Source organism: Rhododendron vialii, chromosome 5a (assembly GCF_030253575.1).
Source record: "Rhododendron vialii isolate Sample 1 chromosome 5a, ASM3025357v1".
In the NCBI taxonomy this organism is placed as follows: Eukaryota; Viridiplantae; Streptophyta; class Magnoliopsida; order Ericales; family Ericaceae; genus Rhododendron; species Rhododendron vialii.
Window position 1 is genome coordinate 28,223,827 of NC_080561.1, and position 116,486 is coordinate 28,340,312.

The 116,486-nt window shown below is 38.5% G+C and overlaps 4 protein-coding genes and 1 pseudogene across 11 annotated transcripts; 1 reads left to right on the forward strand and 4 right to left on the reverse strand.

Moving 5' to 3' along the window:
• Nucleotides 1-11,357: 11,357 nt before the first annotated feature.
• LOC131327769 (lignin-forming anionic peroxidase-like) lies at nucleotides 11,358-64,221 on the forward strand (annotated as a pseudogene).
• Nucleotides 22,522-23,940, reverse strand: LOC131327133 (ferritin-like catalase Nec2). Its single transcript, XM_058360148.1, has 3 exons — nucleotides 23,514-23,940; nucleotides 23,207-23,432; nucleotides 22,522-23,040 (listed from the first exon to the last, which is right to left on the reverse strand). Exons 1-3 carry the CDS (start codon nucleotides 23,864-23,866, stop codon nucleotides 22,660-22,662), a joined length of 960 nt encoding a protein of 319 aa, XP_058216131.1. The 5' UTR covers nucleotides 23,867-23,940; the 3' UTR covers nucleotides 22,522-22,659.
• Nucleotides 35,145-61,339, reverse strand: LOC131327136 (uncharacterized). 8 transcript variants are annotated; one of them, XR_009200203.1, is made up of 4 exons: nucleotides 48,403-48,481; nucleotides 48,213-48,323; nucleotides 47,321-48,078; nucleotides 35,145-35,943 (listed from the first exon to the last, which is right to left on the reverse strand). XR_009200203.1 is itself a non-coding variant. In XM_058360151.1 (2 exons), the coding sequence occupies exon 2, from the start codon at nucleotides 54,527-54,529 to the stop codon at nucleotides 54,071-54,073; it is 459 nt and encodes a 152-aa protein (XP_058216134.1). In that variant the 5' UTR covers nucleotides 54,530-54,722; nucleotides 55,328-55,722; the 3' UTR covers nucleotides 53,795-54,070. The 8 variants fall into 8 exon arrangements, 1 of the variants encoding a protein (XP_058216134.1); XR_009200205.1 differs by having other exon boundaries at nucleotides 47,321-48,124; XR_009200206.1 differs by lacking the exons at nucleotides 47,321-48,078; nucleotides 48,213-48,323; nucleotides 48,403-48,481 and adding exons at nucleotides 55,328-55,417; nucleotides 60,983-61,339 and having other exon boundaries at nucleotides 35,145-35,879.
• Nucleotides 64,222-67,893: 3,672 nt separating the features above from the next.
• Nucleotides 67,894-71,728, reverse strand: LOC131327770 (lignin-forming anionic peroxidase-like). Its single transcript, XM_058360903.1, has 4 exons — nucleotides 71,456-71,728; nucleotides 68,592-68,756; nucleotides 68,288-68,435; nucleotides 67,894-68,177 (listed from the first exon to the last, which is right to left on the reverse strand). The coding sequence occupies exons 1-4, from the start codon at nucleotides 71,690-71,692 to the stop codon at nucleotides 67,894-67,896; spliced, it is 834 nt and encodes a 277-aa protein (XP_058216886.1). The 5' UTR covers nucleotides 71,693-71,728.
• Nucleotides 71,729-103,716: 31,988 nt separating this feature from the next.
• Nucleotides 103,717-105,502, reverse strand: LOC131327032 (lignin-forming anionic peroxidase-like). Its single transcript, XM_058359996.1, has 4 exons — nucleotides 105,056-105,502; nucleotides 104,685-104,876; nucleotides 104,393-104,558; nucleotides 103,717-104,271 (listed from the first exon to the last, which is right to left on the reverse strand). The coding sequence occupies exons 1-4, from the start codon at nucleotides 105,290-105,292 to the stop codon at nucleotides 103,892-103,894; spliced, it is 975 nt and encodes a 324-aa protein (XP_058215979.1). The 5' UTR covers nucleotides 105,293-105,502; the 3' UTR covers nucleotides 103,717-103,891.
• Between the last annotated feature and the right edge of the window lie 10,984 nt (nucleotides 105,503-116,486).

Here is a 116,486-nt window from a genome sequence, read left to right on the forward strand (position 1 = left end):
AAATGCCAATGAATACATAATTGTAATAGTCTTGAACAATTAACTAAAAAAGAAACGAACACCTAAACTAAAACCAATTAAACACTCAGTTACAGCCTACTAATCTAGACAATTCATATTTAGACACCCAAAGTATTACCTCAAATATGCCGGTGCCACCCCAGGCCCCAACATAACTTTGCCACTGGTTCCAGGTCCAGAGTGACAGATGATTATCGAAAGGCTTATGATATAGTCTGTCTTAATTGGGATGCTTGCGGGGTTTGGGTTGTAATGCCATTATGCTTTGATTCCCTTAAATCTTTGAATTGTTTAATATTTATTCAAATCAAAAAACAATTCAACGGGAAATCCAGTAAACATTAATTTCCAAACAACTACCTATTGATTTAAAAAAAAATTAATTTTCCTTAAACAAGGATGCAAGATACACGAACTCTTATGAGTAACTTTTTCACTTTACTTTTATTTTCCGGATTTGGATTTCATTTACTGTTTGCACCCATTTTTAACCAGTTTTGAAAAGGTTTACGTTCCGAAAAGGTTCACTTATGCTGGAGGAAGCATGCCCACTTAGTAATCAGTCCGTCCGTTGATGCGAATTCGAGTAAGTTATCACGGACGAGCCACATGCATGGAAAACTTGCCCGTGTGGTTCTGATCTCTCCAAACACATTTTTTTACTTATATATTCATCTTACTTGTGATCTTGTACTAATATCAAGTCTATGTTGTATTTTTCATGACGAAAGAACCACTACACATGAGGGCCACTAATTGGACCCACCCTTAGATGTGAAACTTCCGGACTATCGGTCGAAGCAAACCAATGTCCTAACCCGCAAGTAATTTGCGGTACTAACCCTGAAAAGAAGTCGAACTCTGCCCAAAGCAAGGCAAGGACCCTTTCCCTTCCGCTGGGGCAAGTCAACTGGTAATTTGTGCAAGGTGTTGATTTCCCAAGGGGAAAAAAAGTTTAGTTTCTATGTACTCTATTATACTTCCATTCATGCAGGAGCTAGATTTAGGTTGCAGGCCTATCGATCCGACATTGGGCTCCGCGTATGCATGAGTAAGGCTCTTTGTGCCTGTGTTCTGGGTTGGCTCCCTCATCGGAAGTTTGAGTTGAGTTGTGTGTGTGTTTAAGGGTCCTCATACTCTTTTCTAGTCAGTAATTGCCTAATGAGAGTACTAAATGAAATTACCCTTCTACTCTGGGAAAAAAATATTTAACTTCCATTCATTGTCGATCTTTCCTTTTTTATTCACCAATCTATCTACGAATTGATGCTCCAAATCCTAATAAGTGAAAAAGAGAGAGCAGCTTAGTTGATCACTTTAACTTGACAACCAAGTCAAAAGTTAGTTGAAATCAGGACACTAGAAAATATTTCTCTTCCATCACTCACCATTACTTTAGGAGTATCTTGCTTTTAAAATACACAAGAGTCAGAAAAGTGTTAATTTTATATTCCATTTTAAGTGTTTTCCGGCCTTTTAGGTAATTCCGGCCAGTACATTAGATGACAGATGAAAACAATAGATGCACCTAATGACCAAGAGAAGTTTCAATGGTTTTCTAGCTAGAGCACAAGCCTTCCCATGTTGGAATAAATAAATAAATTCAGTACGCATGCAGCAATATTTGAGTAGCATTCTTCATTACATATTTATATGTATTTCACAACAAATGGTATGAATTCCACACCAATATACGGGATTCATACCATTAATTTTCTTTTTTTCTTTTTTATTGCTTTCAATAAAAATAATCTATTCAACAGGAAATCCAGTAAACATTGATTTTCAAACGACTACCTATTGATTTTTAAAAAAAAATTAATTTCCCTTAAACAACAATGCAAAATACACGAACTCTTATGAGTAACGTGTTTCACTTTACTTTTATTTCCTGGACTTGGATTTCATTTTCTGTTTGCACCCATTCCTAACCAGTTCCCAAAAGTTTTTCACTTATGCTAGAGGAAGCATGCCCACTTAGTGATTAGTCCGCCTGTTTGATGCGAATTCGAGTAAGTTATCACGGATGAGCTACATGCATGGAAACTTGCCCCTGTGGTTCTGATCTCTCCAAACACATTTTTTTACTTATATATTCATCTTACTTGTGGTCTTGTACTAATATCAAGTCTATGTTATTTTTTTTATAACGAATGAATCACCACATAGGAGGGTAGTAAATTGGACACACCCATAGACGTAAAACTTCGGGACTAACTGAAGCAAACCATCGTCCCGATTCGCCAGGTAATTTGTGCAAGTTGTTGATTTCCTAAGGGGAAAAAAAATAGTATTCAAGTAACAAGGTTAGTTTCTATGTACTCTATTATACTTCTATTCATCGATCTTTCCTTTTTGTTTCACCAATCTTTCTACAAATTGATGCTCCAAATCCGAATTACTGAATGAAACAGAGAGCAGCTTGATTGATCACTTTAACTTGACTATCAAGTCAAAAGTTAGTTGAAATCAGGACCCTAGAAAATATTTCTCTTCCATCGAGCTCTCACCATATTACTTTTGGAGTATCTTGCTTTTAAAATACAACATAAAGAGTCAGAAAAGTGTTAATTTTATACTCCATTTTAAGTGTTTTCCTTTTAGGTAATTCCGGCCAGTGCATTAGATGCACATTGCCATCATCCACATTTACGTTTGTTGAAGTATGACAGATATCTGACTGAAAACAATAGACGCACCTAATGACCAATAGAAGTTTCAATGGTTTTCTAGAGCACATGCCTTCCCATGTTGGGGAAAAAAAAAATAGTACTCATGTAGCAATATTTGAGTAGCATTCTTCGTTACACATTTATGTGGGTTTCACAACAAATGGTATAAATCCCTCACCAATATACGGGAGAGCTCCTTAAGCTCTGATAACATCACCCCAAGTTAGAATCACAGATGGAATTACATGTGGGCATATGGGGGGAAGGCCCTCCGGTAGTTTGAGTTTTTGATATATTTTTTTAATATTAATACTTCACATGTGCAAGGGGTATATATCAGTGGGAGAGAAGCTGTTTTTAGGTTGTGATTCCAATGGTCATGCAAGAGTTAATAGGCAGGGGTATGAGAAAGTCTATGGTGGTTTTGCATTTGGTGAACCAAAATGACGTCAGTAGAAGTACTATTTTGGATTTTGTAGTGGCTTTTGATCTTATAGTTGTGAACACTTTTCCTCGAGATGAGAGAGGAACACTTAATTACTTTTAAGAGCGGGTCCAATAGAAGTCAGATAAATTACTTTTTCATTAGAGGCACTGAACATTTGTTATGCAAAAGGATTATCCCCGGAGAGTGTCTAGCGTCACAACGTAGACTTATATTGCTAGATATTTGCTTGAAAGGGCAACATAGACCAACGAAGGAGACTAGATGCCTATGAACTAGACGGTGGCATCTTTCTTGTCGTTCATTTTTCGGCCTCTGTATTTAGGAAATCCTGAACGGCGACTGTGTTATGATTTACTATTGCTGGATACACGTGCTTAATTTTGCATGCTATCTCATGGTCATTGCAATTACCATCATGTATTTTAAAATTATTGCTGGATACACGTGCTTAATTTTGCATGCTATCTCATGGTCATTGCAATTACCATCATGTCTTTTAAATTTTTTGTATAGAAATGATATGTAAAGTTAATTTGCGTAGTATCCCGAGACATCCTGTCCGTTCATACCCATCAAAGCTTCCATTTTGTGGGTTCATTCCTGGTCAACAACAATGATCCAATTAAACCGTTCATCTCGTCCAACATGAAAAATGATAAATTGTTTGCAAAAGCTAGTTCGACCGGAGATTGATAAGTGCGTGAATAACTTGCATTTTGTTGTGTAAATTGTAAAGTTTAGGTGTAAATTAAACATAGATGCCTCTCATTTTACATTTTGAAATGCAAAATGTTAACACGACTATCGATGTTCAATAAAACTGGTTCAGATCATGGTTGTAGGTCGTCTAGAATGGACTTAGAAAATAGAAGTATGGAGAGGGTATGGGGAGATATGTATGAAGATGAAAAATTGTTTGCAAAAGCTAGTTCGACCGGAGATTGATAAGTGTGTGAATAACTTGCATTTTGTTGTGTAAATTGTAAAGTTTAGGTGTAAATTAAACATAGATGCCACTCATTTCGTTAATTAGATAAGAATGTGCATGTGTAATTTAGCATATTGAGATTTCTGAGTCCTCTTCTCATAACATCTCGAATAAATAATCAATACAGGTGGAATCAAGGTTTTGAATCTTGTATCGTACAGGTTGGTAAGCACTACTGATCAAATTAATCCAATATCCTACACCTCTAGCTAAATTTCATTTGAGCTCAAATACTGATAAGTACTGGCTAGTACTGATTGTACCCGTTAGTATTGGACTATGTTTAAATTTTTTTCTTCCTGGACCAATCAAATACCGGACGGTACGTACCAAGCTATTTTTAAATTTAATTTTCTTTTTTATACTAAATGAATATACAGCAACGAATGATGCTAAAAAAAAAAAAAAAAAATTTATAATACCGTACCAGTTAGAGTACCAATTTTTCTAATACTCCCTCCGTCTCTTTTTAAGTGTTCAACTTCGTAACTCCAACTTATTAAGAAAACATCATTATTACACATTTCACATTAACTTTTACTTCCATTTTCCCTACTTACCTTCTATAGAGACATCATCATTACAATTTTACTCACTAACTTTTCAAAATGGAATCTACTTTTAGGGACAAAATGAAAAATGTATCAACTTTTACCCACTAATTTTACAAAATAGAGACTTATTAAGGGACAGTCCAAAATGGAATACTGGACTTTAAAAATGAGACGGAGGGAGTAGTACGGTAAGGATTGGTACCGGTGAGATACTAGGTATCGTTTCAAATTTATTGTTATTAGTGTTATTTTCCCACATCAAATAATTTTTTTGTATAATTGGGGCTTTAGGGTTAGGTTTGGCCGTTTTACGCCTTGCCTTTGTTTTGGGTTGGATTGTAAATCTGGGTTTTAGACCTTTGGGTTTTGAGCTTTGTTGTTTAAATTTAGGATCTTGAGGCCCATAGGGTGTTTTGGGCTAGTCCCAACAGGTGTCTTCATTCAACTTTTTGTTGGACTCAATTTTTCTCCCCCAACTTGATATACTTTTTTGTCAAATTTCTTAATAAAACTTCGCTGCCTATAAAAAAAACACATTTTGTCGTGGGGACTATTTCATTTCATTTTGTTAATTGGATTTGGGTTAAGAAATATGAAAAACTGAGCTTAGGTTCAGTGAACAGATAAAAATTTATTAAAAGAGCAATAAATTAAATCCAAATTCGGCAGATAAAATAAATTCACCGAATTGGGATGAAAAACTAGTAGTACTATGTATTACGACCATGGCGGGATTCATCAAAATACAGAAACTATGGACTCACGGGGGTTCATGAAGAAAAAGTCTCTATCCACAGCTCCCATTTTTACAACAAAACTTTCGAACGATTTACTACAGCAACATATGGGAGTCATCAATTTGACGAAGTTATTTTTTACTTGTTCTACAAAGTGAACATTTCCGATGATGGTTCTCATATGCTAGTGTATAATCCATTTTAATTTTGGTTATAAAAGAGAGAGTGCGACACGACTACCCCGTTGATGAATCATAGGTTTTCTTGCCTATTCCCAATATTGTATACATCAGCGGGGGCAAGCCGGGTGTTAGTAGATTAGTCTATAAAAAGTTTCAGAGGCTATTCATAACCTTGAATCACAAATGCTCACGACCGGGCTTGGACAGATGACAACTTGGTTAGAGCCCATTGGCATACATGTGACAGTTGGCATAGCCAAAATCTGCGTTGTTCTCTAGAATTTTCATGACTTGTTTGTTTTACTTTTTGAAAAGTATTTTTCAAAAAATTCTCCTACTTCCAATCATTTCTCTCTCTATCTCTTTCCACTTATTATCCCTACTACTCTCATAATTTTTTTTTTCAAAAACTAAACCAAACAAAGCGATTCGGTTAGGTTGTTGACCTCTTGTTGCTTTCAACCTTAGAAAATTCCGACAAAACATGTTGTAACGAACGCTATGAATGCAAGCTAAGAACGAGAAATTGAAAACTAAACAAGAAATCACAAAGACACAAGATATACGTGGTTCCCCAAGATGGGTACGTCCACGGGCGAGGAGAGAGAGGATTTACTAACCAACGTGAAGAAGAGATACAAAGAGCCGGCTATAATCCGTAACTCTAGAAAGGCCACAATATGAAAGCCCAAAAGATTATTTCTAGAAGTACCCCAAAAGCCTTATTTATAATAGGCTACAAAAACGGGAACAACATAATTAACCAATGTGGGACTAAAGAATACAAGGCATTCCCAACAATTCTCCACATTGACTTGAATTCCACCGAACTAAATCACCAAATATAGCTATCCCCTTCTAACCTCTCACTCGCCAAATGCCCCCGAGGGGCGATCAACTGCAAATACCAAGCAAGCCCAAGCAATGCTTGAACTTGGCAACCGGAACCGGTTTAGTCAACATATCTGCTGGGTTATCTGCCGTACCCACTTTCTTCACCTCAACTTGCTTCTGTGAGATGATATCCCGAACGAAGTGATACCTGACATCGATATGCTTAGTCCTCTCATGATACATCAGATTTTTAGTCAAATGTATAGCACTCTGCGAATCACAAAATACTGAACTCACACCCTGTGCAAGACCAAGCTCACAAAGCAAACCTCTCATCCACAATGCCTCCTTCACAGCTTCAGCAATGGCCATATACTCCGCTTCTGTTGTAGACAGCGCAACTGTAGCCTGTAAAGTAGCTTTCCAACTAATGGCACTTCCGGACAGAGTAAAAACATAACCTGTCAGAGACCTCCTCTTATCGTGGTCACCAGCAAAATCCGAGTCAACATAACCAACAGCATGATCACCAGAATTGGCAATCCCAAACAATAGACCAACACCTGCAGTTCCGCACAAATACCGTAGTATCCATTTCACAGCCTCCCAATGTGCCTTTCCTGGACGCCCCATATAACGACTAACGACACTAACTGCATGTGAAATATCAGGACGAGTACATACCATGGCGTACATAAGGCTCCCAACTGCGCACGAATATGGAACCTGAGACATATACTTCTCCTCATCCTCCGACTGTGGTGACAACTCAGCTGAAAGTCGAAAGTGTGCTGCCAAAGGGGTACTGACTGGCTTCGAGTTCTGCATGGCAAAGCGCTCAAGCACTTTAAGAACATAAGACTTCTGTTTCAAAAATAGTTTGCCAGCTACTCCATCTCTGCAAATCTCCATACCCAAAATACGTTTTGCTGCACCCAAATCTTTCATCTCAAATTCACCACCTAACTGTTGTTTCAACCTGTTGATTTCTGATACACTCTTGGCAGCAATAAGCATATCATCAACATACAACAGTAGATAAACAAATGAACCATCTGGAAGTTTTCGAAAATACACACAACTGTCATACTCACTCCTAGAATATGACTGGCTTATCATAAAAGTATCAAACCGCTTATACCACTGCCTAGGGGATTGTTTGAGGCCATACAAAGACTTACGAAGTAAACAAACGTGATCCTCCTTACCAGAAACAACAAATCCCTCAGGCTGACGCATATAAATCTGTTCCTCAAGCTCGCCATGCAAAAACGCAGTTTTGACATCAAGTTGCTCTAACTCAAGATCATAACATGCAACAATAGCAAGTAAAGTGCGAATGGAACTATGTTTTACAACTGGTGAAAATACCTCATTGTAGTCAACACCCTCCTTCTGGCTGTATCCTTTCGCCACTAGCCGAGCTTTAAACCGAGCGTCTTCTACCCCTGGAATACCTGGTTTGCGCTTGAAGATCCACTTGCATCCAACAATCCTCTTCCCTTTCAGCGGTTCTACTAACTCCCATGTCTGATTCTTCTGAAGAGACTCAATCTCCTCATTCATAGCAACAAACCACTGTGCAGACTCAGTGCTCGAAATAGCTTCCGTATAGCTGGAAGGCTCTTCATACTCAACTGTCTCAGCAACTGATAAAGCATAGGCCACCATCTCAGAATAAGCCGAATACCTTTCAGGAGGCCGAATCTCCCTCCTTGGCCTATCTTTAGCAATAGTGCGTGGTTGCTCAACTAATGCATCAACCTTTGTGTCTGAACTCTTGAACTCCTCTTCAATTGGCTTCTCAATATGCTTCTTCCCTGAGTCGAAAGATTCACCCAAAAACTCCACCTGCTTTGGAACACTATGTTCCTGAACTGTATCACCAACCTGCTTAGACCCCTTAATCAGATAATTTTCATCAAAAGTCACATCCCTACTGATCAAAAACTTCAAATCATCAGAGCACCACAACCTGTACCCTTTGACACCTGCTGCATAACCCAAGAAAATACACTTCTTGGCCCGTGGCTCCAATTTACCCTCATTCACATGAGCGTAAGCTGGACACCCAAAAACACGCAACACAGAATAATCAGCTGGATGACCTGACCATACCTCAAACGGAGTCTTACACTCAATAGCAGTCGACGGAGACCTGTTCACCAAATAGCATGTTGTGGAAACGGCTTCAGCCCAAAATTCTTTGCCCAATCCGGAATTGGACAACATACAACGTGCCTTCTCCAAAAGAGTCCTGTTCATTCGTTCAGCCACACCATTTTGCTGAGGGGTTTTTCTCACTGTGTGATGCCTCACAATGCCCTCATCACTGCAAAATCTATCAAACTCGCCAAGACAAAACTCCATACCATTATCAGTTCTCAAACGTTTTATTTTCTTACCAGTCTGATTCTCAATCAAAGTTTTAAACTGTTTGAATGTATTAAAGGCGTCACTCTTATGTTTCAACATATACACCCAAACTTTACGAGAGAAATCATCTATAATACTCATAAAATATCGAAAACCACCTTTAGAAGTTACCTCTGCGGGACCCCAAAGATCCGAGTGAAAATAATCCACCGTGCCTTTGGTGCGATGAACAGCTGTACTGAATTTTACCCTGCACTGCTTGCCGTAGACACAATGCTCACAGAAATCCAGTTTCTCAATTTTCTGGCCACATAGCAAATCCTGTTTGCTCAAAACTGTCATCCCCCTCTCGCTCATATGCCCAAGGCGCATATGCCACAAACGAGTCAAGTCTGAATCTGAAACCTTGGATGAAGCAACCGTTGCTGCAGCACCTATAACTGTACTGCCCTGGAGTGTATAGAGGTTACCACGCTTCTGACCCTTCATCAGTACTAATGCACCCCTTGAGACTTTCAAAACTCCACCTTTACCGAGGAATTTGCAACCATGAGAATCAAGAGCACCCAGGGATATAAGATTTTTCTTCAAATCCGGAACATGTCGAACCTCAGATAAAGTCCTAACAATACCATCATGCATCCTAAGCTGAATCGTTCCTGAACCAACAGTCTTACAGGCCATGTTGTTGCCCATCAAAACTGTACCACCATTGACCGCCTCATAAGTAGAAAACCACTCTCTATGCGGACACATATGGTATGAACATCCAGAATCTAGAACCCACTCGGTATTAGAGCGAGAATCGCCCTCTGTAACTGATAACACATTATCTGACTCATTTGAACTTTCAGCAATTCCAGCAATTACTTTACCCCCTTTCTGGTCTTCTTTTTCCTTCTCCTTGAGTTTTAAACAGTCACTTTTTCAGTGCCCGGGTTTCTTGCAATAATTGCACTTTCCCTTCTTCTTACCTGATGATCTGGATCTTCCCCTATTACTTGACTCCACCCTTTCTGTTGTTCTTCCCCTAACAAACAAACCCTCCGCATGTGCATCACCCTCACCTGACACTTTTTTCCTCAATTCTTTCGAATATAGGCTGGCCTTAACATCCTCCATGGATATCGTGTCTTTACCATACAATAGGGTTGTAACAAAGTGCTCATACGAAAGTGGTAAAGAACATAGCAAAATTAGGGCTTGGTCCTCATCCTCAATTTTACTATCAATATTTTTCAGATCCATAATAATACGGTTGAACTCGTCTAAATGATCTTTAACAGGTATACCTTCTCGCATACGAAACGTATAAAGACGTTGTTTGAGGTATAACCTGTTGGTGAGCGACTTCGTCATATATATGCCTTCCAACTTCAGCCAAATTCCTGCTGCTGAAATTTCTTCTTCCACCTCGCGAAGAACGTCATCTGCCAAACTCAACTGAATAGAACTCAGAGCTTTGGCATCTGTATCATCCCAATCTTCCTCTTTAATTCCAGAACTAGTCTTGCCTGACAAAGCCTTGTGCAATCCTTGTTGGGTTAACAAAGCCTTCATCTTTACTCTCCAAAGACTGAAACTGCTGCTCTGCCCATCAAACTTCGCAATCTCAAATTTAGCCGCCATAGCCACAATCGGAAACGAAACCCTAGTTTTTGCAACCTGGCTCTGATACCAGTTTGTTGTAACGAACGCTATGAATGCAAGTTAAGAACGAGAAATTGAAAACTAAACAAGAAATCACAAAGACACAAGATATACGTGGTTCCCCAAGATGGGTACGTCCACGGGCGAGGAGAGAGAGGATTTACTAACCAACGTGAAGAAGAGATACAAAGAGCCGGCTATAATCCGTAACTCTAGAAAGGCCACAATATGAAAGCCCAAAAGATTATTTCTAGAAGTACCCCAAAAGCCTTATTTATAATAGGCTACAAAAACGGGAACAACATAATTAACCAATGTGGGACTAAAGAATACAAGGCATTCCCAACAAAACACATGCAAACGAGTGAAACCCTACCTACCTAGCTACCCTCTAACAAATGATCAACGCTGTATACTATGTAAGGGCTATGAAAGACCATTGGTACATGATGCCTAAATTATACTATATAGCTCCCAATTATAACCCATTAATTCATGAGTCTACCACTGCCACTAATTTACGACTAGACCCCAAGTGGAACTAGGAAATTCTCTATCTCCTCTAAAAATAAAAAAAGACTACAAACTTTAGGCAGCCAAAGAAGAATAAAAAGTCATGTTTCCATCTAGATTGAACTTTCGGTACGTACGCGTTGTAGCAGAAAATAGTGACTTCAAGAACAATTTTTTGCCACTACATTTTCCTATAAATTGATGCAATTCGTTAAGCTTTCTCATGATATTGCTCAATTGTTTCCTAACAACCCTCTTAATAATTCCATTTTGAGAGCTTTTTTTTGCTTCCTGTTATAGTACTTGTACTTTTGCGAGATAAGAAAGAAGAGAAAAGAGCCAACAAAACCAATTTACTTACTTACAAGCCATGAGTCGACCAATGAATTATGGCAGTTTTTCTGCAACAATTACTCATGCCCTACTCTTGTTTTTGCTGTCGAACACGCCTACTAATGCACAGTTAACTTCTACCTTCTTCTACAATACCTGCCCAAATGCACTCACCACTATTCAAACCTCCATTAAACAAGCTGTCTCAAGCGAGCGCCGAATGGCGGCATCGCTGATCCGCCTCCATTTCCACGATTGCTTTGTTCAGGTAATGATCCTTTAACACATATCCTCAAATGTTACGCTATACTTTTACGAAGTATATGTTTCTGGATAGTCCAAAGTATGCCTTTCTTAATGCAATAATATACTAGTTTGGGTGTGCAGGGTTGTGACGCCTCGATTTTACTTGATGTGGCTGCAACTAGGGCTGTAAATGAACTGAGCCATTCGCGAACTGTTCGAGGCTCGGTTCGGTAAGAGCTCGTTCAAGTTCGATTCGTCTGCTAAACGAACTGAACCTGAACCTCAATTCTAGGCTCGTTCCGTAAATGAGCCGAACCTGAGCCTAACGGTATTCGGCTCGGTTAGGTTCGCGAACCTATACTTAAATTTAATTAATAATTCAATAGGGGTCTATTTGTAAATGTAAAAAATTTTAAGGTTATATATATAATTCAATACTTATTTTTCTCCCAAATTCTATACGATCAATGAGAGAGTTTGGGTTCGCTTGAGTTTAATGAGCTGAGCCGAATCAAACCTGAGTCTTGACGAGCTCAATTCGAGCTTAGATTCGGCTCGGCTCGATACATTTGAGTTTAACGAGCCAAACTCGAGCTAAGATGTTCAAGTTTGAATCGAACTCGAGCCGAATCCGAGCCGAACTCGAGCCAGACTAGTATCTTAACGAACCAAACCGAGCCGAACCCGAGCCTTGAAAAATTTTAACGAGCCGAACTCGAGCCAAGTTGTTCAGGCTCGAATCGAACTCGAGCCGAACTCATACTGATTCGGTTCGTTTACAGCCCTAGCTGCAACCACCATGAGCGAGAGGAGCCTAATGCAGGATCTACGAGAGGTTTCGAAGTCATAGAGGCCGCCAAGGCTGAGGTGGAGAAAATATGCCCCGGAGTTGATTTTTGTGTAGACATACTTGCGGTAGCTGCACGAGACGCCTTGTTTGCTGCAAGTTTTGAACACAATCTAGCATATATATTGTTAGATTTCTTCGGGGGGTCCCAACCTAAAATCAATTGGCTATAGGTGAAGCAACCTCTAAATTACACTAAGTGATGCCCAAATATTCCTAGCTTCACTCTACTAATTAAGAAACAAATTAAACAGAGTTCATTTCTATGTATCAATAAAATGATTAACCCTAAGGGGTTGGTCCGGTGGTGTTGGCCTGAAACTTAAGAGTTTGCTTCCACGTAAGGTCTCAGGTTCGATTCTTCTCGTCAGGAACTCTTGAGGCTACCTCACCCTCATGCATAAGCATGTGAAAAGGCTATGGGAGAGCCTGTAGGAATTAGTTCGAGGTGCGAGCAAGTCGGCCCGGAACATTTTGCATTTCCAAAAAATAATAATTTAAAACTTGATTAATCCATGCTAATTGGCTTGTCTCTTAATAATTAGGCTGGTGGTCCATCATGGACAGTAAAGCTTGGAAGAAAATATTCTTCCACAGCTAGTCGCGATTTACTAGCAAACTCTGATCTTCCTAGTTTTCTAAGTAGCCTCGTCCAACTTACTTCCAAATTTTCTGCCAATGGCCTCAATACTAGCTAGGGACGTGGTCGCCTTGTCAGGTAATTAGCAATTAAACTAATTAATTAATTTGTACAATTCCACCCCCCCCGCCCCCCCCCCCCCCCCCCCCCCCCCCCCCCCCATTTTTTTTCCTTTCTAAAAAGCAATTAAAATTTGATAATTATATGCCCGTGTTTACTTGACATGCAGGGGCACACACCATAGGGCAGGCCCAATGCTTTACTTTTACCAACCGAATATACACCAACGGGAGCAACATTGACGCAGGTTTCGCTAGCACGCGCAGGCTCACTTGCCCTGCTGCTGGGAATGGAAATCTTGCACCTCTTGATTTGGTGGGGTGACAAATTGAACCCAAACCCACATCTAAAATATAGACCCAATCCAACCCATTTATTGATTCGGTCTCAATTGGGTCTTAATTGAGTCAACTAAAATAACCCAACAAGTTATGAACATAACCCACCAATTTGATTAAGGCAACCTATATACGATTGGGAAAATAACGGCCCATGACGTGTTTTGATAATTAATACCAGCCAAGGACAAGCTAAGAACATTTGTTAATGTTGAAAATGTCCTTGGCGGGAATTAATTGCGGACCCATTGTTTGTTATATCATCAAAAAGATTGCAGAGCTTGAAGAAATACCACAAAAGCTTGAAAAAGAAGATGTTTCAGCTTTTAGAGTGCATTTGGTACACAAGATTTTATCTAATAAGCCAAGATCATAGACGAAAGAAAAATGGCAAAACAAACAACTAGCTTAGGATTTGATGTCTGATGAGTAGACAGATCTGGATTCAGCACTGGTTTAGCAACAAATTCTCCTCTTTTGTTTAGGAACACAATTTGTGTTAGTGGTTCAAAAGAGCATTTTGTATTGCTCTTTTGTTTAGGAATAATTTGTCCCCTTTTGTTTACGAACTTAGTTTGTATAGGTGGTTGGTTTAAGAATTTGTAGTTGGCAGAATAGTTTGTAGATGGCAGAACAGTGTCTAGGTAACCGGTTTAACAGTTTGTAAGTGGTTCAATAGACAATTTCTAAGTGGTTCGTTTGACAGTTGTAACTGATGACAATCTGGATTTTGATAGTTACATACAACTTGTATTTGGCTATAATTGTTACTGTGGTTGTTGGATTATATGATTGACTATGATTGTTGGCCTAAAAAACAAGAAGACGTAATATATGTGAAAATTTGCATTTTTGGTAAATTAATGACATCTGTCATATTCTGTTCTCTGTATTTTGGCAACAAAACATACAGGACTGGAAACAGGCGTAATCCACAAAATTAAAAAAAAAAACACAATAGGAAGAGTTATTACACCAACGAAACCAACAAAATCTTATCTATCATCTAAACAATACTCTGCAATATCTCAAGAACAACAGGCTTGAACAACAAATAATGAAATTCTACATTTCTGCTAAACAACAGGCTTCAAATAATGACATCTATCAAACAGATGATGAAATCTGTCATATTTTGTTCTCTGTATTTTGGCAATAAAACATACAGAACTAGAAACATGTGTAATCCACAATTTTTTTTTTAAAACATACTCTGCAATAGCCAACAAAATATTATCTATCATTCAAAGAATACTCTGCAATATCCCAAGAACAAGTTCAAATCGAAGAAATTAAACAAAATCTTATCTATCACCCAAACAATACTCTGCAATATCCTAAGAACAAGTTCAAATCGAAGAAATCAATTAATACTCTGCAATATCTCAAGAACAAGTTCACTCAATTGACTCTTTACATTTCTTCCTATTGTGGTTTCCCAACTTTTCACACCTCCCACACCTTATTTGCCTCAACTTCTCTCCCTTTGATCGGATTCTTTGAACCTTAGGTCTATCCCGCGGCCTTCTTGTCTAAGGAGGAAGAATTACACGGTTCTCTTTTGTCACTTCTAGAGTTCCGAGAGTGGGAATATAATTTATCATACTCTTATACAACAATCAGAAAGCTTCAACGGTGTAAAAAAGATCTATGTAGTTTGATATTTGTAGGCCAACCTTTTGAATAGCCGTCACTGCATGCACACAAGGAAAACCTTTCAACTGCGACAACATGTGCACGTTCGTCTCTGAACATTAACCACGACTGTCGGAAGGGAGAACACTTCAAAAAAATCTTCACTTGCCTTTGCCACAGTCCACGACCGGCCTTTGTTGAAACTTGTGATCAACTTGTTATCCATTTCAGGACACACGATGCCGTTCCACTTCCATGACTGTTGCCTCCTATCAAACATTTGCTCCATTAGTTTAACCCTTATCATGTCAATTGCATTCAAAATTGGCAAATGATGGGCTTCCAAGATCTATTTGTTGAAAGACTCAGCTGGATTTGGACACATGTCCCCATATCTTCTACCTTCAAAATATACATTTGTCCACTTGTCAAGTGGCAACGATTCAACAAAAGCCTTAGCTTTTGGACCATCAACATTGCAGAGTTCTTTAAAAGCTTCTTCATAATCAGAAACCGATGGTGCATATGCACAATAAGAAAATAACTCGACTACTCTGTCCCTAAAACCATTAGACAATCGGCCCTTAAACTTGTCCCTCAAGTTATTCTTCAAATGCTGCAAACAATACTCATGATATCCATTGGGAAAATCCTCCTGAATACCTTTCAAAAGCCAAGAATGACGATCTGTTATGAATGTTATTGGACGAGATGATAGAATTGTTGACAACTTCCTCAAAAATCAAAGCTAATTCTCTTTATTTTCAGAATCAGCAATGCCAAAAGCCACTAGAAACAGTCCTAATCCACACAAAAAAGCAAGATGCAACATTAATCTCTATTAATCTATTCATGGTATAACATAATCAATGCAAATTAGTCCTTTGTATCTTAGAATTTAAGGTAAAATATAACGTTATCTGTATTTATTTATTAATCTGCTCCGACTGTATATCAACAGAAAATAATAGATGTTGTTATCTATATTATACTTGTCTCCCAATCTTCCAAACTCTCATAACATAAATAGAAAACCAATATTGAACAGATAAGAAGACGAATAAAAATAACTAACTTTGATCGCCATCTTTTCCTATAGCTCCGAAAAGGGTTCCTATGTACCTCCTCTTAAAAAATGTCCCATCGAGCACCAACAAAGGACGACAGTATTGAAGCCTTTGATACATGCATCAAATGCTACAAAAATCCTTTTAAAATAATTAGTTTTGTCACAATACTCAACATCAATAACACTTCCTGGGTTTTTCTCCTTCACTACCTCAGTATACCACCTCAGTAGGTCAAAAGACAATGCATAATCTCCATATATACAGCTCATCACCTGCCTTCTCAACCCCAAACTAAGCATGGTGATAACTGATTTTACTCCTATAGTACTTCTCAAAAAATTTCACTTCTTGTATTGGTGCATAGTTTGTCTTAGTTCGAACTTCCTCCCTAATCTCTTTAGCAACCAATTTTGAACTCATCCGAAGATTCTTCGAACTAGCAAAAACACCAACATAACTGTGATTCTTCTCAAATTCCCTAATACAAAAGAAACCGTTAGATCTCTCAATGGTTGCATGAACAAACCATTGACAACCAGATTCTGTATGTTTTTTTGAACACTCCGCCGTTACGCTAGTCTTGTCATTCTTCAAAAACTTATATACAAATCCGACTTCAATAGCATACCTTGCCAGACAATCCCTAAAATCTTGTACTCCGCCTCTAAACTCTTGGCCAATATGAGTAATCAACTTAGCCCAACCAGCAAAAAGACAAACAATCTCATGGTGGCGACAAAACTTCTCAAGTGGATCTTTTTCTACTTCATGCATACTATTACTTTGACCGACTTCAAAACTTCTTCGACATTCAACACTTTTAACAACAATACTCCGATTATTATGATCATCACAAGCAAAAAGCACTTCAACAACTACATCAATGCAACTAACCCCATACACACTAGGCAATGCGAACATATTTACAAAATTGACATCATTATCTAGAACACAATTGTCATGTCCACCTACAGTATACAAAAGTTGAAACCTAGAGGTTTCCAAATTTTGCCACTTCTTAACCAGACTACGCAGTACATTGTCAAAGCAGAAATCTCTCCTAACTGGCACGACAAGAGTTCTTGAACCATATTTGCACAGAAGCACAATAGCAGATTCCATATAGCAAACAAAAAATGAAAACAAATATCATTATCTGTGTCGATCTGTCTTATTAATCTGTTCCAAAAAAATGGAAAACAAATAGCATTGTCTACATCGATCTGTTCTGTCTATACATTTAGTCCACAAATCGCACAAATGCACACACACTCAAATGCAGAGAGAGACCTTTAAAATTGCAATAAGAAAATAAGAGAGAGAGAGAGAGAGAGAGAGAGAGAGAGAGAGAGAGAGAGCTCAGCAATTGAAACCTAAACCATGAGAGCGAGAGAGAGGAAGCATTGATTGTGAATTTTGTCATCTCCAAAGTCATGACAGTAATGATAGCGAGAGAGAGTTTAAAATCCTGCCGTTATATACTAGGGGTAGTTTGGTCCGTTAATGGACCTAACGCTGCATAACATCTAGTACAATGGATCCGCAGCCTGTTTAAAGAATAACCCGGACTAGAAGGCCCAATAAGACTAGACTATGGACTCTAGCCCAATTTTCTATAAAAAAAATATCAAAGATGTTTCCATTATGTGAGACCTCTTAGAAAATTGTCTATATGTTTTAATTTATAATATTTTTTATATGCAATACGGATCTACTTTGATAAATTTTAATTAGATCTAAAATATGATGTTTTCGAAATTATGTAAAACATTATAGATTGTGAGATATGAACAATTTTTTAAAAGGCACGTATGTTGAAATTGACCAAACAAACTGGGATGGAAGGAGTACAACAAAAGCTTTATAAAATCTAGGAGTCTGCCCCTAGGTGATCGCGTTGCAGGTTTGCCCTCCACTCTCTTTCTGATTGTCGAAGATTCAACATTACTAGGTAAAAAGACAGCGGCACCGTTCAATTGATCCCTTGAATTGATTTTATAGAAATAAAATCCAAATCAGTGATTTTTTTTTCAGTGCCTAACATATTTTTTTTTTCAATTTTGGTCCCCGCATATTTACACGGGAGTTCCATGCAACGAATCCAGTTTTTCTTTCGTCCAGTCCGGTCCAGTTTTGGGCCTTTGTGGATCTCTCCCTGGGCTTACAATTGAAATTGTCCATTTAGTAAAGCTCATCTAGTACTCCATCTGTTAAAAAATAAGCTTGATCGTACATTAATAAGTACATAAACAAATCATACTCGTATTTGTACAAGGAAAATGGGATGACAAAAAGTAATTTGAAACTTCAATTGCCTAATTTTTTTCCTGTACAATTATGTTTTGCTTCAATCAAGCTAATTTATGTTTTGCTCATGTATCTATTGATGTTTGATTAATGGAGAAATTATTTGTTGCCCCTGGGGCAACACATCAAGTGCCTCACACCAATTAAAATTTGCCCTACTGACTTTGTGTCAGACTTTTTCCAACTAAACAATTTCTCACTTGACAGAGAAAAGAGGCAAATGGAAATGAGGCAGGCGTTAAGGTCACCTACCCTTGTCCTTTCAATTTTAATTTTTGGCTTTTCTCTCTCTTGCTTTATTTTTCCGATCATTTTTTTCCGTAATAAACTTATTCACTCCTCCGCTCAATTTTATAAGTTCATTTGCACAATTAATGATTGGGATGTATTTTCAATTTAGGCTAATTTTTAAGATAAAATAATCAGAAAAATAAGATCTTCGCACCGGTTCAAACACATTAAAAATTGAAATACTTAATTTTTAACTATATTTTTAAATATATAAACGGTGTAAAAAAATAAGTATTCCAATTTTCAATCTGTTTGAACCGGTGCGAAGATTTTAGTTTTCTGATTATTTTATCCTAGATGGTCATAATTAATTTTGACTCTATGACTCTCATTGATTAGTCCTAAGAGATATTTGATTCTACGACTTTCTTAGGGTTAATCAACGAGAGCCCTAGAGTTAAAATTTAATTATGATCATTTAGGATTAAATGATCAGAAAATTAAAATCTTTCCACCGGTTCAAACGGATTAAAATTTGGAACACTTAATTTTTTAATCATATTTTTTAATATATAAATTGTCTAAAGAGGTTGAAAAATTAAGTGTTCCAAATTTCAATCTGTTTAAACCGGTGCAAAGAATTTAGTTTTCTGATCATTTTATCCTAAATAGCCATAATTAAATTTTGGCTCTATGGCTCTCGTTGATTAGCCCTAAGAGATTTGATTCTACAACTTTCTTACGGCTAATTAACGTGAGATCTAGAGTCAAAATTTAATTATGATCATTTAGGATAAAATGATCAAAAAACTAAAATCTTTCCATCGGTTCAAACAGATTGAAATTTGGAATACTTAATTTTTCAACATCTTTAGGCAATTTATATATTAAAAAATATGGTTAAAAAATTAAGTGTTCCAAATTTTAATCCGTTTAAACCAGTGGAAAGATTTTAATTTTTTGATCATTTTATCCTAAATGATCATAATTAAATTTTAACTCGGCTCTCGTTGATTAGCCCTAAGAAAGTCGTGGAATCAAATATCTCTTAGGGCTAATCAACGAGAGCCATAAAGGGAAAATTTAATTATGACCGTTTAGGATAAAATGATCAAAAAACTAAAATCTTTGCACCGGTTAAAACAGACTGAAATTTGGAACACTTAATTTTTCAACCTTTTTAGACAATTTATATATTAAAAATTATGGTTAAAAAATTAAGTGTTTCAAATTTTAATCATTTTGAACCGGTGGGAAGATTTTAATTTTCTGATCATTATATCCTAAATGATCATAATTAAATTTTAACTCTAGGGCTCTCGTTGATTAGCCCTAAGAAAGTCATAAAATCAAATATCTCTTAGGGCTAATCAACGAGAGCCATACAATCAAAATTTAATTATGACCATTTAGGATAAAATGATCAGAAAACTAAAATCTTCGCACCTATTCAAACGGATTGAAAATTGGAATACTTATTTATTTACACCTTTTATATGTTAAAAAATATAGTTAAAAATTAAGTGTTACAATTTTTAATCTGTTTGAACCGGTGCGAAGATCTTATTTTTTTGATCATTTTACCTTAAAAATTAGCTAAAATTGAAAACACATCTCAGTCATTAATTGCGCAAATGAACCGATAAAATTGAGCGGAGTAGTGAATAAATTTATCACAGAAAAAAATGCAAGTGAGAGAAAAGCCAAAAATTAAAATTGAAAAGACAAGGGGTATGTGACCTTAACGCCTGCTGCATTTCCGTTTGCCTCATTTCTCCGTCAAGTGAGAAATTGTTTAGTTGGCAAAAGTCTGACACAAAGTCAGTAGGGTAAATTTTAATTGGTGTGAGGCACCATCTGTCAAACATGATGTATTGCCCCAAGGGCAACGAATAATTTCTTTGATCAATGTAATTTATCATGTGAATAACATATTAAATGATGTCTGCAAAATAGACGATTTCGATCATTGTTGTAGGCTCCGTCTAGGAAACCCACTTAAATTTCTGAATGGAACTATGTCACCTGACAAGCTTACACATTCTCGTTTACCTTTACGATTCTTGACAAAAAAACCTGGATCCAATTACAGTTAGTAATTCATTTAAACAATTTATACCCACCCATTTTCAACTAGGATCTCAATTCTTCCTGGTTCATTATCTTCATAAGAATACCTCTGTTACCCAAAATGTTTCAATCGGGAATCCAAAATACGAATTCTATTACATTTACATATGAACAGAATTACAACATAATGAAATTACAAAAACTGAAATGCAAACCGAAATACATAATGGATTCGTGAAACGAAATCCTTATTTTACACGGTGTCCTTAAAATAGATTTACCGCCTATCGGAGGGTGTTGAGGTTACTCGGCGTCTGTCTCTTAGAATTGATCCGGGTCGGACCACGAACGTCGGAACACCACCGAAGAACGTCTTGGCGAACCAACTTAGCGTTTGTCTCTCTCTCACACTATATCAGAATGCTAGTGAACTCTTGCGTGAATTGGTGCAGAATTGTGTAAAGAACTGGTCCTTATATAGGCAGCAAAAGACCCTTGTGATGATGCATCCACTTGATTACGGAATTGAATGGCAGCAATGAAGAAGGAAAAAAACTCCTACAATGAATAGGTGAGTAACCCCCATATTGAAGAGGGGAAAAACTCCCATCATGAATATGGGAAAGTTATTGGCTTGGGCATGCCAAATAACCCCCAGACCATTCACATTTCCAATAACCTCAACCCCCACACTGCCCACATTTCTCTTCGGAGAAGTCCAGGAAAGCCACTTGGGTGGTTGTCACACTAAATATTAGCTAAAATCTTACTGTCTAAAGTATTCTAGCGTCCATACAAATAAAATTTCCCGCTTCCTCTTGCTCCATAGCACCAGTACATAATTAGATATTTGGGTTGTTTAAGGTCATCCGGTAACCATCCAGAGCCATTAAGGAACTTTGCGCAGGGCACGAACTAACTGCAAAGAGATCAATGAGAAGGAACCGATGGTGAGATTCAATTCATAGTTTTATAACTGCTGCATAAATGCCATGGATCAAAATTTTGGGACACGGATGTGTAAAAACATAAGTCTGACAACCACAACCTTGAACATGTCTACATTCAGCTTGCGACCAAAAAATGGGCAGGGAGCAGCTATCTTGAGCTCTAGCTCTCAGTCATGTACCGTTCATGACACGGGAAATGTCCAGAGAGTGGGATGACAGAAGTTGACATGTTACGTCCAGAAACTAAACTTCAGATTGTGTTTGGATCATGGATATGTGAAGGATTTACCATGGGCCCATGGAAAATGAAAATAATAAAGGAAAGGAACCTAAAGAAAAGTAATTAGCTTTCCTTTGCAGATCCCTTCATAATCTTTAGCAGATCCATTCACTAACTGTGATGTTTGGGCTTGATTTGATTTCAGTGTTTGTTCACACTGACCCACAACACTTGCAAAGCATCAAGGAAAGCGAGAGCATATCTTGTGAAATTTTAAACTTGTACTCCTACTTTCCAATTTCGCAAAGAGAAGATAACCGAAATCTGACATTGTGGAGTACTTGTATTCTGAGAGATCGAACACCATAATACCTCCCAAGCCCTACTTAACCAATTAGAAGTAAAGCCAAGCCAGTTCAGGTGGTGAGTCATACAAGCCAATTTGAGATCTTAAGTTTCTGACATCGCAATACTCATCAGCAAACCTCTGATCTCAAGTGCATAAAATTAATTATTCCTCATTGTAGGGCATTAGAAAATTTCTGAAAAGCACCTTAGAGTAGAACAAAGGACAAAGTACTGAGAAAACACCGAAACAATGCACAAGAACAAATGGCCACCTTATTATTTACTGTAATAGTCACAACAGCATTACATCTCAGCAGTCGTCCTTTCTTTATTTGCTTCACATGTATATATTATATCTTCGTACAGAGCAAATTAAGCCAGTAATACGTTCAATGAGGCATTTTCAGGAATTCTCTGGCTATTTTTCCATTTCCTCCGTGAGGGTAGAACCCACCAGGCAAGTGCTCACTGCCAGTGTTATACACGACCCGCAGTATCTCCCCTGGAGTTCTCGTATAAGAGATGGAGTCGAAATTTGCCGATAACACGTTGCTCTCTGTATGATTTTCCGCTCCTAGCTGAGGTGGGACTATGATGCCTTCATCCTTGATACCACACATCGCTAACTGATTTCTGAGCTCTGAAATGCGGACGGTAAACTCGGCCACCGTGTGGTTATATGGATGCACAAGTTCTTCAGCTCGCTCATAGAGGTACATTCGTATAACCGCGTCTTGGCCAGATTCAACTCCCAAGAGTCCTGCCAAGAGCTGTGCAAAACAGATAAAAAGGGAAAAAAAAGAAAAGAAAAGTTAGTTGGGTGATCAATCAACGCAAACAAAGTTCATTGCAGCCCCTTTCTGAGAGATAACCGAATAGAATGGATGATTTGTGCAAAAATGGACAATGAAAGCTATGCAGTTTGGAATTAATTACCCGCTTAGTCTGGTAGCCATTGATAAGAGGATTTGCTCCAACGTAACCAACAAGTCCCATGTACGGAATCACGTAGGAACTCAACATGTAACTGAGGCTATCACGATACGGGTCGAATGGAGGATCGAGTTCATACCCGAATGCTTCATCAAACAGTTTTGCAAAGTTTTTCGGGCTTACATCCAATAGAGGCCTTGGAAACAAACCTACTGTTTTTTCAAGGGCCCTGCAAAAAATTGGTTTATTCACGCATTTGTCAAATAGAAATTGCGTGTAATATTGATTGTAATGGGACATGAAGACGAACCTGAGATGTCCGACTTCTTGATACGCAAATTCCGTGATGATATTCCTCGTAAGAGAGTCAAGTTTGGCTTTTTGGGTGCCAATGGGAGGGGGTCCACCCAGAACTAACTGGGGCGCAACGTGATCGAGTCCGTACCCGAGTGCTGCCCACAAGAAGTATTCAGCTTCCAAAAACTCAAGGTTCACAGCAAATTGCAATGTATCCACGTCTTCTTCATATACCGGGATTGCATGGGGTGGATATGGTGACTCGCAAATAGGGTAGGATGAAGAGATGGAGATGCAGTTGCTCATGATTGACATCCATATTATTAATCTAATCAAGGAGAAAGTGGAGGCTAAGATAACCTCCATTGTTGCTGTGTTTGTGTTGGAGAGAGAGAGAGAGAGAGAGAGAGAGGTATGAGATGAAATACATGAGAGAGTTTAATGCAATTTATAGTGAGGCTTGGTCTATGGAAGAGTAGCTTTCGCTTGTAGGATAAGGAAAATGATATTGGTATCGACCCGAAATCGTAGGGACAGTCGTGCTGGGCCATCTCCGGCCACCGGATGGCCGATCCGAGCCGTCCAAAAATTCTATAAAAAAAAAATGAGTGGGCCTCGCGAGAATTAATGGCATCCAAGGTGTGTAAGGTGCTTGATCTGGTTTTTCTGTATATATGTATATAATTACTCTATTTCGGAAAAAAACACCAACTACTCCTCTTGCGTGTTTAGGAAAACAAGCACAAATCAGATTTGGAGGCGATTTAATGTCTGAACATTTACTTGATCACACAAGCCAACCGTGCTAAGACCACCGCACACCGTGTGGGACGCATCTTGGGTCTTACAATAATACAAAAAAAAAAATGAATAACTTCTAAAATAATTAATTATGGACCCTGTAAAAAAATCAGTTCCAACGGATATCAGTAGATATATTTTCTGAATTTGCAAAAGCAAAACTGCTCGCCCCTACGAATTCAGAAAACATACCTATCGATATCCGTTGGAGCTGATTTTTTTCAAGGCCCCATAAATAATTATTTTAAAATTTATAGATATATATATTTTTATTTTTGTAGAGCTCAGAGTGGGCCCCACCCGGCGTGTGATGGCCCATATGATGGTCCTAGACTTTCTCTAATGTTTACCAAAAAAAATTATTTGGTGGTTTTGGTGACCGCCACGTGACACCCAACCAACACTTTTATTCACCATACATTTTTTTGGGGTTCAGTACTTAGGCCCCGTTTCTGCTAAACTACAAGTTATAGACTACAACATTTTTGTTTTGTCCTTATTCTATATATATGTATATATTTTTTGTGTTTGTTAGTCTTGTGCTAAATTTTTATGTATTATTGTTTCGTGTCGATGAGAGGAATATGAGAAGTGAAAATTTGACTTTTACCCCAATTTTGTAAGAAATATCCAAGAAACAAAATTATTGAAACTTGATTGCATACCACATAATAATAATTATAAATAAAAAATGTAGTTGCTTGCAAATGATACATGAGGTGGGGTACGGAAAGGAATTAAGGGAAACAAGTGACGGAAACAAGTGAAAATGTAGTAGCTTGCAAATGATACAAGAAAAAAAGAAAAGAAAAAAAAATGGCACTATGCAGATAGTTGAGTGGCCAAACAGGCCCTAATGAGTATAGAAAGAGTTCTATTTTTTCAGAAAAATGTCAAGAAACTTTGAGGGATTAGTGTTTTTTTTTTCTCCGCCAATCGGTAGAAGATATCATGACATCATGTATGAAGTACAAATTACAAATTATGGAACACTACATCCATTGTGTGAGAGAGTCCACGAGATAACTAAAAGCATCTCTAACCCATGACTTCATATTGAAGATGTCAAACTTTTTTTGAAGGCTTACGTGACATTTTGACATCTCCAATTTGACATCAAAACCTTCCTTTCCAACCCTTATGCCAAATTCTATTTATTTGACATTAAAATATCCCTCTCCAATCCTTAATGTCAAAATCCAAACAGTCATTTTTGAAATTTGGCAGACAAGGTATAGGTAGTCAAAGTTGGCATGCTTCCTCCCCCTTCATCCATGTCAAAAGCCACGTAGGATTTGGCCTAACAAAAGGCATCTGGATTGGTTTGTCAATTAGTGTCAAATATTACCGTTACAAGTTCCACATCAGATTTGACATTTTCTGTTGGAGATGCTCTAAGCCTAACAACTAACCAACAGGATAAAAATGCCCATCAAAGGAACCACAATTACTATAGACCCAATTCAACTACAAACCCCATTAAGGGAAGAAATAACCCCCAACAAAAAAATAAGAGAAAGGAACACCCACACGCAGGTGAAAATTAAGACTCGAATTCTTGACCTCCTAATAAGATGTAAGAGTCCCTGGCCAACTGAATTAGCATCAATTGGTTTGAGGGATTAGTTAAGAAGGGGATAAAAGGAGAAAATTAGCTAACTGCTACCATGCCACAAGTTTTCAAAATTTGCTAATCCAAGTAATTATGCCTGCCAAACATCAAATGGAATAGCTAGTTTGAGCAATTAGTCTATTTGGCCAAATAATTTGGCTAACAAACGCGCTCTTACGCGTAATGATGTAGATTTAAAATTGGTGGGATGTGCTCCGCTCTACTTTCGAATTGGGTTCAATATGTCGTTTTCTGGGTGTACATCTCAGTAAGAATTACGGGGATGTAATAGGAGTATTTTGTTGACTTGGGAGGCCGGCCTTGTGGCTCCGTTCTTCTCACTTTCAGTAGCCCTTGCATACGTGTGGGCTTTCACCTTAGCCTCCTGAGAAGACTTTGTTGGAATAATAACAACGGATTACCGCAATAATTTGTAACCGAAATATAGATTTACCAATCAAATAATGGTTGCAGCGTTTGGGTTGAGTCGCGGACTAGGCCGTTGATAATTCGCGGCTCTACCCAGATTGTGCAAATAGTTCAATCAATATCACGCCGTTCTCAGGATAAATCAGCCCAGAATACAACCTTTGGTCTGCACAGAAAAAAACAGACAACAATACACAATATCAACCCTATTGCGCTAAATAAGGATAGGTTTTGTAATCAATCATTGGAGATTTTAGGAACACATTTTAGTCGATGAGTAGCAAGAAAGGAAACAAGTGAATATTCACTAATACCTCTCCTAGGTATTATACTAGAACTACTAGTGAATGTTAACTAATACCTCTTCTTGGGTATTACACTAGAACCAGTGAATATACACTAACAACTAGTGAATACACCAAAATCCCAACAAACTTCAGCAGCCATGGAGTAAATGGAGTGCCTAGCGTGGGAAGAAATAGGGTGCTCCTTCTTAGCCTATAAAAGGAGACCCTGGCCTCTGTAATTGTATCTCTCTTTAGTGAGAGATCTGTGAGAGTAAATCTCAGTGTGAGCGAGGTTCTGTTAGCAATGTAAAACATAGATAGATGAGAGAGTGTGATGAGGTGAATGACCTCACTTGTAAAGCTTGTCCATTTATAGTCCGTGGACGTACCCGATTTTGGGAACTACGTAATTATCTGTGTTCGTGTCTATGTGTGTGTTTTGACTTTGGCTTGATCCACTCCGGACACAACATATTTCTCTATCAATAAATCAAATCAGCCTTTGCAAAACATAGACAAATTTTTGTCAGCAAGGTCGACTAATTAAGAAGTCAATTAAATCAAATCTCAAATCGAAGAAATATCTAAAGTGGTCCAGTACCAGTGGCTTGCAATGTAAGGAAAAGTTTTAAGGAAGTACATTGAGACACGTGAATATTCACTATGTTAACCTTAATTCATGCATATATCACTTGTTAAGCAAGTAAATTGAACCACAACAATATATATTTCAAGAGTAGTGATCGAAGGTGAAAGAAAACATGTGTGTTAACACAGTCCGCTAAAGCCCTCAATAAGCTTATTTTACCAAATTTCCTCTTGTTCCAAGTCCAGGGTGGCAACTAACTAGGGTTAGCTAAGTTAGCCATTACTCTTGCATTCTTTTTTTAGAGGGCTTTTCCTTTCTTTCTTTCTTGTATTGGTTGAGTTATTAGGCTTGGTTGTCTCGTGGGCTCTCACATTTAATGTAGTTTCCCGGGTTTGTACTTTGTACTAAATATTTGATGTAAAATGATTTATTCTATGGATTGAAAAAAAAAAGTCTAGGGTGACAGATGATTATCCAAAAGTTTATAATATCGTCTTAATTGGGATGCTTGCTTTGGGTTGCAATGCCATTATGCTTTGGTTCCCTTTAACCTTTGAATTATTCTATTTAATATTAATAAAAAATTGCTTTTAAATTTAAAAACCGTTCAGCGGGAAATTCAGTAAATATTAATTATCAAACAACTACCTATTGATTTTTTTAAAAACTAATTGTCCATAAACGACAACGCAAAATACATGAACTCCTAGTAACATTTTTCACTTTACTTCTATTTTCCGGACTTGTATTTCATTTTCTGTTTGCACCCATCCCTAACCAGTTCCGAAAAGGTTCACTTATGCTGGAGTGATTAGTCCAACTGCTGACGCGAATCCGAGTAAGTTATCACGAATGAACCACATGCATGGAAACTTGCCCGTGTGGTTCTGATCTCTCCAAACATATCTTTTACTTATATTCATCTATTCTTGTAGTCTTGTACTAACATGAAGTCTATGTTTTTTTTTTTAATGTGACAAAGGAACCACCACACAAGAGGGCCACTAATTGGACTCACCCATAGACGTAAAACTTTCACTACCCGAAGCAAACTATCGTCCCAACCCGCCAGATAATTTGCGATACTAACCTTGGAAAGAAGTCGAACACTGCCCAAAGCTAGGTAAGGGCCCTTCCCCTTCCGCTGGGTCAAGCCCCACAGGTAAATTGTTTCTACGTACTCTATTATACTTCCATTTATCGATCTTTCCTTCTTTTTTTTTCTACCAATCTTTCTACAGATTGATGCTCCAAATCCGAATAACTGAAAAAGAGAGAGCAGCTTGATTGATCACTTTAACTTGACTATCAAGTCAAAAGTTAGTTGAAATCAGGACCATAGAAAATATTTCTTTTCCATCTCTCACCATTACTTTTGGAGTATCTTGCTTTTAAAATACATAAGAGTCAGAAAAGTGTTAATTTAATTTTCCATTTTAAGTGTTTTCCTTTTAGATGATTCCGGCCAGTACATTAGATGCACATCACCATCATCCACATATATATTTCTTGAAGTATGACAGATATCTGACTGAAAATAATAGATGCACCTAATGACCAAGAGAAGTTTCATTGGTTTTCTAGAGCACATGCCTTCCCATATATGTTGGGAAAAAAAAAAAAAAAACAGTACTCAAGCAGTAATATTTGAGTAGCATTCTTCGTTACACATTTATATACGTGGGTTTCACAACAAATGGTATAAATCCCACACCAATATATGGAGAGCTCCTTAAGCTCTGATAACATCTCCTCATGTTAGAGTCAGAGACGGAATTAAAGGTGGGCATATGCATGGGGGCAAAGGCCCCCCGGTAGTTCGAGATTTTTTTTTTGAAATTTTTAATATTGATACTTCACATGGTGCAAGGGGCATATACCAGTGGGAGAGAAGCTGTTTATAGGTGGTGATTCCAATGGTCATGTAAAAGTTAATACTTAGGTAAGGGTATGAGAAAGTCTATGGTGGTTTTGAATTGGTAACCAAAATGAAGTCAGTAGAAGTGTCTTGGATTTTGCAGAGGCTTTTGATCATATAGTTGTGAACACTTTTCTCGAGATGAGAGAGGAACACCTAATTACTTTTAAGAGCTGGTCCAATAGAAGTCAGATAAATTACTTTTTGTTAGAGGCACTGAACATTTGTTATGCAAATCTTGTAAGATTATCCCCGGATAGTGTCTAATGTCACTTCATAGACTTATATATTGCTAGATATTTGCCAGAAAGGGCAATATAGATCAACGAAGGAGACTAGATGCGCGCCCATGAACTAGATGGTGGCATCTTTCTTGTCGTTCATATTTCGGCTTCCGTATTTACGAAATCCTGAACGCCGATTATGTTATGATTTACTATTGCTGGATACACGTGCTTAATTTTTCATGCCATCTCATGGTAATTGCAATTACCATCATGTATTTTTTTTAAAGAAATGATAAGTAAAGTAAATTTGCATAGTAAAATGGGATCAACTCCTCTCCACATCCCGTCTCTTCATACATGGCCAAACTTCCATTTTGTGGGTTCATTCTTGGTCAACAACAATGATCCACTATTTAAACCATTCATCTCGTTCAACATGAAAATTGATTGCAAAAGCTAGTTCGACCGGAGATGGATAAGTGCGTGAATAACTTGCATTTTGTTGTGTAAATTGCAAAGTTTAGGTATAAATTAAACATAGATGCCACTCATTTTACATTATGAAATGCAAAATGTTAACGTGACTATCGATGTTCAATAAAACTTATTTTTCGCAGACTTACTCTCTTGCACATGTTCTAAAGATGAATGGTTCAGATCTTATTTGTAGATCGTCCAGAATGGATTTAGAAAATAGAAGTACGGAGAGGGTATGGGGAGATAGGTATGAAGAGAAGCTCATCCCTAGTAAAATGCCAGATAGTATCTAAAAGGTAATGGCATGCCTTCGTTAATTAGATCAAGAATGTGCATATGTAATTTAGCATATTGATTTCTGAGTGCTCTTCCCATAACATCTCGAATAAATAATCAATACAGGTGGAATCAATATTTTGAATCTCGTATCGTATCGGATGGTATGCACAGGGCTGGCTTTAAAATTCTTGGGGCCTAAGACGAACTTAGAGCATCCACAACGGGTGTACTAACTAGGTATCATTTTAGATTTATTGTTATTAGTGTTATTTTCTCACATCAAATAAAATTTTGGGAAAATGACAGCTCAGGATGTGTTTTGATAATTGATATCCATTAAGGACATTTTCAGCATTAACAAATGTTCTCAGCATGTTATTGGTGGGTATTAATTATCAAAACATGTCATTGGCCGTCATTTTCCCCTAAAATTTTTTCACTATTAAAAAAATATTAAATTTGTTTTTTTTCCCTTATCTTCTCATATTTTTTCACTATTAAAAAAATATTAAATTTGTATAATACCGTATCAGTTAGAGTACCAATTTTTCTACTAGTACGATAAGGATCGCTACGGGTGAGATACTAGGTATCGTATCAAATTTATTGTTATTAGTGTTATTTTCCCACATCAAATAATTTTTTTGTATAATTGGGGATTTAAGGTTAGATTTGGCCCTTTTAGGCCTTGCCTTTGTTTTTGGTCGGATTGTAAATTTGGGCTTTAGGCTTTTGGGTTTTGAGCTTTATTGTTTAAATCTAAGTATCTTGAGGGCCATAGGGTATTTTGAGCTTAGTCCCAACAGGTGTTTCAATTCAACTTTTTGTTGGATTTCCCTCCTCCTCCCCTAACTTGATGTATCATTTGTCAAATTTCTTAATAAAACTTTTCTGCCTATAAAAAAAAAAAAACACATTTTCGTGGGGAGTAATTCATTTCTTTTTGTTAATTGGATTTGGGTTAAGAAATATGATAAACTAAACTTCGGTTCGGTGAACAGTAATAAAACTTATTAAAAGAGCAATAAATTAAATCCAAATTCGGCAGATAAAATAAATTCACCGAATTGGATGAAAAACTAATACTATGTATTAAGAGCATCAGCAGTGAAATAAGCAAATATGAATAATCAAAATATGTCACATCAGAATTTGATTATCCATTTAAAGGTTGCTAAAGTTAGTAATGTCAAATTTCACATTGGTTATTTTTTGCCTACAATCAAAACCAATGGGCCCTCCAAACTTTTTTCCTTCATTTTACCCATTTTTTTTGAAAAAGCGATTTTTGAAGGAAAAAAAAAACAGTTATGTTAGAAACAGTTAAAAAAAATTAGTTTTTTGAAATAAAAAATAGTTTTTCAAAAAGCACACTTTATTCACTTAAAAACTGTAAATACAATTTTGAGAAATTTTGAAAGAATTATATTTACAGAAATAGTTTTGAAATTTTAAAAACTATATTTATAGTTTTTAAAAACAGATTTTGTGTAAAAAACAGTTTTCTATAAGAGAGTTTTGAAATTTCAAAAACACACTTTATTTACTTATAGTTTTTAAAATTTTTGAAAAAAATTGTTTTTTTGTAAAAAAAAAAGTTTCTGAAAAAAAACATAAAAAAAATCTGAAAGTTACAGTTTTTTAAAATTACTTTTTGAAAACATTGTTGAGAGAGAGAGAGAGAGAGAGAGAGAGAGAGAGAATGAAAGAGAGAAGGTTTTTGTTATTGTTGGTGTACTTGATTGAGAGATAAAATTTATTTATTGACAAAACATTGCTAGCTTTGATTATTGAAGAGCCAAAATTTGATGAGTTGTTAAGAGGTTGCTAGGTTTGGTTATTCCAATGTGAGCACTTTTTTGATTCAACATTGCTAACTTTAATAATTTTTTATTTTGCTTATTCCAGTGTGGATGCTCTTAAGACCATGGCGGGAATGAAACTACGGAAACTATGGATGGGGGTTCATGAAGAAAAAGTCTATCCACACTCCCATTTTTACAACAAAACTTTCGAAACTACATCAACATACGCGAGTCGTTAATTTGATGTGGGAAACGTCCACCTTATAAAACACGTTAAAAAATCACGCCACCAACTCATATTTATCTAATAGCGATAAATACATGATCGAAAGACATTTATCTTCAGTGAGTTATTTTATTTTATTTTTGTGTGTGGGTACTAATCATGCATTTTTCGTCATCTTATAGACATGAGTTTTGACGACATTATTTTTTACTTATTTTACAAAGTAAACATTTTCGATGATGGCTCTCATTTGCTAATGTATAATACATTTTACTTTTGGCTATAAAAGAGAGAGTGTGACAGGACTTCCTCGTTGATGAATCATAGGTTTTCTTGCCTATCTCCAATATTGTATACATCAGCAGGGGTTAGCCGGGTGTTAGTAGGTTAGTTTATAGAAAGTTTCAGAAACTATTCATAGCCTTGAATCTCAAATGCTCACGACCGGGCTTGAACATATGCCAACTGGCTAGGGCCCATTGGCGTACATGTGAAAGTTGGCATAGCCAAAATCCGCGTTGTTCTCTAGAATTTTCAAATGACTGAATGAGGTTAGGTTGTTGACCTAGCCTCTTGTTGCTTTCAACCTTAGAAAATTCCGACGTGCGACGTCAAAACACATGCAAACGAGTGAAACCCTACCTACCTAGCTACCCTCTAACAAATGATCAACGATGTGTACTATGTAAGGGCTATGAAAGACCATCGGTACATGATGCCGAAATTATATATAGCTCCCAATTATAACCCATCATATATAGACCACTAATTCATGAGTCGACTAATGAATTATGGCATTTTTTCTGCAACAATTGCTTATGACCTACTCTTGTTTGTACCATCGAACATGCCTACTAATGCATAGTTAACTTCTACCTTCGACGACAATACCTGCCCAAATGCACTCATCACTTTTCGAACCTCCATTAGACAAGCAAGCGAGCGCCGAATGGCGGCATCGCTGATCCACCTCCATTTCCACGATTGCTTTGTTCAGGTAATGATCCATTAACACGTATCCTCAAATGTTACGCTATATTTTTACGAAGTATGTTTCTGGATAGTCCAAAGTATACCTTTCTTAATGCAATAATATACTCGTTTGGGTGTGCAGGGTTGTGACGCCTCGATTTTACTTGATGTGGCGCAACCGCCATGAGCGAGAGGAGCCTAATGCAGGATCTGCGAGAGGTTTCGAAGTCATAGAGCTAGGCCGCCATGACTGAGGTGGAGAAATATGCCCTGGAGTTGATTCTTGTGCAGACATACTTGCGGTAGCTGCACGAGACGCCTCATTTGCTGTAAGTTTTGAACACAATCTAGCATATATATTGTTAGATTTCCTCGGGGGTTCCAACCTAAAATCAATTGGCTATAGGTGGAGTAGCTTTTTAAATTACATTAAGTGATGCCCAAAATTTCCTAGATTCACTCTACTAATTAAGAAACAAATTAAATGGAGTTCATTTCTATGTATCAATAAAATGATTAACCCTAAGGGGTTGGCCCGGTGGTGTTGGCTTGAAACTTAGGAGTTTGTTCGCATGTAAGGTCTTATGTTCGATTCTTCTTGCCAGGAACTCTTGAGGCCACCTCACCCTCACGCATAGGCATGTGAAAAGGCTATGGGAGGGCTTGTAGGAACACTACAAGAAAAATTGCATTGGGTGACAAATGAAAATCGTCACAAATTGTATGTTTTTCGTTACAAATGATATAGGTGACGAAAAAAAATTTGTCGACTAAAGGTTGTCGAGGATTCCTACCTGGTGATGAAATCTATTTTTCGTCACCTATAGTGCCTTTTGGTGACGAAAAATTTCGTCACGGAAAAATGACTTGGTGACGAAATTTTCTGCGTCACCTATTGTGCTTTTTTGATGACAAAAAATTTCGTCACAAATTATTTCCTTTGGCTCGTCAAAAAAATCTCACTTTCTTGCTCCTGCGGGTTTTCGAACCCAAGTCTGCTACGTTTTGCACGCATGCTTTAACCAACTACACCACATAAACTTTTCAGCATATGTTTGAAATATCTAATATATAACACATACATTGAACATTAAAATATATTTTGAACTATTAAACATTAAAATTAGCAATTTTAATAAACATGAAAGTCGTAGCTCTTTATGTTATTGTTCAAATTCAATTTAGATTATCTCAATCGGAGTTCTGAGCAAAGAGTTATGCTCGAAATATACTTGGTGACAAAGCGTAATTCATAAATTTCGTCACCAAAGGATAAATTTTTCGTCACTGAAAACGTAAAAAGAAGACGAAAATATTTTTCGTCACCAAATTGGTTCATTTGGCGACAAAATATTTTTTCCGTCACCAAATAGTTATCTTTGGTGACAAAAAATAATTTCGTCTCCTTTTTTACTCTTTTGGTGACGAAAATTTTATTTCGTCGCCAAATAGGAGCCTTTGGTGACAAAAATATCTTTTTCGTCAAGGAAGTTATCAAAACAGTGACGAATTTATTTTTTTGTCGCCAAATATACTCATTTAGCGATGAAATTAAATTTTGTCGCCACTTTTTCGTCACTAAACATACTTTTTCTTGTAGTGAAAGTAGTTTGAGGTGCGAGCAAGTTGGCCCGAAACACCTTGCATTACCATAAAATAATAATTTAAAACTTGATTAATCCATTTCATGCATATTATGGTAGCTTTACGCATAGCTCTATTTGAAACTTGAAGTACTAATAATTCTTCCCAAGAGAATATCCAACTAAACAGTCCGACACTTATCCTACACTATACCAGTTGTTGAGTGTCCGACACAGGTAGTTTATACTTTCAGAAGGGTCTATGTTCATACCTGTAAAGCCTCTTGGAAGTGGGACGCCCTTCCTGTGTTTTGCAACCCATCACTATTACTGGAAAGGTTTGGCTTTGTCAGGTGTATAACTGAGGCTAGGTAAAGACTAAAAGGATGCATTGACAGTGTGCTACTGGAAAGGTTTGACTGTCAAAAAAATGCTCCGGCAAAAGTTCAACAGATTAGTAGGGTAGTTGCAAAACCACATGGTTACGTGTATTAGCAGTGCACAACATAAGTAGCACACTGTGCACATTAGCATTGCTAATTTCTTTCCCCTTCTCAATTTTTTGTACACGAAATCCCCGCTGAAGTAAAAAACATGTGCATAACTCAACAATTTTACAAAAACTCTTAGCATTGTTAATTTCGCCCTTTCAAATTTCAACACTAGTTCAGTGTTCACCAAATACCAACTAAAAGTAAACAACTCAGAAAAAAAAAGTAAAAGTAAACAAAATGAGTATGAACTCAATCAAACAAAACATCTTCTTAACATCACTACTAATTTAACCCCAAGGGGTTGGCCTACTGGTCAAGTCTTGGGACTTAAGGGTTTGCTTTCCTCTAAAGTCTTAGGTTCGAACCTCTTAGGTGCTATCAAGAAAGTTCAGCAAGGAATACAAAACAATCTATTTTCTGCCCCATTATTGAATTTGTCTAGCTTCCCTATACAGAGACACAAAAATACCACAAAAGTGAAAAACAGTCCAAGTTTCTCCTCAAGTAAAATTGAGAAAACAAGAAGAGATCGCATAAAATAGGGTATCAAAAGTGAGAACTTCATGTGATGGTGTGTACCTGACATTTTGATCGAAGCACCTGAGGAGAGGGAGTGAGCAATGCCACGACACTTTCAAAATTTGTCTCTGATGTGCTTTGACTGGTTCCAGGTCGAGAGCCTTGTAAGCATTAAGTTGAATATCAGATGCAATGTACGTATACTTCGAAAAGCGAAAACCATATCTGCACATAAGACATAAGATATTTTAGAGCAACAAAGGGAGAAAACACAAAGGAACTTATAACTTGTGTAGGGGTTCAGATTTGACGGGACCTTGGCCTGGGTTAGGTTTCTCCTTCCGTAGGTTCGTTCTCCTGCTTCTAGACCTGCAACAAGTCACTAGGACTGGAGTAGCCCAGTGACCCTCAGACGATCAAATCAGACCTTAGGGGAGAATATAGATCTAGGGTTAGGGAAGAATGACATACCTCTTTAAGTTAGAGTCCCTTTGTATTTATAGATCTTGGTTTGCTTGGCCTCCAAGCTAGCGCGTGGAGGTCACACTTGGGTAACCGCCTCGGGTGACATCATAGATGACGCACCGGATAAGGCGGTTATGGAGCACATGGCCAGGTCAGCCCTTCGCGAGGATTCTTCTCGATGATGTGTCTCACTAGGCGCAGGAGGCTTGCTCGGGAGCCCTCGGTACTGTGTTCCGGGGGTCGGTATGGAGCCCTCAGTGGTATGTCTCCGGGGTTGGTACGAAGCCATCGGGTGCCGTCAGTGATATGTCTCCGGGGTCGGTACAGAGCCCTCGGTAATATGCTTCCGGGGTCGGTACGGAGCCCTCGGTGGTATGTCTCCGGAGTTGGTACGGAGCCCTCGGGTGCCGTCGGTAATATGTCTCTGGGGTCGGTACAGAGCCCTCGGTAATTGCTTGACCGATTCCTAGACCTAAAATAATGGGTTGCCCCAAGCGTAGGGCGGAGACCGATGTAGCACAATACCCGGTAAGACCGGAGTCGAATCCACAAAGACGGTAATGTGTGCTGAACAAAAACTCGGGTTGTTATAATTTAAACGGGCTCTTAGGTAGCCACCCTTTGTCGTTTTGATTGAGAGATTAACTAAAACCTAGAAATTGATTGTACTTTTCAGAAAATTAAAAGGAAGGTACGGTCGTAGGATTCATAGCACTCGCAACCAGTCCGGATTAACCTGCTCTATTCAGTATTCTTAAAACGTTCGATTTTAGTGAGGAAAAGATACCCCGAAAGATGCGAATCCTAATGGTCGCCGTTTACCCATGCGCAGCGGAGAATGAGTTTTGGACCCCCATTCTCCCGTTCACATGGGCTCCGACAATGCCCGGATTCGTCTACGGGAAGTATTTTACCAATCTAAAATTATCTTTCTCATTATTTGAAAATAGGAGCAGTGTCCGAACTGGCCACGGTGTGCTAATCACCCCGCGACCCTATCCGTACGACTACTCACTATGCATTGACCAAGAAACACAAGAAACCCTAATTTGCATCATGCTTCTATAATTCCAGAATGAAAATCAAGCAAAAGATAACAACCAAACGAATTCCAACGAACAACTTTAATTAAGAACAAAAATTAAAACTAGTTATCGAAGTGCAATTAATTAAACAAAGCTTCAAAACTTAAAAGAAAAACTTGAAAGAAAAATAGTAAACAATACTCGGAACTTCTGTGTCGCCTCCGTTCTCCGTTTCGTCCGTCCTCCCCCGAAAAGCTGCCGTGGGAAGCCCTCTTTTATAAGCTTCTGTTCCCCAATTAAAACCCTATTGGCCCCATTATTACCCTCAATCCCAGCCGTGTACTTCAATTGCCGAAAACCATGGGCTTATTCTTTAGTCGAAACACCGAATAATTATTAGGCCTAATTAGAAGATCCAATGCTCGTCCAAATAATGTTGCTTTTGGGCCCACCAAATACACGTGTGAGTTGTATTTTCTGCAACCCATTTCACTTCAAACATCACTGTGTTGTGGAGGAAAAATTATATGACGCAATTCAAGCTTCGATCGGCAACTAACGTATTAAGCTTCCAAACACCTAAAATACACAAACTAAGCATTAAGCTCCAATTAATAATATAAATAGACTTAACAAAGATAAATAAGGGGGCGCTAATGTAAACATTTACGCGCCTATCACACCCCCCAACTTACACTTTGCTAGTCCCGAGCAAAGTAAATAAAATGCAACTAAAGAAAATAAATTAAAATTGATAGTTCTTTTAAACCCCCAGGCGGCCCCGGTAGGACGAGTGAAGTCTCGTGAGGATTTTCAGCAGTGATCATCCACAAAACACCGCGGATCCCTTTACACGTGGAATCCAAAACTTGTCATACAACTCATTGGTCCATCAAGTAAAGAATGCGCAGTTACCACAAAAATATAAGAAAGCATAAATAGTTCCAAACGCTATCAAGTCAAGAAATAAACCATGACACCTAGGCTTAGCATGTGTGTATGACATGGGCCTCAACCAAAAGTGTTCAATAACTAACCGCTCTCTCCGGACTGAGTCTTGACTGCAATTCTCACTGTGTCTTGCACTCAGAAATAAAATTACTCCAAACAAGGTGCATAATATGAACTCTCAAGTGTGCGGTTAGATGTTATATATATGAAATCAAAACACTCGCACACTATGACACGAAAAGAACGCTTTGTATGGTGAACACACAGTCTCATGAATAGAATACCAAGTATTGGAACTCTCTTTCACACCCATCAATCCACTTTCCATCACCCCTAGGATCAAATAGGACTTTAATTTTGGTTGTAACGTTGGATAATTGAAAGTGTGTAAAGGCTAGGGTAAAACATCACATGTCTGAGAATAGGCAAACAACTTGGGGCTAATTTAACAATGTGCGCCCATTTTCTCACTCTTTTCAACACCACCTTATCTCCCCTTCTAACCTTTTAACATTTTTCAGCAATAAAAGTACGATTCCTCCTTTTCATCTATATCGGCGCCCCTTCTATTTTTCTCTTTCTTTTGTTTTTTTTCTTCTATTTTGTTTTCTTTTTTTTTTTAAGGGGCACCACCAATTCAAGTAAAAAAGTTCACAATCTATCCAAAAATTACACCTTTATATTTTTGCCTTTCTCCAAACAAAATATGGAAAGTGGAGCTAACCAAAAAAAGGCTAAATATATAAGGCTCAAAGTGGCTTGCAAGGGATAAATGTGAAAAGGAACGAACTGGCCCAAATATCAAGAAAATGCCTATAATCCTCTCCAAAGGGTGTAACATTCATGTGACGAACCAAAACCCAAGAGATATTGTTATGCATTCAAGTTCCAATACTCAACAATTAAGAATAATGAGACCACAGCAAATAGATTATTTTCATGACAAACTAAGAGTTAAAGTGACACCACTCCAATAAAAGATAGGGCCCAAAAGCTCACTAGGGCATAAGTCTCCACTAATCTAGCCATCAAGATTGGTTAAGTCACAACTCACAAATGGTCAAGGCCCAAATAAACGTGACATGCAATAGTGCTATACCAAAGTGCCATGATCAACTTCTTAAGACAAGCTAGCAAGTAAAACTACCAAGCCAAAAAAAGATATCACTATGGTAGGCAACACACCTCAACTCAATTATTCAACAAGTAATCACAACAAGTGCCAAATCACATGCGAAAAGGAAAATTTTCAAATTTTTTATTTTTTATTTTTTTGAATTTTTAAGAATTAGAAGAAAGAAAAACTTACCAATGTAATCCATCCCCCCAACTTAAACCATTCGATGTCCTCATTGAATACAAAAAAAATAAAAATATAAGACATGAAAGAAAAAGAAGGAAAAGGTATCACCTCGGAACGGAGAACTACGCAAGAAATAACATAGTGGGAAGAAGACCCCCCAACTTGAACAAAGCATCCTGCAATGTTAGTCCTCACAAAAAAAATAAAATAAAATAAAATAAAAGTAACTAATCTAAGAAAGAGAAAAGAAAAGAAAAAAAACTATACAAAAAAAAGTTAATGACATTCAGTACTCCCATCACGTGAAATCCAACCATTCATCACACTACGAAGAGCAATCAAAATCAACATCTCAACCCACTTCAAGCACTCCGTTAAAAATTGTATGCGACCATGCCACAAAATCAAATACTTAGAATATCTTAATGGCCTTAGCCGCATTTGAAATTTAAATTCCACCAATTGCATATTTCGAACTAAATTAACTTTCAAGTTGTTGATGAGTGTCAGAAAAAATGAATGGTAAACCATATTAAAATTATCAACACCAAGAAAGTCAATTTGTTCTAATGTGATAATCTCTTGCAATAGTGGATGCTCAATAGGAGTGATGACATCAATATCTATGGCTGGAGGTATTTGATCATCAAGAACAAGTGGATTTTGCACAATTATTGGCAATGACTCCTCAGGAGTCGTGTCATGAAAATCCATCTCAAGTATACTAGAATGCTGTTGCACTTCAGGTGAACTAACTATTTCGTTAGTTCCAAGTGACTCTGTTGTTTCATCTTCCAATACACAAGAATTAATCACTTGAAAATTTTCAACTTGATTGCAAGAAAGAGAATCAGCTAATTGATCAAAATAAGGTGGCTCTATTTCCTCTTTTTCCCTCCCATCAAAACTGGTATCCTCAGAACTTTCAGTCAACTCACAAAATTGGAGCTTTTGGGTTAGTTCATCTAAGAAATCCCAAGCGTCTTCAGGGGCTTTATCCAGGAATTCGTCAGTGGACCTAAAATCCACCTCGCATGGCTTAAGGTTTAAACCACGGCAAAAGATAACCAGAAGACTGCCAAGCTCACAATTAAAACTCGACCAAGAGAATACAACAAATTTAAATCGCTCCCAACACTGTGACAAAGACTCATCATCTTGTTGAGAGAAATCTGATAGTTCTTGTAAAAGCATATGAGTCTCATACGAGGGATTGAAAGTTTTGAAAAACTGTATGACAATTTCACTCCATGTCAATCCTGGACTCAAAAAAATAAACCAACTTTGAGCACGACCACGCAAAGATTTTGGGAATACATGTAAAAGAGCCACTTCATCGCTAGCAAAAGCTTCCTCAAGGTCATGAATATGCGAAAAAGAATTTTCTGAGGCCAAACCATAAAATATAGGAAGTGATACTGAACAATCAAATTGTTTTGTATAACCTCCATAGCACTTTGCAAAATCGGCCATTTTTTTTTCAAAAATTTAAAAAAAAAAAAAAAAAAAAAAAAAAAGAACTAAAAAGAAAACAAATAAAAAATAACTACCCGAATTCTTAACACACGTTACCGTCCCCAGCAACGGCGCCAAAAATGCTTGACCGATTCCTAGACCTAAAATAATGGGTTGCCCCAAGCGTAGGGCGGAGACCGATGTAGCACAATACCCGGTAAGACCGGAGTCGAATCCACAAAGACGGTAATGTGTGCTGAACAAAAACTCGGGTTGTTATAATTTAAACGGGCTCTTAGGTAGCCACCCTTTGTCGTTTTGATTGAGAGATTAACTAAAACCTAGAAATTGATTGTACTTTTCAGAAAATTAAAAGGAAGGTACGGTCGTAGGATTCATAGCACTCGCAACCAGTCCGGATTAACCTGCTCTATTCAGTATTCTTAAAACGTTCGATTTTAGTGAGGAAAAGATACCCCGAAAGATGCGAATCCTAATGGTCGCCGTTTACCCATGCGCAGCGGAGAATGAGTTTTGGACCCCCATTCTCCCGTTCACATGGGCTCCGACAATGCCCGGATTCGTCTACGGGAAGTATTTTACCAATCTAAAATTATCTTTCTCATTATTTGAAAATAGGAGCAGTGTCCGAACTGGCCACGGTGTGCTAATCACCCCGCGATCCTATCCGTACGACTACTCACTATGCATTGACCAAGAAACACAAGAAACCCTAATTTGCATCATGCTTCTATAATTCCAGAATGAAAATCAAGCAAAAGATAACAACCAAACGAATTCCAACGAACAACTTTAATTAAGAACAAAAATTAAAACTAGTTATCGAAGTGCAATTAATTAAACAAAGCTTCAAAACTTAAAAGAAAAACTTGAAAGAAAAATAGTAAACAATACTCGGAACTTCTGTGTCGCCTCCGTTCTCCGTTTCGTCCGTCCTCCCCCGAAAAGCTGCCGTGGGAAGCCCTCTTTTATAAGCTTCTGTTCCCCAATTAAAACCCTATTGGCCCCATTATTACCCTCAATCCCAGCCGTGTACTTCAATTGCCGAAAACCATGGGCTTATTCTTTAGTCGAAACACCGAATAATTATTAGGCCTAATTAGAAGATCCAATGCTCGTCCAAATAATGTTGCTTTTGGGCCCACCAAATACACGTGTGAGTTGTATTTTCTGCAACCCATTTCACTTCAAACATCACTGTGTTGTGGAGGAAAAATTATATGACGCAATTCAAGCTTCGATCGGCAACTAACGTATTAAGCTTCCAAACACCTAAAATACACAAACTAAGCATTAAGCTCCAATTAATAATATAAATAGACTTAACAAAGATAAATAAGGGGGCGCTAATGTAAACATTTACGCGCCTATCAGTAATATGCTTCCGCGGTCGGTATAGAGCTCGGTAATATGCTTCCAGGGTCGGTACGGAGCTCGGTGGTATGACTTCAGAGTCAGTATGGAGCCCCATTTATTCGGGCCACTACAATAGCCCCTCAACTTCTCTCGACCTCTTATTGGTTTGGGAGGAGTTGACAAGTAATATGGCCGAATGTTTTAACGTGTACGAAGCCTCAGAGAGATGTGTCGAGCCTCATACCCGTTGTTCGTCTGTTCATGGGTTCGATTTACGAAAACCGAGGCACGAATGAGGCACGGAAGGGTTCCGTAGGTTCGTGGGCTCGGCTTCGGGAAACCTAGGCACAAAGGAGGCACGGAAGGGTTCCGTCGGTTTGTGGGCTCGGCTTCGGGAAACAAAGGCACGAAAGAGGCACGGAAGGGTTCCGTAGGTTTGTGGGCTCGACTTCGGAAAACCAAGGCACGAAAGAGGCAAGGAAGGGTTCCATCGGTTCGTGGGCTCGGCTTCGAGAAACCTAGGCACGAAGGAGGCACGGAAGGGTTCCGTCGGTTCGTGGGCTCGGCTTCGGAAAACCTAGGCACGAAGGAGGTACGGAAGGGTTCCGTCGGTTCGTGGGCTCGGCTTCGGGAAACCTAGGCACGAAGGAGGCACGGAAGGGTTCCGTCGGTTCGTGGGCTCGGCTTCGGGAAACCTAGGCACGAAGAAGGCACGGAAGGGTTCCGTCCATTCGTGGGCTCTGCTTCGGGAAACCTTGGCACGAAGGAGGCACGGAATGGTTCCGTCGGTTCGTGGGTTCGGCTTCGGAAAACCTAGGCACGAAGGAGGCACGGAAGGGTTCCGTCGGTTCGTGGGCTCGGCTTCGGAAAACCAAGGCACGAAAGAGGCACGAAAGGGTTCTATCGGTTCGTGGGCTCGGCTTCGGGAAACCTAGGCATGAAGGAGGCACGGAAGGGTTTCGTCGCCTTTTTCTTTTGGGTGAGAGACAAACTGGCTCTTTGCTCGAGCATTTTTTTTCCGTTTGCGATGCCCTTTGGCTTGGAATTCCAAGAGGCCATCATCCTCGTTAGCAGCCTTGGTGAAACTGGGGTGGGCTCGCGGCAGCCCTATCCGATCCGGACTAAGTGGGTGGAGGAGGCGGAGACGCTTTCGACATCAAGCCTCTCGAAGGCAGATTCCCGCGGGGTCCTCTGGGGTTAGGGGAATAAGAACGTTCCTTGCGCCCTGTACCCTTTTCGTTGCGGCCCTGCTCCGGTGGTTCAAGGCGGTATTTAGCCGAGGGGCTAGATCGATGCTCTTGAAGATGGCCTCTGCAAATGTGAGAAGGGCTGTGATGACTTCTTTGTCCGCCATGGCCCCCGGAGGACTGAAATGGATAGATCTGGAGGAGATGTTTGATCTTGGCCAACTTGTCCCTGACGTGCTTATCGCGCTCCATGACCGTTGTTAGGTCGTCGATCTTCCGCTCCAGGTGGCGGATGTAGGGGTGGAGTTCGGTGGCAGCCCCTGCGTGCTGCGTCGAGGTTCCGCTTCCGACTCCGATGGACATGTGGGCCTTTCCCTGGGCGCCGGCTCTGTTGGAGTCTAGGTTATGGTCTCAGAGAGGACCGAGCCCATGGGTGGTTTCGCTGAGATGAGGGTCTTCGACTTCCACCATAAGTGGTTCAGGAAGCTTGAACGGAGCTCTTGGAAGGGAAAGAGATGAACGACTGAGAAAGTGGCTAGGTCCCCAGCAGAGTCGCCAATTGTAGGGGTTCAGATTTGACGGGACCTTGGCCTGGGTTAGGTTTCTCCTTCCGTAGGTTCGTTCTCCTACTTCTGGACCTGCAACAAGTCACTAGGGCTGGAGTAGCCCAGTGACCCTCCGACGATAAAATCAGACCTCAAGGGAGAATATAGATCTAGGGTTAGGGAAGAATGACATACCTCTTTAGGTTAGAGTCCCTTTGTATTTATAGATCTTGGTTTGCTTGGCCTCCAAGCTTGAGCGTGGAGGTCATGCTCGGGTAACCGCCTAGGATGACATCATAGATGGCGCACCGGATAAGGCGGTTACGGAGCACATGGCCAGGTTAGCCCTTCGCGAGGATTCTTCTCGATGATGTGTCTCATTAGGCGCAGGAGGCTTGCTCGGGAGCCCTCGGTACTGTGTTTCAGGGGTCGGTATGGAGCCCTCAGTGGTATGTCTCCGGGGTTGGTACGGAGCCCTCGGGTGCTGTCGGTAATATGTCTCCGGGGTCGGTACAGAGCCCTCAGTAATATGATTCTGGGGTCGGTACGGAGCCCTCGGTGGTATGTCTCCGGAGTTGGTATGGAGCCCTCGGGTGCCGTCGGTAATATGTCTCCGGGTCGGTACAGAGCCCTCTGTAATATGCTTCCGGGGTCGGTATGGAGCTCGGTAATATGCTTCCAGGGTCGGTACGGAACTCGGTGGTATGTCTTCGGAGTCAATACGGAGCCCATTTATTCGGGCCACTACAATAGCCCCTCAACTTCTCTCGACCTCTTATTGGTTTTGGAGGAGTTGACGAGTCATATGACCGAATGTTTTAATGTGTACGAAGCCCCAGAGAGATGTGTCGAGCCTCATACCCGTTGTTCGTCTGTTCATGGGTTCGATTTACGGAAACCGAGGCACAAATGAGGCACGGAAGGGTTCCGTAGGTTCGTGGGCTCGGCTTCGGGAAACATAGGCACAAAGAAGGAACGGAAGGGTTCCGTCGGTTTGTGGGCTCAGCTTCGGGAAACAAAGGCACGGAAGGGTTCCGTAGGTTTGTGGGCTCGGCTTCGAAAAACCAAGGCACGAAGGAGGCAAGGAAGGGTTCCGTCGGTTCGTGGGCTCGGCTTCGGGAAACCTAGGCACGAAGGAGGAACGGAAGGGTTCTGTCGGTTCGTGGGCTCGGCTTCGGGAAACCTAGGCATGAAGGAGGTACGGAAGGGTTCCGTCGGTTCGTGGGCTCGGCTTCGGGAAACCTAGGCACCAAGGAGGCATGGAATGGTTCCGTCGGTTCATGGGCTCGGCTTTGGAAAATCAAGGCATGAAGGAGGCACGGAAGAGTTCCGTCGGTTCGTGGGCTCGGCTTTAGGAAACCTAGGCACGAAGGAGGCACGGAAAGGTTCCGTTGGTTCGTGGGATCGGCTTCGGGAAACCTAGGCACGAAGGAGGCACGGAAGGGTTCCATCGGTTCGTGAGCTCGACTTCGGGTAACCTAGGCACGAAGGAGGCACGGAAGGGTTCCGTCGGTTCGTGGGCTCGGCTTCGGAAAACTTAGGCACCAAGGAGGCACGGAAGGGTTCCGTCGGTTCGTGGGCTCGGCTTCGGAAAACCAAGGCACGAAGGAGGCACGGAAGGGTTCCGTAGGTTCGTGGGCTCGGCTTCGGGAAACCTAGGCACGAAGGAGGTACGGAAGGGTTCCGTCACCTTTTTCTTTTGGGTGAGAGACGAACTGGCTCTTTGCTCGGGCATTTTTAGCCGTTTGCGATACCCTTTGGCTCGGACTTCCAAGAGGCCGTCATCCTCGTTGGCAACCTTGGTGAAACTGGGGGTGGGCTCGCGGCGGCCCTTCCCGATCCGGACTAAGTGGGTGGTGGAGGCGGAGACTCTTTCGGCATGAAGCCTCTCGAAGGCAGATTCCCGCGGGGTCCTCTGGGGTTAGGGGAACAAGAACGTTCCTTGCGCCCTACACCCTTTTCGTTGCGGCCCTGCTCCGGTGGTTTAAGGCGGGTTTTAGCCGAGGGGCTAGATCGATGCTCCTACAGATGGCCTCTGCAATTGTGAAGAGGGCTGTGATGACTTCTTCGTCCGCCATGGCCCCTGGAGGACTGAGATGGAGAGATCTGAAGGAGATGTTTGATCTCGGCCAACTTGTCCCTGACGTGCTTGTCGCGTTCCATGACTGTTGTTAGGTCGTCGATCTTCCGCTCCAGGGGGCGGATGTAGGTGTGGAGTTCGGTGGCAGCCCCTGCGTCCTGCGTCGAGGTTCCGGTTCCGACTCCGATGGACATGTGGGCTTTTCCCTGGGCGCCGGCTCTGCTGGAGTCCAGGTTGTGGTCTTCGAGAGGACCGAGCCCACGGGTGGTTTCGCTGAGACGAGGGTCTTCGACTTCCACCATAACTGGTTCAGGAAGCTTGAACGGAGCTCTTGGAAGGGAAAGAGATGAATGACTGAGAAGGTGGCTAGGTCCCCAATAGAGTCGACAATTGTAGGGGTTCAGATTTGACGGGACCTTGGCCTGGGTTTGGTTTCTCCTTCCGTAGGTTCGTTCTCCGGCTTCTAGACCTGCAACAAGTCACTAGGGCTGGAGTAGCCCAGTGGCCCTCCGACGATCAAATCAGACCTCAGGGGAGAATATAGATCTAGGTTTAGGGAAGAATGGCATACCTCTTTAGGTTAGAGTCCCTTTGTATTTATAGATTTTGGTTTGCTTGGCCTCCAAGCTAGCGCGTGGAGGTCACACTCGGGTAACCGCCTCGAGTGACATCATAGATGACGCACCGGATAAGGCGGTTACAGAGCACATGGCCAGGTAAGCCCTTTGCGAGGATTCTTCTCGATGATGTGTCTCATTAGGCGCAGGAGGCTTGCTCGGGAGCCCTCGGTACTGTGTTTTGGGGGTCGGTATGGAGCCCTCGGTGGTATGTCTCCGGGGTTGGTACGGAGCCCTCGGGTGCCGTCGGTAATATGTCTCCGGGGTCGGTACAGAACCCTCGGTAATATGCTTCCGGGGTCGGTACGGACCCCTTGGTGGTATGTCTCCGGAGTAGGTACGGAGCCCTCGGGTGCCGTCGGTAATATGTCTCTGGGGTCGGAACAGAGCCCTCGGTAATATGCTTCCAGGGTCGGTATGGAGCTCGGTAATATACTTCCAGGGTCGGTATGGAGCTCGGTGGTATGTCTTCGGACTCAGTACGGAGCCCCATTTATTCGGGCCATTACAACTTGCATTAACATATTAAATTTACAGAGAGAGAGAGAGAGAGAGAGAGAGAGAGAGAGAGAGAGAGAGAGAGAGAGAGAGAGAGACCTGGTAACGAGAAGGTAGGGGGACCAGGGGCTACACATTGCCTTGGTAAAGGAGAGGAGAGAAGGGGGAAAAGAGAGCAACGTGTAGGAACAATTGATTTCTTTTTGGGTTATAAACCTGTTTTAGCTATTCAGATTTTCATTCCTAATCTATTTATTTGTTCATATCATCCAAAATCCATGCCAAAATATTTTATAAAACTTCACATACATCCATATCAAATCCTAAACGCATCAACCATAAGTCATGACACTTCAAAATATGTGATAATTCATACATCCAACATATATGCATCCAAAAAACTAGTCTCAATATATGTTAATGCATTGAGATTTTACCAAATATATCACCAGCAGCATAGTGTCAAAAACAATATCCAAAAACTCTTTTAAGTATTTGAATTCAGCACCCATGTGACCATCTTAATAACCAGCTTCGTCATCTTCCTTTTCAACCAATGTGTCATCCTTTTCATTTCCACTGCATGAAACTAGCCCCGGAATGCAAGCTGGATCTATTCCAGATTTCATTACCACCATCATCAGCATATTTTGGAACATTTTAGCTTGATCAGCCATGGCTTTCTCATAATTAGCCACGACTTTCTCATGATTAGCCAATTTTTCTTTGAAGAGCAACCACCTCTGGATTTGGTATTGGTTGGGACGACATTGCATTTGCTTTAGTGTTCTTGCGAATTCCATATCCTTTCAAGTAGCCAGATCTCTTCCCAAGCACCTTAATGGAAGCATGTTCTTCTGTTTGAGGATTTGTGACATCAGAAGTGATTCTAACAATTTCTTGCTGTCATAGTTTAACTAAGTAAGCATGTGGCATACAAAGTAATTCACATGTGGAGCAGATTTATCAAGAGTGATATTTTCATACTTACATGAGCTTACTTTGCCTTATCGTTTATCCACACATCCTTTCTCTGTCGATGGCGTATGTGTGTCTCCTTGAAGTGCTCCACGAAAGGCTGCTTTTTGTTATTCTCTTTAATCTGAAATTTATTTTCATTTCTAGTAATTCTAGAAGAAGTTGGAATGTTTATAAAATGGAAATTCTAAACTGATACTTACAAACTTGGCTGCTCGTGCAGTAAATGATAGCGAGCCGCCAGTATGATTGAATTTCAAGCAGGATTGTGCATGTGCCCCCGTCAGATTTCGTCTAAAAAAAAGATAAAATAAAATGCAGTCAACAAACAAAGTATGACATCGATCCAATAAGCAACTAAAGGGTACTTACCAATCCTTTTTTGTGATCAACAATCCAGAAACTTCAACTGTCAATTCAAGGTAAAATAGCAAGAGAAAAGGTACCTTCTAATCTTTGGTCTCCCACACATTCTCAATCATGAATACCCAATCATTCGGATTACAAGGATATAATGCACAACTTTTGATGTCGGACACCTTCTTCTCCTTGAGATCCTTATAGTGTTTGTACAAATCGCACTTCCAGTTCGCATATAAAGATTGACGTTTGATGTCAATGACACGCCTAACAACCATATCGTTCTGGTAGTCACCTAGGCCAAGCATTTGCTGCAAATGGAAATAATTTAACTTGGCAGTTGTGATTTAAATAGAAAATGCATTGAACAAGTACTACAAATTATTAATTACCCCAACTTGCAGAATGATAGACTCTCTGATCCCAAAATCAATGTCTCCCCATCCAATGTCTTGGACTGTGCATGATCTCGAATATTCAACCCGATAGCACAAGCCACAGAAGTTGCATACTTCCCCTCTGTTGACATATTCTCAGGATTAATAACGACGGGGATGGGATGACCAAGAGTTTTCCTCATGTTATCCACATTCTTCCCCCTTGTTGGACCTCGATCTTACATGCTTCTTGCCCGCGATTGATGAGGACGATGCTAAGACCATAGTTCAATTTGCATCACTTGATCAACATAGAAGATACTAAAATTTATTGATTGTTGTTCCCAATGTACTAAAAAATAAGAAAAGAAATCTGAACTAACTGTGCATGAACCATTCTGACATGAGCAAATGAAGGTTTGAAAAATACATGAACAAACTACACATGAACCATTTTCAGAATCCTAGCTCCATGTAATTGGAGAATGAACTGACTCAAAGGAATGAGTCCTGGGTTCGGCATAGGTCCTCTTCAGCTTTCTAATGGGTTTGGGGTCTAGGAGGTGGTGTGTGGGGTGTTCTAATATTTTGGTGAGCTAGCTCTGTGTGTGTGTGCGAGTGTGTTGCTGTCGGTGGTGGTGTGATGGCGGTTCATCTATTTTTTGTAGCGGTGGTATTTAGGGTTGCTTGGATTAGGATTTGGTTTTGGTTCTTGGGCTGGGCTTATTATTTCAGTTGTGGACATTTTGAGGCCTTTAGGTGTTCAGGCTTCTGCCCTAAGGTGTTTGGACCTCAGTCCACGGTCTTTCAACCTTGGTTGGATTCCCCTCCCCAACCCCCAACTTGATGTACCCTTTGTTAAGTTTTCTTTATAAAACTTTTTTTGCCTATTAAAAAAAAAATGGAGAATCAACTCATGGGAAAAACAAAAGAAACTTTTCTCCTTCCTCCTATTACTATGTAGGATATAAAAAGTATATGTAGAAGAAATACATCCAAATAACATTTCTCACCCATGCTGCTCGCAATAGTATATGGGCTACCAAACAAGTTGGTTTGTTTGGTAGGTGATGTGGGGAGCTGAGTAGGTTGGGCAGCCACCTCAGTCATGCCTTCAGCTAGGACAGTATGAGGTTGGATCTGGAGAGCTTAGCGACCATTTTCTTGAGTTCTTTGCGATTTTCTCAAAGGTTCAGCATCAGAAGGACTTTTCTTCTTTCCTGGACTTGTAATTCTAACCTGAAATAGAAATAGAAAAAGAAGCAATGTGTGTTATACGAACTTTGAAGATAGTCTTACCAAACAAAAATACATACTACATCATTTGGAAGCATACATAGTTTAATTAGCAAAAATGTATATCGTTTAATTAGCAAAAACGTATATCGATCAGACAAGCCCCCAACTAAGACCAACCATTTTGAAGGGCCAGGTCTCGCACATTAAAAAAAACAAGAAGCAATGCATGATTTTTGAATCATAATTACTTATCTATAAGTAAAAAAGTGAAGGAAAACATACAAGTAGAAGATCAATAATCTGCCAAAAAGTATACCCTCTTCCTTCATACGTTATCTTATTCGCTTGAGACCCAGAGGAGATATCATCATCCGAGGAGTCGTCATCCTCCTCATTAGAACTCACCCTTCCTTCACTATTGGATGGTAGATAGTCTTCATCAATATTGCCATGCCCAGCCTTGTTCTTTCTCTTATGAGTACCTTTAGTGTTACCATTATGATTTGAACCAAATAACGCCTTTGACAGACTCTTTATTCCAAAAGACTCTAGTACTCGTAAGTGTTCTTCAACATTTCAGTTCCTTTTCTTTTCATAGCCTATCAACTGCTGGGACAAGAACCCCGAACTGACATACATGTTTCTGAAAACATAAATGAAATACACACATGACATATGGTAAAATGAGATGAATACATGTTTGAAATGTAACCAAAAAAAAAAAAAAAAGAACATGGAGAGCAACTTTTAGTAATTAATATCACAATCTCTATTAGAAATCCACATATTAACAGACATTATAGCTATCATAATGAATGCAAATCTTGCAATGTAACACAAAATGATGTAATATAACACAAGATGATGTAATATAAATAGCAAAAGTCACTAATTAATATCACCATCTTGACTAGAAGTTACATATAATCGAAATCTAGGCGTCATAATCGACATCGATTTCAAGATCTACATCAACATATGCATTAGTGCCAGCTTGTCCACTCAATTCACTGTCTTCGTCATCTATGTATTCTGCCATTGTATCATCCTCATCATCTCCATGGTCAGCCATAAGTTCAGCCTCAAAAATGATCTCAGGATCTGCATCATCCCTATTATAATGACCAACATTATTTTCAATGAAGATTGGGATACCACTATCAGTGGTTTCATCCTGCTGAAACGGTTCGTTAGGCGATTCAACTTGCTCTGGTATATCCCATACACCTCTATGTCTAACTAGTTCTACCACTCACCAATTTTTTCCCTTACTAGTATAATTTACATAGAAGACTTGCCTCACATTACTAGGAAGTACAAATGGATCATCTTTATACCAAAGCCTTGTGATATCAATGCTTGTGACATGTCCATCGGTATATATCTTTTTTTTGTGGCCGGTGTTGTACCATTCACACTCAAATAGAACCACTGTATCACCATGTGAATATCGTAATTTCCAAATTTTACACAAGTAATCGTAAAAGTTAATGGTCTTCCCTTTATGCAGTCCTTCGACAACTAAGCCACTATTTTCACACACATCCAATGTTTTTCACGATCTCTAGCATGGAATCAAAAACCATTGGAGATACAACCTGAATAAACACCAATTATTGAACCGGGACCATTTGCTAATGACCATAGCTCTTTGGTAGCCTCTAGAGATCCTTGACTTCTCAAGTCATTCATCTATATATCAAAACATATGTCAAACACCAACTTTAATGTTATTTGAAACTTATTTTGTGTTTAAAGACTTTCAACTCTAAATACTTAACCGTTTTTTGAACTAAATTGGAAATTGTTCTCGTTGTATTTGAGTTACATCACGTCCTTGTGGAATTTGTATAATGCTCTCACGTTCCTTGTGCAAAGAAGTTAAATTTCATAAATAACTTGTATATCAACTTCACTATTTGTGCTTGTACTAACTAAAATATAAAAACATACTCTAGATATGGCTCCACCTCGGGGCAATTGTAGAACACAAACCAATGAGCTATTTCCCGTTCTTTTTGGGAAGGATTGGGAGCCCTTGTGATCGGAGAAAAGAGACAAACATGCTGGTGGAATATCTCCATCCCAAGGCCATGAACGCCACCATCGTTATTCCGCTCAGGGTTCTTAGTACCTCTTTTTAAGTACATTGAACAAAAAGTGATGCACTCTTTCAAAATGTAAGCGTCAGCAATCGACCCTTCTGGACGCACTTTGTTACTCACTTAACCTTTTAGTTTTCCGAGAAACCTTCAGCAAAAACAAAAAAAATACCATTACTTAATGTAGATAATTGCAAAGTAAGTAACTATTCTAGCATCTTATGGTAACTTTTACCTTTCAATAGGATACATCCATCGATATTGCACTGGTCTAGCAATCATGGCCTCACGCGACAAATGAATAGTCAAATGAACCATAACATCAAAGAAAGCTAGTGGAAAAATCCTCTCTAGTTTGCAAAGTATGAGTACTGCTCATTATTCCCATTTTCCCAGCTCATTCCGCTTTATTGTCGTAGAGCAAAGTTCTTGAAAAAGATTTCCCAACTCAAACAAAGTTGTACATATCTCCTTGTTCACAAAACCGCACATGCCAATGGGAAGAAGACGTTGAAGGAGAACATGACAGTCATGGCTTTTCATACCCGATAACCTTCCATGCTTTGAATTCACACACCTTGATATGTTAGATGCATAGCCATCTGGATAACTAATTGACTTCAAAAATTCATAAAACTCGTCTACTTGATGTGAATCCAATGTGTACACTGCTTGAGGTTTCACAATTGATCCATTTTGAGAAACTTGTAGATGAAATTCTAGCCTTATTCCCATTATTTTCAAATCATCGTGTGCATTGTACGTATCCTTATTCTTTCCATCTATACCCAGCATTGTCCTATATAAGCTTTCGCATATGTTCTTTTCTATATGCATCACATCAAACATGTGTGGGACCATCAATTCACTAAAGTACTCCAGCTCCCATAATATACTTTTCTTTGTCCAATTCAACTCTTCAACATGACGAGGTCTTTTTTTACTCGTAGTATCCTTTCCAAACTTGACTGGTCGCAACCTAGCCAATTGAGCCATTACTTTTTCCACTGGTAAATCCAAAGTTTTCTTGCCAAACTCTAGCAAACCGTCGAACTTCTTGTCCTTCCTCAAAGGATGATTATCAAGCAAGTAAGCTCGATGACCAAACCACCCAATCTTACTGATCAACTTGTGAGACAGCGGGCTATCATTGCAAGTGGGACAAGCCAAATAGCCTTTTGTTCTCCACCCAGATACATCACCATATGCAGGTAAGTCATGAATGGTCCTATTATAGCCGCATGCATTTGAAAGGTTTTTCTGGTTGAGGCATCATAAGTTCTGACACCATTCTTCCATAGTTCCTTCAATTCATCAACCAAAGGCCTTAAGTAGACATCAATATTACTCCCCGGTTGATTTGGTCCAAGAATAAGTTATGGCATCATGAAGAAAGGGTCCTTCGTACATCTCCACGGTGGCAAATTATATGGGATTAATATCACCAGCCACATGCTGTATGATGTGCTCATGTTGCCAAAAGGATTGAACCCATTTGTGGCAAATCCTAATCTCACATACCGAGTCTCCCAGGAAAACTCAGGATATTTTTCATCTAATCTCTTCCACTGAGGGGTGTCGGCTGGATGCCTCATATCCTCCTCATCCACTCGCTTATCACTATGCCATTTCATGTCCTCGGCTATGTTTGGATTCATATACAATCTTTGCAACCTAGGTGTCACTGGGAAATAACGCAATATCTTATGTGGTATCTTCTTACCTTTGCCATCATTGACCTTATATCGAGGTCGCTGACATTTGGGATTGGGACATTTTTCTAGGTGAGCATTCTACTTCCAATATAACATAAAATCATTTCGACATGCATCGATGAGCTCATATGCTAAGCCCAAGTCACGTAATAACTTCTTGCACTCATCAATTGATCGAGGAGCTACATGGCATTCCGGTAGAAATCGCCTTAGTGATGACAAAAACACATTAAAAGAAGAGTTGCTCCACCTATATTGTACCTTCACTCGTAACATCTCAATGACAAATGCTAAGAGGGTATCTGATTTTTTGCATCCTGGGTACAAGCCACATTGGGAGGCCTCCAACAATTTTTCAAAGTTTTGAATGCCATTCCTCTCACTTGTATCATCATCCATGTATGTCCCCCTATAGTGGTCGTTTAATAGTTCCCCATAAACATCATCATTATCCTTATTGTTTTTGTCATCACTCCCATCTTGGTCATCGGGTTCAGGAATTTCACCATGTAGTAACCAGGTGGTATAAGATAACATGATTCCCCGCACAAGCAGATGAGCTTTTACAGTATCATATTATGCTTATAAAAGTTGCGGCAATCAGTACATGGACACTTAATCTCCACTGCCTCACCTGAATTTGCACTTGCAAATTCAATGAAATAGTCCACCCCGTCGACATAGGGTTGAGTAAATCTGTCAGAAAGAGACATCCAACTTCTATCCATATCTGGTCACATGCAATTTTAAGGGCATGTCACCCAATGTCCCACATATATAAGTTAGGAAAATAAAACTTTATCCTCTAGTATTTTGGTGCTATTATATTTGGTTACATTTTTGTGGTACTGAAAAGGTAACTCGCAAGTATGATGGTTTCAAAAGATAAAGTATGATGATTGCATTAAATATATAAAATGTAAAAAATGGAGTCCATGGAAAGAAATGTATTTCTTCCAGAAAAGTTTCCTGCCCCAAAACAACCAAGCAAAAAGGTTAAAAAAGGAAAAAAAAAAGGCGGGGAAAAAGAAGAATCTATACTTTATGCTTCCATATTGATATCTAGTTAATTAGTTAATGTTATTTCAGTTGGAATCTTTTCCAATACGTTCCAACCATATGAAATAAAAAATTGTTTTAATTTGAAGTATAATAGTTTTAAATACTTCTTTTGCTCGCCTACCAAACATTAAAAATACTTCTATACTTCTCAAATGCTTATTTAATCACCAATGCACAAACAACATAAATCAAACTGTGGCGTTTAATCATTAGAGAAGCACCCAAATCATGGAGAATAGGGACTGAATAAATAAAAGTAAAAGAGCAAGATACCTTAAGAATATGACACCGACGGAGGAAAATGCCAGCAACAAATGTTGGAGAACTTTGGAATTGATTCAGCAATTTGTCTATGATGAGTCACTGTTGTACAACAAAGTCACCATAAAAATGCACTTAAAAATATATACATGAACACATAATTACAGATTCAAAGAAAATGAGCAAAATCTCATAAAAACACATAAATTGAACAATGGCAAACGATTGAACAGTTCATAAATATTGTCATACTCTGTTGTCAATAGCTGTAAGTATAAGAATGGAACGAAGCTCCACCAAATATAAAGGAATTAGGCAAGATGTATAGAGAATCGATCTGTGATTATTTTAGAAGCTATTAGTCTAATTTCAAAACTCCATCTAAATCAAAATACCCAATGCCTAGAAAACAGGAAAACCACGTACATAAGTCATTAAGGAGATTGAAAGCTTACTTAGTGCCTTTCTTTGGAAAGGCCTGAAGCTGAAATCTACAGGTGCAAAAGTTGCTTGGGAAGCAGTTTTTAAACCTAAAAATGAAGGTGGTTTGTGCAACGCCTCCAATTTTCGGGTACGTTAAATAGACAATTTTATTGCAACTTCAAAGCAGAGTCTGGCTCTTTATTACATCACAATCTCCGTAAGAGTACTTTCATTACACAAGGGAAGGGAAACTAAGGTTCCTAACTACAGCTCCGCCTGTTCTTCCATCTTAGCCGGCTCTTCGGTTCCAAAAGCCTCCAAGGTGTACAGCTCACCCTGTTCATCTACAAAGTCTGACACACTGTACCAGCGTCGCCATGGATATAATATGTCAGGGTCACCAAAGGTAACACCATGAGATACAAAAGCTCAATAGAATAACCTATACCCACTAACCCTTAACTTACAAGCAGTAGATCATAATACGAACGATTTCCACATAATACATGCATATTTAACAAAACAGTTCACAATGACTTATCCACATTCGCTAATCAACTATCGTTTGTGTCCATGGTTTTCTGAGTATCTCCTACGTGACTCGTCGTGGACCGTGTCACCATTTTCCATTTTTCCTTTTCCAAATCATCATTTCCAAAATCATTTTTACACACCTAACCTCGGTTCCGCCGCTCTGGGTTCTCGAGTATCCACACAATGGTTCCGCCGCTCTGGGTTCTCGAGTATCCACACAATGGTTCCGCCGCTCCGGGTTCCCATTGGCACACAAAATTTGCATTGGCTCCTCTCCACAGATAACCAAGCCGTACCTCGGTTCCGCCGCTCTGAGTTCCCGAGGGTTCTCACCATGGTTCCGCCGCTCCGGGTTCCTATGGGAACGCACACAATCTCACAATGGTTCCGCTGCTCCGGGTTCCCATTGGCACACAAAATCATTGAATTTGGCATTGACTCCTCTCCACGGATAACCAATCCATAATTCAAAACCCTCGGTTCCGCTGCTTCGGGTTCCCGAGTATCCCACAATGGTTCCGCTGCTTCGGGTTTCCATTGGGTTTTCGAAAAACACACCCACACAATGGGCTACCAAGTCTGGCCACATTATGGTTTTCACAATCCACGCAATGGGCTACCAAGTCTGGCAACATTACGAGTTTTCATCCACACAACGGGCTACCAAGTCCGGCCACGTTGCGGTTTTCGCAATCCACACGATGGGCTACCAAGTCTGGCCACATCGCGGTTTCCACACACACACACACACGCTCCCATAATGGGTAAGTCCGGCCATATTGCGATTTCAAAACACACATTGTCATTAACACACCTTAGGTGTCATGTTTCTACTTTTTCGATTTTCGTGTCTCGTTTCCATGCATTGACTCTGCGGTAGGACTCTTCACAAAAGTAATCATAAATCATTCATTGAAATCTTGAAACTAAACTAACAAGATCATCCAACTCTGTATTACTCAATCATGCTCATAACCATCATAAGATCAAACTATGAATACTCCTTAATCAAGTTAATATTTTCAAAATCCGTTCTTTCCTCCTTTGTGGGAAGTTCAATACAACATATATTTATAAAGAGTAAAGACATTCTACTTTCTAACATACGGTTCTATACGTAAAGTTAGGGGAACAAGGGATTCTACAAATACTTAGAGATGACGTATATGGGATTCTACCTTTCTTCTTGGCGGTAGTGGCGACTACGGAAAAAAACGAGTACATCAGGCGGAGTAACTTCCTTCGGTATGCTTTCGGAAGTTTCGAAAGAGAAAGGTTTTTCTCGAAACTTGATCTTGACTAAACTACTTGAACTTTTTGGATCGCAAAAGGGTTTTAGGATGAGTTTCTTGAAGAACTTAGGAAGAACTTCAAGAATGCTCAAGAACAAGAAAAATAAAGTAAGAACACTAATATTTTTCTAGAGAGAGAAGTTGCTAGGTGAAGGTGTGAGTTGAATGCTTTGGACAAGGGTGCTATTTATAGAAAAAATCTTGGTTATTACCCAAGGGATAAAATTTTCCCTAGCAATTATTGTCCAATGGGTAAAGAGATTTTTCCTATTAAACTATTCAATTAAACACATGTGTACTTTGGAATAAATTAAGTATACATATATATATATATATATATATATAAATAAGTCCAAGTAAACAAATATATATATATTAGTATGTACCATGCAATCTATGTAGATCCCAAGTATCCAATAAAAAATTATAAGGTCAAAATTCCTTATTAAAATAATCTAAATTAGCACATGTTTCTTATTAAAATATTAAATTAAGTACTTTAGGAAATCTAGGCTTTAATATAAGTAATCTAGGTAGATTACCAATATCCAATAAAAAAAATTATAAGATCTAAATTCCCCATTAAAATAATCAAATAGGCACATGCCCCATTAAAATACTAGATTTTGTACTTAGAAAATCCTAGGGAAATCTAGGGTATATATTATAACGTACACACATATATATATTTATATAAATATATCATCACATGGGAAATCTAGGAAATGATTATTAAATAAAATCCTAGTACTTGTTGGTAAGACTAATACTATTATCCAATGGATAATAATTTCCCTAGCGGTTATTGATCAATGGATAAAAGGGTGAGGTACTATATACACTAGAATAATACCATATGTCCTTTAGGCATGTGTATATATACCTATATATAACTATATATTTGTGCTTAACAATCTAACATAGATATCTTTCTTAATGGAAAGTCCATTGTCCAATGGATAAAAGTTTTCCTAACTTTTATCGTCCAATGGGTAAAGGTTAAATGTCCAAAAGGTTCCACTAGGGTTTGGAAGGTTCAAAAGGTTCAAGGAGGTTCAAAAGGCTCATCTAGGGTTAGGAGAAAGTAACTAGATGAATTGGTGGTTAGGTTCTTCTAACTGAATGGTTAGAATCTAACTATACTTGCCAAGTAGAATCTCTAGCCAAGAAATATAATTTTAAAAAAAACTAAAATCTAATTATGACGGATTATTAGAAATACAAAAGGAATTTTTGGAAGCGAATCCAAGTATTAAAATAAAATTCAAATTTTTAACGAAATTTTTACTTACTAAAAAAAAATTAGGGTTGTTACAGTTTGGGTTTCAAAAGACTTAAGGAAAGGAATAAAGCATCTATAATGAGGCATCTATGGGCTATTTGTAAAAAAGAGGATATTCTTTGGGTCAACTGGATTCATTCTTATATGATCAGGCATCATTGTTTCTGGTCTATGAAGCTTCCCAATGACTCCTCTTGGACTCTTAGGAAAATTTTTGAACTAAGGAGGGAAGGGCAGCAGTTCATTAAAGTTCACATTGGAAATGGTCTTAATACCTTTCTTTGGTATGATAATTGGCACTAGTCTTGTCCTTTGCTTGGTTTCTGGCTGTTTCTGCTGGTAGCATGTAGTTAGGATTTTTTTGTGTAATCCTGTTTTTGTTGCTTGTTTGTAGTTCACTTGTCAGGTGGTGTTGGTAGGATGTAGTTCTGTCCAAGGCTTTCCCCTTGGCTTTTTTGGGCTCGTCCCTTTTATAAGATGGAGATTGTTCCAAAAAAAAAAATATCATTAAAAAAAATATGCATGGCCGGTTTGGCTTTTGCTTCGAAAACCCCCATTTAAAACCTTTTAGACCTAGTAATTCAACTATTCAAGCAAAGAGAACCAGATTGTGAAAAGTTTTTATCTTTACAACCAAAAGCCCCTTAAAAAATTGGTAGTTAGTTTGGCTTTTGCTTTTAGCCACTGAGATTTCCCATGTACGGCAGGCAAATACAAAAATGGCGCACCAAAACCTAGGACATGCAAATACAAAAATGGCACACCAAAACCTAGGATAGGCAAATACAAAATGGTGCACAAAAAAAAAATTACCTTGATACAGTGAGAACCATAAACTCGCAACAAAAATGGCGTATTGTATCAATTAATACAGAGGGAAAGAGAGATCGAGAGGGGGAGAGACAGAGAGAGAGAGAGAGAGAGAGAGAGAGAGAGAGAGAGAGAGAGAGAGAGAGACCTAAAAAGGAGATTGCAGGAGCTTCAATTTTGCTTGGTTCGCCATGGTCGTAACGTTAGAGAGAGAGAGAGAGAGAGAGAGAGAGAGAGAGCTAAAAGGAGATTGTAGAAGCTTCAATTTTGCCTGGTTCACCATGGTCGTAACGCTAGAGAGAGAGAGAGAGACCTAAAAAGGAGATTGTAGGAGCTTCAATTTCGCTTGGTTCGCCATGGTCCTAACGCTAGAGAGAGAGAGAGAGAGAGAGAGAAGGGGGGGGGGGGGGGGGGGGGGGGGCGGGGTGCGACAGACCTCTTTTTAGGGGAAACTAAAGTTAACCCCCTCCAACTAAGCTTCATGTGCACTTTGCCCCCTCTAACTTTTTGTTTTGACACTCAACCCGCTCTAACTAACTGAAATTCAAACAGTCATAACTTCTTCGTCTTAAATCGAAAACATGCAAATTGTATATCAATTTCGAGGTCTTGAAGTCAGCTTTCTATTGACACCAAAATCATATCACGATTCAAAGCATACAGAAAGTTATGATCAAAACGGTCTTTCTATCTATCAGCCCTTACTCTTTTGATCATAACTTTCTGTGTGCTTTGAATCGTGATGTGATTTTGGTGTCATTAGAAAGCTGACTTCAAGACCTCGAAATTGATATATAATTTGCATGTTTTCGATTTCGGATGAAGAAGTTATGACCGTTTGAATTTCAGTTAGTTAGAGGAGGTTAAGTGCCAAAAAAAGAAGTTAGAGGGGGCAAAGTGCACGCGAGGCTTAGTTAGAAGGGGTTAACTATAGTTTACCCTTCTTTTTAGTACTAGCTAATAGAAAAATAAAGGGCACCGCTATTCGCAGCCCTCTATTTACTCCCGTAGCCCACTAAATTTCGGTAAATGATTGTTGAAAATCATAAATAACATTTTGGTAAATTGCTGTTGAAAACAAGATTATATTTCGGTAACTACATGTCGAAAATATGTTCAACTTTCGGTAAACAACTGCCGAATATGCATTTTCGGTAAACATCTGTTGAAAAAAATATTATATTTCGGTAATTGGACGCTGAAAATATATCTCAATTTCGGTAACTAACTGTCGAGTATAATTGAAAATTTTTAACGGGCTATGGGAGTAAATAGAGGGCTGCGAATAGCAGCGCCCAAAATAAAATATAAATTGGATACAATTACCTAATACTACGTCGTTTTATAAGCCCTACTTATGCCAACCCAACAACTTTGTCAGTGAATCCCTGAAATGAAGCGCCAAGTGGAAATTGTGGAGCGCAAAAACACGCGCCTAAAAAATTGGACTTGGGCAATGCAATTTGTGTATTGCCAAATTTGGGCTTTTCACCAACAACATTTTTTCATCGTTGAAACTACAATTTTGGTTGCTAGAAGTAGACCCACAAATGGACCCAATTGGATTATTAGCAGCCACTCACCGCCGATGCATTTATCAAAGCATGTCGCCATTGCATACCAAACAGCAACTCAATTTTTGGTTCATCGCCATCTAGGTTGCCCTTGCTGCATTTTCTTGTAGTGTTCTAAGTAGCCTCGACCAACTTACTTCCAAATTTTTTGCGAGGGCCTCAATACATGGGACATGGTTGCCTTGTCTTTTTTTTGAAAACATGCAGTCAATTTATTTAACAATACCCGAAGGCAAAGATTACATCACAATATACAGGAATGCACCAAACTACCTATACCCGAGACACGAGTTACTGCATAAAGTACACAGACTACAGACTCAAGGACACCTACAAACGCAGCTGACACAAGTGTCGACATAAGAATCCCATCCGAGGCAAGGCAGAGAGATACCAAACGAAATCCGAGCACAAACCATTAAACATTAAGCACAGATGTAATCACTCAACAATAGAATACAAGCGGAAAAAAAAATCTGCTCCCAAGGACAAGCCTCAAGGGCCGCCGGCCGGAACTGGACCGGGAGACCCAATCTAGAGCTATGGAGTCCTCGAGGGAGCTCCGAGGCAAACCTCCGCTGCCACGCGAGGCTCCGGGCGCGAAGGCATAGGCAACGCCGAGGACGAACTCCGGCAGGCCCAACGCACCCACGGCAGCCGAAGAACAAACAATCCCTCCTGCTGAATCTGCTTTTACCACCAACCAAAACAGAGAGAAGCAGCCGATCAACAGAAGCGGGATAGATCTCGGAAAACCCCAACACAACCGCCACCTACAATCGCTGCCGCTGCCGAGATAAACCCTATAACTCGCCCATGATTGCCACTGTACCACCGAAAACCCTCTACTCCGGCCAGACCACCGAAACCCTAACTAAAATTATTCACCCACCACCCAACACCCACTGGATCTAGAGCACTAGACCGGTACAGACCGAATTGGGGAGACCAGACAGTAGAGCTCGAGCCAAACGGCCGGAAAAAAAAGAAAAAAGAAAGGAAACCCTTTCTCTAACAGCCGCACACCTTATTCCACGACATCGACCCCGAGAACCGCAGATCTGGAATCATCGATCGTACGGGCCAACGAATTGTGAAACTCCACCGATCACCGGACAGAGCCGTCACAAGGGGGCCATGCCGGACCAACGGCAACGGACGCCCAAACTGAGAAGACGAGGCGCCAAACGCCGGCCGAGAGCGAGGCGAGGAGGGGAAAGGGAACAAACGGATGGGGGGGGGGGGCGGGGGCGATGAAAAGTTTTTTAGCTTTTAGAGAGAGAGATAGGGATTTTGAGAGAGGGAGGCGAGACTGAAGCGTTGGTCGCCTTGTTAGGTAATTAGCAATTAAACTAATTAATTAATTTGTTCAATTCCCCCCATTTTTTTCTTTCTAAAAAGCAATTAAAAACGGTTGTGGCTAATGCCACGACCCCTTTGTTTAATGCCACGACAGACAAACTCACCTGACAAATATAACCCTCTCTCTCTTTCTCCAACTCCCCCTCTCATAGTATTTCTATAGCAGCTACTCTGAATCTCTGAAATACGGAAAAACCCACTTGGCCACTTCCATCTCCTCCCCCTCTTATCTAACTTTCTTTCTTTGAGGAGTATATCCACTGTGAAATCCGAAAAATATCGACCCATCTCGAGATCCACCTCCTCCGTCCAACACTCCATGTCCATTTTCCTCTCATCTCCTCTCTTTTTATCTCTAGACTAGATACCAATCTCCTAATTGCCGCATTGTAGGTCAATTAGAAAGCAACAACGCTAATAACATACTGCCAAAATTTCTCTAAAACTGAACCTAATTCTCCGTCGCCGAGAGGATGAAGATGCGAGTAAAACGAATCACATCACTTCGAACAAAATATACCCAACGTCCCAACCCATTTGTGACATCTTCCGATGGATTATGTCTCAAAATCGTGTTTATTCTACAAATCAAGCATGTTGTTCTACGTAAATTAAATGCAAGAGCTTGATGCGAAAATCACTGTTGATAAGATTTAGACTTTCTACTAGAACATTCGGTCCAGATTTCAGATAGAGGAGTGGTCGCGAAATAGATGAAAAAGAACGACTCGCGAAATAGAGGAGTGCTCACCTTTCACATGGCCTCCGGTGAACGGCAGAGCAAGGGGGAGAGAGAGAAAGGTGTAGATGATAAGAAAGGGAAAAGTGGGTCGGTCAAAGGTCAGTGAAAACAGAGAGAGAAAGTGGTGAGAGAGAGAGAGAGGGGGGCTAAAAGGAACATATGAATAGAACAAAACAAGGGTAATGCTGTCAGATTACTTGGGCTGTTTACTTGGGCGGTCGTGGCATTAAAGAAATCTGTTGTGGCATTATCAGTGGCCAATTGATAATTTTATGCGCGTGTTTACTTGACATGCAGGGGCACACACCATAGGGCAGGCCCAATGCTTTACTTTTACCAACCAAATATACAGCAACGAGAGCAACATATATTGACGCAGGTTTCGCTACCACGCGCAGGCGCACATGCGCTGCTGCTGGGAATGGAAATCTTGCACCTCTTGAGTTGGTGACACCCAATTCCTTCGACAACAACTACTTCAAGAACCTAATTCAGAAAAAAGGGCCTTTTTGAATCGGATCAAGTGCTTTTCAACGGAGGATCAACCGACAGTATCATCTCCGAATACAGTACCAACCCTGCAACATTTAAGGCCAATTTTGCCGCTGCCATGATCAAAATGGGAGATATCATCGATTCCGCCACCAGTCAAAATGGGGTCGTAAGGAGGATTTGCAGTGCTCTAAACTAGCTAGTAATTCCGAGAAATAAAGTACCGTCAGTTAGCGAGACAAGAAAAAAATCTTCTCCTTCCAGAGATATTTGGTCTATTTAATTTCGCTTTTAATTGTTTTTTGGTCTCGGGTTTGGTCCTTGATTTTAAGTGTAGATGCATGCATGCTGTAATCTTATCCTTATGTTTAATTGTTGTGCCAATATTAATTCAACTGTGAAGTGGCAATAATATTTGTTGGTTCAAACCTAACTGTACATCTAATAAAGCTGACTTTTGCCGAGAAAAAATAATTGGTTAAGTTCATTTCAATTTCAATTCTACTCCGAAAAACACTACATAGTGTAGGAAAAATAAAGACTACATCAATTGATCAATTGATCAGTTCATTTCTGTTTTATTTGTAGGAAAATTAAAGACTTACTTCCATTATCTTTAAGAACTTTTATCACTAAGCAAACCCCCAGATTTAAGGAACTCTTGGACCACTTCATAATGTTAGCTAATAGTATTATGAAAGTGTTAGCTAGATAATTGACTAAATATTATTAACCATTCTAACCAATAGATCGATGATTGATTTTGATCAGTATTGTAATAGTATATGACACTTTATATGGCTCAATCATGTATGTGAAGTATGAGCCCAATAAGTGATCTGGTTACCGTCTTCTAAAGTGTATCATCAGATGATACTCAAATATCATGCGAAGTTACAAGTGTATGTGGTCAGCCGATATCGTGATCCTTTTGATTTTGAGTCATGAATTATTAATAAATTGTAGGACAGTGGATTCTTATCTTTAGTTCATGGAAATAGACTACGTGTTTGAGTTTTTCTATTTGTGGATTCACTTTATTGATTCGATCCTTTTATTGTTTACAATTGAGAGTTTGTCTTGAACAATGGTCATGCTAAAAATCATGTTGATTAAATGCTGTTTGATGTGATCGATTTCAATAATAATTGACGAATATCACGTGTAAATTCAATTCATATGCATTTCAGGTGAATCAAGATCGAAATCATTGGAGGTTTTCGGGTTGGGGAGAGAGAGTCAAGCATGGTGCTACTTGCGCTCGGTGAGTGCCACGCGAGCACTGCCTGGCGCTCGAGCTTATAGAAGGGCCCCTACGAATGCTACCCACTACCTCGAAAACTTGTATTGTGTTTGGATGAGTTTTTGAGAAATTTTTTATGAGAGTAATGATTGGATTGATCTCATACATCGAAATTTTTTTGGGATTTCTCACCAAATAGGCCGAGTCGAGCTTGAGCTCATATGAGGCCCCCTACGCGCGAATGCTACCCACTATACCTTAAAAACTTGATCTCAAGCCTTAGAATTTTTTTGGGATTTCTCACCAAATAGGGCTGTAAACGAGCCGGTCGAGCTTTGTTGAGTTCAAATTTGGCTCAACCAAAAATTTGAGCTCGAGCTTCTCTTAATGAGCCAAAAACTTGAGCCCGAGATCATGCAAATTAATAGTAACTCAAAGATTATAAACATTGATCTCTTGAACACATGAAAAATATTTTTCAATTAAATGCAAGGGGCAAAATATAGAATACCTCTCCATGTGGTTTGGGCCTTTGGCACATTACCTCCCTAACATTTGAAAATGATCAATTCACCTCCTCATGGTTTTGAATTAAAGTGCTTTCGTTATATTTTCCATCCAAATTAAAGGAAGGTGTAGTATACATGCTTGTGATGAGAGTACGAATGAAAAAAAAGATTAAAACTTCTAAGGAAGAAGACAAAATTACCCTTCTTTATCTTGTCCAAAACAATACAGAAGCAGCTAAAAAATTTGCAACAATACATCATCGTTTTTTCCATGCCTCCCCATTCATCACTCCTGGGCTTCTGTAGACTCTCTCTCTCTCTCTCTCTCTCTCTCTCTCTCAATCCCAAATCATCCCAAAGTGCCAAAATCGAAATTGGGTGCATGGTGGGTGCTGTTGATCGATAGAAGACAAAATTGGGTTTCAACGTCACAAATCTTGTTCCTCAAACATCTCCAGGGGTCCAACAAAGTTGGAACCGAGAAAATAGTTTTGCTTAGCGCTGGGGCGGTGGGTTTTCGGTTTTTCCCCATTGAGATGTTGGTGTTTGAAGTTTGAACTATTACCTAATCAATTTTTTTCCAGAAACAAAGATTGCATTGTGGGTTGCAAACAAACAATGTGAAAGAAATGGGACCCCAAGTTGGCTCTGAATTTCAAACAACTCCAATTCCAACTACTCCTATTTGATTCCACTAAGCAATCAATTAGGGGCATTGATTTAAGTTCCGAAACTGTGTTGCACGCTTAAGATGAACCACTATTTTTGTTTCCAGAATATTCATGTGCGCAAACATGTTTTTTTCTTTTTGTTTTGAAAATTAAAAATTTGTTTCTTGTTTTTTCATGAAGAGAAAAATAGCAACCTTTGTTTTTTGGAATCCTCGCTTTTTAGTTTTACGAATAAATTCTCTAGCTCAATATATCCAAAAGAATAAAAGCAGAAAAACATTGTCTATCTAAATTTTTTATGTAATGAGAATGGAAAATAGGGAAACACATGCCAAAAAAAGAAAGCATAAATCAACCATGGTCAAATTAGGATGTATCTAACAGTCAGAGGGTATTACAGTCATTTCAGTGATTTCTGTTAACGGTGTTAGTTTGACACTTTAGTCCGAAACCACGTGGAGGTGAATATATTGGGCATTTCTCAACGTCAATGAGGTGTTGTGCAAAAGATCCAAACTACAGAAAGGTAATCCGTACTTTGCCCTAAATGCAAACATGAAATGCATGATTATACATTGATCCAATTCCATACTTTGGCACGGGTAAAGTCTTCTCCCTTATATAAACTTCAAGCATAGGGTGGAGTATCTAGACTCAATCAAACTAAATCATCTCCCAAACCCAAATGGGAAAACAATAAAGTATATACTCCAATAGTTTGTTGGTTTCCGGAAATTGTCAATGACACTATCAGCTTTCATTTCTTTCCATCATCATTCATTCCTTCATAAAATTAGGTGTTGTTAATTAACCAGCATTATGAACTCGACCGGCTAGATCAATACCAATATAAGCTTTCAATCACAAAGTTAATTGGTTGATGGATTTGCTCTCCACATGATTGATAAGAGTTTGATTCTTGGGGTTAGGTCGCAAAAAAGTTGCTTTTTGTGATATTCTAAATCCGGATTGGATGACCAATCTTTGATCGGGCCGAAGAGGAAATTAATTGAGCTAGGTACATATAAATTTGCCTAGATAGACAGCGTTGACAGTCGAGAAAAATAAAACCCCTTCTAACTAAACGTCTTTTTATTGGTCCTGACGATCGAGTTATTAAAATAAGCACGTGTTTTTAATCTAATTTGTTTTGTGATAGTAATAATTAAAGGAAGGAATAGTAACTCTTCCTGTAGCAATTCTTAATTTATGGATTGATCATAGAAATGAAGCAGATTAATTCAAGCAAAGCAAACGATATTGTTTTCCTTTCAAATCCAAATACTATATATGACAAGTAACGACCAAGAATATCAGAACATTCCTCTACAGTTGCAACAAATTTATTCACTACAAAACAATGAAATAAATTACAATTAATGGAAAATTTTGAGGATTTGACTATTCATCTACAATTAATTGCAGTAGTAACCAGACTCAAGAAGGATAAATGGGTTTATAACAAAATGAAACGGAAATAAATTGACCGATTCCTTATAGGATTATTAAAAGAGTTTTCCAACTGCTGGAAGATATGCATGGTTCTAGTTTAGAGCACTGCAAATCCTCCTTATGACACCATTTTGACTGGTGACAGGATCAATTATATCTCCCATTTTGATCATGGCAGCTGCGAAATCGGATTTAAATTAACGTCGAAGGGTTTCTGCTATATTGCGAAACGATATTGTCGGTTGGTCCTCCACTGAAAAGTGTTTGGTCCGACTCGAGAAGGCCCTTTTTTTGAATTAGGTTTTTGAAGTAGTTGTTGTCGAACGAATTGGGCGTCACTAGATCAAGAGGCGCTAAATTTGCATTCCTGCAACCACGCGTGTGCGTGCTAGCAAAGCTAGCATCAATGTCGCTTCCATTACTGTTTATCCGGTCGCTAAAGGTGAAGCATTGTGCCTGTCCTATGGTGTGTGCCCCTGCATTTCAAATACGTAAAACAAACACATCAGTTAACTATTTTTCCCACGAAAACGAAAAATGATCGAACCGATGAATATTAGTACTAATATTTTGTGGTTATCAGTACCTGATAAGGCAACCATGTCCCTTGCACTAAGCCCCTTTCTAGCGAAGTTTGCAATAAGCTGGTTGACGTTACTTCGGAAGAAGGGAAGATCGGAGTTTGCTAGATCACGGCTGGCTGTGGTAGAATCTTTTCTTCCAAGTTTTACCACCTGATTATTTATACGCGAAAACTAATTAGCATATCTTGAATTTTATTATATCGCAATGAAACTCCTTGAGATCGATGTTACTAAAAGAATAGTAGATCAAATGCTAGGTTGTGTTTTGTGACTTACAGCAAATGTCGACGCGTCTCATGCAGCTACTGCAAGTATGTCAGCACATGAAACAACTTCAGGGCATATTTTCTCCACCTTAGCCTTGGCGGCATCTATGACTTCATAACCTCTTGTAGAATCCGCATTAGGCGCTTCAGTCCACTCACTCGTTGAGGTAGCGGCCTCACTAAGTAAGATTGAGGCATCACAACCCTGCACAACCACAAAACTTCAATATTTTGATATAACATGCATGCCCAATCTCTAACTTAATATGTTAGTAGATTGGTGGACGGTTAAAAAATATGATATAATATTTGTTCCAAAATATTTACAATTAAACCAAAATAAAAGTTTTGACTTTCGAGTACATTAATTAATTGTTTTTTTTTGATCGGCAAAACAAACTTTTATAAACTCGACCGGGTTACATCGAGGGGGAGGCATGGAGCACAAAACTGCTACAACTGCCAAAAGAAAGAAAAGAACAAAAACAACAGAGAACCTCCAACCGAGAGTTGGAGGAAAAACCAAAACTTCTCAAGAACACGACTAGAGTTTCAACTTTCGAATACCGTCCAAAAAGGCCTTAAATTCCTCCACCGAATAGAGCTTGATATCAAATTTGGTTTTCATCCACATTGCCACTTTCGTTTTAATAGCATCCCCAACCTCCCTAATCACTGGAGCAACGTTGTTGAAGACCAAGTTATTCCTTGTTAGCCATAAAGACCAGATGGTCGCAAAAAAACAAGTTTCCCAAATGTGCTTCTCCAAATTACGAAACCCATTGTCAAACCACCAAACTGCAAGGTCAGCCAAAGAAAAAGGGCATACCCAAGACATATGCCACCAATCCATAATAATTGACCAGACCCTCCAAGAGACCTTACAGAACAAAAACAAATGATGGGGAGTTTCAACCTGTTCAGAACATAAAGGGCAAAGTATCAAAAGAGGATCCAAAATCAGATTTCTGTTGTGAAGCACTGATCTTGTGGCCACCCTATCTTGAATTGCTAGCCAAGAAAAGACTTCCACTTTGGGGGGGCTGAGATTCTTCCAAACCGAGCCAAGAACCGGATCACTTAAGAAGTTTTGCCGTTCCCACTGCTCATAAACTGATTTACCGAGAACCGCCTACTATCCTCCCACTTCCAAAACAAAGAATCTGGTTTTGATGGGTCCAAGGTTACATTTTGGAGGCTCTGAATTAATTCCTCCCTCTCGTCCTCCTCCCAAGGTCATAACGATCTCCTAAATTGCAGATTCCAACTTCCAAGGCCGTTCCCATCCCTTACGACACTGACCACATCATTTTTTTGAGATGAGAGAAGGTAAAGTCTAGGGTAGGCTTCACGAATAGCTTGATCCCCCAACCAAGTGTGGTTCCAATACAAAACTTCCTGACCGGAATGGATTTGGATCCTGAAACCCTCCTGGAGTAATGGTCCAATACATGAGCTAAGATTTCCAATGCTGCAAATGTCCCTCCAGATGTTCGTTACTGGTCCTGATTCTGGTAATTGAGGCAACCAAGTTCCATGATCCAATCTGTATTTCTTTTTTATAACTTTTACCCAAAGTGAGTCCTTGTCCTCGTGAAACCTCCACCACCACTTCGCCAATAACGCCAAGTTCTGTTGCATCATTTTCTTCACCCCCAAACCCCCATCCTCCTTGCATTTGGAAATAAGATCCCACTTGACAAGGTGCAACTTTCTTTTATCAGCTGAATCCCCCCAAAAAAACTGCCTCTGAAGTTTTTCTAATTTTTTAGCAACTGTTGAAGGCATCTTGAACAACGACATAAAATAGACAGGAAGATTGCGAGTGTTGGAGTTGATTAACGAGAGTCTACCCCCAGAAGATATACACCTCCTTCTCCACATACTTAGTGCCCTCTCAAAACTGTCAATAACCGGCTCCCATGTCTTGATTCTCCTTGGGTTAGCTCCAAGAGGCAATCCCAAGTACTTGATAGGCAAGGATTCAACCTTGCAACCCATCACTAGAGCAAGAGCTTCTACATCTTGATTTGGAACCTTCACGCCACAGAGCGAGCTCTTAGAAAAATTGATCTTTAATCCTGACATTAGTTGAAAGCACCTGAGAATCCTCTTTATACTAGCCACCTCCTCTACATCATTATTACAGAAAATGATGGTATCATCAGCAAACTGGAGATGGGTAACAGTCACTCCATTGGCCCCAACCCTAGCTCCTCTAATGATATTAAGATCTCGAGCCCTTTCTAGTAGAATATTAAGAGCCTCCACCACTAGGTTGAAAAGAAAAGGAGATAAGGGATCTCTTTGCCTTAGCCCTTTTTGAGTTTGGAACTCCTTAGAAGCTGACCCATTGATCAGGACAGACATCGATACTGTAGAACAACACTCCTTGATCCAGCCACACCATTTTTCCCCAAAACCCACCTTTGCCATCATATCAAGAAGAAAGCCCCAGTTCACACAGTCATATGCCCTTTCGAAATCTATCTTGAGAATTAAACCCCCTTGAGTACCATGCTTCCAGTAATGAATGACCTCATTGGCAATAAGAACCCCATCCAGTATTTGCTTGCCCCCAATAAAGGCAGCTTGAGACTCTCCAATAAGGGATGATAAGTGACCTTTAAGTCTATTAGCCAAAACCTTAGCCAGTAGTTTGTATACCCACCCCACCATACTTATTGGCCTATATTCTCTAAAAGAGGAAGGGCAGTCAACCTTGGGGATCAGAGCAACGAAGGTAGAATTGATACCTTTAAAAAGTTTACCATTGGCATGAAAATCCTCAAAAAATTGGAGTACCAGATCCTTTAGAAAACCCCAACCTTTCTTGACAAAGGAGAAATTAAATCCATCGGGTCCAGGGGCCTTGAGATTACATTAATTAATTGTTGTAATTACCTGAACAAAGCAATCATGGAAATGGAGTCGAATTAGAGATGCTGCCATCCGGCGTTCACGTGATACGGCTTGTCTAATTGAAGTTCGGATAGTGTTGAGTGCATTGGGACAGGTATTGTCGTAAAAGGTAGAAGATAATTGTGCGTTAGTAGGCATACTCATTAATAGCGAAAACAATAGCAAGGCAGAAGCAATGGCCAAATAAAAAGTGCGAGAAACATTCGTTGGTGAATTCATGGCTAGCTAGCTATGGTATATATCACAACTCTCTCTCTCTCTGCAGTGAAGATGATTGAGAAAGCGTAACGAATTGCACCAATTTATAGGGTAATAATATTGACTGAGTGGCTTTAGGTATAGCCGTATAGGTTATGCAAGGTCACTATTTTACTGCTACACTGCACCGCGTAGCTAAAGTTCTAATAGTCTTATGGATGGATCGAGTAGCTGGAAATGGAACTAAGACTTGTTCATCTTTGGCTGCCTTCAAAGATTTTCTCTTTAAAATAATAAAATCTCGGCCATCAAACGAATGTGGAAGGAAATCTCGAGGGTGTGTCCTTGTATATATATACACACACCCACATGCATACATACAAAACTTCTTATAAGGGGGCCCTTACTTTATTAAAGTGAGGATACCTCTTTTCCGACCAATTTGCGATGATTCAAGTTGTTCAATATGTTCAGAACGCGATTTTAATGGTACCTGCGAGATGCTTTTGGAATTTAATTGATTTTATTTTTAAAAGTAATGAGCTAGAGTGCATGGGTGCATGTATTAGCTGGTAATGACGGTTGGTTGGGACTTTTTTTGCTTCTTTTCTTGAAAAATGACGGGTTGGACTTTTATTAGTTTGGGCATTATGTACACATGGACGACTTTAATTATGATTAAACTAGCTAGTGAAATATTAAGAGAAAGAGCAGTACTATTTTTCATGAAGACCCGCTCACATTTAAAAACGCTTCATTCTTTTTTGAACGGCAATTTTTTTTTTATCTCCTCCATTCTCGAAACACTGTCTACTATGCAATACAACTTTTAAAAAAAAGTAAAAGATAAAGGAGATGGTGGACTCTATTTTTTTACTTTTTTTCCATCAATTAACACCGTTTTAATGCTTTTAATACCTCTTCATTTGTTTATTAGTGAAAGAAAAGATAAAAGAGAAGCTTGCATGAAAGGGTTGGTTAGGTTGACCTTCATTTATTTAATACTCCTATTTTACCATATAGAAAAGGAATTTTCATTAACTCGATTAGACCTTTGAAATTTCTAAACTTGAAAGGGAGATGCGGTCAACCATCTAAAACGTCTTTCCTTCTTCTTTGACATTTGAAAATTCCGATAACAACACGGATATGATCCAGCAGATCAGCACCGTGGCTCTTTGGCTACTAGTAATCATACAACGTGACTAGGAGTGTTACCGGTAGTGAATATTTTTTAGATTTTTATTTATGGTTGAAAAATTGTTATATGTTTTCGGTAGTAAATAAATTGTTGATAGGTTTGTAAATAGAGTTACAGAAGCAAAAAAATATTTTTGTTGACAACTTTTTTGTTAATAGAAACGAGATGGTTAAATGCTGAAACTTTTTTTGATAGTGAAAATAATATGATAAAATGCGTTAAGTTTTTAGTATTTTTTATTAGTGGAAAACCCCCTAATAAGCAATCCGGTAGTCTATCTAAACTCCATAAAAACATGGATTTTTAATTACTATAACTTGACACTTGCCCCATCCAAAACCTTCGAAAGTAATACTAAAATCATGGGTCAACGTACTTCTCTCTGTCAATAATAAAAAAAAATTTATTGCGTGGTCAATGTAATTTAGTTTTTTTTTATCAGAAATTTTTTTTTTTGTCAATCTTTGAAAAAGATTACAAAAATTTAACGGAATACGGGCACACCGGCAAAACGCCACCCGAGAACCAAACCCAAAGAAAGGCAATAAGCCAACCAAAACACCACAGTGAAAACCAAAACCGAAACAACAGTTGAAACAATCCAAACAAGCAAAAAACCTAAGCCCAAAAGCGACAATATCCGAAACCCAAGATAGCAAACCTAAAGGACAAATTCGAAACCAAGAAGCAACCCATACCCGCCAAACCTCTATACTAAAATTCCAGTGAAAGAGAGGCACCGTCCTCGAAATCAACATCTTCCTCCGAGGTAAACTCTTCCTCTAAGTCATCTAGAGTATGAATCCTATTTTTAAATTATTCCTCTTGCATTTTAACAATTTTTTTTTATAGTTTCTCGCTCCTCTAACTTCAATGCCTAACGTGGGACCACAATTCAACGTCTTGCGGGCTTCCTTAAAGAAGATAGAGTTTCAATTCCGGATGTCATTGGAAGATAAGAAAGAAGATGGGACCTTCATGTTTTTAGGATTCAATTTGACGGCCTTAACCCAAGATCCATAAAAAATTTCTTCTTTTTAATCTTCCTCTTCGACCTTCTCAATCTACTTTCCGATTTATGGATAGCATCAAGAGAAGATCGATCCCCCGAATAGCTGCTCCCAACTCTTTTTTGCTCACCAACCACATGATCATAACCCTGCTGCAATCATTCTTGTCATTACCCTCGCATGCTTAAAGGGTTTGAGTTCCTTACAACCGAGACTCTAGTATCAGGATCTCTCAAAAGGCCCTTTTTTTTTTGGTAAGGTAAAATTTTATTAGAAAAGAAAACACATTACACCCATCAGGGGCATACCCCAAGCCAACAAACTATACAAATCAACACCAAAAACAAGCCTGAACTACCACATCACGAAACAGGACAAATAGTACACAACAAAAATTATAGACTGCCAAATACTCTAAATGGGATATTCCACAAAGAACAGAGAGCTATGTTAGGACTTGACCACTTAATTCTCCTCCAGGAGCTCACACAAGCTCGGATATCAGTTCGCACTTTGATTTCCAATTGCTGCACAGTAATCCCATAACCTTTGAAGATTTTGCTATTCCTTTCTCTCCAAACATGGTACAAAAGAGCTGCAAGAGCAACCTTTGAAAACAAACAAGAAAACAGAGAACCCCTATCAACTTGAATCATCCGGTCCATAATTTGAGGCAAACTAGTAACAGGACATTGAGGCCTCAAGTCCTTTTACAAGGCTTTCCAAAGTTGAGAAGAGAAAGGACACTGAAAGAAGAGGTGTTCATGGTTTTCTACAGAAGCAGAACACAAGACACACTGATCATTCATAGTCATACCCTATTTAAGGAGTCTATCTATAGTAGCAAGCCTCCCTAGATGTGCAAGCCACTGAATAATGGATCAGCGAGGAACATGATGCTTATACCAAATAATTGTGGACCAACTAACTTTAGGATGCTGCCTTCTAATAGCATTCCATGGTGACTTGATAGAGAACTTGTGGTCAGGGGTGAGATTCCAAACAACTGTGTCCTCTTGAGAAGGATGAGGAACAAGATGAGCAAGGGTGGTCCTCAAGATGTCCCTAGTCACAGAATTCCTACAACGTGGCCATTGCCAAGACCCTTAGGACCCATAGTCATTGCATGCATGCCTCGTGTATGTCTATGATTCCATTGATTCCATGCCATAACCTTTTTCTTTCTTAAAAATCTGCTCCATTGACAGACATATCTTGACCATAATCAAAACTCTCTTCATCACCATCATTCCCCTCAACTCTGACCTACCCATCACCATTAGCCATGCCACTACGCATTAATCAACCTCCTCCCTCGTTTCTCCCACCAAAGAAGTGGAAGGAGAAACATTAGCTTTACTCCCAATTGAATCTGGCTGCCTCAAAACCACATTTTCTTCGCTAGAATTATGCCCGACAAAAGAAGAACAAGAAGAACAATCCTCAAAACAGAGGCTGAAAGCTATAATCTCTAAAAGAAAAATAACAACCGGTCAATAGTAGTACAAGAAATTTGGTTTTTGGAGACGAACGAAAATCGTCACAAATTATATATATTTTCCTCAAAAGTAGTATAGGTGAAGAAAAATTAGTATGGGTAGCTGAATTTGTATTTGGGAAATAAAATGTCCTCTCACACAGTTTGTGCTTGAGAGTGTTGTATTTATATAAGAGAATCTGTTACAATGGATACACATGGAAGTACATTTGAATTTGAATATCTAACAATCGTTATCTCAACACTGAATAATTATCTCAACAATCATTATCTCAACAGCCCCCCTTAAGATGGAGGATCCAATGGATGAATCTGCAGCTGAATTGTCACCTAGAAACTGAAAAGAGGATATAGGTAGGCCCTCGGTAAATATATCAGCTACTTGAACCTTGGAGGATATAAACTGAACTTGGAGTTCTTTGCGAGCCACTTTATCACGCACAAAATGAAAATCAATCTCGACATGTTTTGTTCGAGCATGAAATACTAGATTAGCAGATTTTCGGAATTCACCACCCCAATCGGTTTGAACAGATTTTATTTTAGATGAAAATTGGCGCTCAACCGTACCATAGCTTGAAACTTGGGAAATATGTTGAAGACATCAGATTTATTGAACATGGGAAAATACCAAATGTACTTTGAAAAATCATCCAAAAAGATTACAAAGTACTTGTGACCATCACGAAAGAAAAGGGGAAGGGCCCCATACATCACTAAAAATTAAATCTAATAGCGCTACACTTTTATTTCCTGTACTAGACAAAGTAAGCCTAGAGGATTTGCCAAGTTGACATGCATGGCAAATGGTGGTAGTGCACTGTTTATTGGCTGAAAATGAAAGAGCTTGAGACTTCAAGACTTGATGTAAAACACGGGCATGGGGATGACCAAGACGATGATGCCAACAATCAAGAGGAACACATTCAAAAGAGAGAGCCAACGGAGGGGAGGACGATGGAGAGACATGAAGACCCATAGGAGAGAGTTTGTAGAGGCCACCTTCATTCTTGCCGTGGAGGAGTGGTTTCTCGGTAATTTGATCCTTGACAAGAAAATAAGATGGATGAAACTCAAAGAAAGCATTATTGTCTTTCCAAAATTGATGAACAGATAATAATGATTTAGTAAAATAAGGAACATGAAGAACATTTGTAAGTTGAAAAGAAGAGTTAGGAAAACGGAGAATAGATGAACCAACCTGAGAAATGGGTATACCAATACCATTACCAACTTGGAGCTGTGAATTGCCAAGATAATCGTCAAAGGTCGAGAGACTAGTAAGATCCGGAGTGACATGATGGGTGGCACCCGTATCCGGGAACTAGTCAATGGTAGTGTAATGAGCACTAGGATAATTCACACCCTAATTAAAGCGATCATAGCATTGAGCGGCGGTGTGATTGGTGCGACCACAAATTTGACAACGAATGCGGGGTAGCGTTGGGTGGGAGAGAAAGAATCCCAATGGCAGATGATGAACCGGTAGCATGTGGTGGGTGGCGATTCCCAGAGGAGATATGGTAGCCCGGACCGAGACCGCGACCGCGGTTTTGGAACCCACGACCACGACCAGTCTAAGTGAAATGCGCCTGAGGAGATTCAATGGGCGACGAGATCGATCAGAAGAGAGGAGAAGGTGTCATTATGCAGAAACTCGTGACTGAGCAACAAGCTATGAAGTTTTGAAAAGGACACATGATCCGGTCAGGAAGTAGGTGTGGTGACCAAGTCCTTGAAGTTTGAGTGAAGTCCTTTGAAAATATAAAGATTGAAACTCAGCCCGAGAAAGAGGTTTTCCAGCAGCACTGAGTTCATCAGCCAATGTTTTGGCTTCATGAAGAAATGCAGTAACAGAGCGGTCTTTTTGCCAAAATGGATTGAAGACAACAAGTGAGATGAAGCACTCAGGTTTGCGAAGCAGAGGCAAGAGACTTTTCTAGAGTGTCCCAAATCTCATGAGAGGTTGTGGAACCGACAATAATGGGGAAAACTTCTTTAGGGAGAGATGAAATTAAAAGACTCGTGAGAAGTTGGTTTTGTTGAGTCCATGCTAATTGATTTGGACTAGGGGAATCACCAGTGGATGGAGGGCACGGGAAAGAATCATCAACATAGGCCATAAGATTTCAGCCACGAAGATAAAGGAACCATTTGAGTTTTCCAGTAGAGGTAATTTTTGGTGGTTAGTTTGAGGGAAATAAAATGATGGGCATTATTGAGAGCGATAGGTTGAGAAGAGAAATCTGATAGGGACGATTGGGTGGAAGAAGAAGAGGTTGATTTGGGAGGGGAAGCCATAGCTCTAATACCAAGCTGAATTTGTATTTGGAAAATAAAATGTTCTCTCACACAATTTGTGCTTGAGAGTGTTGTATTTACATAAGAGAATCTGTTACAATAGATACACATGGAAGTACATTTGAATTTGAATATCTAACAATCATTATCTCTCAACACTGAATAATTATCTCAACATGGGTGATGAAAAAAAAATTGTCCACTAAACGTTGTAAAGGATTTCTACCTGGTAACGAAATCTATTTTTCATCACTTATAGTGGCTTTTGATGACGAAATATTTCATCGCAAAAAATAAATAATTGATGACGAAATTTTTTGTCACCAATTATTCTTTTTCGCGACTAATTTAGGTCACACATCCTTGACGAAATTTTTCGTCACCAAAATAAGAAATCGGTGACAAAATATTTCGTCACAAAAGACATTCAAATGGGAAAAAGAGTCCACTTTCTTGCTCCTCCAGAAACCTAAGTCTCCTAAGTTTTGCGCGTAAGCTTCGACCAATTGCACCACATAGAATTTTTAGTATATATTTGAAATATCTAATATATATATATATATATATATATATGTATATAACACATACGTTTAACATTAAAATATATTTTGAATGTCATTTTGAACTTTTAAATATTAAAATTAGCAATTTTGATAAACTTGAAAGTTGTAACCCTTTATGTTATTGTTCAAACCCAATTTAAATTATCTCAGTCGGAGTTCTAGCAAAGAGTTATGCCCGAAATACATTTGGTGACGAAATGCAATCTTCATAAATTTCGTCACCCAAGGCACCCATTTGGGGAAGAAATACTAGATAGGTACATTTTTTTTTGTCGCCAAAGATAACCCTTTCGTAAAGGAAAAAATATTTGGTCGCCAAACAGGGGGCCATTTGGCGATGAAATATTTTTTTCGTCACTTAATGGTAATCTATTTTTCGTCACTTTTTTACGCTTTCGGCGTCACAAAATGAGTACCTTAAGTGATGAAAATATTTTTTCTGTCGCCAAGTAGGTATAATTGGTGAGGAAATAATTTCGTTATAGAAATTGTCAAAATAGTGATGAATTTATTTTTTCGTCGCCAAATATACTCATTTTTTTCAACAAAATTTAAACCACTTTTTCGTCACCGATTTTCTTTTTCTTTTTCTTGTAGTAGTAACAAATCATCCAAGTTGCTCTCCGAGGACCCCAAGTTAAAGACGAATCGCACCATCATAGACCATCAAGAGGCCAAAGCTCTGTCTCCGTCAACACCCAAGCAACCTGGACCAAAAAGCCTACCTCGCTTGACATTCATTATTTCTTTTACTTCACTTTTGTAGTAGGTTTTCCTCGTGCTAGGAAAAAGACACTAAAACACGTACGATACAGGACACCACGAGAGGGCGTGTCACCGGAAATAATAGCCGACCATGTGGTAAGTGCATGACGAATTTCTAGTCCTAAAATAATAGGTTGTCCCAAGCGTAGGACTGAAACCGCGACGTAGCACAATATTCGGTAAGTCTGGAATCGAATCCACAAAGACGGTGATGTGTGCTGACTTAAAAACTCAGGTTATTATTATTTAAACGGGCTCTTAAGTAGTCACCCCTTGTCGATTGATTGAGATTAACTAAAACCTAGAAATTGATTGTACTTTTTAAATAATTAAAGGAGGTACAGTCGTAGGATTCATAACACTCGCAACCAGTCTGGATTAACCTGCTCTATTCCGAGTTCTTAAAAACGTTCAATTTTATATTGAAAAAGATACCCCACAAGATGCGAAACCTTAGAGTCGCTGTTTACCCATGTGCAGCGGAGAATGAGTTTTTGACCCTCATTCCTCCATTCACATGGGCTCCGACAATATCCGGATTCATCTGCGGGAAGTATTTTTTCAATCTAAAATTATCTTTTTTATTGTTTGAAAATAGGAGTAGTGTCCGAACTGACTACGGTGTACTAATCACCCTGTGACCCTACCTACACGACTACTCACTAATCATTATGCATGAAAAATAAGAAACCCTAATTTGAATCATGTTTCTAGCTAATAATGAAGAAATAAAATAAACGAGAGATAACAACCTACGAACATCTTTAATTAAGAACAAAAATTAAAACAAGTTACCTCAGTACAAGTAATTAAACAAAGCTTCAAATAACTCGAAAGAAAAAGAAACTTAAAAGGAAACTCTCGGAACAAAAGTGACTGCCATTCTTCTATTTCATTTGTGGAAAAAAAAAAAAAACCTGTTGGAAAATAAATATATGCTGCCGCCCCTGTTCTTCGTCCGTGGGAATCGTCACTGTGCGCAGCTTTTTTTCTTTTTCACCCCATCCACCAAGGCCAATAGGGTAATTTGCTTTTATAGGGATTGAAAACTTTAATCACACAAAGGCCCTTTAGACTTCATGAAATAATAAATGAACCATTCAATTTTGAATTGTTTCGCATTTAATCCCAAACTTTCTTAAAATCTTCTTTTTATCCAAAGTCTTGAACAACGGGCTTGAGCAACTTATAAACATAAAAACACATAATAAAAATCAGTTAACAAATATAAAATACTAATAAATGTAGATTGGAGGGTCAAAATATGTATATTTTGGCACTTATCACTCCCTCCCAACTTACATTTGCTAGTCCTCAAGCAAAGAAAATAAAATAAACAATAAATAAATAAATTCTAACTATGCCACTTTCGTAGGATTCGCGATCGCACTTAGCCCATGCACAATCCTTTTAAACCCCTAGGTGATCCTAAAGGACGAGTGGAGTCTCGTGAGGGTTTACAGAAATGAACACCCACAAACACTGTGAATGCTTTTCACATGAAATTCGAAAATCTGTAAGTTAGCTCAATGACATCTCAAGTAAAGAATATAAAGCCATCGCGAAGAGATAACGGCATAAGCAGATCTAGATACTATCAAGTCAGAAAAATAATTCACGGCACCTATGCTCAGCGTGTGTGAACAAGGGCTTCAGTCACAAGTGAAAAATAACCAAAAGTTCTCTCCGGACTGAGTCTCGACTTCAAATCTCACCGTGTCATGCACTCAACAAATGAAATCACTCGAAACAAGATGCATATTACTCTCAATATGTCCGGTAGGATGTTATGTAAATGAAAGCAAAATACTCTGCACAAGATGACACGAAAAGAAAGCTCTATAAAGTGGACACACAATCTCATGAAAGGAAAGCCAAGTATCGGGAACTCTCTCTATCCACCAATTCACAATCCATTGCCCCTAGAATCAAATAGGACTTCAATTTCGGTTATAACATCAGGTTAGGGAAAATATTTCAAGACTAAGTAAGATATTCATGTGTCCGAGAATAGCTTGCAACAATTCACATAGGGCAAATATAATAAGGCGTGCCCCTTTCTTCATTTTTTTTCAACTCTACCTCATCTCTCATTCCTACATTTCTTTCCCAAATTAAGACCAAGTGTTTCTCATTTCCTCAATAATCTAGTATCTTCCCTTTTTGCCCTTTTTTTTACTCTTATTTTTTTTTTAAATGGGAAAGATCACCAATCACTAAAACTCAGTTCTCACTACATTTACTCTCCCTTCTAAATAATTTACCTTCACATAATTATCTAATTAAGTCTTCTCAAGACACAATATAGGTGGAAGAGCTCAATAAGAAAGGGTATCAAGCGAGAGGCTCAAATGGTCTTACAAGAGATAAATGTATAAGAAACGAACCGGCTCAAAATAGCAAAATGCTTGACGATTTTCTAGTCCTAAAATAATGGGTTACCCAAGCGTAGGGTTGAAACCGATGTAGCATAATATCCGGTAAGTCCGGAGTTGAATCCATAGAGACGGTGATGTGTGCTAATTAAAAACTCGGGTTGTAACTAATTTAACGGGCTCTTAGGTAGCCACCCCTTGTATTCGGTGTTGAGATTAAGTAAAACCAAGAAATTGATTGTACTTTTTAGATAATTAAAAGGAGGTATGGTCGTAGGGTTCATAGCACTGGCAACCAGTTCTGAATTTATCTGCTCTGTTCGGTGTTCTTAAAAACGTTCAATTTTAGATTGAAAAAGATACCCCGCAAGATGCAAAACCTTAGGGTCGCCGTTTACCCATGTGCAGCGGAGAATGAGTTTTGGACCCCCATTCTCCCGTTCACATGGGCTTCGACAATGCCAAGGTTCGTCTACGAGAAGTATTTTTTCAATCTAAAATCATTTTTTTTATTGTTTGAAAATAGGAGTAGTGTCTGAACTGGCCACGATGTGCTAATCACCCTGCGACTAGAGAAGGAGAATAGGGTTTGTTTCGAGGAGCAACAAGCATTAAGTTCTGGAGTAACAATATAAATGGATTTAACAAAGATAAATTAGGGGCGCTAATGTAAACATTTACGCACCTATCACACCCCCCCAACTTACACTTTGCTGGTCCCGAGCAAAGAAAACAAAATGCAACTAAAGAAAGCATATTAAAACTGAAAGTTCTTTTAAACCCCCAGGCGGCCCCGGTAGGACGAGTGAAGTCCCGTGAGGGTTTTCAGCAGTGATCACCCACAAAACACATTGAACCTTTTCACATGGAATCCAAAACTTGTCATATAACTCATTGGTCCATCAAGCAATGCAAAGAATGAGCAGCTACCACAAAATATAAGAAGGCGCAAATAGTTCTAAACGCTATCAAGTCAAGAAATAAACCATGGCACCTAGCTTAGCATGTGTGTGTGACATGGGCCTCAACCAAAAGTGTGCAATGACTAACCGCTCTCTCCGGACTGAGTCTCGACTTCAATCCTCACAGTGTCATGCACTCACAACTAAAATCACTCGAAACAAGGTACATAGTATGAACTCTCAAGTGTGCGGTTAGAAGTTATATAAATGAAATAAAAACACTCACACACTATGACACAAAAAGAACGCTTTATATAATGGTCACACAGTCTCAAGAACAAACTACAAAGCATTGGAACTCTATCTCATATCCTTCAATCCACTTTCCATCACCCCAAGGATCAAATAGGACTTTAATTTCGGTTGTAATGTGCGGTAAGGAAAAATATTTCTAGGTTAGGGTAAAACATCACGTGTCCGAGAATAGGCAAACAACTTAGGGCTAGTTTAATAATGTGTGCCCAATTTTTTTCCACTTTTCAACTCCACCTTATCTCTCCTTCTAACCTTCCAACATTTTTCAACCATAAAGCACGATTCCTCTTTTTCAAACATACTAGCATCCCTTTCTTCTTCTTTTTTTCTTTTGTGTTGTTGTGTTTTCTTTTTTTTTTAGGGGCACCACAATTCAAGCACAAAATTTCACAATCCATCCAAAAATTATACCTTTATATTTTTGACTTTCTCCAAATACAATAGGGAAGGTGGAGCTAACCAAGAAAATGCTAAATATATACGGCTCAATGTGGCTCGCAAGGGATAAAAGTGAAAACAAAGGAATGAATTAGCCCAAACATCAAGAAAATGTCTATAATCCTCTCCAAGGGGTCTAACATCTATGTGACAAACCAAAACCTAAGGGATATTGTTATGCATTTAAGTTCCAACACTTAACAATCAAGAATAATGAAACCACAACAAATAGACTATTTTCATAACAAACTAAGAGTTAAAGTGACACCACTCCAATGAAAGATAGGGCACAAAAGCTCACTAGGGTATAAGTCTCCACTAATCTAGCCATCAAGATTGGTCAAGTCATAGCTCACAAGTGGTCAAGGCCCAAATAAATGTGACGTGCAATAGTGCTATACAAGAGTGCCATGATCAACTTCTTAAGACAAGCTAGCAAGTAGAACTACCAACCCAAAAACAGATATCACTATGGTAGGCAACACACTTCAACTCAATTATTCAACAAGTAATCACAATAAGTGCCAAATCGCATGCAAAAAGAGTCTCACTATTTTTAAAACTTTTCTTCTTTTTTTTTTAAATTTTAATAGTCTAAGAAAAAAAATAAACTACCAAAGTAATTCCTCCCCCCAGCTTGAACCATTCGATGTCCTCATTGAATGCAAGAACAAAAATAGGGCATAAAAGAAAAAGAAAGGAAAGGTATCACCTCGCAACGGAAAACTATGCAAGAAATAATATTGCGGGAAGAAGACCCCCCAACTTGAACGAAGCATCCTGTAATGTTAGTCCTCACAAAAATAAAAATATAAAATAAAATAAAAGTAGCTAATCTAAGAGAAAAGAAAAAAAAAATTATACAAAAAGTTAATGACATTCACTCCCATCACGTGAAATTCAACCATTCATCACACTACGAAGAGCAATCAAAATCAACATCTCACCCCACTTCAAGCACTCATTAAAAATTATACGCGACCATGACACAAAACCAAATACTTAGAATATCTTAATTGCCTTAGCCGCGTTTAATATTTAAATTCTACCAATTGCATATTCCCAACCAAATTAACTTTCAAGTTGCTGATGAGTTTTAAGAAAAATGGATAGTAAACCACATTAAAATTATCAACACTAAGAAAATCAATTTGTTCTAACTTAACAATCTTTTGCAATGATGGATGCTTAATAGGAGTGATGATATCAACATCTATGGCTGGGGATATTTGATCATCAAGAACAAGTGGACTTTGCATAATAATTGGCAATGACTCCTCAGGAGTCACGTCATGAAAATTCATCTCAAGTGTACTAGAATGCTCTCAAGAAGACTGTTGAACTTCAGGTGAACCAACTATTTCTTTAGTTACAAGTGGTTCTGTTGTTTCATCTTTCAATACACAAGAATTTATCACTTGAAAATTTTCAACTTGATTGCAAGAAAGAGAATCAGCTAATTGATCATAATAAGGTGGCTTTATTTCCTCTTTTTCCCTCCCATCAGAATTGGTATCCTCAAAACTTTTAGTCAACTCACAAAATTAGAGCTTTTATGTTAATTCATCTAAGAAATCCCAAGCCTCTTCAGCGGTCTTATCCAGGATTTCGTCAATGGACCTAAAATCCACCTAGCATGGCTTAGGATTTAAACTACGGCAAAAGATAACCAAAAGACTACCAAGCTCACATATAAAACTCGACCAAAAGAATATGGAAAATTTAAATCGATCCCAACACTGTGACAAAGACTCGTCATCTTGTTGATAGAAATCTGATAGGTTTTGTAAAAGCATATGAGTCTCATACGAGGGATTGAAAGTTTTGAAAAACTGTATTACAATCTCACTCCATGTCAATCTTGGATTCAAAAAATTAAACTAGTCTTGAGCACTACCACGCAAAGATGCTGAGAATACATGTAAAAGAGCTACTTCTTCGCTAGCAAAAGCTTTCTCAAGGTCATGAACATGTGAAAAAAGATTTTCTGAGATCAAACCATAAAATATAGGAAGTGACAATGAACAATCAAATTGGTTTGCATAACCTCCATAGCACCTTGCAAAATGGGCCATTTTTATTCTTTTCAACAATAAAAAAATAAAACAAAAAAACTAAAAAGAAAACAAATAAAATAACTACCCGAATTCTTAACACACGTTATCGTCCTCGGCAATGGCGACAAAAATGCTTGACCGATTTCTAGTCCTAAATTAATGGGTTGCCCCAAGCGTAAGGCTGAGGCCGATGTAGCATAATATCCGGTAAGTCTGGAGTCGAATCCACAGAGACGGTGATACGTGCTAATTAAAAACTCGGGTTGTTACTAATTTAACGGGCTCTTAGGTGGCCACCCCTTGTATTCGGTGTTGAGATTAAGTAAAACCTAAAAATTGATTATACTTTTCAGATAATTAAAAGGAGGTATGGTCATAGGGTTCATAGCACTGGCAACCAGTTCTGAATTTATCTGCTCTGTTCAGTGTTCTAAAAAATGTTCAATTTTAGATTGAAAAAGATACCCCGTAAGATGCGAAACCTTAAGGTCACCGTTTACCCATGTGCTTCGTTTGCTCCGATATAAGGAATAAGATCACCCCAAGCGTAGGGTATAAGCATCCAATTGAAGCATAATAAACCGGAAGACCGGAATCCTACCCACAGGAATAATTAATACAGCTTTGCTGGATTAGTAGAAGTAAGCAAAGTTTTTGGCTTTTAGGCAGCCAACTTTGTTTTACGTTTGTGGTGGAAAGTAAAAAGAGCTAAATTAAAAAGCAAATAAACTAGGATAAAAAGTAGGTTAGGTCTAGGAATTACTAATACCCACGACTCGAGTTAAATCACATTTTCACCCAATTACGCGGTTTAAGATACTCAATTAAGGTTCCTAAATCGGAAAATAAGATGGTTCAATTACCAAACTAGCTCTAGAATTTATTTAGCAAACACCTCGAGCGGCAGAGCTCCAAACATCATGTGTGGTAAGTAGACGATGCTCTTACCTACACATGATCAAAAAGGTTAACACCTTAGCAATTTGACAAATAAATCCAAACCCCACAACAATTTTCGAACCAAAGATTCAAACTTTATTGTTGAAAAATGCAATTTTTACTTGAGCCATGAGATGCTACTCACCCCATGACCTAACCCTAGAAAACTACTCACACATATCTATGAAGATAAGAGCAAGAAAAAATCTACTAAGCATAGTGAAATAACAACATTTGAAGAAAACTAGATTAAACGATAGATCGGAGTAGCGGCTACAACTTTAATGAAGACAAAAGTAGCAAAACTAATTAACTAAAGTAGGAAATTAGAACTAAAGTACTGAATGCGAAGAACAATGAAGAACAATTCAAAAAGCAAGCAAATCTAGGCTAGATCTAAATTATGCAGTACAATCTATGTTTATACAAAGTGACATCACGCCTTTTATATTCTCCAAGGTATGTGCACAGAATATTTCCCAAGATACTTAAAAGATGTCCTCTGAAGCCCTCGGTATCGATGCGAAGGCCTTAGGTTGCTGTGCTAATGGTCTCGGTACCGATGGAAAGAATTCCTTTCAATCGATGTCGATGCAATTAGAAGCTGGTCGTGGATAGCTCGGTACCGATTGAAATTGGTTTGGTCCATCGATGCCGAGCTGCTTAGGTTGTACTGTTTGAACCCTTCGATACTGATGGAATGAATTGTTTCCCATTGATGGCGAGCCTTCTATCTTCAGAGCTTGGACTTGCTCTTTGCCTTGGCCATGCCTTGCCTTGACAAGCCGTCGGGTCACCTTGACCTTAAAACTCCTGTTATTAGGAAAATTTCTACAAAACAAACTAAACCACCTTAAGTGCAAAAATAACTAAAAACAACATAATTAACAATAAAAGTAATTAAATCTAGATAACTAGCGCACCCTGCATTGCATTATCGAGTGTTTATCACACCCCCAATTTGAGGTTTGCTAGGAACTAGCAAACAAGATGCAGAAAATTTGAAAATTGGCAACTATACAATCCTTCTGCTATCATGACTTAGAACATGCTCAACATCGTATACTAATAAGAGTTCAATCAATCTAGCTTTTTATTTCATTTTTATAATTCACAATTTTAACATCCAACTAAACAGGCCAAGTATCAAGCAAGTCTAAACAACGAACAATGAAAGCACTTTACAAACTAAAGTGCTTTACAAACAGGCAACGGTGAACAAGAACTACTATGCCTCAACAACGAAAGCACTTTATTCAACAGAATTAACAACTAACATATGAAAGTTGAATAACGATAGGAAAGCATACCATGCAACTAACTATGCAAATATCAAATTGTCAATCACAAAAGAATCCATGCGCACAAAGGATCAACTAAGGTCTTTTTAAGTTTGTAATGACCTTGGTTACAAAGAACAGGTTAGCAAAAATGGGCAACGGTCTTTTTCTAGCTTGGTTATCTACCCGAATGACCGCTACCAACACAAAATAAACCAAGTCAAGGGCCAAACCGGCCAAACCAATAAACTAACTACTAACTAATAATGTGCAATACTAAGTTACGAACCGAAATGCAACAAAAATAAAGGATAGAGTGGTTGGCATGTCAACTAACCTAGACCCCGATCAAGTAAGGGGATTTCTAAGCCACCGACTCTCTCACACCATCCTTAAAAGTCACCACATCATCCTTCCACTTCATTATCGTCCACTGCTTCTTCTTCTCCGAAATCATCACTCACTTCGGCCTCAATTTCTGGTTCCGGTACATACTTCTCTCCATGTTGATGTCCATAAATGGTGGTTTGCCATGCCACCTCCTTCTTGAGTCGAGCTTGCTCCATCATAATTCCCCTTCTTTCTACTTTTTCCTTCCTCAAACTCTTGATGATCGAGATGTTCTAACAACAAAGCAACTTGGACCACGTGTTCGGCTTTGCTTTCTTGGAAGGCAAGGTGGTCAAATAGCTGCTTGAACCAACGGTTTTAGCTTTGGCGACATGGGTTTGTGAGATACTTTTCTCATCGAAGATATCGGTCATTGGTCCCGGTTCAAGATCCTCTAACTTGTCATACTCCTCTCCCCTTACTCCTTGTTCTTTACATAAGACCGTGATCATACATGGAAATGGCATGCGGGCTGTGGATAGAGTATCATTCTTGAAATCCACCAACTGAGTAAAGATAATCATAGCCCAATCTACTACCATATCCTTCGCAGCAAATGCATACAATAGTTCCCCACTCTTTCGCGATGGTCTGTGCTCGGTTCCTCTCGGATAAACATTATGATGGATCAATTTGTTCAAAAATCAATAAGTTCCCTTGAACTTTCCCGGCACATGGGGGATTTCAGCCTCAGTCGAGTCCAAGTACAGTTCTTCATTGATAACCCGTAAGTCAATTTGCATGCCCTTAATCGGATAAGTAATTGATTCGGGAGTCGGGCGAGTGAATTTCAAGTAACGGGCTATATCATTAGGTGTGATCACAATGTCTACCCCTGCAATCCTAGAAGTAATAGCAGGATTGGAATCATTCTCCCACTCACCCACAGGTACTTTCAACTTCTTGTAAAATTCAACAACTAACTTTTTATTATAACTTTCTAATTTCTCAGTCCAGAAAGTAAAACCTTTTCACAAGACGATGCGGAGGCCCTGGTGTTCCTTTCCCAAAGCTTCGGCATCCACCTGCCATTCGTTCTTGAATTTCCGTTTGTCCATGCTTGCTTCCTAATTTTTCTATTTATCCGCTGCCATTTCTTGTGGAGTTCTCCTCCTCTTTCGACTCAGTGGTTCCGAAGCTCCCCCAAACTGATTTTCCTCTTCCTCCTCTAATTCGGCCAGAAAATCCTCCTCCTCCACATTTTCCGACTGAGAAGAGATAGCCCGATGTGCTGTTTGTTTGATTCTTGGCATTATGGGTTAAGGGTTTTGGGTTGGGAATTTTTGGATTTTTATGGGGTAGGGTTTTTAGGGTTTTTGATTTTTGGTTTAGAATGGTGAATGTAGGGGTAAAATAAGGTGGAGAGGGTGTATATGAGTAGAAAATAAAAAGAAACCACGGATTTTTAAGGAGAAATGGTAAAAATTTTGGATTAAAAAGAGGAAAATTGGGTTTACCTTGTTTTGGGTGGAAAAAATTGAGGGCTTGAAATAGATGGAGAAATGCTTGAGGTTCTTGATGGAGATAAAGGATTTGGGAGATTTGTGGGAGGATATGGAGGATTTAATGGGTGATTAAAGGTTTGGGTTTAGGGTTTGACGTGTAACAATGAAGTGTTAGAGAGAGAGAGGTTCGGATTTGGAAAGATGAAGTTGGGGTTTGATCAGTTTGGATCTGGACTAGAATGCTTTGAACCGTAGACCAATCGATACTGATTGAACATTTCATCTCCCATCGATGCCGAACTGCTTGAAATTGATACATGTAATTCCTTCGGTACGGATAGCTCTTTTCCCTTCCTACCGATGCCGAACCAGTTTCTCTGCTTTTGTAAAACCCTTCGATACCGATAGCACGAGTTTTTCTCTACCGATGCCGAGCTTCTAACTCCGAAATTTTTTCCTTCTTTCATTTTGAAACCCCCAGAATTTTCAACACTTCAAATCACACCCCTGAAACACCTTTGCATCAATGAACACTCATCCCCAACGTCCCTTCAAACAACCGGCCGCCTAGGTTAAAGCAAAGAATGGAAGGAGAACAGGATGCAAAATAGGACGAGGTGACTCATATATATGTGGTAAGATCATGCAAAAAATGCCTTGTATCCTTTCCTAAGTGCGCCATTGATTATAAAATGATTGAAAATCGACATAATACACAATTAGACATGGACATATTATTATTCACCTAACTACAAGCATTTTTATTGGAAAAATGGGGATATGGGCCAAAATTTGCTCAAAAACTTATCTCAAAACTTAACCTATTCAATTTTCAACTAAGCATGCAAATTGAGAAGCACAAAATTTCCTAGGATTGCTACGAATTCTTGCCAACTAACAACTACTGAGCATGCAACAAGTCATAAACAAAAAGAACCAAAAACCGTGACAAAAAGGAAGAATTGCAAGTAAAAAGTTTTATTTATTTTTGAAAAATTTTCATTTTCTCATTTTTTTTGGATTTTTAATTTGTTTTTGAAATTTTCAAAATTTCCACAAAAATGCAAACAAATAGAACATAAGCTAACCCCTCCCCCCAACTTAAAATGATGCTATGCCCTCGTAGCAATAAGAATAAGAGCGAAGAAAGGAAAGTGAGCGAATGTACCGTTCATTGGGAATGTCAACCCCTAAATATCTCGACCAAAAGTTGGAGGATTTCATGTCATTATCTTGCTCCAGTCAGATTAGATGCTTCCAGGATTTACTCCTTCAGTTTGGCCGACTCGGAACCATAACTAGTCACACTGGGCCATATCCAAAGCTTTATTGGACTAACAACCGCAGCTCGTAGCCACACCCATGCTTAGGCTCCTGAACGCCTCATTCACTTCGGCTTTAGGCCCAAACTACCAAGGCTGGTATGGTAACACATAAATCCTGTAGAAGACTTGAGAGAACGACTTTCCACAAAATAAATGACATTAGAACCACCGGACCATGTTATTCGGTTTCAAACTAAACCAAAAATAAAAGACAAAAAATAAAGAAAACACAAAGAACACTTAAAAACATGCAAAACAAATAAATGAACACCACCCGATCTTCACGCGATCACACAAGTCATACTTTTCTTCCCATTTCTTACCGGTGGGGTAAGAAATGGGTGGCTATACTAGACCGTCGAAAATTTGTTATGCTAGCGCCCGTAATAAAATTTATTGCTCAACCTTGCCAAACAATCAAGTTCAGCATCCCCTAAGATTAAAACAAAGCAAGAGAAGATACAACCTAACATGCACTCTAGGAAATATCAAGCCTCACCCACAGACCTAAGCTGCCACCGATTAGGGGCAATTTCGGAGAGCATGGATCATTAACAAAAAACTATTACCAAGAAGAACTAACGAAAGTCCTTTTTACACTAACACATTGGTGAAATCTTTTGCATGTGAGGTGTCTCCAAGACTTTATTCAAAACAAGAAAAACATAACATGACAAAACAAAACATGCAAAACTAAACAAAATATGGCAAAACAAGAAAGAAAACACAAATATGCACAATATATACAATTTAATATCAGAACTTGGAGTGTCAAAGTCACAGATAGACTTAGCCAAACAATGAAGTCCAGCGTCCCCTAAGATCGTAACCAGGCAAGCAATCAAGATAGAGCCAAATGTGTAAGCACGAGAATATCAAGGCCTAACCTAAGGATCTATACCACCCCCGTTGGGGCTAATTTGGAAGACGTGAGTGTTTAACTGTGAATTTCTCCTATCAGAAAAGCTAATTAAAGCCCTATGTCACTGATATTAAATTTTTGCCATTCAAACAGGAGTTGGGCATACGATCCTTTTTTTAGTAGCGACGTGTGAAGCTACATATACCCAAGTCAATGGTGGGTACCCCCTACCCGGGGGCCGGGTCCGACAAACAGTGAAGTTCAACGGTTACGTTTTCGCTCCCCGTGCAATTATAGTGAAAGCAAACTAGATCAACGGATCGACCGTGTAAACTGGATCGATCAACTCCTCATCTGGTTCTCCAACCTCAAAAATACCAAGAAAAGGATTAAGTTTTTGACCATTTACTTTAAAAGATTTACCATTAATTGGATTCAAAACATCAATAGCACCATGAGGATAAACATGTTCAACAACATACGGGCCAGCCTAACGAGAACGCAATTTACCAGGATACAAATGAAGCTTAGAATTGTACAGGAGTACCTTCTGGCCAACCTCAAAGTCTTTTCGGTGAATTCGCTTGTCGTGGTAAGCCTTGACTTTTGCTTTGTATATGGTGGTGTTGTCATAAGCATCTCTCCGAATCTTTTCAAGTTCGTTGAGTTGGAGCCTTCTGTGTGCCCCGGCTGCAGGTAGATGATAGTTCAGTACCTTGATTGCCCAATATGCTTTGTGCTCAAGTTCAACCGAAAGATGGCATACTTTTCTAAAAACCAAATGATATGGCGAAGCTTCCAAAATGGTCTTGTATGCAGTGCGATAAGCCCACAGTGCATCGGTCAAACGAAAACTCCAATTTTTACGGTTCGGATTCACCGTCTTTTCCAAGATATGTTTGATTTCCCAATTTGCCAATTCTGCTTGCCCATTCGTTTGCGGATAATAAGCGGTGGAGACCTTGTGAGTGATACCATACTTCTTCATCAAGGCTTCAAAGATGTGATTGTAAAAATGGGTGCCTTGGTCGCTGATGATAGCTCTTGGTATCCCGAAGCGTGACAAAATATTATCATTAAGAAACTCCTAAGTACTACATACAAAGCTTTGACCAGGTGGTTATACTAGACCATTATGCTAATTTTTTCTTTTCTAATTTCCTTTTTTTGGATTTTATTGCTTAACAAGAAATAAAAGAACAAGTATACAAAGATTGTGTCTAAAACCCAAGTTAATGATGGACAGCCGGGTCCACTTCTTAGTGAAGAAAGTGGTACGCGAAAGTTACCCATCAGAACGTAGCCCAGCAGCTACATAAAAGGGTCATCCGAATAAACAAGATCGACCAACTCCTCATTCGGTTCACCTATTTCCAAAAATTCCCAGATCGAAAGGCTTCAACACCTCAGCACGAACTACCTTCTCAATAGGATCGACCAATATCTCAATAGGGTCATCCGGTTGGACTGACGATAGGAGAGCTTTAGACAATGGGGCGCCCAATGGCTCAAGAATTGGGTCCCAAGCGGCACCACACATATCCTCTACCGCAAGCATCTCCATCAAACTCCCTACTTCTGGAGAATCTAAGAATGACGCCTCATCGGCGGTTAAGGCTATCTCCAAAGAATCCTTATACAAAATACTATCGACAAGCTCCTACACCAGCGTATCAATTAAACTCACCTCATACACTTTCTTATTATCTTTGACTCAGCTATCCACACTAAACAGTTTCACATCCATTTTTAAGTCCCCAAACGACATTTGGACTTGTCCAGTTTTGCAGTTTATGACAGCACTGGAGGTGGCTAGAAATGGACGGCCAAGGATAATAGGAGTCTTCTCAAAGACGTCTAGTATTGGGCAAGTATCCAGGACAATGAAGTCGACTGGAAAAAGAAACTCGTCCACTTGAATTAAGACATCCTCCACCACCGCCTTTGGAATTCTCACACTTCGGTCAGCCAACTGTAGCATAATCGGTGTGGCTCTCAGATTGCCTAGGCCGAGCTTCAAGTACACCGAATAAGGGATCAAGTTGACACTTGCTCCTAAATCTAGCAAAACCTTATCGACCTTTTGGCCCGCGATAGCTATAGGGATGGTAGGACAACTAGGGTCTTTACACTTGGTGGGGATCTCAGCCTGGAGAATGGAGCTCACTTGCTTCATCAGAAGTACTTTTTCCTAACTCTTAGTTCTCCGCTTTGACATGCACAGATCCTTCAAGACCTTTGCAAACTGAGAAATTGCGTCAATGGCTTCCATAAAAGAAATATGAAACTGAACTTTCTTGAATAATTCAAGTATTTGAAATTTCACATTGACCTTAAGCTTCGCCAACAAGCGATTCGGATATGGAGAAACGAGTGGCGATGGAGTAGTGGGGGCTGCAGGTGTAGGCACCACCACTTTAGGAGGCTCTGCTTCTCTCTCTTCCTCAGAAACACTTCTCAAGTCTGGGATGACTACTGGAACAGCTACTGGCACCGTGGGTGGAACCGATTTTTGCTTTGAAAGTAAGTCCTTGTCGATCACCTTTCCACTTTTGAGAGTGGTGATTGCTTTAGCCTCTTCCAAACTGGAGTTTAAATTGCTTGAGCTAGATGAATTGCCCATAAAATGAGTACTGACGGCATTGACTTGAGGTTGAGAAGGAAACCTTCCCTTCTCTTGCTGGACTTGTCCAACTATTGCCGTCAACTGGGTCAATTGGGTCATAATATCACCAATTGCCTGCTTGGTCTGCTCAGTAAAGCTAATTTGAGACTGTATGAGAGCCTTCATCATCTCATCAATCTGCTTATCCCGAGGGGGATGGTTAATGCCTGGGGGCTGTCCAAAAGATGAAGGACCGAACCCCTGTTGATTCTGAGGCTGGGGTAGGTAACGGAATTAAGACATTTGGCCTTGAGGAGGCTGGAATTGCTGAACTTATGGCTGAGGTGGTGTTTGGGGTTGCACCGGGGCTTTTTGATCCCTCCAACTCAGAAGTGGATTTTGGACCCACCCAGGGTTGTAGGTATTTGTATATGGATCCCAACGCTGGTTAAGCGCGTTCACCTCAGCCTAATTACTAAGGTATGCGTCTTTAATAATGAGAAACATAGGGCAAGCAGTGACAAGATGCCCCAGACACTCACATAACGCACACACCTCCTCGACTTTGACCTCATTCGTCTGATGGACTTGCTTAAGCTTCAAGTCTTCTAATTGTCTAGCCATTCTGTCCAGTTGAGACTGGACATTATGCTCTCGCAGGCTCGATGGGAAAACGCCAGACCCACTGGGTTCATGTGCAGCCATGGCCCTATCACTGAGTTCGAAAGGTTCCCAATTTCGGTGTTTCTCGGCCAACTCTTCAAGAAAGTCCCACACTTCATCCGGGGACTTGTCGAAAAAATCCTTCTTCTTACAGAGATACTCAATCTGTTGGGCCGTCGCAACATTCAGACCCAAGTAGAAAAAAGACACCAATTGGGGTTTGACGAACCCGTGGGGTGGCAAGGACAAAAGTAAGTCCTTGAGCCGCTCTCAACACCTCAAAAATGACTCACCCTCTTTTTGCTCATACGACTGAATTTGGCGAGTCAAGTGCTTCGATTTACTCTCCAAGAAATATTTCTTGTAAAATAGATCTCGAACAGCAGCCCACGTCGTGAGAGACTAGGTTTTCTACATCCGCAGCCACTTATCTGCATTATTCTTAAGCGAGAATGAGAAAAGCTTAAGGCAAGCATTCTCCCACTAAGCAGTGGTGGCAAGGGGGCACACCAACCGCTCGAAATAGCGGATATGATCATACGGATCCTCATTCTCCTTCCCATAGAAAAGGGGAAGGGCATTATGCGTACCAGGCTTAATGTTGAAGGCATTACGTGCCTCCACCGTCTCGGTTGACAAAACTATTGGTCCAAGAGGAGTGGCACTCTGAGGATGCATGAGTTCATGCATCGACCTTGGTGATTCTACCATCGATGGTTCGATTATTAAATCAATGAACAAGCCACCGATATCAAACGACTCGCCGCTAAAAGACTCTTCCTCCATAGTTACTCTCAGAATTCTCTCATTGGCTACGAGACGTCTGGTATTGTCTCGATAGCATTTAGGCTTTAGAGGTGATTGATTTCCTACGATGGAGGATTGCTTACCTCTACTTATATTGACTCGAAACAATTAAAAAGACTAAATAAAATAATAATTAAAAAAATTAAAAAATTAAAAAAATTAACTACCCGAATTCTTAACACACGTTACCGTCCAGGCAATGGCGTAAAAAATGCTTATCGAATTTCTAGTCCTAAAATAATGGGTTACCCAAAGCGTACGGCTGAAACCGACGTAGCACAATATCCGGTAAGTCTGGAGTCAAATCCACAAAAACGGTGATGTGTGCTAACTTAAAATTTTGGGTTGTTACTCCCTCCGTCCCTTTTTAAGTGTCCTGCTTCGTAACTCCAACTTATTAAAAAGACATCATCATTACACCTTTCACATCAACTTTTTCCTCCACTTTCCCTACTTACTCATCATCATTACACTTTTACTCACTAACTTTTCAAAATAAAATCTACTTTTAGGGACAAAATAGACAATACACCAACTTTTACCCCCCTAATTTTATAAAATGGACACTTATTAAGGGACAGCCTAAAATGGAATACTGGACACAAAAAAAGGGACGGAGGGAGTATTATTTAAACGGGCTCTTAGGTAGCCACCCCTTATTGATTGATTGAGATTTACTAAAACCTAGAAATTGATTGTACTTTTCAAATAATTAAAGGAGGTACGATCGTAGGGTTCATAATACTCACAACCAGTCCGGATTAATTTGCTTCATTCGGTGTTTTTAAAAACGTTCAATTTTAGATTGAAAAAGATACCCCGCAAGATGCGAAACCTTAGGGTCGCTGTTTACCCATGCGCAGCGGAGAATGAGTTTTGGACCCTCATTCCTCCGTTCACATGGGCTCTGACAATGCCCGGGTTCATCTGCGGGAAGTATTTTTCAATCTAAAATTATCTTTTTTATTATTTAAAAATAGGAGTAGTGCCCGAACTGACTACGGTGTGCTAATCATTCCGTAACCTTACCTATACGACTACTTGCTAATCATTATGCATGAAAAAGAAGAAACCCGAATTTGAATCTTGCTTTTAATACTGGAGAAAGAAAATAAATAAGAGATAAACAACCAACGAACAACTTTAATTAAGAAAAAAAATTAAAACGAGTTACCTCAGTACGGTAATTAAACAAAACTTCAAATAACTTGAAAGAAAAAGAAACTCCAAAAAAAAACTCTCGGAACAAAAGTGGCTGCCATTCTTCTATTTCGTCTGTGGGAAAAAAAAACCTGTTGGAAAATAAATATATGCTACAGCGCCCGTTCTTCGTCCGTGGAAATCGTCACTGTGCGCAGCTTTCTTTCTTTTTCACCCCGCCCACTGAAGCCAGTAGGGTAATTTGTTTTTATAGGGATTGAAAACTTTAATCACACAAAGGCCCCTTAGACTTCATGAAATAATAAATGAACCATTCAGTTTTAAATTATTTCACATTTAATCCCAAACTTCTTAAAATCTTCTTTTTATCCAAAGTCTCGGATAACGGGCTCGAGCAACCTATAAACATAAAAACACATAATAAAAGTCAATTAACAAATTTAAAATACTAATAAATGTAGATCTTTGGAGGGCCAAAATAAGTATATTTTGGCACTTATCAATAACCATGGTAGCACCACCACTAAAGCAGCATTCGAGGTGGTGTACGTGGCAGCACGGCAACATCATGTGAGGGTGCGTAAGGCCGAGCAAGGTAATTAATCAAGGGAAATGTATGTATAGCAAGGTACGACAAAATTGTCGAGCAAATGGTACGATCACGTAGTATTGACCCGTGCTAAGCCAACCAACGAGATGGGCGGCTGGATTGATCCGAATTAAATATTCTCGAATGAGTTCCTTACGTAATAATGATGGGTCCTGCGAATAAGGAAATAATATATTCTGCCATGAAGGGCAGCAGTAAGAGTGACTATATGGAACGAATTCCATATTAGAGGAGTTTCCTAACGAGAGTAGGACTTTGGTTTATTGGGGGAGAAAATCCCAGAAAGGCTCGGTTTCTTATACGGGATAGGAAACCTAGGGTGATGAGGATGCTTGGAGAGCAAGTCAAGAGAAGTCTATAAATTCGAGGTAAACCTAATAAGAGAGGCACGCTTTGAACAGTAATATAACTTTCTTTCTTCGTTACGAAATTAAGGTTTAGTATGAATACTTACTTAGGTATCGGTGGGCCTTTGCGACGAGAGGCAGAGGTGCGCTCATCGTGTTTGTATTGCAGGTTTTAGGGTTTCGGCGAGGCTGTCACATGTGTTTTGATCTTAAAGAGTGTGGTTCCACATAAGAGGATTTTTCCCTTGACCATTTTTTCTGTGATAATATTTTTTTGTAGCATCAGATCAAAACTTTCAAATTTTGAATGGACTGGGGAGGGTATAGTCAAGGGGCGTGTAAGCTCACCCAAGCTGTCAAACCAAAGAAAAAAAATAACGTTCAAAAGTTATAGACTGATTAATTAGGGCGCCGCTATTCGCAGCCCTTTATTTTCTTCCGTAACCCACTACATTTCGGTAAATGGTTGTTGAAAATCATAAATAACATTTCAGTAAATTGCTGTTGAAAACAATATTATATTTCGGTAACTACATGTCGAAAATATGTTTAACTTTCGGTAAATAACTGGCGAACATACATTTTCGGTAAATATCTGTTGAAAAAAATATTATATTTCGGTAATTGGATGCTGAAAATATATCTCAATTTCGGTAACTAACTGTCGAGTATAATTGAAAATTTTTAACGGGCTATGGGAGTAAATAGAGGGCTACGAATAGCAGCGCCCATTAATTAAGGGGTAAGTTTCACTTACCTACCCTGAGGTTTCAAAAATTGACATAGACCTCCCCTCATGTTTCTAAAATTGCACTTACATCCCCTCTGCTTTTGTTGTCAGTTGCAGATTCTCCCGTTCCGTTAGGAGATCGTTACCAATTAACGAAAATTGCTGACATCACCAACTAAACCTATTTCCCTACCCATTTTACCCTTATAATGATAGTATGACATGAATGCCCTTCCCAACTCAATTTAAAAGACGTTAATGTCCCTAATCACAACTTCTTAAAAGAGATATATCCATATATACATTTGTATGTTAAATTAAACACATATTGACATTTGATTTTAAACATGCATGTATAAATATTTTATTCTTTTTAAAGTTTCAAAAAAATTATGAATTTTTATTAAGCCACATACATACGAGGCATAAACACAAAGGAATTAGAGTCCCTTTCCTTTTTTATGATACTTCACATTTTTTTGGGAAAGGAATAAAAAAATCTCAAATATATAGCTTCATATTGAAATAATTTTATTTTGCAACCCTATACCGCATTTTTTTACACCCCAAAAAATATATATGTTAACATTTTTAACCAAAAATTCCTTTTTCTCCTATCAAATTTTTTTTCTTGAACTTTGGGAATTTCTAAGACACATATTCATTGAATAATAAACCTTCAAACATTTTACATTAACATTCATAAAAAAAAAACTTTATTAAGAAAATGAACTAAAAAAATCTATGCTATTTTTTTTTTCTTTTGCGTATTGGCTAAAAAAAACTATGCTTTATAGATGAATGACTTTAACTATCACGTTTTTGAAATTACACTTATCAATTAGGTTATGTATATTAGTTCAACGTATTTTTTAAAATTCAGGGTGTTTTGGGTTACTTTACGCACATCATGATTAATTCGTGGAAGATTAATTCCACGTTGATAATATCACGTCCTCGAATTTTAACATAATTATAAATGATTTTCATAATTAAAAATACTCACAAATATCCGTACTGTACCCAAAAGATCACTGTGTTCCCATTCCCTCAATTAAGCTTCCAAGTCCATAATGTTCCAACATATTACAACATTGGCTCGACGGCCCCAGATTATCATAAGTAGCGAAGTTCAAAAAAAGAATTAGTGGTTACAATATTTCGAGTCAAAAGAATTACAATTTTAGTTACAAATACATCTTTCAAAATAAATTTACAAAGATGAATAGGCAACTCCTTCGGTTAACTTTCAAAAATAATGTCCACACTCCAAGCACGCCAAGCAATGCAAGCTATGGTTCCGGGTTAGCACCTGAAAATAATATAAGGCTTGAGCTACACTAGCCCAGTAGAAAAGTCTACGCAAACTCTATATGCAAATGAGATGAAAGATGTCGATGAAACATAGACTTTCGAATAACAAAGGGAGCATGGATGAGACACAAGTACTATATTAGAAATTTAGAACGTAAACGAACACTTCACTCTTGACAGTTAACCTATCTTTGTCCTTCGAATTCATTTTTACTCATCTTTCGATCTTCACGCATCCACCTCATATGGTTACGTTACAACCGCTTAGTATCTCATAAGTTCCCTATGGATCCTTGATGGGCACACAAGAAATCCTTCACATCGTCGCATCACGATATCAATCAAAAGACATTCCGGGCATTAGGACCCCGTATACCCAATTTACATTCCGGGTGATAATGACCCCGTACATCCAATTCTCATTCCGGGTTCTCAGGACCCCGTATATCCGATTTTCATTCCGGGTTCTTTAGGCCCCGTACATTTGATCACATGTTTTGTTCCCGGCTTCAGGTTCAACAGAAATCAATCCTTACATTACATGTTTCTCGTTTCATTGATTAGCTACCGTTTCTGTCATCTTATCATTCACATGTTCTGAAACCGTCATTAATTCCCCTTTAAGCGATCTACTAACCTTTTACTTCAAGTTAAACCCATGACCCACGCATCAACTACTCACTGCGGTTTTCAGTTCAAATTAGGCGGTAGCATATCACATTATATTCGTAATCCATTAAAGTCAATCCGTTGATCCTAGTTTCCGTGATAATTAACTCAATAAGTTCATTCAAGTCCATCGGGCATGTTTTTAGGTATGAAATATGTATTATTCTCCAAACACTAGAAATGATGCGTAAACGAACCCAATAGAGTCAATGAAAAGCTTCGACACGCGAGTTGAAGGATATAGGAAAGCAGCTGAAAGATACTGCAGCAGCTCAAGGAAGCAGCTGAAAGCAGCTCAAACTCCTAGTCTCCTACCGGTAGGCAGGCAAGTCCTACCGGTAGAACTTGAAGACAGAAAGGCCAACATTTCGGTAGAACCTAGACCTACCGGTAGGTGAACAAGTCCTACCGGTAGAAACTCCAATTCACGCAACCTACCGGTAGGCAAGCAAGTCCTACCGGTAGAACTTGGAAACAGAAAGGTCAACATTCGAATTTGTGCTTGACCTACCGGTAGGTATGGAATTCCTACCGGTAGAAGTTCGATACGTTGAGCAGCTTTTGAGCTGCTGCTGTACGTTTGAGCTGGTTACGAAGAAATTTCTCAATTGTTCTACCGGTAGGGAAAAGGCTCCTACCGGTAGGGAATCGATTTTCTGGTAAAGTAACAACGTTCTACCGGTAGAAAGGACGGGCCTACCGGTAGGAATCTAGGAAAAACAGACAATTCTAACAGCAACTACGAATTTTCAATCCAAACTTAAACACGACATTACAAGCACGATTCAAGCACCAAATCACCCATAAAACATATAAAGAGAGGTAGAATTCCCTACCTCGAGTATCCAAGCCGAAACCAAAGAGATTATGCAAGCCCTAGCTTCCGGAATCCCAACCGAGCTAAATACACCGAACCGAGCTCTATCCAATGCGATACGAGCCCGATTACACAAGTAGAAAATGGAGTTGAGGTTGATAGTTTTGGGTTTTGAGTTTAGAGGCGAGTTTTTGGGTGAGAGAGTGAGAGAGATGAAGAGAGCCGGGAGAGGAGAGAGAGAACCGAGAGATGGAGAGGGAGGAGAGAAAATGAATTTTCTCTCCTGGCACACACACACATATACACACATGCACTATATTACACTAACACCCATATTTTCCATATTCTTGCACATTAACCTACAACCACAATCTCCACACTAAACCATCACTTATCCCTTTATAAAATATTAAAATTAAAAAAAATAAGGAAATTTACGGGTCTCTACAGATAAAATGTCATCACAATGTTTGATTAAGGCGACAATATTATGCACAAAAAACCATCACCGAGCATAATTTTCCTTGGCCAAAAGGCCACTAATTACATGGACACTAGCCAATGCATGCATTTTTAAACTTAAACTTCCTTTCCCTTGAATTTTCCAATCACATTACACAACCTACCCTAATAATTGCACCATACCACCTAGCAACCCACATCATGTCCCCCTTAACAATATACTAAATTCCTATGTCCCACAGTCATCCTAAAATATTGTTATCTATTGCGCAAAATAAAAATAATTTTTTGGCTCAATTAATATAAGTTCTACGGAAAATATGGGATGATACAAGATGTTAATTCAATGTTCAATCAACTTTCTTTGGCTTCTACAAGAAAGGAAAAAATAGAAGTCAAAGAATTACAAAAAAAAAAAAAAATTAACTATTTTTTTCAGGGGAGGTATCTAATATTATTATAAACCTCAAGCGAGGTAAATAAAGGGGCAGAAATGGAAATTTGCACTTTTTGTTAACAGAAGTTAGCCGACAAGAATGATAGGGGAGGTAAGAGCAATTTAAAAAACGTGAAGGGAGGTAACTGTCATTGTCAGAAACCTCAAGAGAGGTAAGTGAAATTTACCCTTTTCTAAGTTATTGCAGATAAATGAAGGAACTAAGGGCTCGTTTGGATGCGGGATTAGATTTGAAGGTATTATGTAAGAAGGGGAGATTAGATAGTAGGGGGTATTGGTTAATATGAGATGGCCCACATTGATGTGATGTTTATGAAGGGGGTATTAAATAGTACTTGGTTTGGATGGAGGATTAATGGGGTATAAGAAAGGGAGATTGATGCAAAAAGCTGTTAAATGACTTTTTTGCCCTTATGCAGTGTTTATGACAAAATTTGTTAGTTTTATTATAATTAGAATAAATACGTGCTTTTTTGAGCTTTAAGGGACAAAAAAAAGAAAAAAGTGCAAGGCTTGATTTTGGGGAAAGTTGAGAACAAAAATTAAGTGTTCCGAATTTCAATTCGTTTAAATTGGTGGAAAGATTTTATTTTTCTGATCATTTAATTTTAAAGGGTCATAATTAAATTTTGACTCTAGGACTCTTGTTGGTTAGTCCTAAGATATTTAGTTGTACGACTTTCTTAGGGCTAATCAAAGAGAGTCCTAAAGTCAAAATTTAATTATAACTATTTACGATAAAATGATCAGAAAACAAAAATCTTTCTATCGGTTCAAACGGATTGAAATTTGGAGCACTTAATTTTTTAACCATATTTTTTACTCCCTCCGTCCCTTATTTATAGTCCAGTATTCCATTTTGGGCTGTTCCTTAATAAGTGTCCATTTTGTAAAGTTAGTGGGTAAAAGTTGGTGAATTGTCTATTTTGTCCCTAAAAGTAGATTCCATTTTAAAAAGTAAGTGAGTAAAAGTGTAATGATGATGGGTAAGTAGGGAAAGTGGAGGAAAAAGTTGATGTGAAAGGTATAATGATGATGTCTTTTTAATAAGTTGGAATTACGAAGCAGGACACTTAAAAAGGGACGGATGGAGTAATATATAAACTGTAGGTTGAAAAATTAAGTATTCCAAATTTCAATCTGTTTGAATGGGTGAGAAGATTTTCTTTTTCTGATCATTTAATTCGAAAGGGTCATAATTAAATTTTGACTCTAGGGCTCTCGTTGGTTAGCCCTAAGATATTTGGTTGTACGACTTTCTTAGTGTTAATCAATAAGAGTTCTATAGTCAAAATTTAATTATGACCATTTAGGATAAAATGATCAAAAAACTAAAATCTTTTCACCGGTTCAAACGAATTGAAATTTGGAACGCTTAATTTTTTTTGCTTTTGCTCATGAAATGGGTACCTGGTGTTGAAAAGGGGGATTACGAGGGGTACAATCGTCCGAAATAGGGGGGAATTAGGGGGTATTACACAATAACAGGTCAAACTCTGTCCATCGCTAAGATCCCCTCAGCCGGTCTTAACAGGTATTATGGAAGAGGGGCCAAAGATAAAACCCCCTCCAAATGGAGTTGCCAAACGGGTCCATAGCTGGGGCCCAGGTACTAAAAGAATGGATTGTGGTATCCCCTTTCACAATACCCCTTCCAAGCAGGCCCTTAGGCAAGCAGACTATTGTTTTGCTTTCAAGTCCCAAAAATATACGGAGTGACGACCAAGATCAGAACATTTATATAGAGTTGCAACAAATTTATTCATTACAAAACAATGAAATAAATTACAATTAAGAAGTGGAAAACTTTGAGGATTTGACTATTCATCTACAATTGCAGAACAAGAATATAAATTGACTGATTCCTAAAGGAATAAAAGAATTTCCCAACCGCTGGAAGATATGCACGGTTCTAGTTTAGAGCACTGCAAATCCTCCTTATGACCCCATTTTGACTGCTGGCAGGATCAATTATATCTCCCATTTTGATCATGGCAGCAGCGAAATCGGATTTAAACGTCCCAGGGTTGCTGCTATATTGCGAAACGATACTGTCGGTTGGTCCTCCACTGAAAAGTGTTTGGTCCGACTCGAGAAGGCCCTTCTTTTGAATAAGGTTTTTGAAGTAGTTGTTGTCGAACGAATTGGGCGTCACCAGATCAAGAGGTGCTAAATTCGCATTCCTACAACCACGCATGCGTGTGCTAGCAAAGCCTGCGTCAATGTCGCTTCCGGTACTGTTTAACCGGTCGCTAAATGTGAAGCATTGTGCCTGTCCTATGGTGTGTGCCCCTGCATTTCAAATACGTAAAACAAACACATCAGTTAACTATTTTTCCCACGAAAACGAAAAATGATCGAACCGATGAATATTAGTACGTACTATTAATATTTTTGTGGTTATTATTATTACCTGATAAGGCAACCATGTCCCTTGCACTAAGCCCCTTCCTAGCGAAGTTTGCAATAAGCTGGTTGACGTTACTTCGGAAGAAGGGAAGATCGGAGTTTGCTAGATCACGGCTGGCTGTGGTAGAATCTTTTCTTCCAAGTTTTACTGTCCAAGACGGACCACCCACCTGATTATTTATACGCGAAAACTAATTAGCATATCTTCAATTTTATTATATCGCAATGAAACTCCATGAGATCGATGTTACTAAAAGAATAGTAGATCAAATGCTAGGTTGTGTTTTGTGACTTACAGCAAACGACGCGTCTCGTGCAGCTACTGCAAGTATGTCAGCACATGAAACAACTTGAGGGCATATTTTCTCTACCTCAGCCTTGGCGGCATCTATGACTTCATAACCTCTTGCAGAACCTGCATTAGGCACTGCAGTCTGCTCACTCGTTGAGGTAGCGGCCTCACTAAGTAAGATTGAGGCATCACAACCCTGCACAACCACAAAACTTCAATATTTTGATAATATAACATGTCCAATCTCTAACTTAATATGTTAGTAGATTTGTGGATGGTTAAAAAATATGATATAATATTCGTTCCAAAATATTTACAATTAAACCAAAATAAAAGTTTTGACTTTCGAGTACATTAATTAATTGTTGTAATTACCTGAACAAAGCAATCATGGAAATGGAGTCGAATTAGAGATGCTGCCATCCGGCGTTCACGTGATACGGCTTGTCTAATTGAAGTTCGGATAGTGTTGAGTGCATTGGGACAGGTATTGTCGTAAAAGGTAGAAGACAATTGTGCGTTAGTGGGCATACTCATTAATAGCGAAAACAATAGCAAGGCAGAAGCAATGGCCGAATAAAAAGTGCGAGAAACATTCGTTGGTGAATTCATGGCTAGCTAGCTATGGTATATATCAAAACTCTCTCTCTCTCTCTCTCTCTCTCTCTTAAGAGGGGAATCGAAATGCAGTGAAGTTGATTGAGAAAGCTTAACGAATTGCACCAATTTATAGGGCAATAATATTGACTGAGTGGCTTTAGGTATAGGTTTTGCAAGGTCACTATTTTACTGCTACACTGCACCGCGTAGATAAAGTTCTAATAGTCTTATGGATCGAGTAGCTGGAAATGGAAATACGACTTGTTCATCTTTGGCTAGCTGCCTTCAAATATTTTCCCTATAAAATAATAAAATCTCGGCCAGCAAACGAATAAGGAAGGAAATCTCGGGGGTGTGTTCTTGTACAAGTATATACTTCCTTGTTTCGTAGATTTCAATTAGTTTTATAAGATAATGTTTTCAAAATTACATAAAACATTATAAATTACAAGATATAATCGATTAAAAAATGACATGAACTCTAAAAAATGACTATTAAATCCGGACGGAGGGAGTATATATATATATATATATATATATATATATATATATATATATATATATATATATATATACAGCCCAGATCTCCTAAGGGATCTCTTACGGGCTTACCGTGCGGGACTCCCCTTTTCCGATCAAATTGCGACGATCCGATCCACTCAAAGTGATCAGAACGTGATTTTTAAGAGTATCCGCGAGAAATCAGCAAAAAAATGATCGGAAAGGGCTTGATCCAAACAGTTTTTTATTGAACGGTTCAGTAAAAAACTGCTCGGATCAAGCTCTTCTCATTCATTTTTTTTTTGCTAATTTCTCACAAATACCTTTAAAATCACATTTTGAACACATTGAGCGGCTCAGATCATCGCAATTCAATCAGGAAATGGGAGTCCCGCCCGGTAAACCTGTGCAGGATCCCTCATTAGATATATTCTGTATATATATACACACACAGATATAGATATATATATATATATATATATATATATATGCTTTTGGAATTTAATTGATTTTATTTTTAAACTAATGAGCTAGAGTGGGTGCATGTATTAGCTGGTAATGACGGTTGGTTGGGACTTTATTGCTTCTTTTTTGGAAAAATGACGGGTTGGACTTTTACATTAGTTTGGGCATTATGTACACATGGACTTTAATTATGATTAAACTAGCTAGTGAAATATTAAGAGAAAGAGCAGTACTATTTGTTCGGTTAAATAAGCCAAATGGCTTTTTTTTTTTGTCCTTATTCAAAAAAAATTCGCATTTGTTAGTTTTTCGTCAACTTTTTATGGATTATTGATTTGTCATGATAAGAGGAATCTAAAAAGTATAAAATTATGATTGAAACCTAAATTATTTTGAATGAAAACAAAAAAATTGGCTTATTGGCTTATTTTGTTTTTATTCAAAAAATTTAGGTTTCGATCGTAATTTTTTACTTTTTAGATTCCTCTTGTGAAGAAGAATCACTAATCCACAAAAAATTGACGAAAAACTAACAAGTGCGGAAAAAAATTAAATAAGTACAAAAATACTGCTTCTGTCCCTTTTTAAGTATCCTGCTTCGTAATTCCAACTTATTAAAAAGATATCATCATTATACTTTTCAGATCAACTTTTTCCTTCTCTTTCTCTACTTACCTATCATCATTACACATTTACTCACTTACTTTTTAAAATGGAATATACTTTTAGGGACCAAATAGACAATTCACCAACTTTTACCCATTAACTTTACAAAATGAACACTTATTAAGGGACGGCCCAAAATAGAATACCGGACTATAAATAAGGGACGGTGGGAGTAAGTTATTTGGTTTATTTTGCTGAACAACCCTCTGGCAGGAGCAATATCTGTATAGTTTTCTTTTGAGTGCTTGGAGAAATTAAAAGTTTTGTTAAATGATAGTAATGTGGAACATCAAAATTTTTAAGGGGAACGACTAAGCATGAACACAGTGGGTTACGTCTACGAAAATAGAGGAGACAAACAGACAGAATCGGATGGAACTACCAATTCAAACCAGGGAGAAGTCGATGGATCCTACGGAATCTTGGGATAGTAAATCAATGGATAGCAGGAATCGATTACCTAATGTCAAGGAGAATAACGTTTCAACCCAAAATGGTGTACAGGAGGATGATGGTGAGCTTTCGGGCTCAATGTATGTTCAAACCAGGGATACTTTGGGTACAGCAAGTAAAGGGCTAAATAGTCAACAACTATTTCAGGGCAATGGGCAGTCAAAGGGAATCAATCTAATGGTGGACCTCAACATTTCTCAAGGAAGGATAGAGGGATTGAGTGAGTCGTTGGAAAGAGGTGAGATGGAGGTTTAGTCCAAAAACTCTTCGGTGTGGGACATAGTTTTAAATATCGGCCGATACAGTTCGTATCGGCCGGTTTGTACCGGTATTTGAAACTTCCGGTTCGGATATAGGCCGGTATAACGGGGAGACTGAAATTCATAGGTGAACCGGCCGATTCCCGATACGTATCGGTATGTAACCGATTTGTGGACCGGTTCGGCAAAAAAAACAAAAAAAAAAAAACATAATGTGGCTAGTGATTATGTAATGTAAAACCTCTATGGTGTGTTTATTTTAATGTCTTCATCTTATTTTTGCTATTTATGTCAATTATATCGAAACTCATAATGTTGCATTTTTCTCATATTTGTAAAATCTTATTGAGTTGCGGGTTTTGATAAATTATCGGATATTTCACATGAAAAGAATGGGCTATTACATGTCTTAAATGAATTAAAATGTGATAATTTAAGCCAATGTTGGGGGCAAAAATATATTTTTCAAGTTTTATACATATTGCTGATGATTTTTAAAAATTCATGACCGCGACACCCGATTCCCGTGACGTATCACCGATACGTCCCGATACCGATATAACGCGACCGATACCGCGATTTAAAACTATGGTGTGGGAGGTTAATTTGGACCGATACGTCCCGATACCGATATACCGCGACCGATACCGCGATTTAAAACTATGGTGTGGGAGGTTAATTTGGACCTGGGGTGTATTTCTCAAAGAGAGGAGTATGTTATCTCCAATGGGGATGTAGAAGAGGTTGGAGGGCTTCATAGGCAAAACTCGAAAGATGGGAGTAATGCTCCCGGCGATAGAGCGTCTTTTAATGCCATTCTTAAGACGAGAAGCAGAATTAGAAGATCGGAGAGGAAAATTTATAAAAAAAAAAAAAGGCATCTTGCGGAGATTGAGGCTAAGTTTGATAAAGTGAATCGTACAAACGAGAAGGGCCCTTATTCCTCAATATTCTTTAAGGAAGCTCGTAAGATGTTGGATATGGCTCATATTTTGGGTATTGAAGTTGAAGGAGGGAGGAACTATAATTTAAAGAGATTTGTTCAAATGCAAAAGGAAGAATTAAAAGAAAGGATCCATACTTTAGATGATTTTGAAGAAAAGGAAATCTCGGAGGACAATGCTGATTTCAAGGATGATGCTTCTCTCTCTTTGGCGTTTTGATTTCGAGGGTGTGTTCTTGTATTCGTGTGTGTGTGTATACACACACACACACACAAAAAAAAACTTCTTATAAGGGGGGCCTTACTGTATTAAAGTGAGGACGCCCCTTTTCCCGACCAATTTGCGATAATTTCGCATTTGGTAGTTTTTTGTCAACTTTTTATGTATTATTGATTCGTCATGACAATAGGAATCTAAAAAATACAAAATTATGATCGAAACCCAAATTATTTGGAATAAAAACGAAAAAATTGGCTTATTGGCTTATTTTATTTTTTTTCAAAAAAATTAGGTTTCGATCGTAATTTTTTACTTTTTACATTCCTCTTGTGAAGAAGAATCACTAACCTACAAAACGTTGATGAAAAACTAACAAATACGAAAAAAAAATGAATAAGGACAAAAAAAAAAAGTCATTTGGCTTATTTAGCCGAACATGCCTCTGGCAGGAGCAATATCTGTATAGTTTTCTTATGAGTGCATGGAGAATTACAAGTTTTGTTAAATGATAGTAGTAATGTGGAACTTCAAAATTGTCAAGGGGAATGACTAAGCATGAACACAGTGGATCAACCTCCCAAACCATGTCAAAACCTCAACTCATGCATAATGCATATTGTATTGGTGTTTTGGTTGGCCTTCCATTAGATTTGGTTCTTGGGTATCGTTCGCCGGTGTGCCCATGACCCGTTAAATCTTTGTACTCTTTTCAAAGTTTTATATAAAAAAAAAATTGCTGATCAAAAAATATATTAGTGTAAGTATTATGCTCTGTGTTTCTTCTCCATCTTTATTATCGATGGTCTAAATGTGTTAATTTTGCATTCATGACAATAACTACTGTATTATTTTTTTGTCTAGTTAGCTTATAGAATTACAGACAAAGTTTTAAAAAAATTCAACTACATAGCAAAGACCATTAATTAACTTGAATAATATTCCTTTGAATTTAAGACAACGATAGAAAACCTCATTATGTCATCCTAAAGAATAATATATTTTCGAGAAGATCAACCCCAACATACTTTCTACAATTTCTTTAAAAATGATTTTAGTAGATTAATACGCCGGTTATTAAACATTGGCACAAAATTTGAGAACTTGTCTAGGACAACAATAAACTTAAAAACTCCATTTTTTTTGAACGGCAAATTTTTTTTTGCCCCCTCCATTCTCAAAACACTGTCTACTATGCAATACAAATTTAAAAAAAATTAATTTTTTATTAAAAATATAGTTTATATTTTTAAGTTTTCGTCCCGTAGTTAATATTTTTAGAATAGATGCATGGTTATGTTTTTTGACAGCAATATTTATATTAATATATGAAATTTTATACATATATTATTGGATAATTAATAGACCAGCTAATACAGCTAAAGTAATTTCTGAACACCCTACTACAAATGTTTGAATAAAAACAAAAACATTGGCTTATTTTATTTTTATTCAAAAAATTTAGGTTTCGATCTTAATTTTTTATTTTTTTGATTCCTCTTGTGAAGAAGAATCACTAATCCACAAAAAGTTGACGCAAAACTAACAAATGCAGAAAAAAAAAATTAATAACAAAAAAATAAGCCATTTAACTTATTTACCTGAACAACCCTCTGGCAAGAGCAATATCCGTATAGTTTTCTTATGAGTGCATGGAGAAATTAAAAGTTTTGTTAAATGATAGTAATGTGGATCATCAAAATTGACAAGGGGAACGACTAAACATGAACACAGTGGATGAACCTCCCCGATCATGTCAAAACCTCAACTCATGCATGCATATTGTATTGGTGTTTCTGTTGGCCTTCCATTGGATTTGGTTCTTGGGTGTCGTTTGCTGGTGTGCCCATGACTCGTTAAATCTTTGTACTCTTTTTAAAAGTTTTATAAAAAAAAATTGCTGATCAAAAAATATATTAGTATAAGTATTATGCTCTGTGTTTCCTTTCCATCTTTATTGTCGATGGTCTAAATATGTGAATTTTGCATTCATGACAATAACTACTATATTATTTTTTTGTCTAGTTAGCTTATAGAATTACAGACAAAGTTTTAAAAAAATTCAACTATATTGCAAAGACCGTTAACTTGAATAATATTCCTTTGAATTTAAGACTATGATAGAAAACTTCATTATGTCATCCTAACGAACAATATATTTTCGAGAAGGTCAGCCCCAACATACTTCGTACAATTTCTTTCAAAATGGTTTTAGTAGATTAATATGCCGGTTATTAATTATTGGCACAAAATTTGAGAACTCGTCTAGGACAACAATAAACTTTTAACCCCTCCATTTTTTTTGAACGGCAAATTTTTTTTACCCCCTCCATTCTCGAAACACTGTCTACTATGCAATACAACTTTAAAATTTTTAATTTTTTATTAAAAAATATAGTTTATATTTTTAAGTTTTCGCCTCGTTGTTAATATTTTTAGAATAGATTGTTATGTTATTTGACAACACTATTTATATTAATATATGAAATTTTGTACATATATTATCGATTAATTAATAGACCAGCTAATACAGCTAAAGTAATTTATGAACACCCTATTACAAATTTCTAAATCTGCCCCTAAATAAGAGTAAAAGATTAAGGAGATGGTGGACTCTATTTTTTGCTTTTTTCCATCAATTACACCGTTTTAATGCTTTTAATATCTCTTCATTTGTTTATTAGTTAAAGAAAAGATAAAGAAGAAGCTTGCATGAAAGGGTTGGTTAGGTTGACCTTCATTTATTTAATAAGTATTATTGTACCATATAGAAAAGGAATTTTCATTAACTCGATTAGACCTTTGAAATTTCTAAACTTGAAAGGGAGATGCGGCCAACCATCTAAAACGTCTTTCCTTCTTTTTTGACATTTGAAAATTCTGAGAACAACACGGATATGGTCCAGCAGATCAGCACCGTGGCTCTTTGGCTACTAGTAATCATACAACGTGACTAGGAGTGTTTCAGGTACGTAGTTTATTATTTTTAGATATTTATTTATGTTTGAAAAATTATTAGGTGTTTTCGGTAGTGAATAAATTGCTGATGAGTTTGTAAATAGAGTTACAGAAGCATAAAAATATTTTGGTTGACAACTTTTATGTTAATAAAAACGAGATGGTGAAATGCTGAAATTTTTTTGATAGTGGAAACGAAATGACCCGTCCCAACATCAGAGAGCCGATCACCACCATGCCGTAGCCAGGGTTCGTAAATCCATACTTAAAACATATCACCACCAATCAACCTCCAACAATTCAATCCCCGGATTCCTTGTCCGGAATCACAATCACAACCCCTCACATTATCCATTTTCCATAAAACCTACTTTCAATTAATGTCTAAGATGATAAGTCCGCACATCACAACCAACCCAGGAACCTATTTGTCCAATCTATCAGTACAACAGCAATTCACACAGTTCAACATTTTTCAAAACATGCTCACAAGCTATAACAACAATTAAATTCACGATAATAACAAATCATGCGATAAGGCTAAACACGCGAATAATTTATCGATCATACGTTAAATTTAATCATTCGATTCAATAATCCAACTAAACATACCAACGTGCTAAAACTATTTAACCGTGCGATAACACTAATCATGCGATTAAAACAAACTTAGTGGTTCTTGTTATATTCTCTTTCCTTTTCCAAACTAAAGTCTACATTTACTCTTAATCATCTCAGAGTGTTGACGGTATTAGATAAATACATTATTGCAATAAATCTAGAATCGAACCGGCCTCTAATCAACGTTGGGGCTTATAATCTTAGATTCTAATACACTAGGGTTACATTTATAAGCTAAACAAACTTGAGGGACCAAACTGTAATTTCTCTAAAACTAATTTAAACATGGGAAATGATATTGGCACTCCAAAAATTGATGCAGGCACTCCAAAATCAGTGCAACTCCAAAGTCATTTTCCTTTGTTTTTTGGAGTGTCAGCATAAATTTTTGGAGTGCCAATATCATTTCCCTTAAACATTTCGATTTTCTAGTGAACGAAAACAGTGGGCTCCCGCCGGACTTCGACCGGCACGTCGGATTTGATTAACTCGATTAACATCGTTCCGTAACGCTAAAATCATAGTAGAAACACGACATATACTTAGGGAGGTGAGTTCCGAACTACCTCTTGTCCGACGAATGATTTTTGGGAGAGGTTCGATGGCGGGTCGGAGCGGTAGCGGAGCTTGGTTGTGCCGATACAAGCTGATTTTCAATGCATTTTCCGGATCTGTTCAGGAACTGACATGCAGCAGGTTTCGGGGGCAGAAACGGGCTATTTTTGCAGCTGTTTGGGACTGGCTTTGGGAACATATTTTCCGGGCTGTTTTGGAGCCGATCCGAGGTGGGTACGGGGTTGCTTTGGAGCTGATTTTTGGACTGAAATGGAGCTGGTTTTGTGACTGGTTCGGTGGTGGTTAATGGGTGTTTGAATGGTGGAATGATGGATGAAGATGGTGGCTCCGGCGGTGGAGGTGTGGTAGTGGCTGCCCTCTCTCTCTCTCTCGAGTGTGGTGTGGGTGTGTATGTTATGTGTAATGGGAACAAAAGGAGTACAAAGGAAAAGACAAGAAGAAAAAGGGGAAGTAATGGGGATGGGGTTGCTACAAATGGCAGAGGAGAGGGTGGATTTCGGCTGGAAAAGGGAAAAAAGGAGATGTGAGGTGATGGTGATGGTGGAGTATTGGTTTGGTAATAATTTGGTTAGGATTCTAATTTAGGATTTAATTAGGTTAAAGTTTGGATAAACTGATCCAATGTAAACACACGCACAAAATAAAGAATTAACTCGTCGGACACACGCGCATAATCGATTATGGAATAAAATTTTGGTGTGACGTTGAAAATAATTTTTTGCATGAAATAAACTAACAAGCAAAATAATATTTTTGATTTTGATATCTATTAAAAATACCGGATCTTTACAACTCTAACTTTAATGCCTAACGTGGGACCACAATCCAACGTCTTGCGAGCTTCCTTAAAGAAAAAAGAGTTTTAATTTTGGATATCATCGGAAGATAATGAAGAAGATGGGACCTTCATGTACTCCCTCCGTTCCAAATTGGATGTTAATTTTTTATATTCGTGTCAATTTCAACTCCTTATATCTTTCAATATAGATCTCAAAAAATATGCAATATGGATCTTGTTTGATAGTTCTCGATTAGTTCTATTATACAAAGTTTTCAAACTCATGAAAAACATTATAGATTGAAAGATATAATCGATAAAAAATGACTCGAGTTTCAAAAATTGTCATTCTTTTTGAGACGGAGGAAGTACATCAATTTGATTACTGATTTGAATTTAAGGTTTTTTGTTTTTGCCAAAGTTTAGGATAGTTAATTGATAGGAGAAGAAAACAGTACATAAAGAAGGGCATTCATCCCCATAAAGGAGAGATACAGGCCATTGCATTTTGGGCTACAACATGTGCTACAAAATTGCCACTGGTCTGAAAACCCACCATTACATCAAGATGGGAAAATGACAGCTCAGGACGTGTTTTGCTAATAATATCCGTCAATGACATGCTGAGAACATTTGTTAATGCTGAAAATGTCATTGGAGGATATTAATTATTAAACATGTCATTGGCCGTCATTTTCCCCATCAAGATACTCCATAGTCCACACAATCCCCAAAGGGGTGAGAAACTCCAACAAAGGGGAAGAAAAGTCCACACAGAGGTAGGACAAACCAGAGAATAACGACTTCGAAACGGAGGCTGAAAGCTACAATCTTGAAAAGAAAAATACAACCAGTCAATATCTAGTAATACAAGAAATTTGGTCTTCGGAGACGAATGATAATACAAGAAATTTGGTCTTTGGAGACGAATGAAAATTGTCACAGACTATATATTTTTTCATCACAAGTAGTATAGGTGAAGAAAAATTAGTATGGGTGATGAAAAAAATTTGTCGAATTAAGTTTGTTAAGGATTCCTACCTGGTGACGAAATCTATTTTCGTCACCTATAGCAGCTTTTGATAACGAAATATTTCATCGCCAAAAATAAATAATTGATGACGAAATTTTTTGTCACCAATTATACATTTTCGCGACGAATTTAGGTGACACATCCTTGATGAAATTTTTCGTCAACAATATAAGAAATCAATAACAAAAGTTTTCGTGACAAAAGACATTCAAATGGGAAAAATAGCCCACTTTCTTGCTAGCTCCTCCCCAGAAACCCAGGTCTCCTACTTTTTGCACACAAATTTCGACCAATTGCACCACACACAATTTTCAGTATATATTTGAAATATCCAATATATATATAACACATACGTTTAACATTAAAATATATTTCAAATGTCATTTTGTACTTTTAAATATTAAAATTAGCAATTTTGATAAACATGAAAGTTCTAACCCTTTATGTTATTGTTCAAATCCAATTTGAATTATCTCAATTGGTGTTCTAAGCAAAGAGTTATGCATGAAATACATTTAGCAACCAAATGCAATCTTCATAAATTTCGTCACCAAAGGCACCCATTTGACGAAGAAATACTAGAAAGGTAATATATATATATATATACTAGGTTTTCGCCGTCGTGCTTGCACGAAAATTTCGTGCCCGTGAGTTCTTTTTTCCTGCATAAATTGGCATGATATGAAATAACTAATTTGGACTAATTGGAGGGCAAAAGTAATGGGAAACCAAATTGTCAATTGACTCAATTTTTAAAAAATTAAGGCTGAACTTAAATTGTGTCTCCGTTGCAAACTTTACATAGCATTTGAATTCTCAAGTCCATTTTTTATTCACGTCACCGTACACTCTGAGCATGCATATTCAAATAATAAGATCTCTCCCAAACTTGATGACCCTAAATGGAAAACACTCTTCAGTTTTTAAGTCTAACAAAGAACACAACCAAATAGCAAATTGTAAGCAACGCATAAGATACACCATCATATATTTTTTTCATGAGACCATTGTCAGGACAAGAGGCATGATCATTTACACAGAAAATTAAAAAATTAAATAAATTTCGTTTTGTCTATGTCCTAAAAAATATTCATCAAAAGGGGGGAAACATGGCTAAAAACATGATATACAAGAGGAAAGTAGGTTGCTGTTTACTTTTCCTACATAGTTCAGATTTTCCATCACCACTACACCAAGTCTCGCTCTACTAATTTAGGTCACCATGGAATTAGGTCATTCATCAGATAACCGACACACATAGTTACTACTTTGGTACGAAAAGATTAACAAAGTTTGTGGAAAAACTTCTGATAAGTGCTAAAATATGTATATTTTCGCCCTCCAATCTATATTTATTAGTCTTTTATTTTTGTTAACTGATTGTTATTATTTGTTGTTATGTATAAAGGTTGCTCGAGCTCGATTTTCAAGATTTTGGGTAAAAACGGAAGGTAGCAAAAGTTTTGGGTCAAAGCGCGAAGTAGATGAAACCCAAGGGCCTCTATGTGATTCTTCCCTTCAATGCCTGTAAAAAAAACAACTTTTTTTTACCCTACCGTCTACGTGGGAAGCAGCTTTTGAAAAAAAAAGTCAAAAGCAGCTTTAGCTTTTGGAAAAAACTAATCGGCAGCAGTTTTTGAAAAAAAACGGTCGGCAGCAGCTTTTGAAAAAAAGGGGGCGGCTGTCAGCGGAAAAAAATATAAAAGGGAGGACAGAGAGCTGCGAGAAGGAAAAA

Bases quoted from the DNA above. Each gene is read 5' to 3' on its own strand.
- LOC131327133 (XM_058360148.1), bottom strand. From the start codon at position 23,866: ATGGAGGTTATCTTAGCCTCCACTTTCTCCTTGATTAGATTAATAATA. The intron at 23,433-23,513 runs GTTCGTCTTCAT...AATTTTTTGCAG, and splicing joins CAAGAAGTCGGACATCTCAG to GGCCCTTGAAAAAACAGTAG. The intron at 23,041-23,206 runs GTAATTAATTCC...TGTTTTGCACAG, and splicing joins ATGGCTACCAGACTAAGCGG to CTCTTGGCAGGACTCTTGGG.
- LOC131327136 (XM_058360151.1), bottom strand. From the start codon at position 54,529: ATGTTATCTTATACCACCTGGTTACTACATGGTGAAATTCCTGAACCC.
- LOC131327770 (XM_058360903.1), bottom strand. From the start codon at position 71,692: ATGAATTCACCAACGAATGTTTCTCGCACTTTTTATTTGGCCATTGCT. The intron at 68,757-71,455 runs GTAATTACAACA...GTGGTTGTGCAG, and splicing joins TCCATGATTGCTTTGTTCAG to GGTTGTGATGCCTCAATCTT. The intron at 68,436-68,591 runs GTAGCTGCATGA...ATAAATAATCAG, and splicing joins CATGTGCTGACATACTTGCA to GTGGTAAAACTTGGAAGAAA.
- LOC131327032 (XM_058359996.1), bottom strand. From the start codon at position 105,292: ATGAATTCACCAACGAATGTTTCTCGCACTTTTTATTCGGCCATTGCT. The intron at 104,877-105,055 runs GTAATTACAACA...GTGGTTGTGCAG, and splicing joins TCCATGATTGCTTTGTTCAG to GGTTGTGATGCCTCAATCTT. The intron at 104,559-104,684 runs GTAAGTCACAAA...ATAAATAATCAG, and splicing joins CACGAGACGCGTCGTTTGCT to GTGGGTGGTCCGTCTTGGAC.